This window comes from Eucalyptus grandis, chromosome 3, assembly GCF_016545825.1.
Source record: "Eucalyptus grandis isolate ANBG69807.140 chromosome 3, ASM1654582v1, whole genome shotgun sequence".
NCBI classification, from domain to species: domain Eukaryota; kingdom Viridiplantae; phylum Streptophyta; class Magnoliopsida; order Myrtales; family Myrtaceae; genus Eucalyptus; species Eucalyptus grandis.
Genome location: NC_052614.1, coordinates 55,675,753 through 55,778,001, shown reverse-complemented (window position 1 = coordinate 55,778,001; position 102,249 = coordinate 55,675,753). Strand labels below are relative to the sequence as shown.

Here is a 102,249-nt window from a genome sequence, read left to right as displayed (position 1 = left end):
TATACTGTTCTGAAAAACGGTCCCGGGTATACCAGTCATATGACTTGTACCCGCACCACCAAAATTGGTGTTGGCCCAAGGGCCCGTAGCATTGGCTGCTACAAATTCAGACCTTGAGGGTTGAACATCTTCCATAGCATCGGTCGAATCGACCATAGGAACGTCTCCAGAAACATTCGGGACATTGAAGGGCACTTGGTTGTTTCCAGCCATCTCAATAATCTGACAAGAACAACAAACAATGAGTGAATAATTGCCTTAAGATTGTTGGAAAATAATCCAAAAATAAAACACAAACTGTTTGTTGCAATCAGAACATGAAATTGGAGGTGAGGTACGGATATCCGAATCTCCTTAAGGCAATTAGTTCCCGCCAATGGTGCTCCGTAGATTCACGAACTATGCCTCCCAAGATACAACACCTCGAACCTGTTTAGATTAGCACTATGCAAACAGGACTCAGTCGAACCGTTCAATTAAACCAGCACACTCAGAAAATTCAGAAGAGTAGAATAGTGTATCAGAGTCTTTTTGGAATCGAGTCGGAAAAACCAAAAATCATTATGAAGCTCTATGCTCCCATCTATTTATAGATATTTTTAGTTCATGTACAGAAGAGATACATGAATTAAATAGACGCATGTATCCACGAAATTCATGAATCAAGAGATACATGAATTCAAGAGATTCACGAATCCGAGAGATACGTGAATTCAAGAGATTCGTGAACTCAATAAATACATAAATTAAAAGATACATGGATCTAGGAAATTCATGAATTCAATAGATACGTGAACAGAAAAGTTTAAGGAATTCATGAATCCAAAAAGAGATACGTGAATAGAAAAGACGTATCTTAATTTATTGGCATTCGTTGATCCATTAACCATAATTACAACACTGGTTCCCCATCAAGAAGTGAAGCGGCCCCTGGAAAGGGCTTACGATGATGCAAAGAACATCCTGACGACTCACAGCGAAGAGCACGAGAGGCCCCAGTGCCTTGGTGAAGTCTCAAGGAGATGAAAAGCAGCTGCAGATGGTGGCCTAGCCGATCGATGTGCGGTCAGATCAAGGCCTTCCCCAATGCCGAATTCGGCTGCATTGGCCGCCAATGCAAATTGCATTGCTCCTGTGGAATCTTAACACGAACTCGTAAAGAAAATATGGGCGAGGCATTACGATCTGATGTGCACAAAGTTTTTCTTCCTTCTCAAATTGAATATCCCAAGTCTCTAAACCATTCCTGCATGAGATTGATAATATGACATCAAGTTTAAGTTGTTCTTGTGCCTCTCGAGGTATGAGAATCTCCGAGCTTAAGTGCCAAAATTTAGTATAAGTAGACACATAAATGCCAAAAATTCTAAAATGTATAATTAAGTGCCAAAATCAGAGAAGAAATAAACACTTAAGTGCCAATAGTGAGCCTTGTTGAATTTTCGACAAGCCCCCTTAGATTTTCGACGAGCCACATTAGATTTTTGGCAACCACGTAAATCGATTTTATCAATAAAATAATATCACGTCAAATTTCTAGCAAGCCTCATTGAAATTGACACTTAAAAGCATGTTTGGTAATGTTCCAATTTCTCTTTATTTTGTTTTTTTGATATTCGGAACAAAAATAGAACAGAAATCTATTTACTAATTTTTATTTATTTATTTCGGGGAATAAATTTAGAATGGAAACAAAACAAAAATTGATTATGTATTCCTAAGAACAACTTAAGAAAAAAGCCTTTTTTCTTTTCTTTTTTTCTACTAGCCAGTCACTAGCCTCAGCGATGGCCAGTGATTGGCTAGATGAGGCCTAGCGAAGCACCAGCCACTGGCAAGGTCCCCTCAAGCCTCGTCGTGGCCAAGTGAGGCCCAACCTCACCCAAATCTAGCAAGGCCGACCTTGTGGCGGTCGGGTAAGGTCCAACCTCGCAAGATCTAAGTAAGGTCACCTTGCCAACTCTCGCCTGGTTGGTCGCTACCAGCAACTAACTAGAGGAAGAAGAAGTAAAAGAAAAATACAATAAAATTATCAATAAATTAAAAGAAATTTTAAGACACGAAAAAAATTTGGGGTCATACGAAATGCATTTCTATACCGGAAATAGAAATTTTGTTCTATTGTCAAACGCATTCAAATACTCAAAAACTCGTCTAATTGTTTCTAAACATAAATTGTTTTTGGAAACAGAAACGTTACCATACACACCCAAAGTGTTTCAATTTTAAAAAAAATGACACTTAAAGTATATCTTGTTTTGGCACTTATATATCAATCATGTTAAGTTTTGATACTCGATGCATATTTTTTCTAAGAATCTTTAGAACAGATTTTGCTCGCAATAGTGTGTATTTTCGCAGTAGTTCATTCTCAACGATACAAATCGTATCAAAGGCACAAATCCTCGAACTTTATAAAGTGATAGACACCCTTTTCTTATATGAATCAAACCAAGACAACCTTTCATTTCTGACCACCATACAGCCTCTCACCGTTGCAATATGAGACACCGTTTCACGTTTAGATTCGGTTAAATCAGACAACTTGCGATCATCATTTCATCACAAACGTTCTCGATTTTCTTTTCTATTTTTTCAGCAGAATTCATTTTTTTTTATAAAAATAATACATGACTGCTTGTTCAAAAGTTGATTAAACGACATACCACAAATAGTCATATATTCTGAAAAGTTGCAATTCTGGTATTTTCACTAACAATACATCTCTTCACAAAAGTAACGAAGAAGATGGGAAGAAAAGAAGAAAAAAAAATGTAATTTGGTGTTTTTCTGAATTTTAGAGTTTATTATTTCTATCGTATTTTTTTTTTTTGGACAAAATTGCCCATGTTCCGATCACTAGAAAAATCACTTGCTCGTTGGCCAATGAACATTTGGCCAGCTGGCGAGATTAGGCCTTTATTTGAGACAAATTTGACGACTTCAGACTATTTGAAATAAAGTACACCTTGAGCCCTCTTTTTAAAAAATGGCCTCACTTCAGTCCTTATTTGGAATTTTCTCTATAACATAATGACACAAATTTAACAAACAAATGATGTGAACATGATGTAAATAAGATGATAACACATATTTTACATACAAATTAGCAAATTAATTAAAAAAAATACTCATCAAACAAATTATATCGAAGAAAACAACTAATTCAAAAGGACTCTACGACAAAGTAATCTGTCATAAGGGTTGTCCATACCACCTTTAAATCATAACAATAATTACTTATTATACATTTAGTTATGCATACACACAATCAGCAGCCGGGTCCTGCTATTGTTGCTTTAGGTCTGGCGCACCATTTTCAGCTTCAGGGACAACATCTAATGTTATTCTATTTATGATGGATAATTTTATTTTTTTATTGATAGTCTTGACCTATTTATGCTCGGAACTGCATCTCCCCTTCTTCAAAAGTCAACTCATCCTTCATATCTTAGTCCAAATCCAATTCAAAAATCAAGTCCTAAGCCCCACACCATGTGAAATTGGCTTGCGATGGATAGGATTTGGGCATAAGAAGCGCTTCGGCTTTCTTTCTTTTATGCTTCCTCTCGGCTCTTGTCTCTCTTCATCTCTCGCCCTCTGCCCTATTTGCCTTCGATCCGGACTCAGCTCTTGGCTTCTGCCATCTCTTTCCCTCTCTTTTTTATTGAACATCGACAAGCGCGCATGACCTCGACTTGGCCTAACCACCAACTCTAGTTGGCCAACCCCCCTCTAGCATGCCCTGCCCTATACCTTCGCTTCGTGCTCCTGTAGCCATCGTCAAGGACAGGAGGAAGAGGGGAAGAAAAGAGGAGAGGTTGAGCTGACAAAGAAGGTTGGTCTGGGAAAAAGAAAAAAGAAACGAATGGGTTGGGCTTAGGCCCGAGAAAGGAAAAGAAAAAAGAAGGGGCAGGGCACGCCCAACCCTGGTTCAGCCCTGCTCTTTTTGAAAAAAATAATTAATTCATTCTTAATAATAATAAATTAAATTAAATTAAATTAAATTAAATTAAATTAAATAATTCAGTTACCTGGTAATATTAATGCAAATGCTCCTAATATATATAAGCTATGCAATTTAATAGAAATTATTTTTATTAGGGGCCGGATTAATCCCTAATTTTTTACGCGACAAATTACTAATTAGAATGCTAAAACTTAGGTATCAACACCTATGAACTTTGATTTCTAAGCCAGTTTGTACTGAAGTGTTCAGCTCAGTTCTTAAGTAAAGTCACACTCCATCCACCTTTATTGTTAGGAAAGAGATTTAACCATAATTTTCAGCATGTGGTGGAATAACCTAGTTATTAAACTGAACAAAGGTGATCATAACCTTATTTACTCCTATTTACAACTAAGTTTTTAATAAGGACATAAGTGTCTCCTATTTACAATTAAGTTTTTAAAAAGTTTAGAGAGAAAAGATTTGGAAAAGAATGTTTTTATTGCTCAAGTGTTGGTGAGACAAATGAAGGAGATAGCTTCCTTATTTGTACAAGAGTTTTTCTCATTACAGCTATATAGATTCTCTCTTGATTTGACGATGAAGATTGCATCTTCCCATCTATCAATCACCAACATTTATGACAAAAATTCTCTAGAACATTATATATTTACCAAATCGTCCATCCTAAGAAATATTTTGGGTTTTTAGAGCCATCTAGAATATTTCTAAGGATGAACGATTTGGTAAATATATAATGTTTTAGAGAATTTTTGTCATTGGTGATTGATAGATGGGAAGATGCAATCTTCATCGTTGGATCAAGAAAAAATATACGGCTCTAATGAGAAGAACTCTTGTATAAATAGGGAGGGAGCTATTTCTACAATAATTCCTCTCATCTCCCTCGCTATTTATACAAGAGTTCTTCTCATTACAGCCATAGATTTTCTCTTGATCTGACGATGAAGATTGTATATTCCCATCTATCAATCACCAACATTCATGACAAAAATTCTCTAGAACATTATATATTTGCCAAATCGTTTATCCCTAGAAATATTCTAGATGGCTTTAGAAACCCTAGGAGACATATAACCTCCAAAGATATAATATCTTATCCTTTATATGATGGCTAATTTAATTTTATTCATTTATTAGGGAAAGCATGTCATGTGACCTTATTTCTTTGTGATGATGGATTTTATTTATTTATTTATTGATCTTATGGAGTAATAATTTTTTGCCAAATATGCATTAGTTTTCATTTATTTGTCAAATATGAGGCTGCTAAATTGATCTTCTAATGTTATTAACTGATATATGAGATAGGTATCTTTATGTGTTATATACTCTTTCAAGAGCGCGCTATAACAATTATATTTAGAAACATATTATATGGAAATTTCGAAATAGAATCTACGTATAAAAAAATTAATTTTAGACATTTATTACCAAAATAAGCATAACTCAATATAAGATTTGTTACCAAAAAATGGATAAGACTTAGAAATGCAGAGTTAAAGATTTGTTAGGAATAGTTATTAAGATATGCAAAAGAAAGTCTGTCTAATAACACGATTAAGTATTGAAAATTAAAAAGAATTTAGCACTTAATGAGATTAAGGTAGGTTGATCAACAAATTAACATCGACTTAGAAAGATTCAATTAATAAAAAAATCACTTAGCATAAAAATAAGAAAAGAAAGAGTTACTTAATTCATCAAGTGGAAAAGGTAATTGATGATATTTAGAATCTTACCAATCAAATTTGTTAAAACCTATGCTCGCAATTTCTTGTTTGGCAAGGAAGCAATAATAATCAATCTAAATAATTTTTATTTTTCATTCGCAATACTTGAATTCCTTAGTGCTCATATTTAAAACACTTAATTTATCAGTTATATTGAATAAGCCCTTAGGATACAAAATTAGAGATTTTCTCAGATTAAACATTTGCTAAAACAACATTACTTGGTAAAGCTAAGGAGATTGATTTTAAATACGAAGTGTATATTAGATTGCAACATAAATATAAATATATATATATATAGACACACACACACATTTATATATTTATATTTGGAACCCAAAAATTGACATCCCTTCCTACTCTCCTACTCATCTTTAACAGAGAGGGATGATCAACATATTTTTGGAAATATGAATGAAGTATAAGAAAAAGCAAGAAAGAAAAGAAAAGTCTTAACCCTTGTTTTGCTTGGATGGGAAGATAAATAAGAATGAAGTATAAGAAAAAGCAAGAAAGAAAAGAAAAGTCTTAACCCTTGTTTTGCTTGGATGGGAAGATAAATAAGAATGAATTATAAGAAAAAGCAAGAAAGAAAAAGAAAAGTCTTAACCCTTGTTTTGCTTGGATGGGAAGATACAAGGATGAGATATCCAAAGAGCCAATAACCAACAAGCAAGAACATTCAGTGAAAATAGCTCAAAGAGATGTACCAAATATCAATAACAAACACCCCCCCACGTACCGCCTCTCCCTGTCTGTCTCTCTCTCTCTCCATATCCACCATTTCACACACAACACCTTTCGGTTACTTAATATGAAATCTCTCTCTTCACTTGCTCCACTTCCCACGCACAGATATTCTGCATCTCTCTCCCCCCCGCAAATCACTCCCTATCACAATTAAAAGCAAACGAACGGCCAGAAGGGCCATGCCGACCACCGCCAGCGCCAACAGGCCCGACTCGCGGGCGTGCGCGGCGTGCCGGCACCAGCGCCGGAAGTGCCGTCCCGACTGCCAATGGGCCGAGTTCTTCCCCGCCGCCCTCCCCCAGACCTTCGCCAATGCCCGCTCCCTCTACGGCCTCAGGAACATGAACGAGCTGACCAGGCTCCTCCCGCCCGAGCTCCGCAGGACCGCCATGGAGACCATCATCTTCGAGTCCAACGTGAGGGCCTTCGACCGCGTCGGCGGGTGCTACCGCATGATCCGCGATCTGGCCGCCAGGGTCCGGCTGGTGGAGTGCGAGCTCAGGCATACCCATCAGCTGCTGGCCTTGCTTCGCGGCTCGGAGCTTAGTACTGATAACAATGTCGAGGATGACGATCTAGGGTTGGCGCAAAAATCGAGTGAAGATCAAGAGGTTTTGATGCGTGATTATTTCGTGACGGACGATTTCGGAGCGTCGACTTCATCGTGTCGAGTTGATGAACCCTCGGGTGCGAATCGTGTTTGCCAAGGCGACCGGCTACTGAATTTTCTTGATGAACAGATAATCAGGTTCGATCCTCAACTTAGCATGCATATATTTCTCTAGATTCGTTGATAAAGCAGTGTTAAGTTTTTTTTTTTTTTAAACTGGAAATGTGGAACGATATTTTTACTTGATTTTGAAATTCGAAATTTGCCTTTATAAAAATGTCTCCATCTTTCAATTTAAAGAATTGCTTCTGATCAAAATGAACAAAATGTTCGAAATAAAATTGATTTCCTGTCACTATGTTGTACGTCTCAAAAATCAAACGTTCATTGGCACTGATTTTATTTCATAAGCTCGTTCGTCCTGATCCCTTCTACAATGATTTTAGCAGCACGGTCCCGGTAATGGAAGGGACGAGCTCGATGTACAATAATCCGTTAGAGCTCGATCCGATTTCGATGGCTTCGCAGTTGTGTCTCCCCAATAATAAGTTTCTGAAAAAAGACGAAGGTGCGAACTCACAGCTTCTCGCTGGATCTTACGAGAGAGATCAGCCATCGAACTTTCTTGAACTCAAATCGCTCGACCAAATTGACAAGCAAAGTAGGTAAGAAATGATATGATCAGTTTTGCTCCAATGATTCTCTTCTTCGTGTATGGAACTTTGATGCAAAAGGTTATGTCGTAGAGTTAGACCACATTACATAATTCGCGATGCCTGAAAAACAATTTAGGCTTTTGGATTTAATGGACTTCGGTGAAGAGATGGAACCCAATTAGCCTAATGACAATGCAAGTTGTAATTTGCCAATATATCATATATTTGGAAAAATTTTAGTTAGTTAATCGGTGCAATATTCCTAACTAAATCAGACTTAAATATCTTTCCATAATATATTTTACAGTTCATATTGTCTCTTATGTTATATTCAACCTTGGATTTGAATGTGTAAAATCTAATTATGCCTTCATAACTTTGGCCTTTCTAAAGATTTATGTTATGATATTTCCATATATGGATGATGATGATGATCTGCTTAAGTTTATAAATCGTGTGGCACAGGCCTATCATTGCAAGGGACGAGCTCGACAGACGATCAATTAAAGATTAATAAGGATTCGGTTGCTTTTCCAGTCCTCCTCTCAAGAAGGCATTTTCTTCACTGTGAAAGATTCAACCAATGCAAGTAATTATTTTTACACATGAAATTATCGTTCTTTTTCTTGGCTACTTATATATACGGTTTTATCTCATTTCCAATTAATTAATACAGCTGAGGAGAAATTTTTGAAAAGATTATTTTCTCTTGTGGGAATGACTAGCCTTGGGATGATTGTTCAAATTTTTTTTTTCTAATTTCGTCGTTCCCCATTATAAAGTTGATAAGAGTGTCATGGCATCTTATCGTCAAATAGATGAATTAGGTTGATAGTTAGCTTTCTTATGAGAATAATAGCTGTGAAGTAACATAGGTCATAAGTTTTCGTCCGAATTATTCTCAACTTTAGGGAAGTTACCTAATCAATCCTTAACTGTTTCATCTGGGGGGGTCAGAGGGGTCAGAATCAGTCCTTAACTAACTGTACGGATGTCAAATCAATTTTAAAATTTTTATTTTGCCAATTAAGTCAGCTAATTTTTTCTAGAAATTGCAATGTATTAGGTAGGACCGCAGACTATGGCTAAACTTAACAATTTCTAGCAAAAATTGGCCAAAATTACTATATTGGAATTTTACATATAGATTTAGGATTAAATTGACAAAATTGATTATTAAATTGATATTTATATAATAGGTTTATGACTAATTAGATAATTTTTCCTTTAAAATTTAAAGATAAATGATTCATGAAATCTATGGCAGAAAAAATCATTCAATATATTCCACTATTATTTGCGTATTATTCATTTATGCCTCATAAATCGCTTCCGTCTGGATTCACTCCATTCTTTCCTTCATATTCTTCTCTATGCACTTATTCACTAGATGCATGCGATAGTAGATTCTTGACAAATCTCTTGTGGGCGTAAATTAAAATATATTTGCTTCATCTGGATTTTTTTTCCCTTTTTAGTTATATTCCACTTCAACTTTTGCCAAAATAGTAAGATGTTTATTATTGGTTGTGTTTGGTTTGACTTTTTGAGAGAAGTTTTGGAGAAATGCAAAGAATTTTAGGTTAAAGGGTTTTTTTTTTTTTTTTCCAAAAATGCTTGTAGTGTTTATAAATGTGTATTGTGAAAGTGCATTAAGAAGCAACTTTGGTTGAATGCTGTTTGGGAAAAAAATTGCAGTTATAAATAACTTTTGCTATTAAAACTAGAAGAGTTAAAGACATCTTCATATTTTTTATTCCTTTCTATAAAATTCTCCAGAAGGCAATTTTTTATTTTGTTTAATTTTTTTTTTGCAATAAATGAAGTGATCAGATGGGCGACTGATGTTCCAGTTGAGCGAGCTTCGTAAGACCGCCGTGGAGACAATCCTCTTCGAGTCCAAAATGAGGGCTATCGCATGATCTTCCACTCGGCCGTAAGTGTTTGGCGGATGATGTCCGAGCTCTGGCGTGTTCATCAGCTGCTCGCTTTGCTTCACAGCTCGGAGCTTACTGTTATAACAATGTCGAGATTAGTAATCTAAAGTTCGGGCATGTCAGGTTGGATTAGACTTTATTACGTGATTATTTCGTGAGTGATGATATCATGTTAGAATGTGTATGAAAGTTCAATATTGTTCACATAGATTTATTGTTTCATATGCGGACTATATTGATATGCCACCTCTTTTGTTTTCTACCTTCCGTTAAATATCTTTTCATGTGTATTGCTTTGTGGGTTGTTATTCCCTTTGCATGGACTCCCATCATCTATGCATATAGACAATTGGGTGGGGAGATGGTTCAGCAAGCTTTTTCTTTGAAAAAGAAAAGATGGTTTCACGGATCAAATTTTTCATTTCAAAGCTCTAGAATGCCAGTGGCCCAGGTGGTTGGCGGCGGCAAAAATAAATAATAATAATAATAATAATAATAATAATAATAATAATAATAATAATAATAATAATAATAATAATAATAATAATAATAATAAAAAATAAAAGAAAAATAAAAACATATAAAAATTCAGAATTTTTTTTAAAAATTGCAAAAAAATTGTCCACGGCAATATTGTAAGATGACCAATATTCATGTTAGTGATTTATAACTAAAATTGGCTTAAAGGACTATATTGGCAAATTGTCGAAAGATATAGAACTGAATAATCTATTGAAATATTTATAACTGAATTGGCATACCTATAATAAGTTGACTTTCTTGGTAATTATTCCTTATTTTCGTATAACTAAAAAGGCATAGATCTAAGAATCATGATTGTATTGAATTTTTAACCTAATTTAAAATAGTGATATTGCCTGTTTAATATTGTACCATTGAAATATACGAGATCTTCATCAAATTATTATTTGAGATTGAAATCTCTTGATTTTGCTTCCTTATATGGAGACAATAGTATTTCATGATATCACTTTTTAAGTTCCATAATGGTGTATAATCATTTTTGCTTCCATGGATGGACATATTACAACGTCAGATCTTGGATCACATAATCATCTCAGCTACGAGAATTTTAGAAAATTTTAAATTTTAAACCTTAATATTTTTAATTTTTTTGGGCCAAAATTAATTGTTATTATCGATGTTATTGTTATTATGTCACACTCAAGCCCTTTTGCCTTCGTTTATTAATTGTAATTGTCTTGTGTTAAGTGGCTCTTTTATGATTGTCAAAATTAGCACTCAGCATCTAAGGGTGCACATGATAAAATTTCTACTTCTCTATTTCTTTCCTAAACGGTTTGGAACATAAATTTGTTTGGTAACGCAATTTGATTTTTCTATTTCTGGAATAGATTTCTATTCCAAAAATAGATTTGAAGAAGAAATCAAAAGCTAAATTTGTTGAAAATCAACAATTTGGAATGCTAATTTTTGGTTTAGGTGAGAAAGAACTTGATCCACTAGCCTAGGTCTTTCAATTTGGGCTGCAAACTTTTTTTTTATAGCTATTTTCTTGTTAAAACAAGCAAGTTATTGACTAGAAAACTTACAAGTGGGGAAAATGTTTCGTATAGGTGTTGTTGCTAATATTAATTTTGCGTTTATTTTCTCTTGAAAAAAAATGTATATTTTTTTTTTGCACTTAATGTAAAAAAAAAAAAAAATCTAACATTAATGATGTTAATAAGTTTCCTTTTTATTCCACTTGGTGGGCTAACAAACCCACCAAGTGGAATTTAAAGAAATTCCTCACAATGTGACTTTCCAATTTTTATTCTCCAAAAAGAAAAAAAAAACCATCAAACAAGTCAATAGGTTTCTTTGAGAAAATTTGTGGTGGAAAAGCCACTGTCTGTTATTGAAGACTAACAGTATTGTTAGCTTATCATTTTCCAATGTCAAATACCTAAGACTTTCAAATTACCATGCTTATAGCTTCTTAAACTAAGGGAAAATTGTCTAAAACATCCTAAATTTATTACAATTTTACCAATTCAGTCCTAAACCTTTTAATCTTGGCAATTGAGTCTTAAACATTTCATCTTTTGTCAATTGAGTTCATTTGATTAATTTTAGCTAGAAATTACTGACATAAACGGTCAGGACTAACACTAAATTGTTCTTTTTTAGTAATTTACAAAATAATTTTAAGTTATGAGATTTCTTGTGTGTTTGTTTTGGTAGTTCGACCTTACTCCTTGACAAATGCGTCACGATGTCAAGTAATAGTCACCCTAATCATTCACTTTTACTTTATTTAGATGATGGAAGATACTTCGATTTAAAGCTGTTTTTAGCTTTATATTCTCTACGTGTAAATTGGTGCATGTGAGGCTTGTACAAAAAAATGAAAATAGATATAGATTTGATCTTTAATTTTTTTTAAGCAAAATTTAGATGGGAGGTTTTGAATTTGAAATATTAATTTGAGTGGTGCGTGAGATAACTACTTGTGACGGTATTAAATGATGACAATTACCTTCTTCTTCTTTTTTGTCCATTTAGGGTTAATAGTATTACTAAAAGCAACCTTTGGCTTAAAGTCAAAACTCAACTAATTTTGAACTTAATGTATGGCAAAAAACCCTAAATTGGCCTCGTTCATCTTCTTTGGTTTTTTTTGTTCAGAACCTATAGTTCATCATCTAGATCGTTGCGAACTTGTTTAATAATGATACAGACGGAGATATTTATATATTTTGAAACCACTTAGAATTAATAATAACATGTGATGCATTGGATGCCAATTCAAACAAATATATATATATATATATATATATATATATATATATATCTATTATGGAATAAAGAATTAAGTATAATCTTCTTTTGGATTAAAAATTCAACAAAATGAGTTACACTTTTTTTTTAAGTAGATATATAAACAAATAGTTCAACTCTCATCTTCTATACTAAATGTCGAAGTGGGATGAATCAATGTAATCAATTTCTTGTGTTAATATAATTTGTTTAGTGGCATCATACTTCTTTATCTAGTGATAATGAATGTTGTAGATAAATAAAAATTTAAGGGAAAAATACCACAAAAAATCACAAACTATGTCTACTGTGATATAAATATCTAAAACCTTTTTTTGTATTACCAAAAACTCTAAAACTTGTTCATTTTGACACAAATACCCCAAACTTTTTTTTTTGGTGTCATTATCCATGTATGACAAATGTACCCTTGATTTTGACATAAAAATAAAAAAAACAAATTGATCTTGGATGGCACTAAAATAGAGTATATATAAACATTAAAAAAAACTTAAGATATTTGAACCATAGTGGACAAGTTTAAGATTTTTCGTGATATAAAAAAAGTTTGAGGCATTTAAGTGATAGTGATATAATTTTAGGATTTTTTTTATGGTATTAACCTAATTTAAAATGGGTTAATGCCACTAAAAACTCTAAACTGATATGTTTATAACAAATTTACCTCAAATGATAAACTTGTGATAAATTATCCTTTTGTCATTTTTTGTTAAATTGTATTAAAAAATTGTTAAAATTGGATGATACATTATAGTGAATGTATATATTTGGGATTTTACCATTATTCGTCTTAGATATGTTAATTTATGATTTTTGTGGCATTAATCTAATTTAATGAAAACTAATAAATATGAAAAATTTATTGGTTTTGCATTTTTAGATATTGATCATAGTTATATTAATTTAAGATTTTTGATAAATCGAAAATTAGTTTAAGATAAATTTATTATAAATATATTATTTTGAAATTTCTTGTAAGTATTAATTCATTTTAAATTGCATGAAACACGTGAAAAGAACATGAATAAAGCACAAAGCTGGATGCATGGATTTCCATCACCTGTCCAATCGTAAGCCTAGGTGGACCTGTGGGTAGATTGTACTTTATTTTTAGAGACCCACGAGCGACGATGGCTTTTAAGTATGACCTCCCTCGTTCGATCAAAAAAAAAAAAAAAAAAAAAAAAAAAGTAAGACCTCCCTCTCTTGTTCATTGAATAGTTTACATATCGATATGTAAATAATAATAATAATAATAATAATAATAATAATATAATAATTTACTAAAGAGAGAGAGACAATTTCTGACAAAATTCCAACTGCCCCCTTCAATTTCGACCGACTTTTACACGCATCCTCAGGGACCACGTGCACGCCCAACTTAAAAATAAAAATAAAACAAAAGCGGAATTTTTATGCCAATCTCAGTTACAAAAAATGTCACGACACGCTGATTTGACACCACCCACTCGACAAAATTACTGGTCGAAAAATAAAAATAAAAAGAAGACATTACGAATTGGATAAAATCATTTTACCGTCGATGGCTCATTAAAGAACGCCAACAACCTAAGGAAAATCTAATTAGACGTACGATGTACATACACATTCGATCGAATAATTACTCTTTGGAAAAAAAAAATAGATACTACTCCAACATTTGAACATATAACTCTACTCTCACAGCTCATTAAAAATGGGTTTGAATTTATTCGCGTGATTTTTATTTGAGGTAATATCAATCTTAATTGTACTTTTCCTTCTCTATAAGGCCACGATGTATGTTCATCGAAATGTTTGATTTGAACTTAAGTTTACTATTTAGCGAGTCATGCATTTAATTGGATAACACCCATCTAGCCTATCTCATTTCACAAATCTTCTTAAATTCGAAAAAAAATGATAAAAGAAAGAAACTTAAAATGAACAAATTGTGGTCATTTTTGTGCTTTTCAATTGAAAGGTGGAGATTTGGATGAAAGACATGGGAGGAGAATGACAATGAAAAGGATAATCTCGTGGTAGATTTATAATCTCCTGATTTCGAATTATATTTAGAACAAAAACCGTGAAAAAGACACAAATTATCTGAAATTAAAATAACACACCCGAACTAGTGTACAAAAGACCTAAAAATAATTTCCTTTCGTGAAAAAAAGAAACCTTATAACTAAAATACTTCGAAGAGCGTTTTTGAACGAAACGTGCCCTTAAATCACGCAAAGAAGAGGATATACGAAAGCTTGGAAATCCCCATCCCACGAGCATATCCGGGGTTAGATGTCTATTAAAATACCCAAGAATTGACTTTTGACTTTTGATTTATTGAGTGATAGCCTAGATTTCAGCGTTTTGCTTTCGCTGCGGGCCGTATCCCGTAAATAAATCTGGCATCCATAACTGATCTTTTTTATAATTAAACAATGACCCGGTTAGCCCCACGCCGGGCCACCGTCCACGGAACGATCAATTCGAGTCGTAATAGCTCCGGCCTCCCTTAGCCTCGCCAGAAAACAGTAACAAGTTTGCTCGCCACATCGCTAGGAATACGACTTCACAAGAGACAGTGACGACGAGCTCGGTGTGGTGGGATCAAATTTCTGCTAAGGAAAATGCCAATAGATCCAACCGACCAAACCAGGACGTTGACATCTAAAAAGGCCAGAGAACCATCCAGGTTGAGCCTCTACCAAGAATGAGATGGGGGGTGCAAGGGGCGTCGCACTACTACTTTATAGTGGGAAAGAACAGCTCATCCGATAAAGGACAAACCATTCATATGTACACAAATGGAGCTGAAAGCAAAAGACATTATCGACCTAGACAAAACCCTAGCAATTACCATGGTGCGTGATAACGACTCTTGGCCACCTCAAACGAGCACTTCCTTCCTCTTCGCTTTTTCTCGGCCGACCATGAATTCTTGAAACATGATATTATTGATAATAACAAATAACAATTACAATCCTCGGAGAATTGATAGGAAAATACTTCACGACCCTAACACCCGACTATAGGGTTAGCAAACACACGTTCTATTTTTTGGCCCCTTCCTTTGTGGGTCAGGGGGTTAAAACAACGGCTCCTAAAGCAATTTCCAATTTCCATAAAGGAAAGAAGTGCCGAAAACTATACCCTATCACACCGACATAATTAAATAAAATTCGGAAAAGCAAAGAAGATAATCTACCCTTTCTTTTCTTGATGCACTAATCTTTTTCTTTTCTTTTTTTTTTCTCCTCCTTGAACACCATGATTGATCCGTTAGTAATCCTCAGAAAATTCTAAAAAAAAAGGAATTTGCTAGAAAAAACAAAAGAAAAAGAAGGGGACAAAAGAGGAGAAAAAAATATTTCGATTCTCGAGATCAGAAAGTGAACCTCCAGATCTTGATCAGGAGATCGACCTTGCACCTGGAGTCGGCGACGTCGGCGACGACGGTCGCGTTCTTGTCCTTCGGGGCCGACACTCCCTTGATCCCGCTGCAGACCACTCTGATCCCGACCTTCTTGCTTTTCCGGCCGCCCGCCTTCACCCTCACCTTCGTGTCCATCCGAATTTCCAGCGCCAGCCCGTTCTTCCTCTTCAGATCCGACCTCAGAGCAGCGACCGATTCGGCGTCGACGTCCTCCGTGCTCCCCGACGCGACCGCCCTCAGGGTCGTCTGGTTCTTGGGGTAGCTCGCGAACGCCGGGATCGAGCCGTTGCCCAGGAAGACGGAGCCCGATGCCGAGGAGAGGGAGACGAGGAATGGGTCGTAGAAGAAGGTGAAGGTGTGGGAGTTGGGGTTCTTGGAGATGAGGGTGAGGTTGAAGAGGGTGGTGAGGCGGGAGGCGGAGCCGTCGGAGGCGGTGGTGAGGTTGAGGGCGTTGGTGCGGAGGGAGGAGAGGGAGAAGGCGGGGCGGTGGGGGTGGTAGAGGACGTAGAGGGCGGCGCCGGCTATGGCGGCGAGGAGGGCGACGAAGAGGAGGAGCAGGATCGTCCAGAAGCAGCAGCAACAGAGGCTGCAGCGGGGGCGGCGGCGGCGGCGTTTGGGGGGTTGCGGGCGGTACGGGCGGTAGAGCTGGGGCTTGGTGGGAGTACCGTTGGCGGCGGGGAACGCGGTTGTGGGAGCCCCGTTGGCGGTGGCGGTGGTGGTGGCGGCGGCGGTGGCGCCGTTGGTGGTGGCGGCGGCGGCGGGTTTGGCCGATGGGTGGACTCTGTCCGCCATTTTGGATGGTGGCTTAGAGAGAGAGAGAGAGAGGAGAGTGAAGAAGTGAGAAGTGAGAAAGAAAGGAAGAGATGCTTCTTACTTCTTAGGCCAAGGCAAGTGTGGAATCAATCTTCATTGTCATCCCTCCTTAAATCTTTTTTAACAAGAACCATATGCTTTTTTTTTTGCTTTTTTTAATGAGCAACAAGAATTTGTTATACTGGGGGTGTTGTCTTTTGGACAGGCCAACGTAATTGCCATATGCTTTTTTCAAATTAAGCAAAAAATGTTTTAATTTGCGTCAATTTTGAATTAAAGCTAAGTGATATCATATTAAACTCGAGTTTATCATTATTAGATATAGGTCATTCATGTGCTTAAGAAAACATGTTTGAGTCCGACAAATTGCTTATACTATTATTATAGTGTAAAATTTCTTTTATACTTCAGATCTAACAAATTCGATACTTAAATTTTGAAATACCAAATAATTAGTCTAGATTTTGAACATGGTAACTCATTCCTCTAATCTACCTTAGACCTTTTAGTCTCCATCCAGCCATTTTCCTCGCACGTAATGATATAAGACTTCCTATATTTGATCGAGCCATCTTCTCTACACAATATCCTCTTTAATAATAGGAATTAAAGAGATGAGGTAATTTTTTTTCATAATTTCTTTCCATCAAATATTGTCACCAGAGGACAAGATTAGTTGACAAAAGGTCAAACCCTAGAATGGGTAAAGGACAAAATGGTCTTTATGGTAAATACACCTGGTAAGAAACTTCCTACGCGTAATCCGACAGCTGCACGTAAAAGCAAAGGAACCACCCCACCGACAGCCTCTTGGGTTTCCGCCACGTGGCACTTCTTAAGTGGGATTAAACCATGATCAGAAGGACTAATCTCTAAGTCATTTGCCCGCATTAACCTCACGCCCAAAGTCAAAGGATCAAATCCCACTTGAGTAAAGTTGCTTTGGAGGATGGGGGAAGCTTCTCTGGAAACGGTGTTGCTAATCAGCGTCCTTCGAGTAGTAATAGTAATTAGCAATAATGATGACACCAATCTTGTGGGATTTGCTTGTTTAGAACAAACAAAGAGATTTTCCCTCCAAATCTGCAAAATGGGGGATGTTAGCCCTCTCTAGGAAGATTTCTAAACATGATGATCCGCAAGGATTACATATGAAAAACGCGTAATCCATGTATTATTCATAAGAGAAATTATAGGGTTTTAGAATGGAATATGAACTAAGATTGAGCAGCTAAAATAGATGGCGTGAGTTTAGAACAAACTCATGAAATCGACAATCTAGTAAATTAAAAGGAAATGGTTTTAGACTTGAATAAATTAAGGAAGATCTTGCCATTTGATTGAGTATAAGTGCATCCTTTGAATCTCCAGCTTGCTTTCATACTAGTCTTGAGGTTCGCATTACAGCGACTGTCTACAAACCTCCTCCGAAATTCTATGGATTTTATAAATTCCTCCTATTTTTTATTGTCAAACTCTTATTTTCCATCAATGGATGCCAGATTTTTCTTATTTTGGCGGAATTAGACACACGAAATCTATGCCGTCGTTTACATCTTTGAGTACAAAAAAAGAAGACTTAATTCTCTAGTTATCTTTTGGTTTTTCGGCTTATGTTTTATCTGACACTCAAGATTAATTAAGAATTTAATGGGCCAAGACTTTTGTACCTAAAGTAGGCCTACTCGTTACCAAAACATAATAAATAATAAGAAAATTTATCTGTATATCATTGACTTTGAAAATATCGAAATCATTTAAATGAAATGGGTATGTTCATGTCTCCAAAATGCTTTTATGAAACTTAGTAAAGTGTAATAATGCATTCTTTAAAATTTTAGAATCGATCGTCATCAAGATTCATATTCGCGAATCTATGCTTGGCACTATAGCAACTAGGGGTGATCGGGTGCAGGGTAAGTAGAGTCTAGACCTGGACCCTGTAATCGACCTTATTATAACCGGTTCCTCTTTTCTAGACCCTATACTAGATTCTATTTGTATTGGACCCTATATCCGACTCATCCTGTTTTTCTGATCCGGTTCCAAGATCAACTCTGTTTCCATTGGAACTTGTTTTGCAATCTCCCGATATTCTATATGATTTCGAATTTTATATTAATATGCGAGAAAATAACGTAATCCTCCTAATTTGTATTAAAAAATTAAGCACATGTAATAAATAAATACATAATTTTTTTGACTAAACGAAAAATTAAGGATCTACAAGACTAATTATAATAAATAAAATCATAAGGCAAATAATTAACAACAAACATGGGTCTAATATTCGTTTTATTCCCACAACTACTATATGAAGTTGCTCATTTATGCAAGCATAATTCCTCATACAAAAGAGAAATTAGGCGAGTCAATCCATGTGATGGCGATGAACACCGTCCGTCCATTGGACGGTGCGAGAGGGAGCCGGTGAGGGAGGGAAGCAAGTGAGGAAGAGGAATGACAAAGGAGGAGTGCCATGCGTGTTTGAAAGAGTCAAGAGGAAAAAAATCGTGTGATTACGAAAGTAAGAATAGAAATCGGGGGAAAAAAAGGGTTTTGAACCTCTACTTACAAAACCGGTCCGGGAACCGATTTCAAAACTAGTCCAAGAACCGATTTCTGGGTGGGTAATTGTTCGGAACCTGTTCTCGGACCGGTTTAAACTGATTTCGAATTTTGGGAACTGGTTCCCGACCCTATTTTCCGAGTGGGCCGATATGGGAACCGGGTATATCTAGTCTGGTTGCACACCCCTAATAGCAACTAAGGTGAAAACAGGCTAACAAATGACAACATATAAGGTAGCTAAAATTTCATTAACTAGTCCTCTTAAAGAAACTCATAATTAGGAAAATACACCTTTAAATGATATGAATAAATCCGGTCTGTGCTGAAAGTATATATACATAAAAAAAAAAATTACAAGTTACCGCTACACTTGTTTTGATGACTAGATCAGGTTCCTTCTTTTGCTTCAAATGACTTTAGTAGTTTTTTTTTTTTGTTGTCGGAAAATGACTTTAGTAGATTAATCTTATCATATCTGTAATATTATTCTTGACTTTTGTGTATTTTGGTTAATAGAAAAAATGTTGATTAGAAAAAGAGAGATCTAGGTTTACTTTGTTTCGTAAAAATGAATGATTTCGAAGATATTAAAAATATTTTGCTAAAAATAATAGCTTCCGTCACTTAAAATAATTAGTCAATAAAAAATATTTTCACTTTTAACAACAATTTGTAAATGAAAATATTTTCAATTTATTCATTTTTGTAAACGATACGGGTAATCATATTTAGGAAAACATTTTCGAAATTAATATTATTATTATTATTATTATTATTATTATTATTATTATTATTATTATTATTATTATTATTATTATTATTATTATTATTATTATTATTATTATTATTTGTAAAATGAACGAAGCCTTGATCGAGAAATCCAACAATATTAATCGCTTCTTATAAACGCCGCGCTGGTTGGTAAAGTCTTTGGTTGGAATGTGACTGCTTAAAGTCCCGACCGGCTCACTCTCGATACTAAGATCGAATATGGACGCATTAATTTGTAATAAATACAGAGTGGAAAAATGCAAGAGGCGACCCCTTTCTGGGGGGCATGATGCGAACATCTTACTGCTAAATTCCACCGAACATCACCCTGAATTGAGGGTAACGCCAATCGTAGAACATGAATGTAGTCGCAATTTGGTCATATCACATGATAAATTGAAAAACTTATAAATAAAACCCTAAATCTATTATATTCACACCAATTCAGTTCTAAATTTTAGCCAATTTAATCCTAAACTTATTGTAATTATGTCAATTATGTTACAAACATTTCAATTGCACCAATTTAACCTTTCCAACCAGTTTTTAGCCAAAATTTTTGTCATGGAATTTATTATTTATTCTTCTTTTCTTCTTTTCTCTAACTCTAGGCCGGTGAAGTCATGTCGGCCAAATCCTTGCCAGCCACAAGTAGGGGCCGACAACCCTTGCTTGGTTGAGGTAAAGGCATCGCCGCCCTATTCAACCACTAACAAGAGTTGCAACGCCCTCACCCAAATCCAAGCGAGGGCCATGATGCCCTCGCCAACCAATGAGCAAGAGTAGTAGCCTTCATGCAAACCAAGGCAAGGGTGTTGCAGTCTTTCCGTAGACCAGGACAAGGACGTTGTGACCCTCGCCCAGATTTGGGCAAAGACATAGAGGCCCTTGCCTATGATCGGTGAGGGCCCTCATTGACCTAGGTTTAGGAAAATAAAAAAAGAAAAAGAAGGAAGAATAAAAGGAAAAAAAAATTCATAAAAGTTTTACAAAATTATCCACGTTAGTATCGATCGTGCTATATAAGATGGTCAACGTTAACTAAATAACCACATCAGCGACTTTCGGTTAAAATTAGCCAGAAAGAGTAAATTAGCAAATCGTCAAAAATATTTAAGACTAAATAAACAAATTGTCAAAATATTTAGGACTGAAATGGTATACCTAAAAATTTATGATTGAATTGGCACGGGTGTTATATGTTTGGGATTTTGTTGGTAAATACCCATGAGAAATTGTCCAAGTCCCAAATCTATTTTAAGAATGTTAATTCATTGCTAAACTTTTCAATGTTGCCAATTTTAGTCTTAAACCTTTACGCGAAATTCTTATATAATTCTTTTAATCAATTTTTGTCGAAAATCGTTAACACAGTAGATTATCACATAGGATGGCCGATGATGACTGAATCTCCACATCCATGATTTCTCCAAAAATTAGAGGAAGAACTACATTGAAATCCCGCGCAATGATTAAGGATTAAATTGTAAAAATTTAAAAAGTTGATGGTGAAATAATATAATACAATTTGATATGGACAACCGGTAGATTATAGTAAGAATCGCCGCCTCAAGGACTTTCATAGGCACTCCAACCCGCCATTATCTTCGACCAAAAAAAAAAAAAAAAAAAAAAAAAAAAACCCGCCATTATCTGGGAGATTTAGATTCATCAAGCATTAAATAAACTCCGAGACCATGAAACACCCTTCAAGTTAAAGTTTAGCTGCCAGCTTGAGGAATGTTGTCGAATTAAGCTTGCAATAAGCATAAGGTTAGTAAATAAAAAAAAAAAAATTAACTAATTAACTCGAGCCCCAGGAAGGCCGAAATGGGCCGTAAAGCAAAGCCCAATGTGCAAGCCCACTCGACTTCTTCATAGGGCCACACCAACAGGCCCATGATGAGGTTTAGCCTTGGCTCTCCTTGAACACGTCCAATGCTAAGCTTAATGAGAGAAGCTTAGGCTATGTTGAGTCAACGAGTACATGAATATTTTATAACTAGCTTGGTCAAAATGCTGACATACGATGTAGAGGGTACATGAATTATATCATATTTCCAATTGCTAAAAATTTAAATCTTTCCGAAAGAAACTGCACAGAAATTTCTTTGATGGGTACTTGTGTAATTAATTATTCAATCTGTGTTGCGTAGAGAGATGACGCTGAATTTGCCAATTTAATAATGGACAAAAAGACTATATTCCATCAAACCTAGAAGTAAGAAGTAGCAGTCTCATTATAGGATCGATTTTTTAAACACCAACATTATATCCGGTCTCAATTTTTACATGAATTTTTTTTTCTCCTCATAAAAAATCACCCACTTGTACTCTAAACCAAAATTTATACCAATTAACACTCCGTCCAATATTGCCGCCAGAGGTCTGACGTGGCAATTTCAAGCGTAGGTTACCTCCACATCACTTGCTGATGTGGATTCAAGGCACACCCTCATTGACTTTTTTGCTTTCTTTTGTATTTAATATTTTATTTTTTGGCCAGGACTCTTTAATTTTTGCAGCTGAAATCCTCTCAATCATGCTGATATCAATCTGAATCGGATAAAAGGCGATAGCCACGCAAGCAACCATGTAATGCACCTAATTAAAATCTGTTTAAATGCCAAATAAAAAATGCGGGTTAGGTCTAGTACAAAATCAACGAGTTAACTATAGTGGATTTAATAAGTTCTTACGTAATCAGATTTGCATCAACTCAGGCTTTATGTTTTGCATGAGTAGGATCTTATCCTTGATATTTATATATAGATAGAATAGTGCAATTTGCTTACTAGCTGGGTCCGGACTATAGAGACTATACTTAAGTAATCATCTTTACTCATACCAAAAGACAAGATTATTAAAGCCAAATCAAGATTTAGTAAAGTGAACGCATGTAACAGCTAAGAGATGTTCCCATTATTCATGATGAGGAATCATTCATTCAAGAATCATTTTAATAGACGACGGGCATTTTTAGGGTTTCTGCAAAGTAATCTTGCTCCTGCTTTTCTTCTTGATCCAGATCCGCATATCGCATGATAATGTACACCGATCTCAGAAGAACGCCAGTGAAAAAGGAGCATATATATATGATAGAGTTCAAAAGGAGTACAAAAAGATGTACGTCTTACAGACCTCAAACACACCGACACTGATCCAAAGTCCGAGCTGACTCTTGGTTATCTGCTAATTCTGATCTCCTCAGTTTTGCCTAGTAATGGATTCCATCCTCTGCAGCTTCAGCTGATGCTTGAACCTGTTGATGAAGTCATCGGCCCTGGCATCGACCTCCTCGTCCGCACGACCGTTGATTTTGCCCGTCCCTTCTCTCGCGCTCGCCGGCCGGCGTCTCTCGAGGAAATCTCCATCTTCTTCTTCATCATCTTCGTCGATATGCACAATTGGGTACTTCATGCTTGCAGATCTCCTCACGGTGGTTCTGGGCAACCTATTTGTTGCCGCTTCACTCTCAGCTTCCTCAGCACGATCATCTTCTTCTCCCTGTAGTTCTTGTGCCCGCGCTTGTTCTTGCCGAAAATTGTAGGGAGTGAACGGCTTTAGATGTGGGTAATTGACATTCCTAGTTGGGGTTGGAGTGGGCGGTGCAGTCGGTTCTATCACTATGTGGCTGTAGAGGCCAGCGGGCTTGGGCTTCTGTGGGGTGGAAGGAGATCTAGCAAAGTGAGATGGATTCTCTTGCTCTTGTTCTTGCTCTTGTTCTTGCTCTTGTTCTGGTCCTTGTTCTTCCATCTGTTCATGTTCTGGTTCTTGAAATGTGTGGTGCTGGTGGGTCTCCATTTCAGGGGCTTTCATGGCAGTGGGCCAAGCGGGTTGTTCTTGGGATCTGTTCCAGAAGAAGATGGTGGACTTGAGTCTCTGGAAAATGGAAGGAGGTCTAGCCAAGGGCGGGGCTGGTGGGTATTTGTGGGTCTCGTGTTCTTGGCGATCTTTTCGGTGCTCATGGGTACGCCCGTGAGCAGAACCGAACTGTGAAGTGATGGCAATGGTGCCAATCATGAGGTTGAGCACCAGGAAGAGAACAGGAGGGGTGAACCAGCTGTTCAAGGTGGACCAGAGTGAAGGTGTCGGCGGCGTTGCAGATGCCTCATCAGACATGGTTTCTGCTTCACCAGAGAAAGGTTGAGAGAGAGAGAGAGATGATGGTGTTGGACAGAAGGGAAAGGTGGGTGCCAATATAAAGAGGGAGGCTATTGTTTTGGGTGGGATATTCCTTTATGCTTGGCCATGCGGGCTGTTTATGTTTGGCTGCTTTATTTTTAAGAACTTATTGGTTGTTGCTAATAGGAGTCTTTTATCGTCTTTTTGAGTTAATGTTTTGATCTACTTTCCCTAATAAGTAACTCTGGCGAGAACCTTTGGACCAGGATGTTTCCTCGGCAGGGGTACGTCTCAATTTCGAGGCTGGTGGTGGGGCCCGCTCGAAACCCCACAACAAACCCAGAATTCCAAAAACGGGCCGAGCGGTTCAGGGGATGGTATTTTTTAGATCGAGGCTCTATCTACGAACACAGGCCGCAACAAACCACCAAGGGTCATGGGCAGGGGTGTCTCGGTGGGTCACTCGTCTGGTGGATTGTCGCGGCTGGATGGACGCATGTGTTTGGACTTGCCCGCTCGAAACGCTCGGAGGCTTTGATTCCATGCCACGCTCGAAGTTGACTTCACCAGGTCGTACGGATATGTTCGAGCTGGACTCTGATTCAACTTGTAGTCTCGGACCAAAGCCCAATGATCGAGGACAGTACCTTCCTGCAACTCGACGAGCCTTTTTCATTTTGGGCCACGGGGGCGAAAGCCGGTGCTTCGGTGTTGACATCGAGCTACTTCTCCTGACGTTTTGGATCTCTGCAGAAAATAAGTTGGACCTTAGGAAATGCAAGAACAAGTTCAGTTGATGTCGAGCTACGACTCAAATCATTTTTCTGCATCGCCCCATGATGATGCACGCCACAAAGGAGCAACCGTATCATGATAAGATATTCCCTGAATCCTCCCACCCGAAACCATCATGTTCCATATCGCGAAGCATTCTGTGAGTACACTCAAGACAATCAAGAAATTCTTGTTTGTCCATAATTATAAGATCGGCTTTCTAAGCACTCATTAGTATGAACTTTTAGGGTTGGCGCAAAAAGTGCTTGTACCTTCCGTCCCGAGAAGCAAAAGGTCTCAAAGTCTATCTCCTGCTGTCATGAATTTCTCGTGACAGATCCAAAAATCACGTATTTAGGTAACTTGACAACGAGGGTTTAGACAAGAAAGAACAGAGGAGAAAAATCATTTGCTGATGTACCATTTTCTGTGACCCGATATCGAGCGTGCGAATGCATCTGCTGCAGATTATTTTCAGGACATAAAATTCCTAGTCGATCTCGAACTGCATAGGATCAAAGACTCAAAGCTGTAATGGCTGCCAGAGCTTTCTAGAGAGAGAGAGAGAGAGAGAGAGAGAGAGAACAGAAGTGAAGCTTAAGTAAGTTGGTACTTCCCCATCTCCCCTCGAGCTCATCCAGCGACTGAACAACAACAAGGACAACAAATCAAGAACACCTTCCAATCCCATCCATCTCACCGGCGATCCAGCTCTGGCAATTACCGAAATGCCACTCCTCCCTCTCCACCGCACCTCCGCTTCTCCTCCGCCGTCATCCGCCGCCGCAGCCGCCCCCTCCTACACCTCCAAACCCATCAAGCCCCAGAAACCCGCCCCCGCTCCTCCGTACTCCCGCCGGATTCTCCTGGCCGTCGTCGCCTTCTCGGTCGTCTCCCTGGTGATCGGCATCGCCGGAGTCTCCTTCTCTTTCTATGCTCTCCGGCGGCCCAGGCCCTCGCCCGTCTTCCGGTGCGGGAGGACCGTGGACGCTTTCCGGGCTTTCTATTCGGCTTCCCGTTCGAGGAAGCTTGGCGATGGCGGCAACGGTGGGTTGGCTACGGCGGCGGATCGTCCCAAGCTTCTGGGTATTGTTGGCATTCAGACTGGGTTTGATTCCTTCGATCGCCGAGCTGCTATTAGGAGCACTTGGCTTGCTTCTGACCCTGATGGGCTTTTGAGGTACTTGATCTTGGGTTCATGTAAAGTTTTCATCTTTCGTCGATTGTGTGCTCAGGGCAGGTTTCAAAATCAGATTAGGGGGATCGCATTGTTGGTTTTTAGTTCTATAGCTTTGAGCTTGGTTTTTTTGGGATTTTAGCTAGTGTGTTCAGATGGTTGATTCTGTTGTTATGTGGTGATCCAGAGTACTTTACGGTAAATCAGTGTTCAGAAATAGCCAAGACAATGCTACATGTAAACAAGATCAGATTATGGGGATCGCATTGTCAGTTTTTTATACTATAGCTTTGAGCTTGGCTTTTGGGATTTTAGCTAGTATTTGAAGATGGTTGATTCTGTTGTGATGTGATGACCCAGAGTGCTTTACAGAAAATCAATGTTCAGCAATAGCCAATACGATGCTACATTACTTTTAAACAAGTAGACTGAGGTTTAGAGTGCAACTGGTCTCCCAGTTCATAGAGGAAGCAAATATGCTCTGCAAAATGTGTTCTTTCCCTGGGTTTTAGGAAGTGAAAGGCTTAACAAATGGAAATGTGGGACATTCTTTTTAGGAAGTTAAAGGCGTAATAATTGTAAATGTGGGACATTCTTGTACATTATCTGCTCATGGTCAAATGTTCGCAGGTAAGATTTATGTGTAGAATTTGATAGTTTAATATGGAACTCTGCAATTGGGGAGATCACGTTGGAGGCTCTAAGCTATACTCAGCTAGCAGATAACTTGGTGCAAACTGCAAATAATATTTATTTTACTTAGCTCTTCAGATGGCACTCTGTTCTCTGTTCGTACTTTCTAGACAGAATCACTCAATAAGTATTGCTTTACATTAGGAATTTCTTGTTCCCTACCGGCTTTTACTCTTTTCCTTTGCATGTTCCCATATGTGGCATAGACTCCTTCATTGATCTTATCCTTTTAGGTTGGAGCAAGCTACTGGTTTATCTTTTAGATTTGTGATTGGGCGATCAAAGGATGCAACGAAGATGGCCAGACTTCAGAAAGAGGTCGATGAGTATAAGGATTTTATGCTCATTGACGTTGAAGAAGAATATTTATTGCTCCCATACAAGACGTAAGAGCTGCTACTTTTTATGTGCAGCGTGGTTGATGATTATGAATCATGAGAGCTTATCTGGTAATGGTCTACCTGTCAGGCTGGCATATTTTAAGGCAGCATTTGAACTTTTTGAAGCAGAATATTATGTCAAAGCGGATGATGATATATATCTGCGTCCAGGTATATCTAAGTGTGTGAATCTCTTTGAGTAGTAGTCCTTGGTTCCGATGCAGTTTAATGATAGATTCCCAACGTGTCAGATCGTCTTGCAACTTTATTAGCTAGAGAGCGAAAACATTCTCTTACTTACATCGGATGTATGAAGAAAGGGCCAGTCATAACTGACCCGAAACTGAAATGGTGTGTGCTCTACACTCTACAGAGTTGCGAAATTTTTTCTTTTTGTATGGCTTGGTTGTGTTCGGGGATGCTTATTTAGGCCTTGTCCTGTCTAGAGACTTTTTAATTTGTTAATATGTACCTTTCAGGTATGAAAAATCAGGCCATCTGATTGGAAATGAATATTTCTTGCATGCGTATGGCCCTATATATGTTCTGTCGGCAGAAGTGGTAGCTTCACTTGCTACTGCTAGAAATAATAGGTACATCATTTCAACTTATCTGTGCTGCCCGTTAGTTCTCTTAGTATTAATTTTTTTTCCTGCCATGTTCTTCTTCTTCCTTTTTTCTTTCCTATTGTCGAACTTCTCTTATTAGGTGAATTTGAGAGAGATAGTTGGACGCTCTACACTCTTAATTCACAGACTGGACTGCTTTACATTCATGTTATGATCTTGATGTATTTATGTCCCTGATAAACTTCTATATTCAAACGAAGCAGAGCAAAGCACTGTGGACAATTGCATTTCTGGTGGTTAATAAGCTTCTTTAGCATATGGAAATCCAATTTCCAGATAATTCTCTGTGTGGCATAATTGGATTACCATCACTGTTCATATCGGACATGACGACAAGTGTGTCATCTTGGATGTACTCATCAAATTTCTGTATTTTCCTTGGATCTTCATTTCATTCTCCCACCACCCATTCCTGTCATTGTAGATTACATGGTTACGTGTCTCTTTCCATCTAGAGCAGCTTTTTGATTCTCGTCTCTAAGTTTCTTCTACAGCTGAGACAGTGCAATTTTTGGCTCTCAGCTTGAGAATGTTTAGCAATGAGGATGTTACTATTGGTTCATGGATGCTTGCTATGAACGCATATCATGAGGACAACCGAGCAATATGTGATCCTCGATGTACACCTACATCAATTGCGGTGTGGGACATCCCAAAGTGCTCAGGTAAAAGAGTTGCAATTTCATTGCTTGTTTTAGCGTCTCTTTTACCAAAAAAAAAAAAAAAATGACCAAAGTGGGGAAATCTCCAGGTTTATGCCGTCCGGTCACTAAGATGAAAGAGCTTCACAAGATTGATATGTGTTCTAAAAGCCCTACGCTGCCTTCGGACGATGACTGACTAGTAAAATCTGTGAAGCTTGAACTCACCATATCTTGGAGGATTGGTTTACTTCTTAGCCTCCATCAATCGGCCTTTTGGTATAGCTGCGACCCGTTTCTCCATAATGCCATTGTTTTGGAGATTATCCTTGTGGAGATGACCATATCGAAGCCTCGTCTGCAACTCCATGAAACAGCAAACTCTTGGGTCTCTGGGAATTGTATTGAATACTGTATTAACACAAAGCTGTCAGGCTGCTATATGATACTAACGGACTAAATGTAACTATTGCTTGGGGACCGGGTCCCCGATGCCCCCATGGGAATGAAATTTATACTTCTGAAAACTTGAGAACGGCTTTGCGAGCACCATTCTTTGGATATTCAACCTCTCACATAGTGGTGCTAGTTGCAGCTTACTGTATCCTGTCTGATGGATCAGTACTCTCGGTCATGCGTTAGAAGCATTTGTTCTATCTATCAGGGGTTGCAACCTTGAATTTACAGGACATACGTTTGTCTTTAATGATGTTCCCTCAATTTCAATTGTAAGTCATGATCAAGATGATCGACATTACAAGAAAGACAAGCAGAGAACAAAAACAGAGTAGGTGTACGCATGATTATCTCATAAATGACACGAAGTTTAGTCTTCTGTTGATTGAAGAATAGTTGGATTCTGCATCATCTCGGCTGGCCCTCATTGACCAAGTGCTGGGATGCTTCCAGTGCTTAATCAAGTGCATTAACATCTAATAGTCCGACACCTATGAATGGTGTGAGTTCCCACGTACGATCTTGCCGGCAGAATCAATGAGGAGCGAGGAGTCATGTCGTGTTTCTTAATGGCAAGAGGTTGGCAATGAAATTGAATGAAGATTAGTGGAATTGGAAGCCTGACTTTCAATTTTGTCTGTCTAAAAGTGTCTTGTTGATTTGAGGGGCAAAAAAGCATCATAATTCACAATTACATACCTTAAATGGAGAGTAAATGATTCCAAGTGAAGTCAATTATAATGGTGGGTGAAAGTTGAGCATCAATAATAGACTTGGATCTTTTCCCATTCCGAGAGTGATGGGAGCCGATGCATTAGTGCCGCTATAATCGTGCCCATTTTCCCATTTTAGGACTGGTTAAAGAGTAAATAACGTAAAAGTTGAGGGTTGCTCTATATGTCTAGCCAAAGTCGTATTGACTAAGAACCCACTCCGAAATTTTTAGCGAGTGAATATCATAAATAGGGTTTTATCATTAAGTTATGTTCATCTTTCCATCAAATTTGAAACTTAATTATTCATGCATCATCCAAAGAAACACACATTTGATACGCGAACTAATTACGAGCATAGCCGGGAATTTACGAACATAATGGTAACCTCTAATTAGATCAATGCTTGCATCACACATTAGACTTGTGTAAACACAATACACATGAGCAGTCAAATCGTGCAAGTTTCACTCGGGGCCAAACAAAATTGATGTATGCATCGTGCTCTCGTATGTGGATGTGCTCGATTATTATTCACCAGGTGCTTGCTTGTTGGCTACTTTTGTTGAAAAAAATATTGGGTACTCTTGTAGTAGAGCTTTTCATATTTTTTAAAGCAATCCTGACAATTAATTTTGGGGAAAAAATAAGCGAGATTTAATAAAACTCGCTCCTAACTCAAATTAAACGATAAGGACAACATTTAAGATTTTGTTTGAAGTGATTTTTACTTTTTTATTATTTTTGTTCAAATCTCCCGAGATACGTAGTTAGACTTTTTTGAACGGATGGTCTTGATAACAAATGTCCACCAAGCACTTATCAAGCATACTATATACATAAATGTTTCAATTATTTAGGACATCGATTACACATAATACATGAGAAAAGCACTACATTAAATCTCTGTAGTGTTTCCTTATTTGAGTGCTTAACAAAGTGTATGGAAACCCACCCTTTAACAATCTCCTAATGTATATCATATAAACTAAGGATAATATTTTCAATTTTAACAAGAAAATAAAAATTATTTTGAGGAAAATGATGTAAATTATCCTTGAAATTAGACTTAATATGCAAAGTGGTCCTTGAACTTTTACTTTGTTCAATATAATTCCTGAATTTCAATCTAATGCGTAATGTTATTTCTAAACTTTTAATTTATTCAATATAATTCTCGAAATTGTGGTATCACCAAGCCAGAAAATTCGGAAATTAAATGGAATTTAGGGAATTAGAATGAACATCTATAAAAAGCTTATGGACCACATTGAACTATATTTGGTTAAAGTTTAGGGTTCACGTTACACATTAAATCAAAATTCAGATCTCTTGTGCGATTTTTTAGATAATATTTGGCTTTTAGTACAATCAGGCAAACAAACCCTAATTTTTTTTTTTTTTTTTTAAATATTAATTGGGAGCACCTGAAATTTTCCAGCTTTTGTTCCTCCTCTACTACCCAGAGCAATCATACTCCTGACTCAAAGACCGACCTACCCCCCCCTCAGTCCAAGTCGCGACAAAACAAGAACTCTCCCTGCAAACGCTGAAACTATCATATGGTTCTCTGCTACTGCGTCGTCTTCCATCGTCATTAATGGCGCCACGTCACCCCCTCCACGCCCCCCTCGTCCTACGTGTCACCCCCTGCGTGCCACGGTGGCACCCCATGCAGCTCGCCCCTACAAAAAGTGCCGCGTCGCTTCCAGATAATACTCGTTCTCCGCAAGTCGCTCTCTGCTCTCCCTCTTCCCCCTTCGCCTTTCTGCGCACGCACGACGGGCATGGAGCTGAGCCCCGAGAAGAGGCCGGATCCCGAGGCGGCCGCCGGCGGCGGCGGCTTCGCCGGGGCCCTGACCGGGTTCCTCGCGGACTCCGACGAGGAGGGCGGCCTCTCCCCGGAGCTCCCCATCGAGGAAGAGCTCGTGGAGAAAGTAATGCACGAGCTGTACGAAGAGATCGCCGGCCGGAACGACTCCACCGGCGTCGCCGCGGCTCCGCCGCCGCCCGCGTTGGTAGAGGAGAAGGGCAAGAACGGGAACTGCGGAGCGTCGGTTTCGGAGACGGCGTCCACGGTGATGGCCGGGGTCCACTTCGCGTGCTTCGCCGGGGAGCTGAGCAGCAGGCCGTCGCCGTCGCCGTCGCTGCCGCCTTCGGGCGGTGGAGAGGCTTCGGGGGAGGCGGACGGCGACGGCGGCGGCGGCGGCGGCGACGGGGTGGAGATGGACGACGAGTGGCTGGAGAAGGCGCTCAGCTGGGTCCCGCTCATGGAGGGTCTTGGAGGGTACTAGGGCTCGAGCCATTGCAGGAGCAGGTTTCGTAGCGTTTACTCTTTTCCTATTTGCAAATCAATATGTGTAATATTTTATGATAGTAAATGGAAAAAAAAAATGAAGATGAAGCTTTTTTTTTTTTTTTTTTTTTTTTTTGTCTTTTCAAGATGAAGCTTGAGGTGCGAGTTGGTGAAGGTAGGACAGAGAGACTTAAATCCTTTTTCCTTTTTCTTTTTTTAGGGGTAGGTGGGTTCCTTTACATTTTGCTCAGTTCAGTTTTGGTATCATATTCCGGTGCAAAAAGACAAGAGTCCATAACACATTGCACTTAAAAACCCCACTCCTACTCCTCTTTATTCTCCATAACACTCGTTGTATTCTCGTCGTCGGTCGCTCTACTGATCTCCATGTACCTCTCGACGTGCTTTCACAGTCTCCCAATCGTTGTAGCATCTGATCGGTCTTGATGGAAAGTGATGTTTTTCCGCCTTTGACGCCCATCGAGTAATTTGATTATCGAAGACACACGAGTCTGTACTTCTAGAGGTTGTATAAAAGAATGTGCAAGGGTGATGTACCCATGTCTTGTTATTTATCCCTTTCTTGTATTGTTGAGCAATTCTAGAGTGCAAGCACCTAGCACTTTGGTAAAGAGCGAAGGCTTTCTCAAATTTAGGCTAAGTCGACATAAGATATGATAAGTGTTATAGAATCACTACTGATTGTTCTATAAATTTTAGTTAACGATAGGAGAGACGGAGAATAGACTAAAAAGATTGGAATTGTGTTGGCTCAAAACCTCCTACTTTAATTATTACGTGAAATTCTGTTAAAAAAATACATTATTATGTGAAATTTCACAATATTGCTATCAACAAGGGTGATCAGTGCTGGTCAGTTCCCAGCCCGGGACTTGGAATCTAACCGGGCAACGTCAATTTTCAACTTTTGGAATCGGGAAATGGCCCATTTGATCATGAAACTGAACTGACTAATTCAGATTGATTTAAGAGTTGATTTAAGAACCGGTGGTCATTTTCTTTTTCTTTTTTTCCTTGTATTCAAGTGAAAGTTTTCCAACATTAAAAGAAAAAAAAAAGAGAGAGAGCATTATTTTCGATTTATTCATTAAATAAATGTTTGCATCTGTTTTAGGAGCATGATTGTGGGGATGTGTTTATGGAGCACCAGAACAAAAGTAACGTTCACATTTGCCGAAAGACACATCTGCTGCAGGTGGGCTTTTCCCAAAAAGGTTAACAAGTGCAAGAGCCCGATGTAGCTTTAGTTTAGAAAATTAGGAGAAGAAATATACATATATATATTATTATTTTAAAGAAAAGGGCAAGTTAAGGCATATTGGTCCCGTTTGGTCTAGTTTCTTGTGCAGAACTGGGAACCAAATTGGTTGTTGCTGATTCACAATTGTTGGAATTAGGAACAGGATTGGTGCCCATAGAAATCATCCAAAACTAGCTGTTCCATCTAATCTAATTCGATCCTCGGGTTGGATTGGAAATATGCTCACCCGTACCTTCAATCGTGCTAATATTCAAATAAACAAAAAGCACTTATTTTTCGCATATTTATCCAACCGAATTGGGATTCAACTATATGACAAGAAAACCCATTTATTACTCGAGTAGCCTTCAGCTTATCAATTCTTGAGCTAGATAGACGCGAGTCAGAATGACAATCCAACAGTGGCGGCATTAAACTAGTAGTTCACTTTGACGGTCCGATATATTCGCATAAATGCCTTTTGCCTAACTCATATATCATTGGTCAAAACTACCTGTGATGTAACTCAAACTTGCAGGTCAAATCTCTATAACTACTAAACCAATCTCTATAATTACTCTAGAAGTACAACCGCTATAATGTCAGCATCAACCGACTCACCAACATTGGACGATGTGACAGGTTTCAATTGGATATGTACAAAATTCTACTTACGTAGACTCAGTCTAACAGTCTACATAGATCATTCTTTTTAAAAAAAAATGAACTTCATATTGAATTTTCCAAAAGCTCAAAATTTCACACGATTCTTTGCTTAGAGCACTTAGTTTTGATTTTTCTCAGACAAAAGGCCATGTTATTCTCTCCAAAGTAATTGCTTAGTAGTCATAAGGCTGCTCGTAACGATTATGCTATCTTTGGGTTGATTTTTATTTTTAATTTTTACTTAAGCAAAATCTTTCATGACAATCACGGGTTGATTCTTTCCTAAAAGACCCAAAAAATTAGAAATTATTTCAAAAATTCTATGTAAATTTTTGAAATTTGAACAGTATATTAAAATTTGATAGGAAAATGAAAAAAAAAACTTTTTACTTTACCTCAAATAAAAGGGCCGAAAATATAAAGTTTGACTCTCCATATTTAAGTCAACCTATGATTTATGTCTTTTCATTGTATATCTGTTGGAGTAATGTGTGCGTATGTATTAATTTTTGTATATATTCTAGAGGACAAAATTAATTGCAAGCAGAATAAAGGAAAATATTTTTCTCAGTGTTGGATTTGACCTAGCCATAATCATATGGAGACCACACTATCTTCCGTTTGGGCTACAGCTTGTAGTAGCTAGATGCAATGACATGGTCCCACCGATATTAATTCTGGCGAAAAGAAAGGTGGGGATTGGGATACAAGCAAAGAATAAAACCAACTCCTAATGCTACACATTTCATAAAATTGACTAGAAGAATTACTTTAAAATTTGACACAAAATTAAAAAAAAATGAAATTGAATAGATATCCATACAATAAATTTATAATTGATTAGATAATTTTTATAACATATTTATATCTCTAGCATCATTTTTGTTGGAAATGAAGACCTATTCCCAAGATAAAAACAATAAAATTAAGTGGATAAACCTTACATACGAAGCTAATGATTATTTGAGGATGGATTTTAGGTAATTAATTGAGAGACTCGTGGACAATACAAGATTAAGAATTGTTGCAGAATAGGGTCCAAGAGTTCACATGAATAGTGAGATTAAAGGAGATACAAATGAGAATTAGATAAATAAACATAGTGAGATTTATGCCGTTCATTCTGAAGTTGAGACCTATATCCACAAGAAGACAATATCGACAAATCTCCTATGAACAAGGAGATTGCAAGCTTAAATTTATGCATCTCTCAGTCCTCAGTCTCGAATACACCCAATCAACCCTCATCCATTATTTAAGATAATTTCTCACAATCTTTTACTTCATAAAGAGAATCCCAAAAAACACTCTCAAGATACTTTGATGTGTGATGTCCATACAACCCTAAAAAAAAAGGGCTTTGAAACGAGTCCCCATTGAGTTCGCGGCATCTCCCAACGGCCCCGTTAGACCAGAACGGCCGATTTTACGGCCAGTGCGCTTGTGCGTATCCAAGTGCCTAGCCGAGGCATGCCGGGCAACCAGTAACCCGAGTGTATGTGCCTCAGCACCCAGCCTTGTGGCCGGGCAGCATCCTGGGCCCTCGCCTAGGCCCCCGACCCCGACCCTGACCCCGACCCTCCTTGTCTCCTCCCGACACCTCGCCAAACCTCCCCGGACCTATCCACATTTTCGGACTTTAGTCCTCACTCGAGTCGCCGTCCAAAACTCAACGATACACTAATCGAGAACTACCATCACTTTGCGATTATGTTAGGCCGGTAGCTAGAGTGTAGCCCAAGAGGAACGGGCAGAAACACAAATGGCATATTTCACGCAGAAGGAGGACCTCAAAATTAAAGCAAACCTATGCAACTTCGGTACTTTCCATCCACTGGCGATCTTCATGAAAATCCAACTCCTTGAGGTGACGCTCCAACTAACATTATTAATCTGACTGTGCCCTAGTGTTGTACAAGCTATGAAGTTTATCAGACTGCTAGAGTGGTTGCTCAATCCCTTTATTTATTTATTTTGGATATTGCGAGTGGTGCTGTAAATATAGATTTTAATGCTTCAGGAATTATACTTCCAACCTACTTTGTACAGTAATTATGAGGCGTCCAGTCCCCACGATAGAAAGCGTATGCCGTGGCCGCAGCTTCCATATTAACACTATACTACCTTGTGATTTGCCAGCAAGATTTTGAGGATTCACCTATCATAGAAATGGTAAAATCAGCCATTAATTTATCGTATGGATATTAATTCAATTCTAAAAGTTTCAGTTTTATCAATTTAATTAAAAAAATTTATGCGAAATTCTAATATAGTTTTTACGACCAACTTTATCGTTAACGTGACGGTATGTCATAGAGGGCTGTCAACAAAAACTGAATCAAAAGAGCTACATTACGAATGAGTTTTGTTAACAAGTTTCCTATAGTACCAACTAATAGTTATTTATGGAGATATATTGAGAATGAATATACATGCATTATAACCACCGGCCATGGTGATTCCGCCAGATAGACTTCAGTCCTTTGAGGGAAGGTCAGGAGTTCGAAATTCTTGCAACGCAAATTGCAAGGAAGCTGGCGGGCTATTAGGTGATTGATGTGTGACGCCGGGGTGGTGGTTTCCCCACTAGCGTCACCTGGGAGTTTACGTGGTGGCTGTCGGCCAAAGCGGTTCTTCTAGCACAAAAAAATAAAAATAAAAAATATATATACACATGCATTACCAAAAAATCAAATCTAACCACTACAAGAAAATTCTCAATTTTGTAGAACAAGAGTGAAATGAGATTTAATAAACTTCTTAAGAGCACTACTTATACCTGACCAAGTGATTATGGGCCTGACAGCAGCTCGAATTGAAGCATGGTTCGGGCGGGCTTGGACAAGAGTACTTCCTCTTGGTGCCGGGCCAGCCCGCTTATGCCTGGTTAGCACCGTCTATGCCCGGCCATCTTATGAAGAAAATATAATTTTCATATGTCATGGGTGAATCTGGACAAGGACTTTTTGGACGAGTGCCGTCCATCCAATCTAGCTAACTTTAATATATATATATTTTTTTTCAAAAAATAAGTTCATAAAACAACCCACGTCCACTAAGATGTATTGTCGGCCCACTAAGCCATTGGGCTGAATTAGCTGCACCATGTTGGGCCATAAAAGCCCTTCCTGCTCTATGATCGTTTCCCTTTGATTGCCTGACCAGTTTTTTCACTTCTCCGTTTTGATTCATAGCAATTGAATTCATCTTGTTTTTGCCCAAAGAGCAAACCTTCTTTGTATTGTTTGTCCTTTGTTTTTTTCAAAAACCAATGAATAATTGAAGTGGGAATGTCACAATTTGAATTCTCAAATTAAATTCTACCAACATATCGAATCATATCGTTTTCTAAAATTTTTAAAATGGAGAGGATGACAGTTGACATCTATAAGTTTTTCGCTTGGTTGGTTGACACAAATAAATGCTCATCAGGGCACGCATGCACATAATGCATGCATGCATGCAAGTAGTTAGAACTTATCATTGGATAGGTTTTCCCTGTGCCTGCCTTGAAGATAATTGTCCATGCTCGCTTATGCTTGAAAAAATCAATAAAATTTATCTAGAGAGTTGACCTGAGGGGCCAAGGCAGGCAGGCTGGACTCAAGAACAAGAACAACTTGCCTAAGCACGCTCACTTTGTGCCAAGTGCCAATCTAGTCTGTGTGAGCCTGGCGAATCTCGCCTGTTGATCAGTTAAGCAAGTAGAAGTTGATATACATATAGTTATTTATTTGGTTAATACAAGAAAAAACTTAAAAAAAATGTATAAATGTAACAAATTTATTTTAAATTTATTTTAAATTAATTATTTGATTATTATAAACCTTAAATTGATACACTTGTGACAAAATTAACTTCAAACTAATTTTTTGATCACTAAAAACTTCAAACTCTGTGACATATTTATACAAACCAATACACATGTGATAAACGGAAGGTAAAATTCCAAATTAGTACATCAATTAGCTGCCACATGTCATTCAACTCGGCAATTTTGACGGTAAAATTCAATAAAAACTAACGAAAGATAAATTTTTCACGGACACATGTGTACTTTTTTATTTTTATTATCAAAAAATTAGTTTTTGGTAAATTTATCACATGTATACTTGTTTTGTATTTTTCGGGCTGTTAACTCTTATATGTTTAAGAGAGAGAGAGAGAGAGAGAGAGTGGGCCAATGGAGTTGGAGCTGGGTCGCAAATGGACCCGGTGGCGAAGCAAAATCCAAAGAGGGTTGAAAACAACAACTCCTCAAGCACATTCTTCTCTCCGGTGTGATCTTGAGGCTTATGTCTTTGTCACCGTATCTCTCTGCTAATCTCCCCTCATCCGAAACATGCCAAACCCCAATTGTGACTCTCGCGACACCAACGTAGCACGCCTCTTCATCACCACCCGAACTATCTGGTCTCTAAACCATCTCTGGTCAACCAAATTCTATCTTTTTAATCAGTATGCGATGAGATTGACGTTCAAACGCATGCGAGAGTTCTCTTGCGTGTGGTGCAGATTGCTGCTGATAATCACTTCAGTCTTGTCTTCACTCCGAGGATATGCAAGGGCAACCAAACCAATCAGTGCTAATATCGGCCTCTGTAGCGAGGATAAAGTTTGGAACATGTTTAACTCCTTCTGAAGATTTGGTATCTCATAGCATCTCCTGAAAAGACATTTCGCATGAACCGAATGAGGCTTTGGATGATCTTAGCTCAGAGGAGAGGATGACCTGGACGAAGGACGACCGGAAAACATTTGATGCGTGAAGCATAAATAAATCTTGGTGAATCGGTTGTGATTGGCGGCCCATTAAGGACTCAAGGATTGAGACCCTCCTAATTTAGAGCGTAACATGTAAAAATGGAAGGCCGTCTAAGGCCGGACGACCTCTGATTCTTGAACGCTTCTAGAGTATGGACCATTACTCGAAGCTCTATATCGGTATCAAGGTAGAACCCTAGTTTTGCATCTCTGGGCATCACCTAGCTCACTTGCTTGTTTTGGTATAGCATTACATAAAGGGAAAGAGCATCACATCATCATTGTGCAGCTCTTTGCCATTATTTTCTACCATCTCTTTATTTGAGCCTGTACATCTGTTCACTGAGGAAATTAATGAAATAAAAGACAAAAAAATCCAAATGACAGATTATAAAAATCTATAAATTCCTTTTTCACGCCATGTTCTTTTGAAAATCTTCAATTTTTAGTGCTTTTATTTTTTGTTGGAAATATTTTGTTTTCTTGACTTTCTCTTTCGCTGTTTTGATGGCAATAGGAAGCAATAAGACGATGGGGGACTGGAGGAAGGGTGTCCCTGTCCATTAGCCTGCACAAAACATTATGTTTTTTTGGCAAGACTAAGGTCAGAGATTGCTTGCCCCATGCATGAAGATCTCTCTACCCATCTTCATTTCATTTATCTCATAGATCCTCAATATTTCATATTTTATTTACATCACCGCGAGAATTATTACTCTAGTGAGGACACATGAGAATTACTCAACAAGGGTTAGATCACCAAGATGTCAACCTACTGATGCAAAAATAAGCATAAGGCTATTTAGATGCATTAAAGTGGACTTTGATATGACAGATTATTTTATGATGGTAAGGAAACACAATGATCAAGATGTGTTCATTTAATAGGGCTCGGCCGTGGAGGTAGAGGATGAAAAATTCACTATATAGGAATTGAAATACACAACAAATCAGAAGTTCTCTCAGAAACCCTAATCCTACGTATTACACAAATCCCATGCACTCCAAAAACCCAGAAAAAGTTTCACAAATTCAAACCTTCATGGAGAATGGACTACATTCTCCTGTCTCCAATCTAATCTCTCTGGCTTGATCATCATAACATGAACTTTCAGAAAAGCTTCAAATTCGGATCTTTCTTCTCAAAATTCATCGTGTGGGATCACAAGTGATACCAAACTTTCCAAGACCATTAAGTTCCCAGTCCAGGTAGCCAATTAACACAGTCACCACGTGATAATAATACCTTGATCTACAGGTTTCTTTTTATTTGCTCATCTGCTACACCCAGCTATAGGAGAGAGCTGTGTGTGGCTTTCAATGGAATTTCTTTTGCAGTAGGTCACCTTGTGCCTTGGAAATCTGATCTTCCGGGATCTTCATGAAGCCGAGTCCCAAGTTGTGGAAACGGAAACGTGAGAGTAGAGAGAGAAACGCATTGATTGATTTTTGATCAGTTAGTGTGGGGACTATGGGGCCAAATAGAAGCATGTGATCATGTGCAGGAGGGGTAAAAACCAAATTGTCTCTGAAGATCATGATGAAAGCAAGATATTCATTACATGTTGCACCCCATATTTACATGTTGTATATTTACCAACGGCCATGAAAAAAAATGGGAATTGAACTGGTGGGGATGAATCAGTAGAGATAGGGTTTTGTCATACTGGGGCCTGAGTAGTAGCATTCTACACCTCCTTTATGTTTGTCTTTCTCTGTATCCTTTGTTTCTTTGGGCGACATGAAGTCACGTGAATGCCTTCAGGCCCGCTTCTTAGCTGCCTCTCTCCCTCCTTGACAACCTTCTTAAAAAAGAAGAAGAAGAAGATATTTTTCTTAGTATTTGTATTGTGTGACAAGCTGATATTCATTGCTAAACTAATTAATCATGTATTTACCTTTCAGCTGTAGATGTAAATATGGGGTGCTGGACAAAGTGATTAGATTGTAAAGATTTATGGAAACTTGTGTTTCTGTGGTGGGACTTGATCTAAGTCTCAAATCTCCTTTTTTTTTTTTAAATGCAATTGACTTGACCTAATAAAAAAATTAAGTTTACACGATGGAACTTCTCATAGTATGATATTGATAGCTTGTTCCAAAACCGTGATAGGTTCGAGCTATTGCTTGTTTTACATTAATGATGCAAAGCTCAACATATCACTTGAGTGTTAAACGGTATTATTCCTTTCTCAACCATAGAACACCTCCTCTCTCTCTCTCTCTCTCTCGTTTTGTCGTATATAAACTTGAGGGTTTTTAGACGTTAATGGATTCAACTGTCTAATATCCCTCGGCATCCACTTTGCTTCTGGGGTACAAAGGTCATCAAGTGATACATCTCTATCTCTCTCTCTCTCTCTCTCTCTCTCTCTCTCTCTCTCATGAATCCTGTATACCTGAACCCTCCTGAGGCTCCTTCCTTTCCTCTTTTGGAGCGAAAAGTAGATCAGACCTTGCAGTTCTTCATTTCACCTCATGAAGAACCGCCATCATCACCACCTTCTTCCTCTATGCTATCTGCTTCTCTTCCGAATGAAACTGAAGATCAAAGTCACAAACCATGTGGAAGATCAGAAACTCCTGTGGAACAGGCAAGCAGTATTCTCAGCACTTCCATATTCAATTTAATTTTTCAAGACTCTTTATTTACTTCTGAACAGCGAGTCTACATATAAAACTGATCCATATAACTGCGATCATCTTTTATTCGATTGCAAGTAGCAGTTCATGATCGGCTTGTGCGTTACGTTCCTATATTTTTGATCCCTGAAAGCTTGATGATTTGCTTACAAAGCAAAAGAAGAATCACATATACAACGAGGGATTTCATCTTCTTATGTTTTTCCTTATTTTGATTTATTTTGATCAATAAATTAATTAACTGGTTCACAAGAGCTAGTTAATCCTTCGTTGTACCAATCCATCCACCTTGAAATATATACTTACTTAAACCTATGCTTTCTTCATTTTACAATCCTTTTTTTTTTTTTTTGTTGAATTACTCGGTTTCTTGAGTTCATGATCTTTTTCATAACTTTTAGGCCGACCGACATGGCGCATCCAAACACATGCGGCTCTTCTCATCTTCGTCTTTGCTCCAGCCGATGGTTAGTGAAAGTGAAACTAGCAATCGAGGACAACAAAAATCTTTTTCCTTCAACGGTGAAGACGGGGAGGAGGTCAACAGAGATTTTGGCATCAAATGGATGCCTTTGAAAATGAGGATCCTGCAGAAGATGAAGAACACAACATATGGCAACGGATCTACAGAAGATGAGAGTATGCAATTTGTGGACGAATTTGCTAAGAACCATCATCGACAAGATCGTACTGAGATTAGGTTTTCAAGCAACGGCAACAATGCCATAAGAGTGTGTACAGATTGCAACACAACTACAACCCCTCTTTGGAGGAGTGGTCCTCGAGGCCCCAAGGTTATTCTTTTTGCCCCCTTCGCAGACCAATTTGGAATCACACGGTTACATGTTTTGTGGCCTAATTTGTAAGCCAAACAAATAGAGACTTGTCACATCCATGCTTGTTATGTTACTAAGTGTGGTTGGATTAAAGGCTTCACAGTAAAGTTTCATTTCTACAATACATGATCGGGTGAATGTCTACATATATAAGGATCATTGTTCAAATCAAATTTCAGTTAGGTTGTTTAGTGTGCATGTAACTCCATTTAGTAGTCTTATATTTAATAAATTCTGGGAATTCTGGACTATGTTAATCACCCTGGCTAAGACATTGCTTATGAAAAACATGTTAGAAGTTGCCTCCTTGCTATTAATTTAACAATTTTTATTAGTTGGATTTAATTGAAACTTATACGAGATACAAATATGCATTGTACATTGAGGATAGATAACTTCGTCATGTGATTACTTTTGTATCTCATAGAAGATAAGTCAATTTTTAATAATGTTTCGCTAGTGCAGTCTCTTTGCAATGCATGCGGGATTCGCCAGAGGAAGGCAAGAAGAGCCTTGGCAGAAGCTGCTGCAGCAGCAGCCGCTGCTGGGGGGCAGCAGTTGCAACAACTGATCCAACCTCAATGCGGTTGAAAGGGCACAACAAGGAAAAGAAATCTCGCCCTAGTCATGCTGGACAAATATGCAAGAAACAAAGCAAGCAATTCACCAGCCAAGCCGATTCTTCCTCTCATGGTGAAAAGAACCTCTTTTTCAGGGATTTCACCCTAGGGTTGAGCAAAAGTTCGGCATTTCTACGAGCATTTCCACAAGATGAAGCCGAAGCTGCAATACTACTGATGGAATTATCTTGTGGCTTTGTTCACGGTTAATTTCTGCATTTATTACTAGATTTGTCTTGTTTTTTGTGAATTTGTTTGGTTGTGTTATTGTTGTGTCTTTTATAGACATTGAGAGGGAGAGGGAAGAGAGAGTTCCCTGCATTGCAAGGCAGGAATAGTTTTGTCTATTTGAGTTTACAAGATTGAAATAATGAATACGCACTTAAAGCAAATGCAATTTCTATACTTGTTTGAGTTTATATTAAGAAATTGAGCGTCAATGCAAGTTTCTTTACACTTCTTTTTAACTCCTTCTCTTTTTAATAGGAAGAAGCTGATTAAGCTCCTGTCAAGATGCGAGTAGAAGTCCTAATATTCGATCTTGTCATATGAATGTATTGTGCAGTACTTAAACTCTTTCTTCAAAACAATGTTTTAATTACTCGCAAGGGAGTTCGGCATTGTAAAATTATTATTCTTAATTCGACAAGCAATAAGATAGACGCAGGATTGATGATTTTGAAGATTGTGGTTTGATATTGTTTCTCTATTTTGCAAATCTCCAGAAAGTTAAATACTATTTTGAATGTTAGGCATTATGATTCATTTTCTTAAGTAATAATCTGACTAGGTAAAAAGTTATGTCTTTATTTTTAGCTTTGTCTTTGCTCATCAGTTTTCTAGTTAGGCTCTAGGGTTTCACAAATATGGAAGAACTTCTTGAGAATTGAGCTTCGTCTCTATTCTTGCTTTTCATCCTCGTGCAACATAAGCGAATTCTTCGCAAGATATACGTCCATCTATCTTCCCTTTAACCAAAGGCAATCCGTATCAAAATAAGTTTGCAGGTTGGAAGATCAAATCCGAGGCAACACATGTACGAAAGCTCAGACACAGCATGTGGCAACAAGGTTTTTCTGAGAAATCGTGAGGCTTCACAAGTTTCCAAATCCATAAATCTGATCGTGACACTGAGTACCTCAGCCTGTTTCTGAAAGAATGACGACGGTGTTCTTTTGGGTCGACTCCGAATCATAGTTGCACAGTACACCGACAACAGTCTGAGGTCCTTTTAATCAAATCTTGGCGAATTCGATTCAAAGCATTCATGGAGACAAGCCGAAGAAGTAGGACTTTGCCGTGGTTCAGGCAATAATGTTCACGCATACTACTGCTGCTCATTCAGCAATAGAAAAATCACCTTTACCCTTCACTTCCTAAACATTTCTGTGTTCATGCATATTTACCCAGATGAGAAGTTGTTATATCTTGAAGGTCTGGACCCAACTCAAGAGTGTGTTTTTCCCCAAGTGGAGGTGTTTGATGCAGAGGTTATTGCTGATGACTTTTTGAAGAGATGCGAACGGGCAGAAATTAATAGGGCAAGCCGTGAACAAAAATTTGCGTGTTCTTAAGTCAATAAGCCTTTTTTTTTTCATCAAGAGGAGTTATGAAACTAGAACTAATCCGAATCCCATTTGAAATTGTTTCCCCCGTCAAAATCCACCATTTCATGAGTAGGATTATTTTCTGATATTGGTCTATTTAGGATCTGTTTAGTAACATTTCTGTCCCGAGGAATAATTTCTTTTCAAAAATAGTTTTTATTTTATTTTATTCCTCAAAACAATTTCTAAGTAAAAGAACGCGTCTAGTAATTATACAAAATTTATATTCTCGAAATAAATAAAAAGTAGGAATATGTTTGGTATGACCCACAAATTTTTTTTTTTTTTGTAATGTACACTTTTTTTAGATTTTTCTTTTTTCCCTTTCTTCTTCTTCTTGCTCCTCCTCTAGTCGAAGGTGGTGGCATCTGGTGGCCAGCAACTGGCAGTTGGCAACTGGCAACTGGTGACCAACGGCAACCAACAATCGGTGGCGGGAGATAGTGGATGGCAGGCGGCAAGAAAGAAGAAGAAAAGAAAGTCAAAGAAAGAAAATAACTTGTTTCTAGAATATATTTCATGAAGTACGAAACTATTTTTTTCTATTTCTTTTTTATATTCCAAATCTATTCTCTTACTACTTTTCTATTCCGGGGAATAGAAAAATTAGTTGATGTGATCAAATGAATTTTGTTCTTTTTTTTTTTTGGAAAAAAAAAAAAACAAAAATTGAGAGAAATAAGAGCGTTACCAAACGGACTCTTAATTAATTATTTCCGGACCACTTGCTTTTACTTGTGAATTTTGGACTTCATTATCAATTAGGGTTAATTACGAACTATTTAGGATTTTGTTTTGTGTAAATATGTACTTTCTTTGTTTTGAAGCAAGATAGCTCGAAATCATTATTAGTCACAAAACAATGGAGAAATTTCTAAAATTTGCATGTTTTACACCGTTTCCACTATAGAGGAAACACTTAGAGCTTTTGTTCCACTATGCTAGCTTGTTACTATGGTTCGATTAATTGAGAATATAACTCACAGCTTCTATACTATGCATGATATATAAAAGTGAATTGGGATTTAAGAGACATTTTATTATACGAAGCGAATTTAAAAGATTTAACAGAAAGTCTAGCTCGATAATTCCCTTCAAGAGATATTCTTCTTTGATATTTTCTCGCATTAGCGAATAGCAGAAAAACTTAACCACTAGGGTTTGCCCCAATGACTACCCTTCCAACATAGAAGGGGGAGGTGGGGGTTTGAATCCCCATTTTCTCGGGGATTGGAATAGGGACGATTTAGTTTCAAGTATGGATTTTGACTTCCACGCTCCACAATGAGGTAGGACAAAAGTCTGAGAGTTAGAATATGAGTAGAGTAGGACCAACCAAAAAACAAAAGCAAAAACTTTGGATTAAAAAAAAAAAGAGAAAGGGATTGCCCTTTTTCGGGAAAATTGTCCAAAAAATCCTAAACCTATTGTAGTAAACATTTTAATTTTGCCAATCGAGTCCTAAACCTTTTCACTTCTTGTCGATCTAGTCCATCCGGCCAATTTTGGCCGAAAATGCTGATGTGGACGCCGCGCGTGGATAAATTTTAATAATATTTTAATTTTTTTGAATTTTTTATTTTCTTTATTTTCCTTTTTTTTTGGCATTTTCCGGTGGCCACCACTGGCCATAGCTGGCCGATCGGGCCTCGCCGCCACAAGCGAGGCCCGGCTAGGCGACGGCGACGTCGGGCAAGGCCGCCCTAGCCCCGGCGGGCCGGCCTCGCCCGGCGTCACCGTCGCATTTGGCGAGGCCGGCCCTCACCCCGGGCTGGGCGGGCGTTGGCCTTGTGGTCGGTGGCTAGTGGCTAGTGGCTAGCCGTCGCCCGCCCGGCCAAGGGCAAGGCCGACACTTGCTTGGGCGAGGGCGAGCCCCGACAAAGGCTCCCCTCTCCAAATCTAGTGAGGCCGGGCCTCGCCTATGGCTGGTGGCCAGCCATCGGAAAAGGCCAAAAGAAAAAAAAAAAAAAAAAGAGAATAAAAAAGAAAAATAAAAATAAAAATATTAAAAATATTTAAAAAATATTAAAAATTGTCTACGTCAACGTCGGCAATCCTATGTAGCATCACCGGCGTCCACGCAGCATTTTTCCAGCCAAAATTGGCTGGATGGACTAAATCGGCACGAAGTGAAAATGTTTAGGACTCAATTGGTAAAATTAAAAGGTTTATAACTGAATTGGCAAAACTGCAATAGGTTTATGACTTTTTGGACAATTTTCCCCCCTTTTTCAAAAGAAGGGATCATTTTTTTTTGCCAAAAAAGGAAAACAAATGCAAAGGTAAGATTTATATTAATATTTATTCAACGTTAAAACGAAAAAGTAAAGATAATCAATTAAGCTCATACAAGCTGGTTTAGTGTGATGGGGAGGAGGTGTAGTAGAAATTCAATACCTTCATTCAGGGAAACCATCAAGAGAGTTTAAGTCCAAATTCATCAACATATTTAGTCAAATATCTTCACTCAACAGTTTAAGTCAATGAATTATATATCAACTAAAATACATTAATTATTTTATCTCACATCACACCTATGATATGAAACGTTTCTTGTGTAACACTCCCCGGCATGTGAGTCTCTTGCATAAAGACTGCTTCCTCTTGATCCAGGCATTCTTTCAGCACTAACAATATCACAACTTGAGTTTCCATCTTAGCCCAGCCAGCTTTTGACAAATGTTGTCGAATTTTGGTGTGGACAATATCAATCCTTTGAACTCCACCTCAATTACCTTAACACAACTAAGCTTTGTGGGAAGTTGGGAACACCTTGCCTACCTCAATTAGGGAGTCACACCCGAGATTCTTTCCTTGAGATATTCATCTTACATCAAGCTACAAACATTAGGCTGGGCCCACCTAAATCATTAGCTCTAATACTACTTGTTAGAGATGTGTGGCAGAAGATACTTTCACTCCAGCAAATCAACAAAAGGAAGTTCAAATCTTGAGTCTGTCAATATATACAATTTAACTCACCCTTACTCAAAAGGTTAAACTAATGAGTTATATATCAATTATGACATATTAACTACTCAACCTTACATAGTAGTCTTAATGCAGATTTTCTTCCCTTACATCCTTGCAAGTGCACCTCAATATGGAGCACATCATAATTTCATTTAACGAAGGACTTGAATGTCCGAAAGATATTCCTTTTCCAAGCGTGTAATAACAAAAAACAGATCTCGGAAATAATTAACGCTCCGGTATCCACCTCCTTAACAACAGTCTTGAACGAAATTCATTCCCCAATGAATCAAAACCGAACATAATGCTCATTACCCACCCTCTTTTGCATTTGGTGAGATGTGATTTTATGTTCCCCACGTTGCATGGCTCTTTTTAATTGGTTCATCCTTTAAATGTTGTTCCTTTTTGCGTTAGGTATCTGGCGACAATCTTTGGATTTGGGTGGTGGAAGCACCGGCTGCTCACAATGTCACTCAGAAGCTCCTTTCTGAAAAGTCAGCTAGAAGTTTGATATATACCAACTCACGAGGAAAATAGCACATCTTGAGGAGTCTTTTAACTCTCATGGTATCATTTTTCCCGTTCTTTTGGCTACACGGTAGGTGCTGAAATTGGCAAAAGTTTGACCTTATTTGGCTTCCTCATTCTGCCTAATTAAACCAGGCCTTTGCTAGTATCCAGTTGCACCTCTATCCGTCTCTAGTTGTCTTAGTACTTATAGCAAATAAGCACAAGCATTGCGTATGCGTACAAAATGTTTTTTTTTTTTGGTAAAGGGTAAGAATATATAGCTTGAACCAACAATTACAAAAGATCTGACACCACAAAACTTGCACTTAACAAGACAACAGAATAGTTAGAGTGAGTGGAAGGGAGTTGAATGCAAAAGAGGACTGCAAGAGCGGGCCTGAGGAAGCAGAAACAACCAAAACAATGGTGAAAGGAAAAGGAAAGCAGCGGGAGGCCACAAAAGGCCAGATGAAGCACAATCTACACCCGCATCCGCCAATGACAAAAGTGAAGAGCCATCAAGGAAGCACCCACGCAGAGGAAGAGTATCCAGACAACAAACACCAAGCTAGGGCCCTGCCGAAGTAGAAGACTCCCCCTAGCTGAAAAAATGATCAGATCAATACCCTAGCTACGCTGCAATCTCCGGTTTCTATAAGTATCATCCACACTTTTGAAGGTGGTGGCCTTGTCTCTGACGACCTTGATGAGTTGATTCTTCACCGCTGGAATGGATAAGCGCTGCTCTCTAAAGAGGATGCCATTCCTGTGCTTCCAAATGAAATAACAAAGAGCACCAAAAGAGAAGCGAGCAAAGCAATTGTAAAAGTCTTTGCCCACAAGGAAGGAGACAACTTAGTTGAGGTTCTCGACCAACGAACTGTTCCACCATGGTAGATAGCATCTGGAGGCCCAAAAGAAGGCGATCTAGCAGAGATGTAGCATTGAAAAAATAGGTGGTCTATGAAATTCAACACCTCATTGCAGAAGGGACACAAGGCATTATCTATCCTACCATAAGATAATAATAGAGCTTGGGTAGGAATCCTGCATTTGGCAATAAACCAAAGGTTTAGTTGGTACCTTGGAGTGATCGAGTTGTTCCATATGAACGTGTGCCAGGAGACCCGAGTCTTCCTCCTCCTAGTCAAATCCCAAGCCGAGGCCATAATGAACATGTGGGAGGTGTTTCCCTTCCAACCAAAACGATCGGAAGAGGTGAGAAAGGGTGGGAAGGGGTTTCGCCTAAGAGTCCAAGACCAACTTAGTCAAAGCTCCACGATCGGTGAATAGGTTCGCCACCGTCGCTTGCCTAGATAGGCCAAATGTATCTATGGTTGAGTCCGGAAAATACAAGTTCAGAGTACCCATGGGGTGTCAGTTATCAAACTAGAGGGACACGGAGCAACCATCCCCGATTTTCTAATAGAAAGAGCTTTGAAACTTAGTCCTGAGTTAGAGGATCTTCTTCCAAGCCCACGAACAATAGGTCGGCTTTTTGGCCGCCCAGAAATTCGACCTTTTTAAGAAGGTCAAGTGAATCCATTTACACCATAAAGATTCATTATTGGCAAACAGGATCCAAATATGTTTTAACATGGCAGCCTTGTTATACTCCCGAAGCCTACAAATGCCAAGGCCCTCCTCTTCTTTTGGGCACACACGTCCTCCAGGAGACCTTTGCACCCCCTCTTCCCAACTCCGGGCCTTTCCATAGGAATTGTCTAAGAATTTTTTCGATTTGATCCAAGCCGTTGCAGGTAAAATAAATACACTAGCCCAGTATGCTTGGATGGCATGAAGGACCGACTTGATCAATTGTAGCCGATCGGTGAAGGATAGGAAGCGATGAGTCCAAGATTGTACCCTCGCTGTGATGCGGTTGACTAACACGCAGCAATCCGCCTTCCTCTAACTTGGTTTCATTTGGAAGTAAAATCATTTTATTGCTATATATTTGAATTATTAATAACGGAAAGTAAGTATTGATAAGAGTACACAACATACAAAAGGAAATGTATAATAATATGTGGGCAAATATTAATATTTGAAGATTTGAAATCCCATTAGGAAGGTTGTTTTTGGATAAAATAGATTGATAGTGAGACGTGTGAGATATTAAATAAATTCATTAGCTTACTCATTTGTCAAAGGTTGTAATGTTTGTGAAATTAGTAATTATGGACAGCCGGGAAAGAAAATAAAAATTGAGATCTCCTGAAAGTAAAAAGTCTTCTTTACTTTATACAATAGTATACATAGAAAAAAAAGAACATGGAGATTCTAAGACCAGTTTAAAAAGTTAGTGTAGAGAGTAATTCGCCAAGCTCCTCTTGGTGCGTCCACCTCACTTTCAATACTCAATTATAATTTGTTGCATCACTTATTGAATCAAATTTACGTAAATGTTTTTCACTATTCTTGGTATTTCTACTACAAATGAAACGAAGTTAGAGGAATATATCGACATCAAGCTTTTGTACAAAAGTTGTAAATGAAAGGGCAGCTTATTAATTTTTATATGATGGATTTATGATACTTGGTCGGGATTATTATGAAGATTCACCTCCTCTCTTCTATAATTAATTCTAGATGTTTTTAGCGGGAATGAACCACTAATCTTTAGAATAATGTTAGGGTGGTGAGCCACCTCAATCTAGAATTAAGCGTTGGGGGGTATCTAGAAAGAACAAAGGGGGGTCAACCGCAATCTCTAAAATGAACTAAGGGTAGTGAACTACCCTCTTGTGAAGGCTAAAAATACCCAAGTGTTCTCATTTATGTTCTTGTGCTTGGCACCCATTTTAATGTGTGTAACTTCTCCAACCAATTTCATAGAGAGTGCTTCTAATTAAAGATTGGGTTTCCTTTGGTTGTGTTCGTGATCTTTCTCAACAATTAGTATCGTAATTTTTGCTGTGCACACCCAACAAGTTAAATGATTTATTTATCATATCTAAATTTGGGTTTAAATATTCTGCATTCCATAACTGTACAAATCCATTATCTCAAATAATAAAATCTAAAAGTTTTTCTCTTGCTTTATACATTTAAAACATCATTTCACATTTTCTGTGCGTGCTTATTTGCGTATTTCTATTTTTTTTTTTTTGTCTAACTAGTTCCTAGAAATGCCTAATAAAAATACTAAAAGTCCCTCCCCATTTCTGACTCAAAAATCATTTTCAATCTCCTATTTTAAGATTTCCTAATTTGCATCATAGAGCTACAAGATGAAATGACTAAATTACCCTTAAACCACCCTCCTCCCAAGTGCCTAACCTCAATCCATCGCCATATGCAGCTGGTGGCCACTACCCTCCACCTCCGACTGCTAGGCGTGTACAACCGGACCGGATCTACCCGAAAACTGGACTGATCCATTTGGGAAAGAGGGCTGAGAACTAGTTCCCAAAATTCAGGATTGGTTTGAACCGATTCGGTTCTTGATTTTGAGTGAATACCCACTTGAGAACCGAATCAACCGAACTTGTTTGGGAACTGGTTTTGTAAGCGATTTCTAATCTTATTCTCACGGCATTTTTCCTCTCATGAGTGCGCACGGCACTCCTTCTTCGTTGTTCCTCTTCTGCAATCGGGCGGTCCTCCGGATGTCGTTCATGGATCCCAGATCTTCTCCTTCTTCCTCCTCCGCACTCCCCACATCGCGATGTGCCCCTCAAGTTCGTTGATTCTGGCTCTCGTTTCATGTTACAATTGGTTAAGTGGAAAGGCAGGAACCTGGGTGTGGATGTTGGTTTCTCATTTTGGAAGTGTCGTTTGTGTTGAGGAGTGAACTTTAAAATGCGGAAATTGGAAATGGGATGAGTGGCTTGGCTTCGTGTTGGTGCATTGATTTGCTAAGCGAATTGGTGATTTGTGAGAATCTTCGTTTTCGAATTTGGAATTGGATGCGGGCACGGTTTCTCTATTCTTGTTGTCAGAGTTTCACTCCAGCACCATATTTATACTAAAGAAGGGTGAATTTATTCTTTTGCCGGGAAATAGGCCTTGCGAGTGTGCAAGATTAGGAAGGAAGTATATTGTGCACAAAAGGGGAACCGGTCCAGTGGAAACAGGGTTAACCCTAGAATCAAACCGGAAATATAGGATGGTTCCAAAACATGGTCCAACGCAAATAGAATCAAGTATTGAGTCTAAAAAAGGAGAACTGATTATAATAAGGTTGGGTACATGGTCCAAATTTGGAACCTATCCATCCTGAACTCGATCATCCCTACCAATCACCATCGTCCACCGCATCGCTACGTCCCTCCATCCTCTCTCTAGAGAGACCTTGGATTTTTGCCAAGGGGTGGAATGGAGGAGGTAGGTAACCCGAAGGCCGCGACGGTGGTGGCCGGCAACACGAAGGAACTAGCGGTGGTCAAGCTAAGGTTAGATGTTAGGATCTAGACTCTGTGAATGAGGGTTTCTTGGTAGATGGAGTCAAAGAGCGGTAAGGGTACTTTCGAAAAGTAAATGGTTATTTCCCTTATAAAGCTATAATGGTAAGTGTGAAAAAATGAATTGCACGTTCCAAATCGAAGGTTTCATATGCGATGCAAGGATTGGTGTGAGGTGAAGATGGTTTTTGTGGTTATTTGCAAGGTCCTAACTTTCATAGATGGGATCTAAAATAGATCAGTTAATCTAGGATGATGCTATTTTCATTCTTTATATGACTAAATTCACTTCATTTACACTAAAGAAACAAAACCGTTCTCGATCATTTACTTGTAATTTAAAGTGATGGCTACATCCTTCTTCTTATATATATTATGTTTCTGTTTAAGATTTAGTTGTCATAATTAAGCACTTTCACATTTGTTTTGTGTATTGAGGAATTTTTTAATGTATTCTTAGATATTCCTAAATGTTTTATGTTCCATATTAGATTTTATCTAAATTATAGTAACTAAAATCCTACATATTAACAAAACTAAAAGAGAGAGAGAGAGAGAGAAGTTAATAAATATGGGGTTGCCACATTATATTGCAATTTAATAATTGAGGGAAATTTTTTTCTTTTTATCGCCACAGATGATCTGATCAGTTGGATCACACAAGACACTTGCGTAATTCAACGGTTGATGATATGGGTTACGGTACGCTCGAAGCACACGAGTACTGCTCTCCAGAGTGAGGACAGGAAGTCCGAGTCAGCAGCAAGTTCCATGTAGGTACATGCCACAATGTCGGCCACAGACATTTACACAGGATAAGCTTTTTAGGACCTTGAATATCCCATAATTTATTACCATTCACCGAATAAATAACATAAATTCGATATGTTTTTTGATAAAAAGTCAATATTATAATTGAAAAAACAAGAAAATCTGGGGGCAAAGACCCAGCAAAAGTAGGAAAATCAGGTGAAGGAAAAGATCAATGCGTGTCCGCCGTTTTCACAATCGTTCCTGAAAGCTAATACGTGTGAGGCGGGGCTGGGGATAAGCTGAATGTGTAAGAGAATCGGCCAACGAAGGCTTTCTGAGATTTTCCCAGGAAAAAAGCTGAGGCATTTTCCGGGCCAGAAATAAAAGGAAAGGAGGGATTTTCCTGGCAGCCCACCTTCTTGAAATGGCTAGGGAAGCGTTTTGATCCATTGAAACTCAATCCGCTCTCGCTTCAACGCCTTCCATTCGTTTTATTTATCTCGTAGCATGCAAAGGGTATCGTTAAAAACTGTCCTTTTCATCTCAATGGGTGTTCCCAGTCACCCGCCCACCTTCTCATTGCCACCACCACCGCATCTTGGAAATCTGAATTCCTGAAATTTTTATTTATCGCTAGTCTTATTTATACTTCATTGATTACATGGTATTGCCACATATTTTCTTCAAAAACCAGCACACACCAACCGGCCTTGCACCCCTTCCTTTCAGCCATGGAATGACAAAGAGGATAGCAACTTGAGAGCATTCTTGGACAACCCCATATTGATTCGTCCAGCTGAACGTAAGCCCGGTTGCTTCGTCCTCGTTTCTATTTCGACTTCGCGAAGAACATGGAACGTGCGAGGCGGTTGGCGAACCGGGCGATCCTCAAGCGCCTGGTTTCCGAGTCGAAGCAATACCGGCAGGACGAATCTTTGTTGAGCTCTTCGTCACCTGTAATATTCACGCCTTCGAGGTATGTCTCGTCGTTGGTTCCTCACGGTTCGGTGTCCAGGAGTTCTAGATCAGATACGTCGGTGGGTAGGCACGTCTCATCCAGTAGTACTAGTTATGGTGTCGGGTCTCAGGCTAGATCAATCTCCGTTGAGGCACTGAAACCAAATGACACCTTCCCTCGCCGCCACAATTCGGCAACACCTGAGGAGCAAACGAAAATGGCGGAGTACTGTGGGTTTGATAATCTTGATTCTCTCATCGATGCGACTGTGCCGAAATCGATCCGTTTGGATTCGATGAAGTTTTCTAAGTTCGATGAAGGGCTGACCGAGAGTCAGATGATTGCGCACATGAAGAATTTGGAGTTGAAAAATAAAGTTTTTAAGTCTTATATTGGGATGGGGTACTATAACACCTCTGTTCCTCCTGTTATATTGAGGAACATTATGGAGAATCCAGCTTGGTACACGCAGTACACGCCTTACCAAGCTGAGATATCTCAAGGGCGTCTAGAGTCCTTGCTCAACTTTCAGACAATGATCACAGACCTCACTGGATTACCAATGTCAAATGCTTCATTGCTCGATGAGGGGACTGCTGCTGCAGAGGCAATGGCTATGTGTAACAATATTCAAAAGGGAAAGAAAAAAACTTTTATCATTGCCAGCAACTGTCACCCCCAAACATTTGATATTTGTAAGACAAGGGCTGACGGGTTCGACCTCAAAGTAGTTGCTGCTGATCTGAAGGACATCGACTACAAGTCAGGAGATGTTTGTGGCGTTCTGGTTCAGTACCCTGGTACTGAAGGAGAAGTGTTGGATTATGCAGAGTTTGTGAAGAATGCGCACGCTCATGGGGTTAAAGTGGTCATGGCGAGTGACCTGCTGGCTCTGACCATGTTAAAGCCTCCTGGTGAATTTGGGGCTGATATTGTTGTGGGTTCAGCCCAAAGATTTGGTGTACCAATGGGATATGGAGGTCCTCATGCTGCATTTTTGGCTACTTCTCAAGAGTACAAGAGAATGATGCCAGGAAGGATTATTGGTGTTAGTGTTGATTCTTCTGGAAAACCTGCTCTGCGTATGGCAATGCAAACTAGAGAGCAACATATCCGCAGAGACAAGGCTACTAGCAACATCTGTACTGCTCAGGTATGGTATCTTTGACACCTTAGAATGTCTGTGCTCTCTCTCTCTCTCTCTCTCTCGATTGTTGCAGTAGAGCTTTTGAGTTTGAGGAAATAATCTAAAGTTTGTTTGCCTAATATTTATGGCGAGGCTTACTGGGTAGCTTGCAATTTTGCTTTCAGATGCACAGCTTTTAAAAGTGGCTCTTTTTTATGGAGTTAATTTCAAGTTCTCTGATTAATTCTCATCCTGTCTAGGCATTGCTTGCGAACATGGCTGCTATGTATGCTGTTTATCATGGTCCTGAAGGCCTCAAGACCATTGCTCAGCGAGTCCATGGTTTAGCAGGAGCATTGGCTCTAGGTCTAAAGAAACTTGGGATGGAAGTTCAGGAGCTTCCTTTCTTTGACACAGTGAAGGTTAAGTGTGCCGATGCCAATGCAATTGCTGATGCTGCTTACAAGAATGAGATCAATTTGAGGATTGTAGATAAGCACACTGTGAGTATCTTTCCTTTGCTGCAACCCTCCAGAGAAACATATTGTACTTCCCTGTGAAGTTTATTGGAGTTCTGCTGTATTTCAGATCACTGTTGCATTTGATGAGACCACCACCTTGGATGATGTTGATAAGCTTTTCAAAGTTTTCGCTTGTGGCAAGCCTGTGAGTAATTTATCGAACTTCTATTCTGACATCTGAGTAGCTCAAGTTATTTTTTATTCTTTTCATCTTGTTTAATCATTGTTTCCTTATCCACATTTTCTCACAGGTCCCATTTAGTGCTGCATCTCTTGCACCAGAGGTTCAGACTGCAGTCCCATCCGGGCTGATCCGAGAGAGTCCTATCCTGTCCCATCCGATTTTTAACACGTATAAACATTTTCATGTAGTATGCACTACTTGTGGCTAATAACTTTAAGCCATTCTGACTATTATATCTTCTCTACATTAGGTACCACACAGAGCATGAGTTGCTTAGATATATCCACAGATTACAATCAAAGGATCTCTCCCTGTGTCACAGTATGATTCCATTGGGATCTTGTACAATGAAATTGAATGCTACCACTGAGATGATGCCGGTGACTTGGCCTGGTTTCACTGACATTCACCCTTTTGTCCCGATTGAGCAAGCTCAAGGTTATCAGGTACATATTAAATAAATAAATTTGTCAAGCAGAAGTTCACAGCTTTCTCAAAATGTATTGATTCTCTTTCGAAAAATTTATTGCAATTTATTTTTTTGGTTTCTTAAGGAAATGTTCACAGATTTAGGTGACCTGCTTTGTGCCCTCACTGGGTTTGATTCTTTCTCCTTGCAACCAAATGCTGGTGCTGCTGGAGAGTATGCAGGACTCATGGTCATCCGTGCATATCACTTGGTACTGTCTCATCTATCACTGTGCTGGATTCCTCTTAAATGTCAAGCAGACTGCAGATGCTAGCGTTGAAATGGCTAATTATTGACTAGGAGAATGATTTTTAAATAAGGCAAAACTTCTCCTATTGCCCCCTTTGAACTCTCTTTACCAATATTAGTGTCATTTGCTTGTTCTATCTCGGACATGCTCTGACCTGGAGCTTAAGCCTCAAAGTTATTAACATGCATTGTTGGCCAGTGATTGATAATACAAATTTAAGTTTAGGGGACTCTCTTTTCTTTACTCTAGTCAAGGACAGAGAATCAGTATGGTTTCTGGGAAAAAAATGCTCGTTTTTTAATATGGCGAAAACTTTATTGAAGGCATTTGGCTAACCTTGTGGAAATTTCATTTTCCTTAGACTCAATTTTTAGCCTATGCGATTCTGCATACTGTTCTACTTCTTTTGAAGGTCATCAGCTTTTGGAGTAGAGGACATACTTTGTTGCTACATATAGTACAGGGCAACGTGAGGCTATAATATTACTCTTTAAAAGTGCCTGAGGATTATACTCTGTCTTTTAATCTCAGCTTATGCATATTCTTCCAACTTTCATCTGTGCCCCCTCGAATTATTGCTCTTGCATACAATAAGGCTTATGCATATGTAGATCAGGCTTAAATCAATGCACCGAATGGATGTTGCAGGCAAGAGGCGACCATCACCGTAATGTGTGTATCATACCTGTCTCAGCTCATGGGACAAATCCAGCAAGTGCTGCGATGTGTGGCATGAAAATAGTTGCTGTAGGAACCGATGCCAAGGGCAATATCAACATTGAAGAGTTGAGGAAGGCTGCTGAAGTAAATAGGGATAACTTGTCAGCCCTTATGGTGAGGATTTTCATGCAAAATGAAACTTCTTTTCTTTTTGTTCTTTTCTGTAATCATCATATGGTTCATGTGTTGACCTAATTTTTAATGCGAGTTGCATGATAAACATTCAGGTTACTTATCCTTCCACTCATGGTGTGTATGAGGAAGGCATTGATGAGATATGTAAAATTATTCATGAGAATGGAGGTCAAGTGTACATGGATGGGGCTAACATGAACGCACAGGTGCATTCTCTTCTTTTTGAACCTAACCTAAAATTTTCGCACTCGACAATTTACTATCCTTTTAAGCGTTTATCGGCTCCTGATATTTTCCAGGCTTGGGGATGGAAGCTTCTCTCTTTATGCATATGATTTTTTTCCCTTCTGGCTATTTGCATTAGTCATAATGCTCCCTCTCAAATTCTAGACAAATGCTTGCAGGTGGGTTTGACAAGCCCTGGGTTTATTGGAGCTGATGTTTGCCATCTCAACCTCCACAAGACATTCTGTATTCCTCATGGAGGTGGTGGTCCTGGGATGGGCCCCATTGGCGTAAAGAAACACCTGGCACCATTTTTGCCTTCACATCCTGTTGTAGGTTTCTGTTTGGATACTCAATTTCAGTATCCTCCTCAAGTGTGTGATAAGGGCTAAGTCTACCTTTTCATATTGTAGGTCTCAACAGGTGGTATACCCGCCCCAGACCAGACCAACCCGCTTGGAACAATTTCTGCTGCACCATGGGGCTCTGCATTAATCTTACCAATCTCCTACACTTACATTGCCATGATGGGCTCTAAGGGTCTTACTGACGCATCAAAGATTGCTATTTTAAATGCAAACTATATGGCAAAGCGCTTGGAGGTTCCTTATCCTCCCTTAATTATTTTAATTGACTTCGATTTCATTCCATCCTAGGGAAGAAGGTGGAAAACAGCATCTGTTCATATTCATTATTGTTGATTACCAATTTGATATTCAGTTATGATTTTGTCATTCAGAGCTACTTCCCAGTATTGTTCCGTGGAGTCAATGGAACAGTTGCTCATGAGTTCATTGTTGACCTAAGAGGCTTTAAGGTAGTCCTCTGCCCTATGGTTGTTACTGTCAATCACCTGTTTGATTTGTTTTTCTGCATACGACTATCTTTTTTCTTCTTTTTTTTTTTCATTTTTCAGAATACTGCTGGAATTGAGCCTGAAGACGTTGCCAAACGTCTTATGGACTATGGATTCCATGCGCCAACCATGTCATGGCCCGTACCTGGCACGCTCATGATTGAACCCACTGAAAGTGAAAGCAAGGTATTAGCAGTGTATGTGTTTTTATCCTCTTTGTAAAAGGCTTAGTTAGTGCATAATGCAGATGAATCTTCTCCATTCTTCAGGCTGAGATGGACAGATTTTGTGATGCTATGATCTCGATTAGGGAAGAAATTGCCGAAATTGAAAAGGGCAAAGCTGATATCCACAATAATGTCTTGAAGGTGAGATTCTTTATCTTTACATTTATCTAGGCATATATAACATATGTGGTATAAAACCGGACCTATCTAACAAATTACACTAAGAATAATACTGTAGAATGTTTTTTTTTTTTTTTTTTGGTAAAGAATAGTACTGTAGAATGTTCATAGAGCTGAAAAATGAAAAATGCAGGGAGCTCCTCATCCACCATCATTGCTCATGGGAGATGCATGGACCAAACCATATTCTCGGGACTATGCAGCTTTCCCTGCTTCGTGGCTCCGCACTTCCAAGTTCTGGCCAAGTACAGGTATATTTGGGAATAAAACATTCATATTAATTGATTATATTTGACATGGTTAAGTAAGTCAGCATAGTCCGCATGAGCCATTCTTCTGTGGCATGCATCAACTTGCTCACTAGGCAGAATTAAATTTTTTATAAGTTCAACAGTCATGACTAAGCAGCAAGAAATGCTGAAGTTTGCAACTTTTCCTATTTTGGGTCTCTAAAATGAACGCACAATAGATAGTCGATGTTGCCAGAGATACTAACCATTATAGGGTGCTTTGATGCCATAATCTCTTGCTCATGGACTGTTTGATCCTGTGATAACCCAAAAGTTTCTTTAGATTGAACTTCACCTGTTTATATTTCCTGCCTGGCAGTTTAAAACTTAAATACTAAGAAATTTCTCAATCCCCAGGCTAAACTATAGACCTTAATTCGGTTTTTCTTATCTTCCTATGCTCACCTTTGCTCCGTCGTTGACACTCCCTGTAGATCTTGTGATTAGGACTTGGGACAAGATTGGTTTCCAAGTGTTGACTCATTCTTATAATCAGCATTTTCCCTGCATCTTGTTGTAAGAGATTTTGTTATTTATACTGCAGGACGTGTTGACAATGTCTATGGAGACCGCAACCTTACCTGCACCCTCCTCCCAGCATCACACTACACCGAAGAGCCGGCTGCAGCTACCGCGTAGAAACTCGGCCCTCCTGTGCTGTCAGCAGAATTTCTTTGAAACCCAGGAAAGAAGGGTTGAAAAGGCTGAAAAGCCAAACAAAAAGGAAAAAAAAAACTCTATGTATATAAACTTCTCATGCCCTCATCTGCTTCTACTTCTATCTAGTTGTCATTGATGATGATGATGATGATGATGATAATTCGATACATTCTCAATAACAGTTGTTGCAACTAGTAAGTTAAGCATTTTGCTGTGCATGCTCTTCCTCTCTCTAACCCCTAGTCTGCGTTTGGCTGTGCCGATGACCTAAATGTCCATGTAAGCAGATGCATGCAAAGCAATGCAGTAGAATCTCCTCTGCAGGATCTCGTAGCCATATGATTGACTTTCCTAGGGCACTAATGGTCATGTTTACTTAGATTTCCTTCTTTATCAATTTCGTATATTTTATGTCATCCATTATCTGAGCTTGAGTTCTGTGGAAGCATCATGTTCTGTTGCCTTTTCTTTTATGGCCTAGAATAAATCTCTTCTATTTGGCTTAAAACCTTTGAATGCGTCTCTGGGTTCCTATAACAAGCCCTGACTCTCTAGAGTGAACTGCATGAGGGACGTGGGTAGCTAGTTTTGCACTTGAGCTGAAAGTCAAGTGAGTGGCTCTGGCTGCTTAAGGAAGTTCACTGTCACAGCAATCACAACGAGAAGTAGCACCCCATGAAACAATTATCTGATCCTTCTGCATCAGTGTTCTTAAATACTGATGAAGATGTATAAAAACAAAATAAATTAGAGTTTAAAAGGTTTGATGCATGATAGGACCAGTCCCGGGAAAAGCCACATAAACTCTACCTCTTCAACAATGCTAGGTGTATTACTACTGATTTACAAATTCAATATATCGTTTGATGTGGCAGATTCTTATTGAAGTTTTATATAACTTATTTATAGTTTGCTACATCATTTAGTATGCAAATTATGCCGAAAAGTCTTAAAATACCCAACATCACTCGGCACTCTAATAAATATTCCGATCTATCGCAGTATATTTGGATTCGATCCGTGCTTAAATAGTCCTTATCAGCATATTCAATCATTTTAATACTAGTTCAACATTTGAGCTTAGTTAAGAAAAAGAAAATTTAAATTGACGACATAAGAGTTGGCCGACTTTCAATGGCAACAAATTCACCAATGAATTTTCTTACCAACAGATAAATTGACAATCCACTAAAATGGCTCAGCTATTTTTCTCCTTGGTTCTTTGCAGAGATTAGAAAAAGGATTTTGATCATCACCACCCTTTGTGAAATTCCAAGTATTGTAGCCACTCCTGCTTATTCCTTTCCATTATCTATGTGTTCTAGTGAGGATGATGGTCATAGAAAGAGGCCACAACATGGGCATTCTTCTTACCAAGAATTATTGCAATCGAATAATGACTAGGAGGATTTGAAAGGCATTATGTCATTAAGATTTTCAAGGTTTAGCCAAGACTTAGCTTAGACCCCACTTCTCGTCGTATTTGATTTGGTATTGTAATCAAGCATAACTCTAAAAGTCATAATGATATTATTGAGGAACTGTCTATATCATGACATTTTTGCTTCTCACTTGGGACAATTAGCAAATAATTTTTATATGAATTTGACCACATCAGTCACTACAAAACCCCAATCGATACTGTCTATTTATCTATCTTTATCTTTGACTCGAAATGGGAGCAGATACACCACCTACAAGTCTAATGAATCTCAAATCGATCAAAAATCCCCAATTTCAAGGAGAGTACTCAAAACGCACGACACACTAAAAATATCTGCACAGAGGAGCTTATCCAAATCTCTGACTCTGAGCAAAACAGACACACTGACACAAATCTGACAGAGTTACGGAGCCATGGCCATCACCCTTCACCTCTCATCAAACCAACCTCCACCCCAACCAACCCTCTTCTTCCCCTCCACAAACACCCCCACCACCCTCATCTCCTTCTTCAGAACCTCCAAGCCCTCTCACGGACTCCACCGAAGTCAAACCTTCCTCCCACGAATACCCTCCTCCTCCTTCAGAAATGGCAGAAACACCCCTTCAGAAACAGAGTGCCCTGTTCCCCTGGAGCAACAGCCCATCAATGAATACCAAAACCTCTCAACTTCCTTCCCTTTTTCTTGGGCTGCTGGTGATTTTGTTGAGTATTGTTCGAGACTGTTCGTGACAGGTGCTTCTTTCGCACTCTTGGTCGGATTGCCGGTCGCGTGGCTAGGGGCTCCATCACCCGAATCTGAGGCGGTGAAGCGGATTCTGGGTGCGGTTTCAAGTGGGTTTGTGGTGGTCACTTTGGCTGTTGTGAGGATGTATCTGGGTTGGGCTTATGTTGGGAATCGCTTGCTCAGTGCCACCGTTGAATGTAATAGTTGCTCTCTTCTCTCTCCTTTATAGTCTCTGTCATGTGGGTAAATTAATCGCAGGAAAGTTAGGTCGAAATCAGGAGAATTTCAATCGGCGGAGAAAAATCTACTAGCATGGAAGGTGGTATTCACATAACGATGAAAAAGCCGGTATCTTACTTGAAAGAAGTAGGATCTTTTTATAATGAATTGGGGTCGTCTGGTTTCTTGGAAATTTGCTGCAACGAACTGCTGTGCCTTCCAGCAAGGACAGTTAAATTCCATTGGGTGCTTGTTGGTCGTGCTGAGGAAAGTCTATAGGATGTGCTTGTTTCCATTTCTTCTTGTGAATTGGGGTTGTCTGGTTTCTTGGAAATTTGCTGCAACGAATTGCTGTGCCTTCCAGCAAGGACAGTTAAATTCCATTGGGTGCTTGTCGGTCGTGCTGAGAAAAGTCTATAGGATGTGCTTGGTTCCATTTCTTCTTGTGAATCCGCCTTCTTGGAAATCTTGTGCAGGCATAGTTAGTGTTGTAATTTGGTTTCCAATGACGTATAAAATTGATGAACTAATGGTCTATTTGCCTATTTACACTTTCAGATGAGGAGACTGGGTGGTACGACGGCCAGGTAAAAGCCCTTTTCTGTGGCAATGTCGATGGGAATCATTATACGTAACTGCATTGCCAGCATGAAATTTTGTTCTTTTCTTTTCCTCTTTTTCTAAGAAGTATGCAGTTTCTTGTGGTGGAGTCTGTCACATTTTGAAGCCGCGTTGTACAGAAACATATTTTAGCATCCTAGCCTATTTTTCCGATCTTATGAAGCTGAAGGTGTGGATCAGATGTTTATTTGGGAGAAGAAACCTGCTTTAAATGTTTTCTAGAGCAACTATGATAAAGTAGTGAGTGATACATTTGTATATGATCTTGGATAATAGTAGGCCATAGTTGACATGGAGCAGAATTCTTTGCTGAACAAAGAGCTTCTGTTTGAAGAGCTTTCTAGCTTAGCTGAGATATAGTATTACGGGCAATATTTACATGGCGGTTATGAGTGGTTGATTCTCATGACTTTTGCTGTTAGTATTAATGCAAAACTCGAGTGAGAAGTGCGTTAAGCGATAGTGGCTATCTGCTAATTTGAGAAAGAATGCAGAACGGGATAAGAGTTCTTTAGCATCGTAAATAGCAAAACAAGTCGAATTAGCTTGTTGTGAGAGATCATTGTGTTTTGGTCATTTCAGGCGAGAGTGCGGTCACCGTGGAGTTGAATTGCAGGTCTAGTTGAAGTCCTGACTTCTCAATAGTACATCAGGATCAAGTGAAGCTGTTTCTCCATCACTAACTTTCATATACGAATAGGATTGAGCTGATCAAATTTCTGTTTTTCTGAACAGGTATGGGTGAAAACAGCAGAAGTCTTGGCTCGTGACAGGCTTCTCGGTTCATTTTCGGTGAGTATGTATACTGACATCGCGCAACTCACTGGTCTTTCTCACAAATTTTTGAATATCTGATCGACAAAAAATAAGCAGTCCATGCAGTCGCACACGTGCCTGCTCAATGGTTCAGATTATTCCCATCTAGTTTGTTGGGGTTGGGCAAATTTGGTGCTGTGATATCTTTGAATTATCAAATATGTTCATGTTCTCTTTTCTGTGTGTATCCAAAGATGCATTTGATCAACTGCTGTCTTATTGAAGAGTAGCAATAAGCGAATCTTATGGTCCGTCACTTAGAATACATTGTGATGTTTGATCGTGCAGGTGAAGCCCGTGCTCAGTAAATTGAAGTACACTCTCGTGACACTCGCGGTGAGTTTATTCGCGTGCGTCTTCCTCCTCGTCAACATTGAGGAGAGCCAAAAGGCTTTCAACAAGAGCCTCGAGGAGAGCAGAGAAAGAGCCATACCGGGAGTTTACAGGGATGAGTCGGCCCGGTCCTTTGAACCAGACGCGTTCTGCGGTGAACCCGGTATTGATGTCGATTGATAAGTACCATCGTCCCTAATCGCATAGAAACTGTACATTGTAGACACTACTCTGCTGGAATTTATACAGGGTATATACAGTTGCCTCCATGTAGTATCCCTAAATGAAGAGAGATGATGGAGCCAAAGAGAACAGAAGATGCACAGCTCCAGGAGCAAATACAGCTGATGCATGAAAATTATTCACAGAAGTGAACGGGCTTCTTCTTCACTGATGTTTCCATCAGGAATTTAGGGTTTTCCGGCGGGCGATTTTTAACCGAACGAGGGGTCCATGATTTACCAACAAGTTTATGGCGTAGCTAATTAAAAAAAAAAAAATATGAAAGCAATCGACGTGAAATTAGTAACCCGTTTAAGAAATCATCGTCAGTTATGGTCCTACGGGAAATTATTGATCGCGAAATAAAAGTTCATGGCTGTTCGTCGAATTTGAAGGACTCTACATTTCAGACCCGACACGCCACCTTCCATCCAATTAACAACAAAGTATCAAGAGTTGTCAAATTGGTCTTACGAACGGAAAAAAAAGTTATCATAGTATAATTGAATGCTGAGATGAGCTTAACGATGGTCAAATAACTATTGAAAACACATGTTAATTACTCTAGTCGGTGAGGATACCACTCATGCTAGGTCTAAATTCAATGCTAATGTCAACAAAAGAAAAAAAAAACTCCAAATTGTTATTTACTCTAAACTAATAAAAATCTTAAAACAGTATATTTGTAATAAGTTTATCCTCCATTAGTTTTCGTCAGATGTGGCAGTTAACAGTGTACCAATCATAATTGTACATGTTCATGGTCTTTCGTGTTATTAATCCAATTTGATGGAAATTAACGGGGACAAATTCGTCGTATAAATCAGTTTTAGCTTTTCGATAGTCAAAAAGTTGGTAGGTAAATTTGTCACGACCTTAATAATTTAGGATTTTTCATATTGTTAGACCTAAATTCAATCCCCCTGGTCACTGTGAATGACTTCTATACAGTCGTGCACGACATAATCTGAAATCGCCACAAATCAGCATAGAAAGAAACGTGATTCACCTGACATCAGCGGTGCTCATCCATGGGATGGCCTTTCCTTCCATGGGAAACGCCGAACCTTCGCCGGGCGGCGGCGGCGAAATGACCGTTCCGCCCCCCGCCTCCTCGCCCGCTGCTTTTCCACCGTCCCGACCACGAATTCCTCGTCCCCTGTCCTTCTCCCCCCCTCCTGCACGCACGACCGACGACGTTAATCCATCCGAAAAGCCGCTGATTTGCAGGCACCGGAGAGCCTGTAAAAGTGTGCCCGGGCGGGGCCCGCCTCGGGGAGGGGGGGAATTACCGAAATGGGCCCCGGTTCATGCACCTTCCCCGACTTCTCTCCGTCCGTCCTATTTTCGAGAATTGAATACGGGGGGGCGACCACCTCCCGTGATTTAAAGCGCGGCCCGATTCTGGATTTTTTCATTGGGAATTTGGCAAGTTCGGGAATTAAGTTTCCTTCGTGGGTTCTTGTCCGTTCTTGCTGAAATCCCAAGGCGGGGGTGGGGCTTTGTCCTTTTCTGTAGTCGCCATTGACGGCTGGAAGAGTAGCTTGCAGCCGCGGCGAGGGAAGTAGTTCGTCGTCGGCCTTTTTTCGCGTCGCGGGCGGCGTGGGTGCTCTTCATTGTCGGCTCTGATCGGATCGTTGTCCCGGGAAGGCGAGGAGCGCGCCGCCGTTGCTTGTGAGCTGTTCTTTTTCAAGATTCTTGATTTGATTGCATTCCGTGAGGACTTGTCCTGATTTTTCGTGTATGTGTTATGAAATGCGTGCTGCCTTTCTGGGTCTTGATCTGATTGCCGTGAAATGAGACGAGTGTTGCTAAAGTTTGATTCTTGAACGCTCTTTCCTTCGCGTGATCGATGTCTCTAGAGAGAACAAGAAGTGAGGAAAACTTGGTGACATAACAGGGGCAGGGGTCGTGTTTGTAATTATCCAGCTAGAAAAGTACAGCCATTTTTTGTGGTCTCGCATTCTTAGTCAAAGAGAGTCCTGTTTTGTGGGCCTAGGCTTGTCAGTCGCTGGATAAAAATTGTCTAAGGGCTGCACTGCAAAAGAAAAAGGCTTGTCTGTTCCTGGTCACATTTTGGAATTCCTCAAGCTCCGCGGAGTCTTTGCACATAATTGTAAGTTGTAGTTTCCTTTTAGATAGCTGAGTATATTTCCTGTAATTAGCGTCGGAATTACCAATTAGAGCCGGTTGATTGGTATTTCCATCAATGAGAACTTGTGTTCGTTCATGGTTATTTCGTCCTTGGTTGGCAGATGAAAAGACCTGGTTGTTCTTTTCACTAGAGGAGATCTTAGGTGCATTTGTCATTGTTGTGTTGTAGTTAATCCTAGAATTAACTCGTGATGACTTTTCAACTCAGAGCAGACATCTATCAACCTTGAGTGTGATTCAGTCTGAGGAGGTTAAGTTTGCAGAGTAAATCAAACTAGTGTGATGATTTATGCATCTTTTGTGTTGGAAAAACCTTGAGCTACAGCAGAGTGAGAGGCTCAGCTGATAAGATGCTTATTGGAGCCATACTTTACATCTCTGAGGTGTTATCCATTCGGAGAAGCTGGTGGATACAGACAATAAATTACCTAGGCCTACTTCTTGGTGTTGTGATGGTCTGCAGGATCCTTTTCTCTGCAAAAAATATGGCTGGGGCATTTGATATGTTAATATTTGCTGTCATTTCTCTTCCTAAATCCCAAGTCAATCTTTCATGCAAGGATAGACTCATTTCCCGAATTTTTGAGTTTTGGTTGAGATTATCCTTCTAGACACTGAAAACGTATATCTAGCAGTTCATTCCTATTAAAAATTACGCAAGCAGGAAAAGTGATGCATATGTTTATAAATTTTGTTACTATCAATCTATTTCAGGTTTCATGAGGTTTAGATGCTGTGCAGACCTCTATAAGAGTGCTACAGGCTATTTGCAAGTTCACGTGTCTTGTGCTGTTTTTTGACAAAGGGATTGTTCGGTATGGATACACCAATTCGTCTGCCACATGTGACATATTCTGCATCTATGGAGCTCAAAGCCGCTTTTGATATCGAGCATATGGGTTTGAGACCCGGGATTCAGCATGAGCTCTGGCCATTGGATGAAATAGATCCTACAAAGGACAAATTTCCATGCTGTTTAGTTTGGACACCACTACCGGTGGTCTCATGGTTGGCTCCTTTCATCGGACATGTTGGGATTTGTCGGGAAGACGGAGTTTTATTAGACTTTTCTGGTTCCAATTTAGTGAATGTTGATAGCTTTGCATTTGGTGCAGTGGCCAGGTACATCCAACTTGACAGAAAACAGGTATACTTTCATTCTGTACTTCGATAAAACTACAAGTGGTCGTATTATGTGTGAATAAAATCAAAATTAGGACCATTTTCAAAGTGTTGCCTCGCACAGTAATTTTTCCTTTTTTATAATGAGCACTAGTTTTGGTGATATGCCTATGTTATTCTCATTTATTAATGCTTCAAAAGTATATTAACTTCATGCTGTCGACTTGAAACCTTGAAACAGTGTTGCTTTCCAGCGAATCTAGCTGAACATACGTGTATGTACGGCTTCAAGCACAGAGAATATGGGGCTGCAATTACTTGGGACGATGCCTTGCGATTGAGCACGCGCCACTTCGAGCACAAAACATACAACCTCTTCACCTGCAACTGCCACTCATTTGCAGCCAACTGTTTGAACCGTCTCTGTTATGGCGGATCGATGGAATGGAACATGATAAATGTGGCAACTCTGGTGCTGTTTAAGGGCCAATGGGTCAGTGTAATGTCGATCATGAGAGCTTTCCTACCTTTCATGTCGGTGCTTTGTTTGGGTTTAGTGCTGGTAGGGTGGCCATTCATAATTGGCCTCTTCTCATTCTCAATGCTCCTTCTCGGGTGGTTTTTGTTGGGTAACTATTGGTTCAAGGGTTTGATAGACCTTTAGCATCACCAATATTGACCTCGCCTTATAGAGGGAAGAAAAGGTACAGAAGGTTCAGAGTGTAAGTTTCTCATGTCCACAGTAAAGGATCACGTGTTGAATGTGTCTTCCTGGGTTTGTGTTGATGGACGGCAGATGACAAGGCCTTGTGAAGAACTGAAACTGCTATATACTTAGATTTTTACGGCTGAAGCAAGCAAGAGTTCCAATTTTTATTATTTTTTTTTGGAATAGATCCTTGAGTCTAACAAGAGCAACATGATGGCCTTGGCTTTGCATGGCAGTTTTAAATTTAAAAAGAATAAGGCTTCGAAAATGTTTTGAAATTGTGAACGACTGCTTATTGTGAAAAATCATGGTTCACATAGTTTGCAGTAAGCAAAGTCGAAGGTGTGAAAACGCGATATTCGTGTTGGTATGAAAAAGTTTGCTGTACTAGAAGATGAGTACTGTGCATTTTAACCACCTGATTCACTTGAACAAACACATTCCCCAGGAATATGCAAAGATACCAGCCTGGACTTTTATTCCGCTTCTTCTAAGCCGATATAACTCGCAATCATCCGGGGTTGTTGCACAGAAACTCCTACTAAATCCAATCGTGCCCATTGAGTTAACATCCAACATGTTTGCAAAGAGAAATGTTGCAGGTCCCATTGAAGAACATCTTTTTTTGGCAACGAAAATAGAACATCTTGACGAGCAGGGAACTTTCCCATTTCCATTACCTGGGAAGCAGAAGTTAAGAACTAAAAAGACTCTAATTGGAAGGGAAAGAAAAAGGCCAAAAGGAGAGTTTCATCCTCGTTTTCTGGCGCACATCTAGATTTTGGAGTCCATCCCATAAAAATGGACTTTCCAGATGATCTATGTTCATGCCCCGTATTTAGGAGCCTTCCAAAGCTTAAATGCGATCTCGTGCAGAAACCTGTCCGCAGGTATTACCAAATTGCCACCATGCTGCACAGAACAGGAATAAACTAGACACGTCAGGAAATATGAGGAAGGGTAAAATGGTAGTACCAAGCAAAGTTGAGGATAAACTCCTGCAAATGAGGTTAAATTCGAAGATTGGAGAGAAAAATCCATGCAATTCTCCCTTTTTTTTTATGCCAAACTATTTTCCGCCTCTCAGTCTCATCATTTCTAGCCTTCGGATTCTAGTAAAACCAAACGTTGAGTAGTGGGAACACCAGAATAACCTCCATGATAAATTGAATGAAAAAGGACCACTAACTTCTAGTTCTTGATTGTTACCTCCTTAAAGTCCTCAAATGAGAATGTCTCAGCTGCATCCCTGCGGGTTACAGCATCCTGCCATTGAGCAATTAGCATGGGGCAATGGTGCCTGTTGATCAAAATTTAGGGTTAGAAATGGAGTGTCATAGTGGCCAACACCAAATACTGCTGGCATGGTGGGGACCAAATTGCAGATACCTGACATCCTCCCTCGGTTTCTCTCCTCTCATAGTATAACTCTGACGAGGGAACAGTCTCAACAGACGAGAGTCCGCATTGTCCTTAGACACCAAGGTCGATAGATGGGAGCAATCAAATTTTGAGATATCTCCATAGCTCATTACAACGGACAAGTGCAGGCGGGAACTGATTTCGGATCTAGGTTGAGCAACATGCATTAAACTACCAACCAAAGCATTCACATACTCTATGCCATAGTTAACATCCTCATCTGCCTCCCCATCCACCGGTTCACCAGCTCCAATATGCACAAATACAATATCAAAATACCCTGTATCCATCAACTTCCCCTCTTGGAATCCAAGTAACTTCAGCAATCCGTACGAGACAGCATCTATGGGTCCATCAGCAACAGAGTGCTTTTTGTCTATCAGTTGCTCGAATTGGAAAACACTGATACCAAGCTTGTTGCCAAAAGATCTCGAACTTGGATTGCTTGTCACTATAGCAGCCTTCATCCCCATAAATCTGAAATCAGGAAAACTACAGCTCAGGGTCACCTCTACAATATCTGTAGATATATACTATCAATAATAGAATCAGTAGGAAAAATGGAGCATCAATTTTGCCTTTCCGAGACCGTTGGGATCGATGCTGTCCCCTGACTCCCCGTATCACAATCGCTTTCCTTGCCCTGAAAAGTTTAACAGGAAATGCAATGCCATCGCGATCATGGGAAAAAAAACCGTGCTTCGAATATTTGCCGAAATCAACAGGGCTAACATCGCGGTGATGTAAACATTACCTTCCGAACATAAGCGTCGAATGCATCCAGAAGAACGGCGAATTCTCTGACGATTCTGTCATCCTCACTTTCTGCAATCTAAACCCATGTAAATTGCAGTAATCATCACTGCGGCAAACCATCGGAACTCAAAAGGCAAAAAGAAAGAAAATTTGGCAGAGTGGTCGAACAGAATCAGTAGGATAATGACTTTTAAAAAAATGGGTACAAGAATCCATCACTTTTCTCTCGCCGTCTCGAACGTCCGAGAAAAGAAAGCGACCCTTCACTAATTCAATGTCTGAGAATCATCATCTAAGCTACAAAGAGACGCGTAGGTGGCATCAGAGCGATCGTTCTCAAAAGCCATCTTCCAGCTAGAAAAAACCAATCCCCCCATGCACGAAACCAGCTGAACAGCCGACCCAGATACGAAAAATCCAAACTTCTCCTCCACGAAATGAAGGGACACCATCATCTCCAATCAATCACAGATGAGATTCGGGGAGAGAGAGAGAGAGAGAGAGAGGGAGGAGGACCTGAGGGAGGGGAATTGGGGAGGCTCAAGAAGCCGCAGCAAGCCTTGGAGGCGAGCGAATGGAGATGGGCGTGCGATGCTTCGACGGACGGAGCGAGGCCGTCGCCGTAGACCACCAGAGCTCGGCTCGGCTTGTCCGCCATTGCTGCGTCGCACAGATACACAGAGAGATTTTGAGCAGTATGCAGCAGCAACTTAGCGTGAGTTTGATGCGGTCTTTTCATTTTTATACACTTCTCTTTTTAACCTTCTTTTTTTTTTTTTTTTACCATGTTGCAGAAATTTGTTTTCTTTTCTGACATGGGCAATTGGTTTATGTCTGCTGCAAATTGAGGAAGGAGCTAGATCTCATCTTAACATATTTGCACTATGATATAGTACTATGAATGTATTTATAAGACTGATCAATTATAGATGGATTGTATATATTATTTGGTATTGCAGTGGCTCTTGGACTAAAGGAAAATGCCGTCGAGTCCCTTAAATGTAAATAAGAGCATACCGAGGATTTTCGATTAAAAGTTTAGGTTGAGATGCATGTTTAGTTTGTGTTAGATTAGTCTCATGTTAGAGAATTGATTTATTATAAAGCAATTTATATATCTTAGTTAGTTGATCCATAACTCTATTCGAAGATATTGGCTATTATGCGCGCTCCTAGCACCTCATTCGTTACTCCTAGGGCTTGATACAACAATCGCATGCCGGCAAGGTTCTATAAGGGCGACCTCTTCTACCTCGGCACTCGACCATGCCCCTTGAGTGTATCACCCATGGCCAGAAAGGGAGGTCCTTTCTTTGTGCAGGCGTTTTTGTATGTAATTGTCATTGATCAATGTTATGACATTCCTAAAATAACTCATTCCAGGCATGATTTTTTTCTAGCCCACCTCAGGCATACAAATAGATATTTTTCTAAGAAACCAACCATCCCAACTATTGCTTAATATCATTTTAGTTTCATATATCATCTAAAATCGCTATTACCATGTTCGATCCGTAATAATTCATTCTTTCTTTCTTGGCTATCCTAAAAGCCTACCAATTGGTAGGATTGTACAATTAGATCAACCGGGAACAAATCAGAGTATCCTAAAAATCAGTTCCCAATTCTAAATTCTAAAGTTTTAGACCTGATGAGAATTAGTCTCGTTCTTGGTTCAGAGTGAGAAACCACTCTAGAACCAGACTAGCTGGATCGAAACCAATTTTATAAAACTTAAATACCTTATTTTTCTCTTGGCATATTTTCTCTTTTTTGTATTCTCTTCAACCCCACTCAACACTTTAGGACTCCTGCTCACTTGCTCACATCTTACCTTCCTCCTCGCTCGTTCAACATCGTTGGTCTTTTACTTTGAACCATTCTGTTCTTCATATTATTTTGCTATAAGAAATTAAACAAAAGAAAAAAAAAGTTCTAAAATAAACTCTAGAACCAAACAGAACACATAAGATTGATTCCAGGCAAATAGGGTAAGTTCCAAGTCTCGAAACGGAAACTGATTCTGACAGAATAGCCTAAAACGTACTCACCACCGGCCTGGGTCATTGCACATGCATCAATTGTATTCGAATAATGCGAATGGATGTTCTGAAAAATCATTCTAAATTAAGCATACTAAACAAGTGTTTCGAGTTCTTGTTAATAAGACCCTCACCACCATACGGTGCACCGAAGCCTTTAGGTGCTGCAGAAAACCTACTCTGCAATGTGAGATACAAAAAGCAAACCTATCTAGAAAACAGACAATTTGGTGAAAAACATAAAACCCCAGCAAGAATGTGATCTCTCCCGAGTCCCAATTTTTCTTCAAAACACTTTTTATTTAAAAAAAAAAAAAAAATTCAATCTGCGGTGCTCAAACATCACCTTCGCTACCACCCCTCCCAGAATCTCTTCTTGATTGCCAGTAACAAAACATGCAAAAATAATCTTTGCTTCGCTTCTGACATAGAAGCAGCAGCTACATTTGTCGGCCCCCCTCCAATTTGCCAATCATCTGGACAAGTCAAGAAAATGGCAAAAGATGTTCCCTACCAGTCGGCCATTCATCAGCAACTATCTTTCTTAACTTGCCATCACAGCCTGCTTTACCTCAATCTCTGGGTACACACATCCCGGTCCCCAGCAACTCTGCAGAAAATGCGAGTCAGACTAGAGTTCTTCTCAAGCCTAATTCAAACTGAGATTCTCATCACAGCTCTACCCTGCTGAAATGGTCGAATGTGCGAGATAATGTGTGGTAAACACCTTACTCTTCAACCTCAGTGTTGAAGATAAAACTTGGGAATACAGTGGTGATGTCCCTGAAAGTCATACAAAATGGTATATTTTAGAGTAAGTGCTTACAGATAAATTAAGATGGTAAATGCAATTAATTTTGATTCTTTATCATGAAAAGGATGTGATGAAAGGGGTACTTAATTGAGATAGCATGAACTTGTACAGATTGAAAGAAGGGGATTGCATACTTCAGGTAAGGAAGAGTCATATTTTTCAACAGAGTAGGGTTTCGAAGAACGAAGGCTTTCCACTCTTCCTTATTGATCTTGCCATCCTTGTCTGCATCTGCATCTGCAAATGTCTGCAAAGGGCACGAACACCCAAAAAGGAATAGAGAAATAATTTCAGGAAATGGTATGCTAAGTAATATGGCATATGGTCATTATATGTCGAAGATGACCCATTAAAAGTCCACTCACGCTGTCACATCACTTGGTACACCTACTTTGTAGACCAATTTTACCATACCTAGTATTGGCCTGAGAATTATACGCTACAAAAGAGGGAACAAATTTTCAGACCTGAACTTACTCGATCAAGTATAGCTTCAAGAAGTTCATCTGATAGTTTCATGTCAGATTCCATCAAAATGGCAAGAACCATTTGCCTAACCTGACATTCAGATAAGACTGGTGAGCGCTCTAGTAGATTCTCTTAACATCAGAATTTGATAGTTTGCACAGAAATCTCACTTCCTCTCGCTCAATGAACCCAGTTTGTCGTAGATCATACAGCCTGAATGCAACTGCAACAGAAGGACCATTCATCAAATAAATAACAGCCCACCTGTACTAAATTGATTTGACAAACTTTTTCCAAGCCCTTACAGCTTATTTTCTCTTCTGCAGGGGCATAGGGATGGAAGACGCTGAGAGCATGGACAAATTCTTCAAATTCTATGACACCATTTTTCTTCTCATCAAATAGGTCAAAAACCTAAATGCAAAAGCATAAAAATGAAGTTATCATCAAATTATCATGACACCATTCACTAACGAAGCCATCAAGGTGACTTTCTACCACACATCTAAAACAAAGAAAGCATGGGCTCCCTTGGAAACCAATTACATGAGTGTGCGTGCATGCATACGTGCGTGTGTGTGTGTGTGAGAAAGAGAGAGAGAGAGAGAGAGAGAGAGGTGCTGAGTCTGAAGATAATCCAAGATGTCTGATAGACAAGCGGCAATTTTTATAGAATAATTCAATACTTATCCAAAAGAACATGAAGAAACCTAATGCAAATGGTTTCTTCACAAAGGAGCCAGCAGCATTATATTGTTCATTCAAATGCCTTTCTGACTTTTGGAAAAGAACAAAACACCAGTGAGGAACCAAATAACTATTTGGCCAACGGTCCCTCCACATTGTTTTTTGAAGGATTTTCAGATCACACAACAAAAGATCTCCTGGAGCAGCAGAGGCATTCCCATAATTCACCCATCCAATTTTAATAAGATGTGCAGATCTCAGAGATGAAATAGAACAAGACAGAAACTTTCGTCACGTAATCAGTGTGTAATATGCTATATCCCCCAAAGTATGGACCCATAAGTGCTATCAGATTATCAACCAGATGTCCTTACATTGCCATGATCCATGAACAAATCAATTGATCCATCTTTATAATTAGTGCCGTACAGATGAAGGAGATGCATTACCCGATCTAGGAAAAGATTCTCTCCCTTAGGAGTGCTGAGTAGTGCCAATTGAAGCTCTTCCTGCACATACACAGTCATTAAGCGACGAAAGCAAAAGTAGATCCCATCACCAGCTACATATCTGGCAAGCTCAGCCAGTTTCTCACAATATTTCACTCAGTATTTGACCCAACATACTGAGTGAAAATAAGCATATATCCTACCATCTACCTTATCAAGTACCAAGAAGAATCACCATCTACTGGCACATGAAAGTAGATATCAACCATGCAACAGAGGAAATTACCATCAACCACTGGTATGTAATTTGGATTTAGTTCAAACTACCTTGTGAATTAGGCCATCGTCAATAATTGAACTGCTCAATTTCTTGAAAAGCTCGTACAGCGCTTCGACTTCATTACTCGTAACTGCAATCCACGAAGTCAAACCAGAAAATAAAAGTGAAGATCTTCTCCTCCAAACGACCCAAACCAACCAAATGCATTGCAATCTCGAGAAATCACGAAGCTTCAGGATTGTTCAACACAAAATTTCGAATTTTCCAGTAAACTCAACCGGATTATTCTATTCCTCCGCAAGCTCCAATAGCATTCTCTCCATTTACTAACGAAGAGATATATAACTATACATTCACACCGAATTCTCTCCGCCCAGCTTTAACAACAAACACGGCAACAAAAGGCACTCACATCTCGTCTCGCTGGCGAGGCGGTTGACGTCGCCGAACCGGTAGCAGCGACCCTTCTTGTCGCGCCTCGCCCGCTTCTCGCAGCAACTGCCGACGGCGAAAGCCACGACCTCGGCTATCGACACGAGCGGTATGAAAGCGGCACAGATCCGCTCGCCGATCGTCAGAGAGCTCGATCTCTGCCCAGAAAACACCAAGATCAAATCACCACCCGTTACAAAAAAACAACGCGCCCGTCCCGCCAAAAGGGCGCTACCCATTTCGCAGGACACGGAAAACGAAGCGGAAACGAAGTCAAGTCCGGATTTTTCCCCCGGATCGACAGCACGGGACCGAGCTCGGAGCCGGCAACGTACCGAAGAGTCGCGGCTGGTTCTTCGGGCCTCCATTCGCGGTCGCGGAGAACCATCAGCTAGAGAGAGAGAGAGAGATTGGGTGGGGTGTGGTCTCGGGAGGGAGATCTTTTGCTGTGCTCTCCGGTAGCTTGTGATGGAGAACGGACGACGGGGAAAGCCACGCGGGAGACGGACAAGAACGTGAAGAAGAGGGAGCTCGGCACCAATGATGTCGCGCGGGACAAGCTGAGGCCGACATCCTTGGTGCCCACACGAATAATGCAACAACCGCCTCTCGACCTTAGAAAAGATGGCATCTTCTTTCTCTCTTTGTTTTACTTCTTTTGTCGTTTACGAACGTGTTTGCATCTGGCGTAGATGGCGAAGCGGACGGATGAGGATGACCATTTGGATTACCACCATCTTGGCGGACTAGGGTAGGGATATTAATTTCGGGTGTAGGTTTCAAATCCGCATTTCACAAAAAAAAAAGAAAGCCTAAGAATGAATTGAAAATCAAAGTAGGACAGATAAAAATAAATAAAAACAAACGATGCGAAAAGGGATAAGAAGGAACGATGTGGTTTCGAGTTGATCAAGAGCCCTCGAATTGAAAGAGTTGGGGTTTTCGAACTAATCGTGCCTTGCCTCAGATCAAGAGTTGCGAGTGAATTTCGTCAACATCGCATGGATAGATAATTTAGCTATTGATATTTTTATGTATTGAATTAAAGTTTGTGCATCTTTTTTTGTTACTTGGAAAGGGGGGATATTTAACTATATATGGGATAGAAAATTATACGATATGAGATGTGATCGGGATAGTATTATCGTTCTTTTTGAAGTCCATAAAAAAATTAAATTTATTATTGCGATCTACTCAGCAGTGCTACGAATAAAAATAGTTTATATATGATAAAATGGCCGTTTAAATTACACTATTTCATGAGAACGCCATATCTGATAATTGAATTTTGTTACTAGCTTTCGTTGTCTATGTGAAATCGCAATAATACTATTTTATCTCTATGGATTTGAAATAAAAAATTTTCCTATTTTGGCGGCTTATGAATTATAGCGGTACAGATGTTACACTATTAATTGTCCTGGCAAAAGACATTAATTATGTCTTCGGACCTGTTTGTTTGCACTTGAAGAAAAGCAAAAACTTGCTTTCCTTTCAAAATTTAAAACATATTCGAAATTCAAATGATTATGAAAATTATTATTAATTTTATGTGTCAATATTTAAATATCAAAGTGCATGAGCTACAATATTCGAAGTAAATATGAAGTAAAACTAAATTCAGACAGGCACCAAAGATTTCTACCTAAGTATAATACGACATATATTTTATATGTATTAATTTATTTTACTCATGAAGAACGAATACTTTTCTTTATGTTAGCAATCACGAGCGTCTTGCTAACAAAGCAAGCGACTTCTTGATTTAATCCAATAATTGACTTATGCATCTTTAAGTGGCTTTATACGTTTCTAAACCTCTACTTTGCCTAACTCCTTTCAAAGGGAAAAAAATAACTTTCCTAGCCTTTATTTTGACTCTTTTCTAATCAAATTCCTTTACTTTTAGTTTGTCTTCAATTCTTTCATCTACCTTCCAACACTAAATTTAGCTAAATTCAATTGGCATGGATATGGACGACTTTATTACATGGATAAAATATTTTCATTATGAACATCTCTATTAGCTAAATTTTATCCTTGTCACATTCTAATAATGTCTAAATTGGCTAAATTTCTCCATATAGGTTCATACGGCTGTCCACCCATCCTATCCGCACAATATTTTGGCATCACCCGACAGCCGTATCAACTAAATTTGGTCAGATTTGATATGGGGCGAGTTGATTCAAAAATTCATCAAAATAAAAGGATTCGAGTAGACAAGATTAGAGGTATAGGAGACTTGAATAGGGAAAGTCCGAAAGTTCAGGAAGAGAAAAGTAGAAATTTTTTGTGTTTTGTTCTTTTTTTCTGTCTTTTTTAAAGGGAGTCAATGACCAAGGCCAGCTAAGCCAAACCTGCTTGTTTTGTCCAGAGATACCGCAAGAATAATGAATTAGCAATGATTGGCACGTAGTCTACTACTAACACGAAGATAATTAGACCGCATGTGGAAGCAAGGAGGGCGTTTTGTCTGCGGCTCCATTTGATAACGACTTCTAGGGCTACTAAACTGACATGGGTTTCCTTGAATTTGGTACGTTTATCTATTAGCTTGTATCCCCAAAAAAATAAATAATTTTAAAATATTTTATAAAATAAATGTACATGTCACTTAAAATAACTAATTAATATAAAGTATTTTCATTATCGATAATAATTGATATCTAAACATTATTTATTCGTATATTTTCATAAACAATACAAATGATCATTTTTAAGAAAATATTTATTAAGTAAATAAATACACCCAAATGTTTGATTAATCGATTGGCCTCCTAGTCAACATCGTAGGAAGAACAAAACTTGAACGACGTCGCGCCCACGAGGCATGTTGGACCTTTCTTATCGTCCGGCTCCTTTGAGGTGAAGTGTCGGATTCGGATTTAGAGGGGGCCCCCGGGAGGACGAATCTTGCCCTCACGCCAACACCCAAACTCAAAAAGAGGCTCGTGGGTACGCCTTGTCCATACGTTAATGACGAGAAAGTGGAGCTTTATATCTTTTTGAGGCCATTGCGGAATCTTATATGCACCGGTCATCTAATTAAAGGCTTAAGATTATCGAGCCGTTGTCACCGGAATTGTTCCTGCGATGAAATATGTTTAACCGAAAGTTGTTCTTCGACTTTTATTAAAAGGGATTAGGGTCATGCGCGAACTTTGAATAGAAGATAACTCATACAAGAAATGATCAAACTTCGTTAATCCAAACAAGACTATACAATCCCTAACCAAGTTTTAATTGACCATAAGGCCCAAGAGTTATAAAGTCGGTGTCGAACTATGTCAGAACTTACTCAATGACACAGCTTGAGAATATAAATATACGATGTCGGAATTTAATCAATGGTGCAGTATCGAGATAGAGACACACGCCAAAATCTAATTGACAATGCAAACTAAAAGCTATAGCTAAAGAAATTGAAAGATAACATTTTGCTTAATTTGTGCGAGGGACCTTTGTTGGATAATTAGTGGTGTTTATAGTGAAGGTGTGGTAATCATTCCTCGACAATGTTTGGCAGTTGTGTTTCTTCAAGTAACTTCCATACCAATCCTCGTCATGTGTTGATAGTTTGTAGCCATCGATGATTGTTCCATGACTTGCGAATAGGAAGTTCTCCCTCCACAGCGTGCATCCTCAATACTAATCATCTTGATGATTTCAAGTTTTGAATGGTATCCGAAATACTTTTAACCACCAATTGTCTGTTATCGTATTTCAATAATTGGACACGTGATTTTAAAGAATATCATCATCAATCGTCATGTGTTAGCTCATGTGCCCATTGATAGATTAATACTACAAGATGATGCTCATGTGCTATGCACATGACTGTTTTTGTCTCTGCTCAAATGCCACGTGTTTTCTCACTTTCATGCCAAGCACATATGCATTGATGACTAGATTATTTTTTTGATGCCAACACAATTTTAGAAGTGTCAATAGGTCTGTTCAGTTTGGTATTAACACAAATGATATATAGTTTTTATGACATGAACCATACATAACCCAACCGAGATGATGGTTCTGGTATGTTCGTTTTAGGTTTCGGCTGGTAAGATTTTGTGGAATTACTACAAACTATTCTAAAAGCTTAAAACAGTTAACAATGGTCTCATCAAATCTCACATGATATTAGAGTTAGAAGTCCTGAATTTAAATATTTGCAGATCACAATCGCTTCCTCAATTAAATATATACACGTTTAGTATTAGGTAAAAAGACCAAACTAAGTGTGATAGTTGGCAGTGATCTCACCAAATTTCATAAGGCTTACGCCAATTTTTTTCCATTTCCTTCCTTTACGTCCCTTCAGATCCTCCGTCACAGCCTCACGACAAAACAGAAAATTGAAACATTCCCAATTCAAATCTTGTGCGAGGCAAACATCCGTTGGATTCAACAAATGAAGAGAGAGGGGGGAGGAAGAAACGGCTTAGGCGATGCTTGAAACTTTTATTGGATGGTCACGTTGATGTGGAGGAGGCGGAACTGCTGGTGAAGATGAGGGAGGAGGTCGAGGTGAAGAGGAGGGAGGAAACAGTTTAGTGTTTCAGGGTTTCCTTTTCTATTTATATTTAATATGTTCTCAGGTCGATTCGAGTGGGATAGTTTTAACACCCTTAATCAATATTCTTAGTATTTCCAACCTAAAAACTTGATTTGCGTGCTCCATGGACTGGATCACCAGCACCGGCATTGGCATTGGCTTCAGTCCTTCCTCCACGATGGATGCTCTTCTTTATGGCCCTGGCTTTTCGGCTGCGCATCGTCTCTCCATTATTAGCAGACTGCTCCATATTTAAAGTAAGGTTTGTGTACTTTGGATTGATTCGTGGTCTTTGTTGAACGCTTCTTCATCTTTTACGTTGGGTGGCTAGCGAAGATGGAGCACCATATAGCACCCGAGTGTTTACGCAGCTTTTGACTAATCATCATGAGGTTGCATTCCTGCTTCGAATGGCCAAGACCACCCCTCTGATTCTTGTTCTCGATATTGTTTTTTATTCGAATTTAAACCGAGTATTTTGCATAATCCAAAAACTTATTTCAAAAGATCTTGCTCGAATTGTCCGAAGCAGTGGAGGAGCTAGAGAGGTTGCAAACAACACGGAAATAGATGTTTAAGGGCAAATTGTGTCGATGACTTGCTGCTGCTACTGCTGTTGCTACAAAAGGGAAGTCGCTCGTTCCCTCCCTCAGAAAATCTTGAAGAGCAGACCACCGTGACTGGTAAAGAAGGGAGCAAACACGAGCGACTCGACTACCATTAGCTGGATGAGGATGTTTAGTGGCGGGCCTGTAGTGTCCTTCAATGGATTGCCAATGGTATCTCCCTTATCAACGGCCCTGTGAATTTCTTTAGGGTAATGGGTCTTTGCGTACTCGGTCTTTGCGTACTCAGAAGCACCAGCCTGGAAGCAAGTTCAGGATATTAAGTAAAAAAAATATGTTAAGTCAAACTAGTTTTCTTAGCAGGTCACTGAACCACCGCAGACTAGTATCATCGACAAAAACTAGCTTTCGAGCAGTTGGGAGCAACTACTGCGTACCCTGATGTACTTCCTTGCTTTCTCCCATGCTCCGCCAGTGTTGGATGCCGAAATTGCAATCTGTTGAAACCAAGCCCAACAAAAAATATGCATCAGGAGATTAATTATGCATAGATATTATGATAAGAGCATTAATCATCAGTTCACCAACCTACACAAATTTTGTTCAACAATGAAAAAAACAACATCTCAACCCCGTTTAACCAGCATTCTATCGAGAGATGCACCTTGAGCAACACAAACCACCAAAATAGATTGACCTGTATTACTTTGGTAAAGATTACCCGAACAACAGCACCAAGAGAGCCAGCCAAAACACCAGACAACATCTCTACTCCAAAGAAGATCCCGACGATTAGTGGTGTAAGCATGACAAGGGCACCAGCTCGAATCATCCCCTTGATAGATGTATCAGTTAAAATTTTGAAGTATCTAGCACGGTGACGTTCCTCAATTGTTGCCCAAAACGCCCGACCAACCTCGGTAACCATCTCCAAGGCGGCAGTTCCCACTCTTTTCATGGTCATAGCAGAGAACCAGTTAGGAAGCATGGTGCCCACGATCAAACCCATGAAAACTTTTGGTGTTAGGAAATCAACAGGAGAAATTGCTGCACGACTCATAAATGCACCAAACAGAGCCATAGATACCAGGGAAGCTGATTCAATGGCGAATCCCTACATTCCAGATAAGTAACAAAAAAGGGTCCATCTAATATTAGACTTGAACAATAAGAAAGTAAAATTTGCTGATAGGGGCTACTTGAGTAGCACCAACACACGACATGCGACACAATATGACATGCCGACACGTCGTTTTTCAAAAAATAGAAAATTCCGACACATTGGGATACGTATATTAAATGTATATTTTTATATAAAATGATAAATTATCATTTTTATGATTATTTGAATAAAATTAATTTGATTCAAATTCACAAATAAATAAATAATAATAAATAGCCTAGAATGAATTTACACTAAAAACATTGATTCGCCATTTGTTAATATCATTCATTATTTCAACTTGACAAATTCAATTACATTCCAATAATTCATAAAACTTGGAGGAAAAAAACAATCAATCCACATTTTGAACTCGTATATTAGAGCATGTTGGAAAAGAAGAAGAAAAAAAAAAAACTTGAGGGATAAATTGTGTGTCACGAGAAGTGAGAGTTAGAAGAGAAGAGAATACTAGATTTTTCTTATTTCCCAATTTATTATTTGTATTATTTATTATTTTTTACATATTTATATTTTAATTTTGATCTCATTTATTGATTTTTTTTTTTTTTTAAACTGACCCATGCGTGTCGAAATTCCAAACTCGTATATCGAAATTGTAGACCTACGTATCGATTGTATTAGGAAAATTGATTAGATGTTAGAAAATCCGACGCCTGTTGATCGAGTGTCGGAATATTCGATATGATACAATAGGAAGTGATAGTCAAAAGAAAAGAGAAGATTAGATTTTTCTTATTTCCCAATTTATTATTTTTATTATTATTTTTTATTTTTTACATATTTATATTTTGATATCTTATTTATTAAAAATTTTTAAAATTGACTCCGTGCGTGTCAAAATTCACATGTTGAAAATTCTAGACTCACATGTCAAAGAGCATTTTGAGAGTTGACTAAGTATCGGAAAATTTGACATTTGTTGATTGAATGTCGGAGAGTGTCGAGTGTCTAACATGACACAATGGGAAGCGAGAGTCGAATAGTGGAAAATACTAGATTTTTCTTTTTCCTTTTATTTTTTTATTATTTTTATTATTTTTATATATTTACATTTTGATCCCTCATTTATTGAAAATTTTTAAAATTGACCCATGTGTGTCATAATTCCGAATGCATATGTTGAATGTCAGAGAGTATTAAGAGAGTTGACCAAATGTCGGAAAATTCGGTACTTGTTGATCAAGTATCAAATAGTGTAGAATGTCCAACAAAATATGAAAACTCCCAGAAAGTATCGATACTTTTTAGGCTAATATTAAGAAAGATAGACGCGAAATGTAGCATCTAAAGGAAAGAAAGGTGACTATAGCCAAACATCATGCCACATCAGCAAGAATTTAAAAAGACTTACACAACTAACGTCATATGTAGTCATTTATGGTGAAAAAGAAAACAATTGGATAATGTGTGTAAATTATAGATGACATGAACGTAATTTCATGAAAAGTTCCACTGCACAGACACCCTCTCCTCTGCTGTGTTACGGATTTTATCAAAATAAGATACTAAAGGACGACGGTACAGTGTCGATACTATATTCACATGCAAGGATTGCCTACCTTTCCAACGGCAGCTGTAGTATTGCCATCCATCTCAGCAATCCGTTTAGCATTGTCGCTGATGGGACTGTAAGCTTCTATGGCCAATCGAGTGGCAATGGTACTTAGCATCCCAACGGCAGCCATAGCAATTCCATACATGGAAGCAATACGATAACACAAAAAATGCTAATGGCAGCACAAATTGGGATATTGACAAGGGCAGGGCCAAAGCCAACACTTTCGGCAGCAAAATCTTGGAGAAGGCTGCAGAAAAAAGGATCATTAAGTGGTCAGCACATTACCATCAACAGTCGTAAAGATTCGTATCATTCATTTACTTTGGCAATTCAACACCTGATGCCATCGTTGGTGCTTAATTTAGTGATAAATTCAATGATTAGCCCAGCCCAAAGACCAACACCGACACAGAAGCACAGCTGCCTGCAAGATCATATCAATAATTAGCGACTACATTTGCTCAACGTTTTGACCCAATCCAATAAAAGTCCGCTGACATTAAAGCATGTCACATGACCAACATTAGAAGAAAGCAGCACTCACGATCAGAAAAAGATAAGTATCATCAAAGGGTTTACCAGTTCCTCACAACTTTCCGCGACCCAAAGTTGTAAACTGTAAATGATGAGGGCAGAGCAATCCAGCTAACAATAACAATTCCATAAGTCATTAGAATTGTGGAAATAATAAGTTGCTTCCTCAATGCAGGCTTGATTTCCTTCACTTCCTTGATTTTTGAGAAGTTGGCCGTAAAGAGAGTTGTTATCAAACAAACAAGAATACCCATAGAGCTGATAAGCAGGGGATAACACATAGCAGTGAAGTCGTGATTGTTTCCGAAAGAAGAGATGGAAGCAACAACAAGGGCAGCGCAGGATGATTTGGCATAAGAGCCAGAAAGATCAGTCCCCCTACCGGCAATATCCCCGACAATATCACCAACATGATAAGAAAACACCTGAATGATTAAGGTCAACGTCAACTAAAAGTGAGGGATAAACTTAGGAGATAGAGCTACAGTAAGAGAGTCCATACAGGTACGTAACGTTGATGTTCTGCTGGGTAATCTGGCCAAGTCTCTTTAATCAGATGACCACAAACATCAGCAGCCTTGGCATAAATTCCACCAGCAGCTCTTCCAAAGAGAGCCATGGATGATCTACCAAGACCATAACCAGCAATAGCCTCAAAAAGACCTTCCCAGTCATTGCCATAGTACAGCTTGAACAGATTGATTGCAATATAGAGCTCGAGAAGACTGATAGCAGCAAGAAGAAATCCCATCACTGCACCAGACCTGAAAGCAGAAAAGAAAGCTTCTCCAACACCCTCCCTTTCTTCTAAGGCAGTCCTGGCATTAGCGTAGATAGCAATTTGCATGCCAAGGAAACCAGAGAGGACTGATGTGAAAGCACCAAGCAGGAAGGAAACAGCACTGAAAACGGCAGTGGCCAGTGCAGGCTTGCACACGTTTGAAGGATCAAACCTGCAAGGTCGGGTTTGGGTGCTGAAGCTCTCAACAGAGCCGAGGCAGAGGAAGATTAGGATCGCAAAAGCAACCATGAAAACCCCACCATACCAGTACTCCGTGAACAGAAAGTCTTTCGCAACTGTTCAATCACAAACGATAACTTAGTCTCTCTGAGTCTATATCAAGCAAATAAAGCAACAATCTGATTCTTGACATTCTACTTTTGTGTGACGAAAGAAGGTATAATTCAGTTAAATCCGGTTACTTCATTCTGTTGCCTAGTTTTGTTCAACCAAGCGCCAAGAAATAAGAAAGCCTAACCTACAGCGCCTCCAAAAGAGTAACTTAAAAGATGATACGGTGTCTATTACAATTCACATTTGACAAGTGTAAGTGTCAAAAAACCTCGGAAGTGACAAGAACATAATGAGTAGGACAAGATGGGAAAAGGGATGACAGAAAGTACCCAGTTCTGCAAAGTGCTTAATGAAATACAAAGAATTAACTACAACGTCCCAGACCCAAAATATTGTTGTAAACACATCTAAACATTACTTCAAAATTAAAGCATTACAAACAAACAAGAAACTAGAAACGTATTATGACCTAAAAAACAGTAGGTAAGAACCAAAAATTAAACCGAGAATATGGAAAAACATCAGAACTAGAGTTAGAACTGAACCTATATGTTAGAACTAGAAGAGAAGGGTGAACTACTATAGAACTGATAATGCTCTAGTTCGAAAGATTATTCAAATCAGAGTGATAAGTAATAGGCATGAAACATTATCACGTATAAGGACTTCAGTTAGGAGAAGCAAGAATTTAACACAAAAGATAACTTTAGAGAAATAGGTTCGTTACCTATGTATTCTTAACTAATATTATAGAGTAAGTGTTTTGTCACAAGTATGACAAATCAAGAATGAGATTCTCACGAAAATGAGAAATGTTCTACACCAAATCACAACGTGTGATGATAAATCCTTTTAAAACATTCACTGACAAAGTGAAGAAATACATTAAAAATTGAAGGTTGTACATCCTCAGCAATTCACCTTTTTAATATAATATGCTTCTACTAAAAACAATTACATAGAAAAAAATTCTATCCTAATTTTAATTAACTTTATGTTGTGTCAATAGTTGCATAAACCAAGCTTCATGTAACAAACAAAAAACAAATGGAAGAAAGAAATTTACCTAGGCACCGTTTGTTTCATAGATAATTTGACATTTCTAAAAATTGTGTCCGAATAAGATTTTTTTGGAAAATAACAATATTTCTCAATGTTTGGCTAAAATTTGAATATAAATTGGAAAATATTTGCTGTCTTTTAGAAAAAAACACTTGCCTTTATTTTTCTGAAAAGATATGCACTATTTGTGTGATATAAGAGTTGCATGTGCTATATTATCAATTGGGATAAATACATTGAAAATCCTAAAATTTGTCACAAAAGTGCAATCGAGTCTTAAATCTTTCAAAAAATACATTGGAATTTCTAAAAAGTGTCATGAAAGTGCAATCGAGTCCTAAAACTTTAAAAAAAAAAAAATCATAACCTAAAACTTTTCAAATTAGTCCAATCAAATCCTTTAGCTATTTAATTTTTTTTTTTTTTTTTTAGGATTCGATTGCATGTTTGTGACAAGTTTTATGACTTAGTTGTATTTTTTGGAAAGTTTTAGGACTTGATTGCACTTTCATGACAAGTTTTAAGACTTTCAATGCACTCATCTTAAATAAAATTTTATTGAATCAAATTTTCATACAGATACTTCTATAATCATGAACCAATATTTTTTTTTTCTCTTATGGAATTCAGCCTCGAGTGCTTAGGCCCCGGCCTAGCCTTGGGTACTTTAGCTCAACTATCGAGGTCCTCAACCCAGCCATAGAGCCGAGTTCCACAATCGAAGTCCTAGGGACTTGGGCACAACCAGCAAAGACCTAGGCACGTGCATCAAGGTCTTGGGCTCAGCTTCAAGGGACCAAGGCTACTAAGAACTCAAGCACCAGCATTTGGCCGTGTACCCAAGGGCCGAGATCTCTAGTTCAAACATCAATGTCTAGTCATATTTTAGAAAATGATTTATGACTTTTAAAAGTGCAAATCGCATTCCTAAAATTAAACATAGGTTTTCCGTTGATTATGAAAATATTTTCTATTTATTCATTTCCTAAACTATCCAAACGCTAGAAAATGAGACTATTTTTTAGATAAAAAAATTTCTACAAAACAAACGTGGTCTTAATCTATCGCATAAATAATTGGAAATGAATCAAATGTACAAAGAAAAATCCTATGTATGTAATCATAGCGAGGATATGAAAGATTGGGCTTATTAGACTTAGAATGCGTTGGGTTAGTGGAAAACTTTACGTTAGAGGAAAGTGATTGATTTTCCCTTGTTTGGTGGAGAGCATGAAAACTAGAGGAAAGTAATTTTCCGCTGTTTGGATTTTACTTCCAAAAATGTTTTCCTAAGGATAGATTATATAATGCTATTAAACTATATGAAGGAAACTGTAAATTATAAAATGAAAATGCTATCAAAGCCAAAAAGGACAAGAGCTACACCAGTCAACACTCCGCCCAAAAACCATCTTCGTGAGAAGAGATCTGCATGAGTAAATATTATGCTACTGTACTCAGATACGTCGCTCAAAGCCCTAGCAGCTGTTACAAACCCTAAAAATGAGTCACGCCTCAAGCAGCAGAAGCTCATGATTTCGCTGAGCTATCATCAGATTACAAGACTCGAATCTGTCACTATTGCTTAGGCAGATGCGAGATCGAAGGAAAAAAAATCTGTTAATGAACAGTTTTATAAAGCAGACAAAGTGGTGAAGCTATAGGATCTTTACAAAGTCACCTGTAGATAAAAACCTCAACATCTGATCATTATCACCCCGGTTTAAGCCCCGCTCTTCATGGTCGAGTATGTCGCTATAGCGCGACTTGGGGAACCAACGCAACAGGTAGTAGGAGTACGCGAACCCGACGATGGCACAAACGGGGATCGCGATCTCTGTTGCGAGAGCTGAGAGCAATGCCATCCTCGCCGGAACTCTAGACTGCGTCGCTGGAATGGCTGGACTCGACACCTATTAGAGAGAGAGACAGACAGAGAGACAGAGAGAGACTCAGAGAGGGGGAACAACCTAAGGCCATTGACGTAGAAAGCCAGAGTGGACCTAATCTTGTCATGTACTTTTGACGCGTCAACATTAAAGGTGATTGGTTCCGATACAGTCCGATTCCACTTGAGAACTGGAAACCTGACCGGGAGGACTAGTTCCCATCTTTTGGGACTAGGAACCGGACCGGACAGTCTTAGGATGGGGAGTCGGACTGGACCAACCAATCCGGTCCGATGGAAATGGCCACTTAGCAAAAAAAAATTTTAAAAAAAAAAAATTAGAGTCATTATAATTTTAGATTTATTGCTATTTTTAATAAATAAAAAATATTATTTTAATAAAAGAGTCGGTCCGATCCATTCTAGTTTCTCTTGGAACTGGGAACCGGACCAAAATCACCATTTTTTTATAGAATCGGGAATCAAACCAAATCAACCGGTCCAGCCTCCGGTCCGGAACAGGTCCGATATGCTCACTCCTAATCAATATCTTGACTCCACCCATCGCAGGTCTTTGCTAGGAAAATGCAATATAGTATACGACTTGCTTGACAGATTTGTTTCATGAAAAAAAATATATATATAATATATATAAATATTTTCCTTCACATTTTTAAGAAAATAAATTAACAAAAATATAATCCAAATCAACAAAAATGTTATCTTATCAAAGCTTAAATTAAAAAAAAAAAAAAAACGATTTCCCTTTAAAAGAATCAGAAAATGTTTTTTGAATATATTGACTAACGAAACAATTATTTTTATGAAGATATATTTTAAAAAATTCGAATTTTTTTTTTTCCTTCTTTTTCTCAACCCATTGCCATCAAGTGAGCATCAAGCCTTGCCATCTGAGCTCGATGGCCAACGAGGCTCGAGCCTTGCCACCAGAGGGCTGCAACCTCACTAGGGCTGATGAGGCCAGCCCTCGCCAGAATTTGGAGCAGTCATAAGTGCCAAGAAGTGAAGAACACACTATCGAGTCAAACTGACATATTTTAGGCAAGCAGATATAGTCAAAACTACTAAATTAAGATTCACCATGACAAACCTCCAATTAGCTTGCGGAGTAGCTATATATCTCCAATACCAGAGAGCAGAGACTGAAGTCGAGGAAGCACGTCCCCCTGAGGCCTAATCACAAGCAGAACGCCAACATGTGTAAAGATCTCATTAAGTTTACGCAGATAATTCCCGATACTCAGATTGTTCCATTATTTTCCACCAAAAAGTTGTTTGTATTTTACTGATCGACATTATATGGGTGCTTCCTTCAAGGAATCTAGAACAGTCACGGAAATGCAAAATTCTCACTTCACATGAAATTATTGGCCTCCCCTTCCATTCTCCATAGGAAAAAAAAACCTAAAAAAAAAAAGAAAAAGAAGCACAATCTGAGACCATAGCAGTGCGACTTTTTTTTCCTTTATTAACAGAAAAGTGGTAAAAAAAAAAGAGAACATAGAGTATACCTGAGCAGAGAATTTCACGCCCCCACCACTTCCCAAACACCACAAGATGAAAAAGAAACAGACAAAAAGTGGGGTTGTTTATCCTTTTAAAAATGCAATCTTTGCATGGAGAGAGGAGTAGGATTTCCTGAAAAACCCAAACCCCAAGAAACAAAAGATTAAGAGCCTCTATGCCATTAAGGACGACTCTTTTTCTTCCTGCCCACAAGAAAACAAGCCAAAAGCACAAATGGGTTTTCTTTGAATTACGAAACACTCAAACTCAGATAGCCCCTTAAAAAGGAAGAAAAGGAGTGTCAAAAAGTCCAAAGGCAGGCTTCTGCACTGCACCGGGGTTGAATGAACTGGACCCATTTACTAAACACACTCTCACAGGGACTGGAGAGAGAGAGATTTTACTGTGTGGTTGCAGTACGAACTCAAATGCGTTACAGGCTTTGGACGGCCGTGAAAATATTAAGTGCATTTAATACATCACGTGGGATGATACGATAAATCATAAACGGATCGTGATAAATCCGGGCCCATCAGTTGAACCATCAAAATTTCTGCCATGGCTCGAGCTGGAGTCGGCTCATGGCTGCTTCAGGTCGAGGAGGGACGGCACGCCGCCGGATGCGACGATGAGGGGTGATTCGGCGGGAGGTCGAGCGGTTGAGGAGCGTGGAGACTGCGTCGAGCTTCGTTTGCGGTGAGATGGCTTGAGGCCACTGGAGCGGCCAAGGCTACCCCAAGCTCCGTGTTTGAGGTCAAGCTTCATGGCCAAAGCGGCCATGGATGAGTGTCGTCCATGGCTGGCCGCGAGCGTCGTCCATGGAGGGCGCCGACGACGGCCATGGATGAGCGTCGGCGTGCTCGTAAGCAGGTCGTCCATAGCTGGTCCGTGACATTGCAACCCACGGCGCAAGCGTCGTCCATGGCCTCAAAAGGCAAAAAGAAAAAGAAGAAAATGGTGATTGAGGGAGCTTCGTCGAGCGTGGGACGGAGCTTAACAGGAAGAGAGAGGGTCGTTTAGAAATTTTGAATAGTCAATATGTGGGCCCGGCTCAACACATGTCAATCTCTGAGTGGTTTCCTGCGTACCATATTAAATGCACCCAATATTTTTTTTCGGCCATATCTGTATCCTCATATGGGAATCGGACACAAACCTCCGTTCCTCGAGACATGGTCGGAGGAACGCCGTTAATTCAAAACATGTTATATAGTACAGCAAACTAAGCTATTCAAGCCTACTCTAAAAGTTTGGGTTCTATCACCTATTTGAGAAACTGATGCAGTCTAGAACTTTTTTCTTTCGGCAAATGCATTTATTTGCTATCACGGCCTTGCTCTGATCAACTTTGTCCTCCTCGCAACCCTCCACCATCTGCTGCATCATGTCTCTCTCTCTCTCTCTCTCTCTCTCTCCTCCTGCAATCATCGCAATCTGGATTCTCCCGGTTCCAACTCCTGTTCATGCCAGGTCCTCTGAGCATCACCCACCATCCCTGTCCATCTCTCTGTTTTTAACCCTCCTCGGAGATGAAAAGGACGGTCCTTTGCTTTTTTAGCCATTTTGACAGTCCTTTGCAGGACGGTCCTGTGCTTTTTTAGCCATTTTCGACAACAAACCCCACGCTGATGAGAAAGCTGAGGGAATGGGGTAACGAAAGTCTCGTGCTTTCTCCTCCGAATCCAACAGCCAAACCCATCAAAAGCAAAGAAAGAATAAAACAAAAACAGAAGCAGAAAAAGCAAGACACCCTCCAAAGGAAAAAGAGAATAATAAAAAAGGAGGAAAACTCTGTAGCCTCAGCAGCTGTACTTTTTGGAGAGATATGCAGTGATATAATAAAAGGATTTTAAAAATTAAAAGAAATTTTAAAAAAATCTAACAATTCTATCAAACGCATTTTTATCCCAAAAATAGAAATTTATAAAAATTATCAAACGTGCTTTTTACTCAAAAATTGTTTCCAATGGCAGAATCAAGAAAAATCATTTCTCATAAAAAAAATTGTTAAAAAAAGAATGATTAAAACACGCCTTAGAGGATAAAGATTTCTCATATAATTAATTTCATTGAAAACCAAAATCTTTTCTCATTTATCTATAATATGAGGGAAGACTATACTAACTTGAATTAAATTGGCTATGTAATTAGAGACATCACTCATTAATTTCTTCCAGGTTGTTTAGAATGAACAATAGAGTCTTCAATAGATCAAGTAAGAAAACAATTTCATAATTGTATTGATTTTTGTCTAAACAATTATCTGACTGCATTGAAAATAACAGTAACCCATTAAGCACATCCATTTTTTTTTTATAAAGAGTCATAAAATTTAACTTTTATTTCAATGATCTTATTCCGAGTTTTTTCAGTCACATTTAGATTGGATTAACCTTACTTGACCTATTTACCCAATTATACGATCATGTTTTGATAAATATTACATATATAAGTTGTGCTTCGGGTCGAATTTTTTGACACAGTTATTAAATGGATTGTGATCGGATAGATTTAGTTAATCTGATAGCTTTAAATTGGCATGACATGCGCAACTCATGAACACGAACAAGTCGCATGAAGGTTTAGTCAAATTTCACATTAACTCAACGTGTAGTGCCTTCTGACATTGGCGACGATGTGTAGGAATACACTAAGAAGTTGATTCTCCATATCAATATACACGATGAAGTGCCAAAAAAAAAAAATCTATTTCCCCCTAGGACTTAAGAATAAAGAAATTAAAAAAAAAAAATGTACAATATGGACCGATAAATTTGAAAATAATCCAAACAGATTTGTATTCGCAAATTTAATAATCTCATACACAATGAGTGTATTTAACTAATGAATGAAGACCTTGCACATTGCACGATTAAAACTTTATATCACGTAACCGATAATTTAAAACATAGTAATTAAATAAAAGCTTTTCAGAATTATCACTTTTCCTTATAGTTGCAAATATCTATATCGTGGGAAGACCTTTATAATTTTAGTACTTTGAATATCAGTAAATACAAAATACGTTACAACAGGCCCACGCATGATGGGCCTTGTTCAACCAAAAGCCCACAGAAGACCAGTCTGTGTGAACACTTTCCAGCATTTGATGAAGGATGAACATTAGAGAGCAACGACCGAGTTTCTTTTCATCCGTTCTTCTTTTTCCGGCGAAACCTATCCCGCGACGCATCATACAGGTTCGCGAGCCGGTGAAATCTTCCAAGACACGCGGGTCACCCCGTCCCGACACAATAGATTATGGGACCGAGTGAGTGTGAAGGATTGAAGCCTACATCGTTCGACTGTTGATAACATTGATTTCTCGTCATTACATTGCATGCCTTTGACACTGACTTTTCCACTAACAGTCGAACAACACTGAAAGTTACTTTTAGGGTATACTTGTTTTTGTAAAAGCTTTATGATAATTGAAAATATTTTCCATGAAAATCATTTTCAAGGGAAAATTGCTAGTTTTCATTTATTTAATGATTTAGAAAAATTAATTTCCTCCTCGTCAAAAGGAGAAGTCATTTTCCCTTGTTCCAACCTTGCTGTATTCATGCATGGAAAACGTTTTCTGTAAGTACATCAGTTTTCCATCATCCAAATACTGAAAAGTTAGAAAACAATGTCCGAAAAACGATTTTTCTTCAAACAAACGGACCTTGAATTTCATTAGAGAAGTCGAAGGTCCATGATCCATTAGCATTCATGTATAAGCGATACATGCAGCTGTCAAACATGCATTCTGTGGTGACATCCACTAGTGTAAGCATGGATAATAGCAAGATGGACAGAGATTCGGTCTACGTCAACTGGTAAGTTGAAAAAAGGGGCGGAAACTGCCGTAGAAAAAATGGTGATTTTGGGTTTGGCGGAAGGAGGAAGATGGGCACAATAAATTGGAATGGTTCCCCCATCACGTCACAAGTTGCGTCCACTTTGACGTTGAAAAAGGTGTTTGCATCCAATTGCTCATTTCCTACACTCTCTCTCTCTAGATCCATATTAATCTCTCACTTGGAAAAATATATATGACTTGGTGCATTTGCTTCACAGAAAAGTCAATGATATAGAAAAATACTTTCCCATAAAATATTTTCCAACAATACAGTTAGCTTTTCTCGATATAGTAATATATGATCAAAAATGTTTTCGATGTTTGAATATTATTGGAAAATGATTTCAATATCACAACTTTATTCCAAGCCAAAAATAAGTTCAAATTTTTTTTTAATTTTTTTATTATAATTTTTAATTTAATTTATTTCTGCTTTTTATTTTCATTTTCTTTAAAAATATTTTTTTAATTTTTTAATTTTCTTCTTTTTTTTCTTTTTTTCCTTTTATTTTCTCCCTCCTCTTCACTACTGAGCACTGATGGTTATAGGCAAGCTATGCCTTGTTGAGATTGGGCAGCTGCAAGCTCCCCAACCTTGGTAGAGTACGAGCTCCTCAAAATCGATTGAGCTAGGAGCTCACTAGCCTCGGTGAAGCCAGAGCTCATCGGCCATGACGAAGCTCGGTTGTTAACCTCGAGCTCACTTGGATTAGCTAAGCCTCGAGCTCATCCGTTCACATCTTGGCTGCTCATCGAGCTACCAGTAGTTGTCAATAGCGGAGGAAGAAGGGGAAAGAAGGAGAAAGGAAAAAGAAAGAAAATAGAAAAGAAGAAAAAAAGGAAAAAAAGAAGAAATAATAAAAATAATTCAAAATTTAAAAAATAATAATTAAAATTGACCTTTTTTTTTTGGAAAAATTATTTTATAAGAATGAAATTTTTATCAACCAAGTATCCTAGGACTAATAAAACATTTTCGAAAATGCTTTCAAGTTCTTTTAATGGGGAAATCATTTTCCTAAATTTAAGCCTTCATTGGAAACATTTTCCATTAATTTTTTCCCTAAGCGAACCAAAAGCTAGAAAATGAGATGTTTTTCTAGAGAAAGGCTTTCCACAAAAAAATGCACCTTATCCACAACAAATCCATTTCCAATTTTATTTGTCGCATCGTGCATTGGTTCTATGTCTACTAGAAATGGCCTTTCATTTTCTAAATTTTGGACAGCATGATTTCTTTAATATCCACAAACCTCTGACAAAATACATATAGCAGAACTATTCATGATGAATTATTGTATTAATGTATTGCGGGGAGTAATGACAACCGGTGCAAATCTGTTGTTTTTTTTTTTTTTTTTTGGTGCGAATGATAATCATTTTTCCTAGAATTCAATTACATCAAACAAAAATAGATTTTTCTATTTCTACTTTCGGATGAGTTTCTAGAGAAAAATACACGGTTGATAATTACACAAAATTTTTATTTCCGAGATAGAAATTCATTTGATAAGGACACAAATTTTTGTTTCGACATAAAAATTCGTTTGATAAAGATACAAAATTTCTCCCTATCAAGCATTGACAGGAGATGGTGGCCACTAGTGGGTTGGTGATCGGCTAGCAAAGAGGACGAGTGATAAAAAGAGTTTTTATCTCTCATTTCTCTTTCAAAAATAAAGAAATAGAAAATTTTTACTTTTTATTTTTGTTCCAAATTTTAATTTAGACAAAAAATTTGTTCCAAAAAAAAAAGAAAAATAAAATTACGTTACCGAATAGATTTATATTCCAAATCAATTTTTGGAATAGAAATAAAATAGTTATCATGTGCGCTCTTCATTTTTTATTCATTTCCATAGTGAAACATAAAAAATAAATTTGAGTTTTCTGGTTTTTATAATTAAAAGAAAAGGTGTAGGAACTCCCGAGAAATTTGTTATCCTTTGAATCGACTTTAAGAGCGAGCAGAAAGCAATGCGAAGCTTTTCTTTTGTATGTTTTCAATAGACATTGTTATGATTAGGGGGATGGCTTTAGGTGAAATTATGATGAGTGCCAGGAAGTTTCTAAAAACTCTATGAAGATTATCACAGTTAAATATGCTACTAAATTTGATTGTCCGCATTTACATCTTTACATTTTTGGAAATACAAAAAAAAAAAAAAAAATCATAAACCTATTGTATTAATAACAATTCAATTCAGTTTTAAATATATTAATTAGATCGATTTAATCATAAACATTTTTCCATCGGTACCGATAAAGTCCATCTGACTAATTTATGCCATAAATTATCGACATGAACAACAGTTGTCCTATATGGTACGATCGGCGTTGACATGGATTTTTTTATAATATTTAATTATTTTTTCGAATTTTTTTAAAATTTTTTCCTTTTCCTTTTCCTTTTTTTTTTTTTCCTTTTTTTCTTTTTTTTTTTTTTTTTTTTTTTTTCCATTCTTTATTTTCCTCCACCAGCCTCCGTGATGGTCGACAAAGGTTGTTGGTTACTAACAAGGACAAGGCCGGGTCACCATGGTCAATGGAGGTTGCTAGTTGCCGATGAGGGCATCGATGAGGGCTAGGCGACCCTCATTGGCAATAGGCGAAAGTGGCCCTCGTTGGCCTTTGGTGAGGGCCGGTAATGGCTAGGCGAGGCCGCCCCTCACCAGATCTAATGAGGGGACCTTTGCCCAATTGGTTAAATTAAAAGGTTTCAAATTAAATTGATACCGATACAATAAATTTAGGACTTGTTTTGTACTTTTTCCCATTTTTTGGATGCCTTGCAAATGTTTATATATATAAAACAAGAAAGACGGTGAAAGCAAACATGCATGCACATGGCACGTGCTCAAAATCTAACTCTAATTTAAATGGAACAGTAATTCCACCTTTTAGCCTAAAGATTTCCTGGCTATCCAAAATCAAGAATTATTAATCATGGAAATAATTACTTTTATATAACTAAGAATGCTTAAGTTTGTTACTCCATAATTGACAAAAGAAAAATGAGAATTATTATTTAAGTAGTCATAGTTATTTATGTTAAACTACAAAATTATTAAATACTATAACAGCAAACCAGAGATGTGTGGATGTTTACATCTGCCTAAATAATTTGAATCCATAACACGAAACGACAATCATGTTCATAAAACTTTCTCATAATCCTATAAAAAATAAGTACAATAAAAAACTATGATGACAATGAGGGAGTTTTTATAATGTTCTGATTTCTTTTAAGGTGATCATTGCTATTATTTATTATGTGGATAAGTTTATGAGTCCTAAAACTTGTCTCAAAGGTGACAATCATGTTCAATTTATAATTTAAAAAAAAAAAAATTGATGATCCTAAAACTTTCAAATTTCTGCAATTGATCATTGCTTTTATTTATTCCATCCATGATTTCTTTCCTAAACTTGTCTCAAAGGTGCAATACAATCTCTCTCTCTCTCTCTCTCTCGTGTTTCATTACCATACTAAAATGTAAAATATAAACTAAAACATCATTTTGACCTAAATCCCGCTTCCTCTCCCTCTCGCGTGACATTACCATACTAAAACGTAAAATATAAACTGAAACATCATTTTGACCTAAATCCAAAATTTTTAATCAAAATCTTAATTCAATTAGATAAAAAAAATCCAAAACGGAAGAGGTATTTGTTTGTCAATCACAAATGATGAATTTCCTAAGTTTGTACCTCATGTGTGTTGTGACCTACCCCCGATACGAAAGGAAACATAGATTTAGGGATATTGTCTAAATGATAGACCTACATCATATGATTTAGACGCAAGCTTTCTCAAGCACATCATGCATTCAAATTTTCAGTTCAAGTTAAGTGTGGGAGCGTGCTTCACTTTCCATGCAATTAGAGAATCTAGAGTTGATAAATTAATGCTATTTCAGTACATAATTTTGTTTATTTTAAAACAAAAGATTTTTGTTAGATGGTCTAGATTAATTTTATACCTATCAACTAACATATAAGATGATCATGTAGGTGCGTGATTACTAGAATAGCAATCAACAAGCAAGTAAGCATTATCCAAGTTGTAGGGAAAACAAGCATCTAGTGTTAAGAAATAAGTAATTGTCAATCCTAACTAGTCTAAAGGGTAGCCATAGTCATCATATTGAAAGTGCACAACCAATTGATTGATCGTTTCAAAAAGGAAACATTAAAACCTTAAGAGTTTGTTTGATTTTGAGCTCGTTTTTTTTATCAATGATTTACCCACACTTTAAGAGAAAATACGCCCCAAAAAAAATAATTTTTAAAGCTTTTTCTGGTTTTAGAAAAGAATAAAAAATTCTTGGCATTTTTTTAATTTTTTAAAAAAAATATGTAATAAAGACATTTTTTAATTTTTTTCCAAAATGAGATTCGAGTCAGGTCTCTGGATCTAATCCGGGTCGGCACGACCCGAATCCGCTGGCCTAGATTCTTCAAACTCACATCAGGCCTAAGCCTACTCAAATGTAACCCCCCAAGCCTGACACAATTACATTAGAAATGAATTTAACCAAGCTCACCCGACGAACTAATTTTCCTCTTCCGCTTCTTCTCTGTCTTCCACGCCCAGTTCCCATTCCCAGAACCTCGACTTCTTCACGGCATCAATTTCCGTATATCAAACTCTCAAGCTCTCTCCTCTTCTCTTTTCTTTTAATAAATTTATCTCAACATTAAGGCTTACAAAGAAAGCACCAGAAGAGAACCCGCTTGCTGAAAAACACACGTTCGAAAACCATAACACTACGCTGGCCAATAAGGCCCCGTTTGTTTGTATTTCTTTTTGTGTTTTTAAACACTTTTTCTGTTTTTTTGTTCCTAACAAAAAGGAATGTAAACGCGTTTGGGTGCGTTTCTGTTCCTTTTTTTTTCTTTTGTTCCTGAACAAAAAAGCAAACAAGAAACACAAATTTTGTGTTTCTTGTTTCCTAACACAAATCGAAACACTTTTTTTTTTTTCTCTTATTTTTTGTTCTTCTTTCTTTTGGCCTGGTCCGCCCTCGCCATGGCCGGCGACGGCCGACGAGGGCGCCGCCCGCCACGGCGAGGCTCACCGCCCCGGCGAGGCCGACGCTCGCCGTCCCCAGCGAGGCCGAGGCTCGCCGTAGCTAGGCGAGAGTCGGCCCGGGCGAGCTCGATCTCGCCCGATCCGGCGAGGCCGAGCTCGCCCCGGCGGCGAGCCTCGCCTCGCCTCGGGCGGTGGCCGGCGAGGCCGCGCCGCGCCGCCGCGAGGCCGCGCCTCGCCCGCCGCCTGGCGAGCTCGCCCTCGCCGGCCGGCCGCCGGCCAAGGCCTTGGCCAGCGACCGGCCAAAAGAAGAAAAAAAAATGAAAAAGAAAAAAGAAAAAAAGGAAAAATAAGAAAAAATAGAAAAATAAAAGAAATAAAAAAATTATCCAAATTTACTAAACATGTTTCTATTTATTTTTTATTCCCTAACAAGTTTACCAAACGCGTATTTTTGTTCAAAATTGTTCCCCTAAATGTAAATATTTTTCTATTTCGTTCCCTAACAATTTTAAACAAACACAACCAAACGCACCCTAAGCACGATGCCCCAAAAGGAAAGACGCCTCTAACAACGAAACAACAATTAAAAATTCAGCAGAATCACGTTCAAAAATAAGCCAAAAACCGAATGACGCCAGAGCGGATATTGTTCCGGCATTATGCCAAACGCCTAGTAGGCATCAACCGAGGGGGCGCATTTGGAGGTATCCAAGACAAAAACCCAACTTAGAATCATCATATAGCGAACAAACAACGCTCAAGGTAGACTCCGAAACGATCCCTTCACATTAACACAAGCGTAGATGGCGAACGACGAGCCTTGGCCTCAGTCAAGTCGAGACAAACCGAGGGCGTTGTCACCGGAGATGGCCCTACCCGGCGGCTCGACGACGGTGAATGGATGGCGAACTAGAGATATGTCGAGCTCAGTCCGGTCGCCTCGCACCTTTTCGAGCCAGGGCCATCGGGAGAACCGATTGGAAACAAACAGGACATCGGCTTACCGAGAGCATGGGCGCTGAAAAAGGGAACCGCAAGCGTCGTCGGGAGCAGGCCTCTCCGGTGGCACTAAGCTCACGTATTTCACTCCTTGGCTTAGCTCCCACTTCCCATATCACTTGCTCCCTCTTGCTCGAGTCTCACTCTCTCGGTGGTCCCCTCGGCTCTCTCCCTCTAGCCGAAGAAGAATCCCCCAAAAACCGACTAACCCCACTCGTCGGCCGCTCTCCTCTCTCCCTTTCAAGCCGCGACGCCAGCTGTTGCCAAACCGATCGTACCGTCCTCGCCTCGTCCTTCTCTGTCCTTTTTGTCGTTTGTCGGGAAGCCAATGTTCTTTTTTTCTTTTTTTAAGGAAGCCAGTGTCCAACGGCAGAGAAGGAGAAGAGAAGACGATAAGGCCGGGCCGGGGAAAAAGGAAAAGAAAAAAGTGGGCTGGGCCAGCCCAGGCTGGAAAAAAGGAAAAGGAAAAGGAGGGGCCGGGCTAAGGCTAGCCCTAATAATGCAAATATGCCCCTAATGTCTATATGATTTACTTTACGTTTTACCTTGTTTAGAGGCTAATTATGCGATTAAATATTAGATAAAAGGGTAAAATTTAAGTGTTAATAACGTGTGGCACTGGTTTTTTCATTTTGAGCTCAGGTTAATCCTATCAAAATTTGAAAGTAATCTGCCCTGGACCTTTTAAATCGGGGTTGGGTTAAAAATTTGGACTGGCCCTCAAGGCCCAGTTGAAAACACCTCATACAAATTGGCCTATAAACTGATTGCATTCAGCCCACATTTTTTATTATCTCCTTTTTTTTTTGTCGTATCTTATTTTTTGTTAACTACTCTTTTTTCTCTTTTTATTTTATTTTCTTTTATTTTTTCCTTTTCCTTTACTTAAACCTCACCGAGACTTCACCGAGACTTCACCAAATACAAATGGCATTTGGCCAAGTTTTTTACTCACTTTGGGGAGATACAATTGCATTTTTTAGGCTCTCCAAAGGACTTTAGCTAAATACAAGGTTGAAAGTGTCTTGAGAAGTTGCATTTTAGTCATGCTGAGCCTTGATTTAATGAAAAGATTTTCTCCCATGGGAGTGCTCAGTAATGCCAATTGAAGCTCTTCCTACATGAAGACAGTCATTAAGTGACAATGACAAGACCAGATCCCATCACTAGTTTCTCACAATATTTTGCTTGGTATTTGACACGACATAAAGAGTTAAAATGAGCGTGTGTCCTACCATCTACCTTATCAAATACCGAGAAGAATCACCGGCTATTGGCACATAAAAATAAATATGAACCATGTAACAGAGGAATTTACTATCAACCACTGGTATGTAATTTGGATTTAGTTCAACTACCTCGTGAAGTAAGCCGTCGTCAATAATTGAACTGCTCAATTTCTTGAGCAGCTCATACTCATACAGCGCTTCAACTTCATTACTCGTAACTGTAACCCACGAAGTCAAAGCAGAAAACAAAAGTGAAGATCCTCACCTCCGAACGACCCAAACCAACCAAATGCATTGCAATCTCGAGAAATCGCGAAGCCTAGAAAAACATAATCCACTCTCAATTTCAGGATTGGTCAACACAAAATTTCGAAATTTTCCTGCAAAATCAACCGGATAATTCCGTGCCCCTGCAAGCTCGGGTAGCATTCTCTCCATTTACTATAACGAAGAGGTATATAACTTACGCATTCACACCGAATTCTCTCCGTCCAGCTTTAACAACAAACCCCGCAACAAACCGGTAGCGACCCTTCTTGCTGCGCCTCGCCAGGTTCTCGCAGCAACTGCCGACGGCGAAAGCGACGATCTCGGCTATCGACACGAGCGGTATGCAAGCGGCGCAGATCCACTCGCCGATCGTCAGAGAGCTCGATCTCTGCCCAGAAAACACCAAGCTCAAATCACCGCCCCGTTACAAAAAAGAGCGCGCCCATCCCGCCAATAGGGCGCTACCCATTTCGCAGAAAACGGAAAACGAAGCGGAAACGAAGTCGAGTCCGGATTTTTCATCGCCAGCACGGAGGCGAGCTCCAAATCGAAGCTCCCCCACCGGAAGAGCGGGAGCTTGCAACGTACCGACGAGTCACGGCTGGTTCTTCGAGTCTCCATTCGCGGTCGTGAAGAACCATTAGCTAGAGTCTTTGTGTCATGTTGGACACTTTGACACGTGTTCGATACTCTATGATATCCGGTCAATATATGTTGAAAAATTCGACACCCGATCAACTATCCCCATACTCGAGTAGGAATTCTGACATGTGAGACTAATTTTAAAAAAAATTAATTAATGAGGGTCAAAATGTATAGATATGTAAAAATAAAAATAATAAATGAAAAAAAAGAAGAAAAACATAGTATTCTCTAATATTATAACTTCCACTTCTCGTGATACACAATTCACTCTTGAATTTTTTTTTCTCTGCTCTTCCTACGCGTCTAACATGTAAGGCAAGAATGTGAATTTTATTTATTTATTTATTTAAGCTTTATGAATTATTGAAATTGAGTTGAATTTATCAAATTGAAACAATAAATTATATTAATAAGTGGTGGATTAATGTTTTTAGTTTATATTCATTCTATATTTCTATTTATTTATTTGTGAATTTAAATCAAATTAATTTGATTAAAATAATCATAAAAATGATAATTTATTATATATGTATAAAAATACAACATGCCACAATATGTCGAAATTTTCTATTTTTTGAAAATTGATGTGTCGTGCCGTGCCGTGTCGTATCGCATACCGCGTGTCAATGTCGGTGTTACTTAGGGTATTTTTTCACATCTTTAATCAATATTGTTAGTATGTCCAATCCAAAAACTTGATACGCGTGCTCCGTGGACTGGATCATCAGCACCGGCATCAGCATCAGCATCGGCTTCGGTCCTTCCCACAGTCAATGCTCTTTTCTGTGG

The 102,249-nt window shown here is 38.8% G+C and overlaps 11 protein-coding genes and 1 long non-coding RNA gene across 18 annotated transcripts; 7 read left to right on the top strand and 5 right to left on the bottom strand.

Annotated features, from left to right (window-relative positions):
- The first annotated feature begins 6,632 nt into the window (after positions 1-6,632).
- LOC104439988 (LOB domain-containing protein 22-like) lies at positions 6,633-7,238 on the top strand. Its single transcript, XM_010052979.2, has one exon. The coding sequence runs from the start codon at positions 6,633-6,635 to the stop codon at positions 7,236-7,238; it is 606 nt and encodes a 201-aa protein (XP_010051281.2).
- An 8,143-nt stretch (positions 7,239-15,381) lies between these two features.
- LOC104437850 (NDR1/HIN1-like protein 6) lies at positions 15,382-16,788 on the bottom strand. The gene has a single exon (XM_010050899.3). The coding sequence runs from the start codon at positions 16,669-16,671 to the stop codon at positions 15,829-15,831; it is 843 nt and encodes a 280-aa protein (XP_010049201.2). The 5' UTR covers positions 16,672-16,788; the 3' UTR covers positions 15,382-15,828.
- Positions 16,789-23,094: 6,306 nt separating this feature from the next.
- Positions 23,095-24,298, bottom strand: LOC104437847 (pathogen-associated molecular patterns-induced protein A70). The gene has a single exon (XM_010050896.3). It carries the CDS (start codon positions 24,154-24,156, stop codon positions 23,242-23,244), a length of 915 nt encoding a protein of 304 aa, XP_010049198.2. The 5' UTR covers positions 24,157-24,298; the 3' UTR covers positions 23,095-23,241.
- A 419-nt stretch (positions 24,299-24,717) lies between these two features.
- Positions 24,718-29,041, top strand: LOC104437848 (probable beta-1,3-galactosyltransferase 12). The gene is made up of 7 exons (XM_010050897.3): positions 24,718-26,113; positions 27,037-27,189; positions 27,272-27,354; positions 27,435-27,534; positions 27,663-27,776; positions 28,335-28,477; positions 28,564-29,041. The coding sequence occupies exons 1-7, from the start codon at positions 25,662-25,664 to the stop codon at positions 28,650-28,652; spliced, it is 1,134 nt and encodes a 377-aa protein (XP_010049199.1). The 5' UTR covers positions 24,718-25,661; the 3' UTR covers positions 28,653-29,041.
- Positions 29,042-40,858: 11,817 nt separating this feature from the next.
- LOC104437846 (protein CYTOKININ-RESPONSIVE GATA TRANSCRIPTION FACTOR 1) lies at positions 40,859-43,133 on the top strand. The gene is made up of 3 exons (XM_010050895.3): positions 40,859-41,203; positions 41,654-42,046; positions 42,554-43,133. The coding sequence occupies exons 1-3, from the start codon at positions 40,994-40,996 to the stop codon at positions 42,677-42,679; spliced, it is 729 nt and encodes a 242-aa protein (XP_010049197.2). The 5' UTR covers positions 40,859-40,993; the 3' UTR covers positions 42,680-43,133.
- A 10,038-nt stretch (positions 43,134-53,171) lies between these two features.
- LOC104437845 (glycine dehydrogenase (decarboxylating), mitochondrial) lies at positions 53,172-59,836 on the top strand. Its single transcript, XM_010050894.3, has 15 exons — positions 53,172-55,071; positions 55,305-55,547; positions 55,633-55,710; positions 55,817-55,917; positions 56,000-56,195; positions 56,304-56,429; positions 57,117-57,302; positions 57,416-57,529; positions 57,728-57,880; positions 57,962-58,150; positions 58,288-58,365; positions 58,465-58,590; positions 58,674-58,772; positions 58,945-59,062; positions 59,646-59,836. Exons 1-15 carry the CDS (start codon positions 53,812-53,814, stop codon positions 59,738-59,740), a joined length of 3,162 nt encoding a protein of 1,053 aa, XP_010049196.2. The 5' UTR covers positions 53,172-53,811; the 3' UTR covers positions 59,741-59,836.
- Positions 59,837-61,508: 1,672 nt separating this feature from the next.
- LOC104437844 (uncharacterized protein ycf36) lies at positions 61,509-64,311 on the top strand. Its single transcript, XM_010050892.3, has 4 exons — positions 61,509-62,129; positions 62,710-62,738; positions 63,508-63,564; positions 63,877-64,311. The coding sequence occupies exons 1-4, from the start codon at positions 61,619-61,621 to the stop codon at positions 64,099-64,101; spliced, it is 822 nt and encodes a 273-aa protein (XP_010049194.2). The 5' UTR covers positions 61,509-61,618; the 3' UTR covers positions 64,102-64,311.
- Positions 64,312-65,195: 884 nt separating this feature from the next.
- Positions 65,196-68,276, top strand: LOC104437843 (protein REVERSION-TO-ETHYLENE SENSITIVITY1). 4 transcript variants are annotated; one of them, XM_010050891.3, is made up of 3 exons: positions 65,196-65,817; positions 67,103-67,444; positions 67,661-68,276. In XM_010050891.3, exons 2-3 carry the CDS (start codon positions 67,115-67,117, stop codon positions 68,081-68,083), a joined length of 753 nt encoding a protein of 250 aa, XP_010049193.2. In that variant the 5' UTR covers positions 65,196-65,817; positions 67,103-67,114; the 3' UTR covers positions 68,084-68,276. The 4 variants fall into 4 exon arrangements, with proteins under 4 accessions (XP_010049193.2, XP_010049191.2, XP_010049192.2 ...); XM_010050889.3 differs by having other exon boundaries at positions 65,199-65,817; positions 67,012-67,444; XM_010050890.3 differs by lacking the exon at positions 65,196-65,817 and adding an exon at positions 65,841-66,259 and having other exon boundaries at positions 67,012-67,444.
- A 260-nt stretch (positions 68,277-68,536) lies between these two features.
- LOC104437842 lies at positions 68,537-71,031 on the bottom strand. The gene is made up of 6 exons (XM_010050888.3): positions 70,823-71,031; positions 70,305-70,375; positions 70,129-70,193; positions 69,518-70,027; positions 69,338-69,428; positions 68,537-69,040 (listed from the first exon to the last, which is right to left on the bottom strand). Exons 1-6 carry the CDS (start codon positions 70,962-70,964, stop codon positions 68,954-68,956), a joined length of 966 nt encoding a protein of 321 aa, XP_010049190.2. The 5' UTR covers positions 70,965-71,031; the 3' UTR covers positions 68,537-68,953.
- Positions 70,892-71,359, top strand: LOC120291503. Its single transcript, XR_005549569.1, has 2 exons — positions 70,892-71,021; positions 71,101-71,359. It is a non-coding gene; the product is annotated as an uncharacterized LOC120291503 (long non-coding RNA).
- Positions 71,360-72,411: 1,052 nt separating this feature from the next.
- Positions 72,412-76,081, bottom strand: LOC104437841 (calcineurin B-like protein 10). Of its 4 annotated transcripts, none has more exons than XR_001985974.2 (10): positions 75,814-76,081; positions 75,459-75,636; positions 75,094-75,176; positions 74,767-74,826; positions 73,936-74,044; positions 73,801-73,853; positions 73,630-73,720; positions 73,297-73,409; positions 73,076-73,131; positions 72,412-72,958 (listed from the first exon to the last, which is right to left on the bottom strand). XR_001985974.2 is itself a non-coding variant. In XM_010050886.3 (10 exons), the coding sequence occupies exons 1-9, from the start codon at positions 75,844-75,846 to the stop codon at positions 73,077-73,079; spliced, it is 765 nt and encodes a 254-aa protein (XP_010049188.2). In that variant the 5' UTR covers positions 75,847-76,080; the 3' UTR covers positions 72,412-72,958; position 73,076. The 4 variants fall into 4 exon arrangements, 2 of the variants coding, with proteins under 2 accessions (XP_010049188.2, XP_010049187.2); XM_010050886.3 differs by having other exon boundaries at positions 73,640-73,720; positions 75,814-76,080; XM_010050885.3 differs by having other exon boundaries at positions 73,032-73,131; positions 73,640-73,720; positions 75,814-76,079.
- Positions 76,082-80,447: 4,366 nt separating this feature from the next.
- LOC104439980 (pyrophosphate-energized vacuolar membrane proton pump 1) lies at positions 80,448-89,076 on the bottom strand. Its single transcript, XM_039309806.1, is given in 11 exon segments — positions 80,448-80,901; positions 81,040-81,099; positions 81,324-81,716; positions 83,348-83,508; positions 83,511-83,593; positions 83,684-83,770; positions 83,926-84,305; positions 84,383-84,957; positions 87,404-87,558; positions 87,677-87,930; positions 89,017-89,076. Coding segments are annotated over 10 exon segments (2,316 nt in total). The 5' UTR covers positions 87,883-87,930; positions 89,017-89,076; the 3' UTR covers positions 80,448-80,685.
- Positions 89,077-102,249: the final 13,173 nt, after the last annotated feature.

Excerpts from the sequence above, each read along its gene's own strand:
- LOC104439988 (XM_010052979.2), top strand. The coding sequence starts at position 6,633 with ATGCCGACCACCGCCAGCGCCAACAGGCCCGACTCGCGGGCGTGCGCG.
- LOC104437850 (XM_010050899.3), bottom strand. The coding sequence starts at position 16,671 with ATGGCGGACAGAGTCCACCCATCGGCCAAACCCGCCGCCGCCGCCACC.
- LOC104437847 (XM_010050896.3), bottom strand. The coding sequence starts at position 24,156 with ATGTCTGATGAGGCATCTGCAACGCCGCCGACACCTTCACTCTGGTCC.
- LOC104437848 (XM_010050897.3), top strand. The coding sequence starts at position 25,662 with ATGCCACTCCTCCCTCTCCACCGCACCTCCGCTTCTCCTCCGCCGTCA. Across the intron at positions 27,190-27,271 it reads TTATTGCTCCCATACAAGAC|GCTGGCATATTTTAAGGCAG; the intron begins GTAAGAGCTGCT and ends TCTACCTGTCAG. Across the intron at positions 28,478-28,563 it reads GGACATCCCAAAGTGCTCAG|GTTTATGCCGTCCGGTCACT; the intron begins GTAAAAGAGTTG and ends GGAAATCTCCAG.
- LOC104437846 (XM_010050895.3), top strand. The coding sequence starts at position 40,994 with ATGAATCCTGTATACCTGAACCCTCCTGAGGCTCCTTCCTTTCCTCTT. Across the intron at positions 41,204-41,653 it reads CAGAAACTCCTGTGGAACAG|GCCGACCGACATGGCGCATC; the intron begins GCAAGCAGTATT and ends CATAACTTTTAG. Across the intron at positions 42,047-42,553 it reads GTGGTCCTCGAGGCCCCAAG|TCTCTTTGCAATGCATGCGG; the intron begins GTTATTCTTTTT and ends TCGCTAGTGCAG.
- LOC104437845 (XM_010050894.3), top strand. The coding sequence starts at position 53,812 with ATGGAACGTGCGAGGCGGTTGGCGAACCGGGCGATCCTCAAGCGCCTG. Across the intron at positions 55,711-55,816 it reads TTTTCGCTTGTGGCAAGCCT|GTCCCATTTAGTGCTGCATC; the intron begins GTGAGTAATTTA and ends ATTTTCTCACAG. Across the intron at positions 57,303-57,415 it reads ATAACTTGTCAGCCCTTATG|GTTACTTATCCTTCCACTCA; the intron begins GTGAGGATTTTC and ends ATAAACATTCAG.
- LOC104437844 (XM_010050892.3), top strand. The coding sequence starts at position 61,619 with ATGGCCATCACCCTTCACCTCTCATCAAACCAACCTCCACCCCAACCA. Across the intron at positions 62,739-63,507 it reads CTGGGTGGTACGACGGCCAG|GTATGGGTGAAAACAGCAGA; the intron begins GTAAAAGCCCTT and ends TTTTCTGAACAG. Across the intron at positions 63,565-63,876 it reads GGCTTCTCGGTTCATTTTCG|GTGAAGCCCGTGCTCAGTAA; the intron begins GTGAGTATGTAT and ends TTGATCGTGCAG.
- LOC104437843 (XM_010050891.3), top strand. The coding sequence starts at position 67,115 with ATGGATACACCAATTCGTCTGCCACATGTGACATATTCTGCATCTATG. Across the intron at positions 67,445-67,660 it reads TCCAACTTGACAGAAAACAG|TGTTGCTTTCCAGCGAATCT; the intron begins GTATACTTTCAT and ends ACCTTGAAACAG.
- LOC104437842 (XM_010050888.3), bottom strand. The coding sequence starts at position 70,964 with ATGGCGGACAAGCCGAGCCGAGCTCTGGTGGTCTACGGCGACGGCCTC. Across the intron at positions 70,376-70,822 it reads CCCCAATTCCCCTCCCTCAG|AAAGTGAGGATGACAGAATC; the intron begins GTCCTCCTCCCT and ends TTTAGATTGCAG. Across the intron at positions 70,194-70,304 it reads TCGACGCTTATGTTCGGAAG|GGCAAGGAAAGCGATTGTGA; the intron begins GTAATGTTTACA and ends TAAACTTTTCAG.
- LOC104437841 (XM_010050886.3), bottom strand. The coding sequence starts at position 75,846 with ATGGAGGCCCGAAGAACCAGCCGCGACTCTTCG. Across the intron at positions 73,854-73,935 it reads TGCAGAAGAGAAAATAAGCT|TTGCATTCAGGCTGTATGAT; the intron begins GTAAGGGCTTGG and ends CTTCTGTTGCAG. Across the intron at positions 73,410-73,639 it reads TTGAAGCTATACTTGATCGA|ACATTTGCAGATGCAGATGC; the intron begins GTAAGTTCAGGT and ends TGCCCTTTGCAG.